We start from the raw sequence: 137453 nt of genomic DNA, 5'->3' as shown, positions 1-137453 counted from the left end.
CTTAAGTGGTGTTATCTTGGGGTTTTCTGCTGTTATCATTTGATGGTTATTGTTGGGCTTCCCATCGTTATCTCCTATTAGTTGTTGCGCCTTCGGGGGTGCCTGCCTCACCTCTGAGGTCGTCAATGCTGCTAACATGTTTAGCATCTGATACAATGGATGTTTTCTGATTGTCTCCTGGTCTTTCCAAGTCTCTCACTTTTTCTTGACCATCAGGACATTTGTGATGGCTTTCACACCTTATCTTTTCCTGATGCATGCATTCCTCATTCACACAAACAGTCTCTCACAGAAACCTTCAATGGTATACAGACAGCAGTATTTTATATTCAGCAGAATACATTGTAAATCAAGCCTTGCTAAATCTTATAACTAAAACAATTCACATTGGGGCTTCAGGCCCTCAACATTTCTCTAATCTATTTATCATAGACACAATACAAAATCCTGTCTCTTACTAACTAAACTTTATAACAGGTCCTAATTGTAATGCATATTGGAAACAGGATCCCAGTCTCAGATGGTCATTCCTTTCTGTTATTCAAAAAGGGTGGCTGGCAGAATGAAATAAAAATTTACACCAATTCTTATAGTACAATTAGTACAATTATAAAATACTGCTCCTACAAGGACTGTCTATTTGGCTATAGGTGTGTGGTGCTCATTTGTCTCTATCTACTTTGTAAGGGATACGGCGGGATAGGATAGAAAATAATGATTAAAATTTATAATATTATTAGTACTTACATTCTCAGATCAGTTGGTTTGGATGGGGTCCCAAATGACAAACACGCAGAGATCTGTATGACGCTATCTATTCAACTTCTCGATGGGAACTGCCGGTGGGGTGGGGTCTTTATATGCGAAGGAGTGGGGTAAGCGCGCACTCGCATGTCTCATGCAAAACATGCTGTAGCGCTAAGGCATAATTATCATTATACTATGTGCTTCTGAAAACATAATATTATTTAATATTGTCGCCTTTTATCGACTGATCATTATTCTTGGTGGAATTCCAGTGCGATTTTTAAATTATACTATTATTTCTCTCTTTCTTTTCTGGAAACTCGCCGCGGACCGGCAGCCAATGGCTCGCGGACCGTCACCAGTCCACGGACCACCACTTTGAGTAGCACTGGTCTAGAGTGTTGTTTTGGCCACTAACTGCCCCTCGCTGATAAAGGCTCAGAATTGTTCTCGATGTGATTCTGGTAGATGGTTAAATCTGGCATAGTTCATACCATCATACTTCGCTGCTGGGGGTGTTAGTTTGCAATGCTGAATTGCAAAGTAGCAGAAGAGTAGGCCTTCCTCCCAAATAAGTCAAGGCGCGTCCAATCCCCTATAATAAAGGGTGCATTTGGAATGATGATGTTGGCCACGGGAGTTCACCTCATCAATCATGATGGAATTAGACAGAGGGTGGGAGAAAATAAATTCCATATCCTTGGGGGCTAGGGGGGCTTGAAACATAAGCCCTTGTATCAGAGGCCTGGTATGAGGCCTGAGCTAAAGTAATGGTCAAAACTTGCTACTATAAAGCAAAGTAAAGTTGTGAGCAAGAAGCAGGCCCTGCTCACAGAATGTGGACAGAACAGGGCTGATATTGCAGAAACACACATTCCTAAGTAGGGCTGGGCATAAGAATATATAAGCAAACACATTCCAGAAAGGTGGTGATAGAGAAGCACCTACAGTAGCACCCATAGGCACACTACTAGAAGAAGAAGCTATCTTTTTGTAGTTAATAAACATGCTTTAATATTTAATCTAAACATGTGAGCTTTGACTGAAGTGTTTGGGGACTCTATTCAGGTTACAAAAGCTGGTGCATGTGTAACCCTTCTGCTAGTTGGAGTAGGTAGCAAGAAGGGCCAGGTTCAATATCTAGTGGGGTCCTTTTAAACTATATAACACAGAATCAGCTTGAGCCCCCACCCAGTAACCTGCGAAAATTTCAGGCTACCCTCTGGGCGCCTCTAAGGGGCAATTCTTCCCCTTCACAAGCACAGAGTGAGGTAAAAAGCGTTTTTTAAATAAAAGTAACCTAGCATTAATCTGAGAAAACCACACAAGCAGTTTTCATAAACATAAAAGCACGAGCAAGACACCCACCCCAGAGTACACTGGACAGTGTCTTTTGCTTCAGGTTTTTTAATCCAACACCAACAAGTTTCTGTAGTGTGCCCCCCCCCCCTTAGAACCCCACTCACAGTTGTTGTCCCTGGTCAGTGCAGACCCAGAATTCAGAGGTGCATCTGTGTGAATTCTCCTCTTGCCATGGCAAGGGGTAGTGGTGTAAAAGCCACCTTGCTCGCACCACCGTCCAGGCTCCCACTGGCCGCTCCCGCCAGCTGCCTGCTTGCCACTCCCACCGGCCGCCTGCTTCTGGTGGCCACCTGTCAGTCACCTTCTGCTACCACCTGCCTCTCTGTTGTGACCTGATTTAGTTGGGAATTGGTCCTGCTTTGATCCCACCACAAGTGATATCAGCTCTCAGTGATTTTTAGGTCTTAGCAGGCTAGGCAGAAACACTGTCCCAGCACAAGTGATTTCACCTCTGATTGGGCATTTAAAATAACAAAAAGGCTTCTAACAAAGCCTATTTAGTGCTATCTTTGAACAGTTGGGAGGAATAAGTTAAACCAGACTAGGGACCCTTAGGAAGACTCCACACCTCCTGGTTGGGACACCTGTCCCCACCCATCTTATTTTCACAAGGATCTGGCATTCAAACCCCTGACTTAATGAGGTCCTTTCAGCTGAGGGTGACCCCCTTATTTGGGACAGGTTAAGAACAGTTCTGCTCCCCTTTATTCATACAATAAAGGCAACAACATTGGTAACAGCATTTCACTACCTCTGCATTTGGTGCTAAAGTGATTTGTAACCCAACACCAGCCAAAGTTGATCACTTTGCGCAATACTGCTCTATCTGCTGGATATCTAAGTGTGTTCATTTAATACAGTTTGCTCCTGAAGCCTCTCCCCCTCCCAGTTAGCTGTCAGGGGAGAGTTAATTCAGCTCCTGCTTACACATAGAATCACAGAATCATAGGATTGGAAGGAACGTTGAGAGGTCATCTTGCACTCATGGCAGGACTAAGTATAATCTAGACCAGTGATTTTCAAACTGCAGGTGGTGCTCTAGTATTGGTCACAGAATGCAAGGCACTGGGTTGCAGTGGCTCTGGTCAGCACCGCCGACTGGGCTGTTAAAATCCCATCGGCGGTGCCGCCTGGGTAAGGCAGACTGGTCCCTATTTGTTCTGACACGGCGCTGTGCCCTGAAAGCGGCCAGCAGCAGGTCCGGCTCCTAGAAGGGGTGGCGGGTGGGGGTATGGGGCACCACGTGCTGCCCCTGCCCTGAGCCCTGGCACCATACTCCCATTGGCCAGGAACCATCCAGTGGGAGCTGGACGGGGGGGTTGGTGCTTGCACGCTTCTGCCTAGGAGCCGGACCTGCTGCTGGCCGCTTCTGGAACGCAGTGTGGTCTGTGGTGCCAGGAAAGGCAGGAAGCCTGCCTTAGCACCCCCGCTGACCAGGAGCCGCCCGAGGTAAGCCTGTGTCCCAATCCTGTGCCCCACTTCCCTACTCCATCCTTGAGCCCCCCCCGAAACCCAAACCCCTCATCCTTGGCCCCACCCTTTGAAGGGGTCAACAAACATGTGGACAAGGGGGATCCAATGGACATAGTGTACTTAGATTTCCAGAAAGCCTTTGACAAGATCCCTCACCAAAGGCTCTTACGTAAATTAAGCTGTCATGGGATAAAAGGGAAGGTCCTTTCATGGATTGAGAACTGGTTAAAAGACAGGGAACAAAGGGTAGGAATTAATGGTAAATTCTCAGAATGGACAGGGGTAACTAGTGGTGATCCACAAGGGTCAGTCTTCGGACCAATCCTATTTAACTTATTTATAAATGATCTGGAGAAAGGAGTAGCAAAGTTTGCAGATGATACTAAACTGCTCAAGATAGTTAAGACCAAAGCAGACTGTGATGAACTTCAGAAAGATCTCACAAAACTAAGTGATTGGGCAACAAAATGGCAAATGAAATTTAATGTGGATAAATGTAAAGTAATGCACGTTGGAAAAAATAACCCCAACTATAAATACAATATGATGGGGGCTAATTTAGCTACAAGTCAAGAAAAAGATCTTGGAGTCATCGTGGATAGTTCTCTGAAGATGTCCACGCAGTGTGCAGAGGCGGACAAAAAGCAAACAGGATGTTAGGGATCATTAAAAAGGGGATAGAGAATAAGACTGAGAATATATTATTGCCCTTATATAAATCGATGGTACGCCCACATCTCGAATACTGCGTACAGATGTGGTCTCCTCATCTCAAAAAAGATATACTGGCACTAGAAAAGGGCAACTAAAATGATTAGGGGTTTGGAATGGGTCCCATATGAGGAGAGATTAAAGAGGCTAGGACTCTTCAGCTTGGAAAAGAGGAGACTAAGGGGGGATATGATAGAGGTATATAAAATCATGAGTGATGTGGAGAAAGTGGATAAGGAAAAGTTATTTACTTATTCCCATAATACAAGAACTAGGGGTCACCAAATGAAATTAATAGGCAGCAGGTTTAAAACAAATACAAGGAAGTTCTTCTTCATGCAGCGCACAGTCAACTTGTGGAACTCCTTACCTGAGGAGGTTGTGAAGGCTAGGACTATAACAGCGTTTAAAAGAGAACTGCATAAATTCACGGTGGTTAAGTCCACTAATGGCTATTAGCCAGGATGGGTAAGGAATGGTGTCCCTAGCCTCAGTTTGTCAGAGGATGGAGATGGATGGCAGGAGAGAGATCACTTGATCATTGCCTGTTAGGTCCACTCCCTCTGGGGCACCTGGCATTGGCCACTGTCGGTAGACAGGATACTGGGCTAGATGGACCTTTGGTCTGACCCGGTACGGCCGTTCTTATGTTCTTATGTTCACCCCAGAGCATGCACCACCCCAACCCAGAGCCCTGACCCCTTCCAAGACCCCAACCTCCTGCCTCAGCCCAGAGCCTCCTCCCATACCCTGAACCCCTCATTCCCAGCCCCACCCCACAGCCCTCACCCCAACCCTCTGCCCCAGTCCTGAGCCCTTCCCACAACCCAAAACCCTCTGCCCCAGCTCTGTTGGGTCACAGGCATCAACAATTTTCTTCAACTGGGTCACCAGAAAAAAAAGTTTAATACCACTGATCTAAATCATTGATGAAGCTGTTGAACAGAACTGGACCCAGAACTGAGCTCTATGAGACCCCACTTGTTAGGCCCTTCCAGCATGACTGTGAACCACTGATAACTACTCTCTGGGAACAGTTTTCCAACTAGTTGTGCACCCACCTTATAGTAACTCCATCTAGGTTGTATTTCCCTAGTTTGTTTATGAGAAAGTCATGCGAGATAGTACCAAAAGCCTTACTAAAGTCACAATATACCACATCTGCTGCTTCCCCCTATCCACAAGGCTTGTCAAAGCAAGTATCAGGTTGGTTTGACATGATCTGTTCTTGACAAATCCATGCTGACTATTACTTATCACCTTATTCTCTTCTAGATGTTTAAAAATTGATTGCTTAATTATTTGTTCCATTATCTTTCCGGGGACAAAAGTTAAGTTGACTGGTCTGTAATTCCCAAGGTTGTCCTTATTTCCCTTATTTCCACTATTTTTGCCCTTTTCCAGTCCTCTGGAAACTCTCCAGTCTTCCATGACTTTTCAAAGATAATTGCTAATGACTCATATCTCCTCAGTCAGCTCCTTGAGTATTCTAGGATGCATTTCATCAGGCCCTGGTGACTTGAAGACATCTACCTTGTCTAAGTAATTTTTAAATTTAAATTAATGGAGATATCCCATCTCCTAGAACTGGAAGGGACCTTGAAAGGTCATTGAGTCCAGCCCCCTGCCTTCACTAGCAGGACCAAGTACTGATTTTGCCCCAGATCCCTAAGTGGCCCCCTCAAGGATTGAACTCACAACCCTAGGTTTAGCAGGCCCATGCTCAAACCACTGAGCTATCCCTGCACCCCAACTTGTTCTTTCCCTATTTTATCCTCTGATCCTACCTCATTTTCATTGGCATTTACTGTGTTTAACAACCAAGCACCACCAATCTTCTTGGTGAAAACTGAAACAAAGTAGTCATTAAGCAGCTCTGCCATTTCCACATTTTCTGTTATTGTTTTCCCCCCTTATTGAGTAACGGGCCTACCCTGTCCTTGGTTTTCCTCTTGCTTCTAGTGTATTTGTAGAATGTTTTCCTGTTACTCTTTATGTCTCTAGCTAGTTTGATCTCATTTTGTGCCTACATAATTGTTATGTTTATATTCATCCTTTGTAATTCAAGCTAGTTTCCATTGTTTGTAGGACTCTTTTTATTTTTAGATCACTGAAGACCTCCTGGTTAAGCCAGGGAGGTCTCTTGCCATACTTCCTATCTTTCCTACACAGTGGGACAGTTTGCTTGTGCCCTTAATAATGTTGCTTTGAAAAACTGCCAACTGTTTTTAATTTTTTTCCCCCTTAGACTTGCTTCCCATGGGATCTTACCTACCAACTCCCTGACTTTGGTAAAGTCTGCCTTCTTGAAATCCATTGTCCTTATTTTGCTGTTCTCCCTCCTACCATTCCTTAGAATCACAAACTTTACCATTTCAGAATCACTTTCACCCAAGCTGCCTTCCACTTTCAAATTCTCAACCAGTTCCTCCCTAGTTGTCAAAATCAAAATCGAATCTAGAACATATCCACTACCCTTTGATGGTATGCAAATGAATTACAGTAGCACCTCAGAGTTATGAACACCTCGGGACTGGGGGTTGTTCGTAACACTGAAATGCTCATACCTCTGAACAAAACAGTGTTTGTTCTTTCATAAATTTACAACTGAACATTGACTTAATACAGCGTTGAAACTTGACTATGCAGAAGAAAAATGCTGCTTTTAACCATCTTAATTTAAATGAAACAATCACTGAAATAGTTTCCTTATTGTGTCAAATCTTTGTTTTAAACTTTCCTTTTTTTTTTTTTTTTAGTTTTTTTTTAACATAGTACTTTAATGACTTTTAATTTTTTTTTTTTTTTTTGGTGTCTGCTGCTGCCTGATTGCGTACTTCTGGTTCCAAATGATGTTTATGGTTGACCGGTTGTAGTAGGAAGAGAGTCTGAGACATAAGCCCTTGTATCAGAAGCCTGGTATGAGGCAGGACCTGCTCACAGAATCTGGCAAGAACAGGACTGATGTTGCAAACACACACATTCCTAAGAAGTGCTAGTCAAGAGTACTCACGCAAACACATCCCGATATCAAGTGGTACCAGAACATTCCGATATCAAGGATGGTACAAAAACATTGCCCAAGGATAATTGAACCCTCCTAAAAGATAAGGTACGTAATAGAGATATTTTAATTGAACCAACATGTACAAGGTGATAACTAGCCATGTCTGGGGTCAGTAACTAACTATGTCAGAGGCAGTACATAACTTGTTGGTATCAGGGTATAAAGATGTATCTCCGAGGGAGGATTTGTCCAGCCAAGGGGGGAAGTGGGAAGTCCCACCAGTCACTGAGCTGTGTCCATTGTCGTAGAGTCCGACAGGTGCTATTACTGTGCTTTGTTGACAATAAACCTGGCCTAGTGCCTTCGTACCGTAAACGATCTTGAGGTCATTGGGTAGTTTGCTTGAGGTCTGCTGTGCCAGCTGTCTGCGCAGAGCTGGGGCAGCACACAGGGAAAACACACACACGCAGCTGAACATCTAACCACACTGGTCAGTTCGTAACTGAGGTTCTACCGTAATGAGCTTACATGGTTTAAGAGAGTCTTGAGCAGTGTGAGACACATTTCTGCGGTGCAAGGCTGGGGCTGGGGAAATTTGCAGGTGTTCCCCTGTATGAAGTTCATGAGTGGCTGTGACATTCAAGTAACATTCATGTAATTTCCTATGCTAATGGCAATGTGACAGCAAAGCCTGGCAGGGCTGCTTTCCACTAGCAGAGCAGCTTGAGAGGTATCCTGAGTTAGAGTTAAGGGGGTACAGCAATTCCACAGTCCAGATTGCACCCTGGGGGTGACATCTCCTGCTAATGGACGCGGTATAAGAACCTGACTAAAACAGAATGTGAGAATCTCAGTGGTTTTATCAGGCCAAGGAACAGAAAATGGCCCTGCACATAAACGCGATGAGCTTGGTAGACTCTGAGCAGCAGACTAACAAACGCTGTCAATATAAACTGCAACAATAAATTTCTTCCTATTGCCAAATAATAATATTCAAGCAAATGGCCAGTGTCTTCTACTGTTACCTAGCTGAGGCCTTGTCTACTCACAAAAGTTGTACTGCTTTAACTATACTGGTATCAGTATCAGTAAAAGCGAGGTTGCAAATATATTGTTACAATTATATCATTACAACTGGTATAGCTATCCTGGTACAGGAAGTGGAATAAAGCTAAACCAGTATACCTGCATCCACACTAGGGCTTGTACTGATATAACGATTTCTGTGCTACATATAATCTCCCCAGGGTTTATTGCTGTTACTGGAGATTTGTTCTTCTGGCATTTGTTCTGCTTGACAGGTTATCAGGACAGAAAAGACAGTTACCTTTTCCGTAATTGGTGTTCTTCGAGATGTGTTGCTCATGTGGGAGTGCCCCACACTTGGAAAAGTCTGTCACCACCTCTGGGTGGAGAGACCACTCGTGCTGAGAGGAGAAGTCCCTGCTCAAGCGATCCACCCGCACATTCTGGGTGCCCGGCAGATGAAAGGCCTGTAGGCAGATGTCATGGGCTATACAAAAGTCCCACAGCCTGAGAGCTTCGCAGCAGAGGATTGGGCTCCGCCTTGCCTGGTGATGTAGAACATCGAGGCTGTGTTGTCCATGAGAACTCTGACCACCCAGCCCTCCAGATGGGAGCGGAAGGCCATGCACGCCAGCCGTACCGCCCTGAGCTCCTTGACGTTTATGTGGAGGGTCAGATCCTGAGCCGACCACAGACCTTGGGTCTGAACATTCCCCAAATAGGCCCCCCATCCCAGGTCCGATGCATCAGACACCAGTTTCAGCGACGGGGCCCTGCCCCTGAACAGGACCCCTTGGAGCATGTTTCTCGTGGAGGACCACCACTGTAGGGAGGTGATCACTGGCTCAGGCACCGTGAGGACTTTGTCCATCCTGTCTCTGGTCTGGGAGAACTCCGAGGCCAACCAGAGCTGGAGGGGGCCTCATCCTGAGTCTGGCGTGAGGGACCACATATGTGCACGCCAACATGTGACCCAACAGCTGGAGGCATGCTCTGGCTGTTGTCACCAGAAACCTTGTGACCGTGTCGATGAGCCCCTTCAGGGTCTCGAACCTGTCCAGTGGGAGGGAGGCCCAATAAACTCTATGCGTTGTACCAGGACTAACATAGACTTGGTGTTGTTTACAACAGGCCCAAAGTGGAGCACGTGGACAGAAGGCGGGCCATGTGATCCCGCACCTGTGACCGGGAGCTGCCCTTGACCAACCAGTCGTCCAGATAGGGGAAGATCTGGACCCCCCGGCACCTGAGGTAGACCGCCACCACCGACATACATTTTGTGAATACCCTGGGGGCAGTGGACAGGCCAAACGGGAGGACCGTAAATTGGTAGTGTTCCTGCCCCACCGTGAAACGGAGGAAGCGTCTGAGCCCCTCGAATATATGAATGTGGAAGTACGTATCCTGCAGATCGAGGGCGGCGTACCAGTCCACCGGTGGAGGCCAGGGAGACGATTCAGAACTTGAGCTTCACCATGTACTGGTTCAGGCCTCGCAGGTCCAAGATGGGCCTGAGCCCTCCCCCCTTGGCCTTCGGGCTAAGGAAATAGTACCCCTTGCCTTTAGACTCCCCTGATACCGCTTCCACCACTCCTAGGCCCAGGAGGGATGGGGGCGGAGGGTAGTTGGGCGGGGTGGAAGTAAACTGGAGGGTGTAGCCCCGGGAGCTGGTGTTGAGGACCCATTGGTCCAAGGTCAGCTGCGACCACTCCAGGAGGAAAGCACACAACCGATTGGAGAAGGGAAGCTTTATTGAGGGTGGATCCCTGATGAGAACTGGCAGGGTGCCCCTGGGTGTCCTGTCAAAATCGCCTTTTCCCGCCTGCTTGCCCCTGGAGGACCCAGGCTGTGGGGCAGGCGGAGACTGCCTCTGTGGGCGCCTCTTATAGTCCCGAGACTTTTTATGAGCGGGCTCATATTTTGAATGGGTGGCCTGAGCGGGAGTCTGCTGCAGCTTGAACGTAGGTTTAGCCGGAGCCAGAACATAGAGACCCAGACTCTGGAACACCGTGCGGGAGTCTTTCAGACCATGCAGCTTTGTATCCATTTGTTCAGCAAACAGAGCTTTGCCGTCCTGCAGGGAGGTCTGTGCCTTGCTGGACAGCCCAGAGAGCAGGAGCCACGACGCTCTTCTCATGGACAACGCGGAGGCCATGGACCATGCGGCCATGTCCGCTGCATCTGAAGCTGCCTGCACCAGCGCTTTGAACTCCTTCCTGTTGCGCTCCTAGAGGGAGTCCTCGAACTTGGGCAGGGAGCCCCACAAATTGAACTCATACTGGTCCAGGAGAGCCTGGTGGTTCACCACCCGTAACTGGAAGCTCAAAGACGAATAAATTTTTCTTCCAAATAAGTCCAGCCTCCTTGAATCTTTATTTTTTGGGGTAGAGGCTGGTTGGCCCTGCCATTCCCTGTGGTTGACTGACTCGACCATCAGGGAGTTAGGAGCAGAGTGGGTGTATAAGTATTCATGCCCCTTGGTGGGTACAAAATACTTGCATTCTGCTCTCTTAGAGATGGGTGCCAATGAGGCTGGGGTTTGCCACAGGGCATTTGAAATTTTCGCCACCCCTTCATGGAGAGGCAAGGCCACCCTGCCCGGTGCCGAGGAGGACAGTACATTAAACAGGGAGTCCGAGGGCTCCTCCATCTCCTCTCCCTGCTGATGCCACCCTTTTTAAGAGTTCTTGGTGGGCCCTAAATTTCTCCTGCAGGACAGAGGGAGGAGGGGCCATAATCGCCTCATCCGTGGAGGTCAAGGAGGCTGGCGCAGTACTTTGTGTGTCCACCGGCACCAGAGGGTCCACCACCTGGTCGGTCTCCGGGCACAGTGCCGAGGATGTACATCCCACCGACTCCTTCCTCGGAGGTCTGGAGAGGGAGGCTGATGGTCCTTCTGAGGCTCCGGCCACCGAGTGAGCCCCAACTGGGGGCTGCGTCAGGGGCCACGGTGCCCACTGGTACCACTGGGCCGGCGCCACTGCACCTGCTGTGGCACCGGTGGAGCCAACTGTTCGGCCTAGCTGGCCTGAAGGGAGGCCGGGTTGACATGTGACCTGCCGCTGTTTCTGGACCGGGAGGAGCAGCGGCACCGGGAGCGATGCTGACCATGGGACTGCGATCCCAACATGGAGGACCGGTAGCAACAGCTGCTCTGCAATTGGTTCCGGTGGGCGGACCCGCGACGGTGAGACGCCAGTGATCAATGCCCGGGCTGCGGAGGCAGTGGTGCGGGGGGGTCCTGGAGCAGGATGACGAATGGGAACAATGTCAACGTTTGTGCCGTGACCAGCTGCGATAGCCCCTCTGAGACGAAGACCTTTGGCTTCTGGTAAATGTGGTTAGCTGTTCGGCTGCATGTGTGTGTTCACCCTGTGTGCTGCCTCAATCTCTATGCAGACAGCTGGCACAGCAAACTTTGAGCGAACTGCCCAATTACCACAAGCTCTGTTAAGGTACGAAGGCACTGGGCCAGGTTTATTGTCAACAAAGCACAGTAATAGCACTGTCAGACTCTACGAGGATACTAAGACATGTCTGCCTGTGATAATGGACGCAGCTCAGTGAATGGCGGGACTTTCCATTCCCCCCTCAGCTGGACAAAGATACTCCCTCTGAGATACATCTTTATACCCTGGTACCAACAAGTTAGTACTGTCCCTCTGACATAGTTACTGCCCCCCAACGTCGCTACTCATCATCTTGTATATGTTGGTTCAATCAAAACATCCGTTAGGTACTGCCATCCTGACCTTATCTTTTAGGAGGGTTCAGTGTTCCTATTATCCTTCGGCAATGTTTTTGTACCATCCTTGATATCAGGATGTTCTGGTACCACTTGATATCAGGGTGTGTTTGCTGAGTACTCTGTGACTAGCACTTCTTAGGCATGTGTATTTCTGCAATATCAGCCCTGTTCTTGCCAGATTCTGTGAGCAGGTCCTGCCTCAGATCAGGCCTCTGGTCAATTGGGAGGTTTGGGGGGAACCCGGGCCCGCCCTCTACTCCGGGTTCCAGCCCAGGGCCCTGTGGACTGCAGCTGTCTCTAGTGCCTCCTGTAACAGCTGCATGACAGCTACAACTCCCTGGGCTACTTCCCCAGGGCCTCCTCCAAACACCTTCCTTATTCTCACCACAGGACCTTCCTCCTGGTGTCTGATAACGCTTGTGCTCCTCAGTCCTCCAGCAGCACACCCTCTCACTCTCAGCTCCTTGCGCCTCTTGCTCCCAGCTCCTCACACTCGCACCACAAACTGAAGTGAGCTCCTTTTTAAAACCCAGGTGCCCTGATTAGCCTGCCTGCCTTAACTGGTTCTAGCAGCTTCTTCTTAATTGGCTCCAGGTGTCCTAATTAGCCTGCCTGCCTTAACTGGTTCTAGCAGGTTCCTGATTTCTCTAGTGCAGCCCCTGCTCTGGTTACTCAGGGAACAGAAAACTACTCATCCAGTGACCAGTATATTTGCCCTCTATCAGACTCCTGTACCCCACTGGTCTGGGTCTGTCACAATACACAGAAATGGCATGAAGATCCTAGGAGTCTGTGTTTTGAGACAGAAGACTAATTTCTTTACAAACAATCCCCATAGCACATAAAACACAGTCCATCTCAACACAGGCTAAAAATAACATACCAGAAATGGTAATCACAGATGCTCATATGCTCTCACAAAACAAACCTGAACTTTTCACTCTAGCAGCTATCAGCAAAGGCTAGCACTGATGTGTTCTTGAAAGACTGTCTAGCCAAGTGAATAGCCTATACAAATACTTACCAACAAAATAGCAGCTTTGGAGTCAGTTATTTAGAGGATGTAGTCAATATCAGTCATAACCACAGCATACCAGGCTCAGTCAAATAGGTTTTATGAAGCAGTGACTCAAATTCTGTTGGACCTGGTCTGAGGCTAGGTCTACACTGGGGGGGGGGGGAAATCGATTTAAGATACGTAAATTCAGCTACCCAAATAGCACAGCTGAATTTGACGTATCCTATTCGACTTACCCCGCTGTAAGGACAGCGGCAAATCGACCGCCGCGGCTCCCCCATCGACAGCGCTTACTCCTCCTGACGAGGTGGAAGTACGCGCGTCGATTCGGGGATCGATTTATCCGTCTAGATGAGACGCGATAAATCGATCCCCGAGAGATTGATTTCTACCCGCCGATCCAGGCAGGTAGTGTAGACTAGCCCTGAATGTCTACTACAGTGCAGTAGAATATGCATATTTTAACCTTCCATGGATGGAAAATTTTAGCTAAGTCCCATTTTCTGTTTTTGGCAAATTGTCACAGAGTGAATGAACTTGCGGCTGAGTGTATGGCTTGCTCCATGCTTTTCCCAGTAGTTTGGGAGGTGGGATCCATGAAGGTATATAAGCACCTGTGTCCCCTTTTTAGGAACTGTTGCAATCCACAACGTACCCACTCAACTGGTGCCAAACCCTGTAGGTCCCTAAACTCACTTAGCATCTGTTTTTTCCTCTGAGCACGGGCAGTGCTACCTCCTTCTAGGTAGGTAAGAGCTAGGTGTCCAAATAAGCCCCAGAGTGATTCACAAACTGGGAAAGACAGGCATCCAGCTGCCCAAGAGGACTGATCTGGAAGGCAGCCTCTGAGCACACCTACAGGATCAGGTCCTCAGGTGAGTTCACACTAAACAGCCAAGGGCAGAGAAGCTCCCTTACATCTTTAGCCTAGTGGCCAGGGTACTCACCCCAGGATGTGGGAGACCCTCCATTCAAGTCCTCCCCCGGATTGGGAGAAGGGATTTGAACAGGGATCTGCCACCTCCCAAATGAGTGCCCTAACCACCAGGGTAGTGTCTCATCCTAATGCTTTCTCTAGCCCAATATTCTATTGTTTAATTAAAGTGGCACAACTTCAATAGGAAAGATTGCAGGAGCCCCACATCAAAATATTCTATAGCATTGTGGTAAGAGATTCACATGAGAATCACAGTCCCAGCTCAAATCCCTGGCACGAGCATGTTGCATTCACTTCTCAGCACTATAGACTGAAATGGCCTTAGTTTGACTCTGGCTGTTTTTAAGGCTAGCATGCCTAGCCCTCTTCTCTGAGCAGCAGCAAACTTTGGCACACCTATCTGTGACAGGCTACATTCTTCACCCTTTCTCTTTATTCAGCTATGTTGGTGTATATGGATCTTATATTACCTGCAGGGCTGTTAGTGTGGGGAAGTTATTGCGAGGAAGTTATTCCTCAGAGCAGCAAGATTTTTGTCTGCAGCCCCACAGATGGAATAACATTCCTGTTCCATTAAAACCTACACTAACATGATCTGAGTTTTAGAGAATGTTTTCATTTTTTACACTGATGCAGTGATGGAAGGTAAAGGCCAACTGCTTTCTGCTATTTTACAAGGTATCCCATATTATGTTCTAATTGTGTGTCATTAACATCACTTTGCCATCTCCTTGGGACATGGCTCAAAAGGTTAAGTCAAGTCAGCAGTAGGTAAAATTTGAAATGAAATATATGGGACACACACTGTTTTGGGTCTTTCCTTTCCTGGCAAGGATCATTACAAATTATCAGTGTGTAAACAGAGGTGGTCTCCATTATCAGCAGACTTCTACTAGATTCGTTTAGTGATGGCACAGCTCAGTGTCTGCAACATATATGAACGAGAGCAAGGATATAAAAACTTCGCCAGTAGTCAAGTTGTACCATCCCACGGAGAAAGCCAAGGGAGACTGAGGCCCAGCAACTGGTTGGGAGGAGGCAGTGGGATCGACTGTACTTTCCTTTTGTCCCCCTTTCCTGCAGAAGCAGTATTGACAGTGGGTAGGCTACCTCCCCACATCTTTTCCCCCATCAGAGGGTAATGCAGGCACAGAATCTGAGTAACTACTTCAAGCAGTAACACAGATGTGAATATCTGCCTGAAGAGTTCCTTCACCTCTCTCAAAACCTCCAGTTCCCTTTCAAGCAATGCACACACCTCTAAATGCTGTTCTTAGCATTAAGCTTCTTTAGTTTCTCCCTCCCACTGAGTTTCTGCCTTTTGGCCTTTGTCCCCAGATGCAGTAGTTTCTACTCCCCTGCCCCTCCTTTATAATTTACTAACCATGATTTAATTGTTCTATGCACCTGTAGATTGTTTTGGTTTTCACAGATAGTTTCAACTTCTCCCAGTTTAGTATCATCTGAATTTCATTAACCTGCTGTTTACAGCCTCTTTCTAACAATTAAAGGGACACTGACAACGTAAGTCAATTTTGTCTATTTTTTAAACCCACTATTGTTGCTTGTGGTTACCTTTGGTTACTTGTAAAGGAATGGAGGAAAATATCACTTTTTTCAGTTTATTTTGTATTATTCTCAGGTTTTATACCACCCTGAACACCATCATACACTCAAGCGCCTTCCTATGAATCTGTCATGTGAGGTTCATTCATTTTCTCATCCTCATTCCAGGAGAGGATTGTGTGTGCAGTGTTTTGATAAGAATTTTAGTTTTTCAAATGTACATGCTGTGTATGTTCAGAGTTTATGTTAGAGAAGGCGGATGGAAGAAAATGCACCATGCATTTGGAGTGGAAGGTGATGAGTGAAATGAACTCCCGCAGGAACTAAGGACCATCGCAAACCTCAACACGGACTATACAGGGGAAACTGACTATACCAATTTCCTCAATTCACACTGGTCTTCACAGAGAAGGAGGAGGAGAAGAGTGTTTTAAAGAGTGAGTGTAAAATTATGGAGTTTGGTAGGGGACTTGGGAAGGGGGTGTATGGGGGAAAGATATCCAAAACTCATTAACAAGGACCAGATTTCAAGCTGATGGTATCCCTTTAACAAAATGGTTAAATAAAATGGGCCTTCACATTGATCCCTATGGTAACCCCACTCTCCTAGATGTCACCTAAAGAACCTGAGAAAGCTTTAGAGAGGAAGCAGCACGCAAGACAGGGCTGGAATTTAGTTTCATTTTATTTTAGCAAACTGCATGTTCATCACTTATCAACATCTCTACATTAGGAGTTATAGAACTCTCCGTTTGTTGTTTTTTTAAAAAGCGCAAACAAGAAGTGAAAACTCAGGTTCTTTATCTTTTAAAAAACATTTCAAAGTTGAATTCAAGACTACTTGTATATATTTTGGTATTAGGTAACAGATGGAGGATGTGTGGAATCGCTTACTCAAATCACGACAACCCGACTAACTGAAAATCAGGAGATTGCCCATTCTGGGACCCCTTTGACATCAGACGGGTCAGAACGTTTTGCATTCACTCTGAGATCCGACTCATTTTCAAGGGGAACTTACTGGTCTGAAGCGGCCAAACAAAACATCTTTTAGCTAATCACTACAACGGTGGCAGAGAGAAGCACCTTCAGAATTCAGTGCGAGCATTGTATATATTTTGCTTCTCCATAGAAGCATTAGGAACCCTTTGTGTTAGTTACCATGCAGCAAATCTAAGGAGAAAACTACTGCAGTTTTGCCTTTTCACTTCAGAGTTACATTTCCCCAATGATCCTGTTCCTGCTCTGTAAAGATATAAAAATCTTCTTTGAACAAGTTTTAAAAGCAAAAACCCCAAACAAACACCATAAAATGTACAGATTACACTCTCTAGAAAAGCCCTAAAATTATTGCAAAAACTAAAGATGACTTGTTCCGGGGGGAGGGCAGGCACAGGGCATCTAGATCTAACTCAGGTTGGTTTGACTTAGTTTTCAGCTTTTCCCCATCATTCAAGAAAAAAAAAATTAAGAAGTGTTTAAGCATTAGAACTAAAATACAAATGCATGTTGACGTTATAAAACAAGATTGTGGATTTGACCATGGGATTCCCTGACACATTGGAAAAGTTTACTTTTTTGCCCGGAGAGACTTCCTCATGGTGGATTTGCCCTTGGCAGGGGATTTTGCTTCCTTCCTCCCGCTCGCTGCTGGTTTCTTGGAAGAGCTGCTACCAGAGGGCCTCTTGATGGATGGGGCTGCTGGTCTGGCTTTCTTGGCAGGGGTTTTGACCTTGGATGGGGGCTTTGCTTTCCCCCGGCGGGCTGCAGGGGCCTTTCTTGGCTTGGGTTTGGACTCTCTTCGTTTCACAGGGGGGGCCCTGCTCCGGGATTTTGGGGGGGATCGCATCTGCATCCTGTCAGGAAGGACAAGAGAATTTAGTACCAAGGCACCAAAACTTGCCTAGAGCCCAAGGGTTAATTGATATAAAATGGAGCAGATTTCAGCCTCCTTCATCTTTACCGTGGAGGACCCAGCATGCAATGATACACCTCAATTTGAGTAGCCAGACCCCAAGAGTAAGAAAATCTTTTAAGCAAGATCACAGTGTAAAGCTCTTAACAGTCCCCAGGGTGATCTAAGTTTGTATCTCCTTTGTTAGCATATAACCCTATGAATACTGCCTGTCATTCAGGAGTATAAGTCACGCAACCCAAGCATCCAAGAGCTTTCCTTTGTGTTGGGTTTGTTACTAATATAGCCACTCAGCGTAAATGTATATTTGGAGCAAAAACAGTTTCATTTGGCTTTAGAACAGTAAATACACCAGCCAGAAGAGAGCAAAGTAAACTTATCCTGTGTTTATCAGATATCATTAAAAAGTCTCCAGCTTTTAAAGTGAGACCACAACCTTTCCTAAAGCATAAAAGAAACATGGAAAAGCTAAATGGAAAAAGGAAATGGACACTAAATATGATACAAAGAATAACAGGCCCCTCTCAGCTTTTATGAAATTGAGTAAAAAACACTATCACTGGAGTCAGTCCAGGTGATCACGTGTGTACAGCACCTACCATGATAGAGTCCTGATTCCAACAGTGTCCAAAGCCTCCAATCACAAAAAAAACATACATCACCTTGCAAATGCCTGCATCATTCCCTGCTATTCCAGTCCTGGGCCTCTCTGCAGCAGTAATGGCTATCTGTGGATAATTATCCACTGCCAAAGATTGACTAATCAATTCTCAGCAGCTAGCCCTAGTCCTAAAGAACTTTACCACAGCCATGACAAAGGCCAATTAATTGCCCCAAACTCTGGTTAATCATGACCTCAGTTCCTTCATGGACGATCCAATGTTTGAGTCGCCCCTGCACTATGATGTTTTGCTGGAGCCTGCTGCTGAAGAGGCAGGATTCCCATGAAGCCTGTAACTGCAGGTCAGTCATACTTTTTAGTATGTCATACTGGAGGAGTCCTGTAGCAAGGAGGTTTGGCTTCCCTCAGAGATTGACAGGGAGGGACCACAACATGCCCCCTGGTGTGCAGAACCAGGAAAGCCATGCCTGCTCCACCAGAAGCTGAGGGGCAGGACAGGAAGCGGAAGTACAAAAGGTAGGCCCTTCAGCTCAGTTGGGCTGGAGCCGCCAAGGGAGACAGATGCATCCCCTGCTGCTGGTACCTGCAGAGGAACCCCACCGTGCTGGGGACTGGCCAGATCTCCCAGGGCTGCTAGCTGACCAAGATGCTGAGTAGCTGTGGGGGCTGCCGCCTGAGGACTGGCCAGAGTTTCCAGGGCCGCCGGCCAACCGAGACACCAAGGAGCTGCTGGGGCTGCTACCTGAGGACTGGCCAGAGCTCCCCAAGGAGACAAAGGATCCCCACGTTACAGAGGTACCAAACCCCAGGGATGTAGGAAGTAGCCCAGGGGAACTAGATGACCATCTGGTTAAGTGTTGGCCTGATCCTAGTTCAGAGTGTTGCAGGCGGACCACTGTTAGGGCCCTATGCTGGGATGTGGAGGAGTTGGTTGGGCCAACATCCCCTGCCACCCTACCCCTGGGGAGGAAGTCTCCCCACCGTAAGCCAGAAGGCCTGTGTTGGTCTACCGTCCACTGAGCCCTAGATTGCTTTGCTGCCCTGCCCTGACTGAGGGTCCGGGGCTCAGACTGCCTTACCGCTCTGCCTGGCCTGAGGGCCTGAATACTAGATACAAGGTAATTCCCCCTTTTTGAGATCACCTTTACAGGTGCGTGACAGCGAGGAGGCATGGCCTCCCTCAGAGACGGACCAGTAGGGATGGCCATGCAGGCTTACAAGCCCATTTGTTTTCAGCTCTATACCTTTTCTTTGGAGGTGGTTCTTCTTCCTCTGACTCTTCTTCCTCCTCAGATTCCTCTTCTGCCTCCTCTTCCTCCTCCTCAGATTCCTCAGAATCCTCCTCCTGCTGCTTCTCTGGGAACAGCACACCTGGGCTGCAAGAGTAATCTTGTTAACTCGTGTCAAAGGATACCAAGTTCAGTGTCAGATGGCTGAAAGGGAGCCACTGATTGACCCCGCATTGCCAGGGCTAGTTGCCCATTTTGTTACAGTAAAACCTAGCTAATTTGAGCTTCCACACGATGCTGATTTCCATGCATGCTGCTAAATATTGTAGAAATCAATGAGGTGCTGCTAGGGAAGGGCCAAGGTGGATGAAGTCAAGCTGGCTGCAAATTAATGGACCTGCCACAGCCCCACCTCTCCCCTAAGCAGTCCTGCCTCAAGCTCTCTTACACATTGCTCCCTCCCATTGCAGACATAGCAGGGGGATGGCAGTTTAAGTCCAGGTTCTCACTGATCATGGAGCAGGTCCTTAAGGAATCCATTCTGAAGGAGGAGAGAAAGGTAATCAGGAACAGTCAATAAGGATTCACCAAGGGCAAGTCATGCCTGACCAACCTGATGCCTTCTATGATGAGATAACTGGCTTTGTGGATATGGGGAAAGCGGTGGATGTGATTTACCTTAACTTTAGCAAAGCTTTTGATATGATCTCCCACAGTATTCTTGCCAGCAAAAGTAGTATGGATTGGATGAATGGACTATAAGGTGGATAGAAAGCTGGCTAGATTGTTGGGCTCAACAGGTAGTGATCAATGGCTCCATGTCTAGTTGGCAGCCAGTATCAAGTGGAGTGCCCCAGGAGTCGGTCCTGGGGCCGGTTTTGTTCAACATCTTCATTAATGATTTGGATGATGAGATGAATTGCACCCTCAGCAAGTTTGTGGATGACACTAAGCTGGGGGGAGAGGTAGATACGCTGGAGGGTAGAGATAGGGTCCAGAGGGGCCTAGACAAATTGGAGGATTGGGTCAAAAGAAATCTGATGAGGTTCTGATGAGTCCCGCACTTAGGACGGAAGAATCCCATGCACTGCTACAGGCTGGGGACTGACTGGCTAAGTGGCAGTTCTGCAGAAAAGGACCTGGGGATTACAGTGGACGAGAAGCTGGATATGAGTCAGCAGTGTGCCCTTGTTGCCAAGAAGGCTAAAGGCATATTAGGCTGCATTAGTAGGAGCATTGCCAGCAGATCGAGGGAAGTGATTATTCCCCTCTATTTGGCACTGGTGAGGCCACATCTGGAGTATTGCCACTATTCTGTAGTGGGGGGCCAGTTTTGGGCCCTCCACTATAGAAAGGATGTGGACAAATTGAAGAGAGTCCAGTGGAGGGAAACAAAAATGATTAGGGGGCTGGGGCACATGTCTTATGAGGAGAGGCTGAGGGAACTGGGCTTATTTAGTCTGCAGAAGTGTGAGCGGAGATTTGATAGTAGCCTTCAACTACCTGAAGGGGAGTTCCAAAGAGGATGGAGCTAGGCTGTTTTCAGTGGTGGCAGACGTCAGAACAAGGAGCAATGATTTCAAGTTGCAGTGGGGGAGGTTTAGGCTGGATATTAGAAAACACTATTTCACTAAGAGGGTGGTGAATCACTGGAATAGATTACCTAGGGAGGTAGTGAAATCTCCTTCCTTAGAGGTTTTTAAGGCCCGGCCTGACAAAGCCCTGGCTAGGATGATTTAGTTGGGGGTGGTCCTGCTTTGAGCAGGGGGTTGGATTAGATGACCTCCTGAGATCTCGTCCAACTCTAATCTTCTATGATTCTATGATCCCAGGCAGCTGTGCTGAAGCCAGGATGGACTTGAAGATTAATGGGATGATTCATGCTTGAGAGTAGAGCCTTTGAGAGGTCACCCTGCCACACTGCTCCGCAGAAGAGGCTCTCAAGATAGTCACCATGTGGCTCCATGGGGCTCAGCTAAAGGTAGGAATGTGAAGAAATTAAAATGGTGGAGTTGAGACTTGTTCTCTCCCCTCCATAAAGAGAAGAGGCTAGCTTTAATCTTCCCCCATATATGGTATTACAGATAGTGGGATAGTTAGACCCAGGATATTTTTCTTTATGATCATTCTTGTGTTAAGAAGCAAGGAAACTCTGAGGGCCATGCAGATTTGCTTTATCTTGGAAGCACTTAAATAATACAATGATGGGTACTACAGAAGATAAAAGGACAGAATATCTGAGACTACTAGACCTAGTATTTTATATGTTCCTTAAGAGTTTCCTGGTTGGTAAAGCCATCGTAATGTTTAATCAGATTTGTTATCATCAGAACCTAGAACAGGGGTCTCAAACTCAAATGACCACAAGGGCCTCATGAGGACTAGTGCATTGGCCCGAGGGCCGCATCACTGACACCCCCCTTCGCTGGCCCCGGCTCCACCCCCCACTCCACCCCTTCCATGTGGTCCCGCCCCTGCCCCGTCTCTTCTCCCCCTCCCCTGAGCATGCTCCTCCCCCCTCCCTCCTGGAAAGTGCTAAGCATTATACAGAGCATACAGATCACTGCTACTCCTACAACAAGTCATTTCCAAGCGGTTTTAATAAAATATATACACTCAGTAATGCACCTCACTCAAAGGACAAAACATGCACTTAGTTAGATTTACTTCTGTTAAAGCCCCCCCACTGCACTGGGCTGCACCACCACTCCACCACTGCTCTGCCTCTTCCAGGGGTGGCAGGTTTGTAGAAATTTTGGTGGTGCCCAGAACCTGCCCCCCCAAACTCTGCCCTCCCAGAGCCTTAGGCAGGTGGGGGAGTTTGGGTGGGGGTGGGGATCTGGGGTGCAGGCTCTGGGATGGAGTTTGGGTGCTGGGTGAAGGCTCCGGGCTGGGGCAGGGGGTGGGGGTGCAGGCTCTGGAATGGAGTTTGGGGTTAGGAGGGGGTGCAGAGGTGAGGCCGGGGGACACTCGGGGGAGGTGCGTGGGGGCAGCAGGCGGGGCCGGGGGAGAGACCCAGCCCCAAACATTGGGGAGCAGCGAGCAGGGAGCTTAGCTGCCACATAAAATAACTCGGGAGGGGGGTGAGGGGAGTTTGGCTGTGACTGGAAGTAACTGGGGGGGGCAGGCCGCAGGGAAGAGCTCCGCGGGCCGCATGCGGCCCCCGGGCCGCATGTTTGAGACCCCTGACCTAGAATGATACAGGTTATACAATGTTGGGCATAATCAAGGTTGTTAAACCCTATTAAAAAAAAAAAAAAAAATCTTCCAAGGTAAAAAAATTGGTCCTGTGAACATCAACATCAACATGTTAAACAACACGGCTGGGCTAATGGTTTGTGAAATGCTCTGCATGACCACCTGTCAACGGAGGGCTCTTTACCTGGGGTAATAAGGGAAGCAGAGCTGGAAGGTGCCACTGAAACCCTTCCCAGAGATCTGCTCCATCCAGCCATTCTTCTCACATTTCTGCAGGGTTCTCTTCAGTAGATGCACTGTGGGAAGTTAAGTAAGGGTGCGTCAGTATCTTTATCCAGCCACAAGCCCTGACCTCACTGTTCTATACAGTCAGCTTCTGTGAAGGACCCAGCTAAAGAGCTGCTTTAGAAGAGGTTTACTACATATGTACTGTATGTAGAACTTACAGGGAAATCCTCCCCACAGATAATATTTAGGTAGATTTCAAGTATTGGGCCTGAATAGTTAACAAATGTTAGTTTAATCTCCTTTTGGAAATATTTTAACTGTCAAGGCTTCTTGGTGGAAATATTAAGACCGGAGACAGTTCTTTTATTAATGTTTCTAATACAACATAATTAATTTTAGTTACACTGACCTTTTGTCTGTTCTGTTCCAATTGTTCTTTGAAGTATTTTTGCCTTAGTTTGAACACTTCATTCCCCATCCTTCCCTATCTTTTGTTTTCAGATCCTTAGTTGTGATCTGGCACCTTCTTAGCTCCACCTTGTTACAGTGAATTGCTAGGGCAAGATTTGAGGGATCACGTACCAGGGGAAAAAAATTAAGACATGTTTTTGCTCCAGTCTTTTCCTTGGCACTTGTGTGCACTGATGGAGCCTATTGCACATATAAAGGGAACTTGCCTTTCTGGCAGATAGGAGACGAGCACAGCTGGTTCAACAGTTTGTCATGAGACAGTTTTCAGTTTCAATTAGGATGGAACATTTCCATATGTTAACTTCCCTCCAAACCACCGAGAGACAGGAAAGAGCTTTTTCCATCTAGCAGATTCAGAAGAGACTCAGGTGGGGAACGGAAAGAAAAATAGCATCTGAATATACTGCTTAAATGACTTGATTTATTAAGCATAATAAATGGAAAGGTATTCACGCCATCCAGCTTCCACAATATTACTGAAGTGGGGCTTTTAGAGAGAGAACATTTCACTGTAACAAAATCATTTGGGACTAAGCCATCCTTTTATCAGCCAACAGACCATTCCCACTGAATAAAGTTTTAATTAAAAATAGCACTTAAAGAGCTCGCTTTATTAACTGAATGGCTCATTTCCATTAAACTATTAGCTTTGCCCATGTTAGATGTGCACGAGTCCAAAAAAATTATTTAAAGAAAAACCACCAAGTTATAATATGCCTCATAAGGCTATTTTTAACCCTGGGCAGCGAAAGCAAGAACAGTTACCTGTTCCGTAACTGGCGTTCTTCGAGTTGTGATGCTCAGGTGTATTCCACAGTAGGTGTGCGTGCTCGCCACGTGCACCGGTGCCGGAAATTTTTCCCTTAGCAGTACCGGTAGTGGGGGAGCCCCGCTGCAACCCCTGGAATGGCGCCTCTATATCGCACCATAAAAGGGGGCTGCGCGCTCCCCTCACCCTCAGTTCCTTCTTGCCAGACAACTCCGACAGAGGGGAAAGGAGGGCGGGATGTGGAATACACCTGAGCAACACATCTCGAAGAACGCCAGTTACGGAACAGGTAACTGTCCTTTCTTCTTCGAGCGATTGCTCACGTGTATTCCACAGTAGGTGACTCCAAGCTATACCTGATGGAGGTGGATAGGAGTTTAAGGGTTGCCCGGGCGGAGTACCGCCCTACCAAACCTGGCGTCATCCCGCGTTTGGGAGACGATCGCATAGTGCGATGAAAAGGTGTGGACAGAGGACCATGTAGCAGCCCTGTAGATGTCCTGAATAGGGACATGAGCCACGTAGGCAGCCGACGAGGCCTGAGTTCTCGTTGAATGAGCCTTTACTATAGGAGGCAGGGGAACCCCTGCCAGGTCGTAACATGTGCGTATGCACGAGGTGATCCAGTGGGAAATCCGCTGGGTGGAAACTGGTCGCCCCCTCATGCGCTTGGCCGATGCAATAACCAGCTGAGGGGATTTCCAAAATGGCCTGGTTCTGTACAGGTAAAAAGCCAGCGCTCTACGCACATCTAACATGTGCAGGCGCCGTTCCTCATTGGAGGAATGGGGCTTTGGACAGAGGACCGGGAGGAAAATGTCCTGATCTATGTGAAAAGCCGAGACTACCTTCGGCAGAAAAGCTGGGTGCGAGCAGAGCTGGACCGTATCCCTATGGAAGGCTGCCAAGGATAGAAGCTACTGCAATGCTGGAGCACAAGTTCCAACTACCTTCACTGGCGGCAAGAAGGAACTGAGGGTGGGGGGAGTGTGCAGCCCCCTTTATAGCGCGATATAGAGGCGCCACTCCAGGGGTCGCAAGCGGGGCTCCCTCACTACGGGTACTGCTAAGGGAAAAACTTCTGGCACCGGTGCACGTGGTGAGCACGCACACCTACTGTGGAATACACATGAGCAATCACTCGAAGAAGAAGTGCAAGGGACAAAATGACAACCATGGCAGAGCACAGAACTCCTGTCTGCTTCTACATGTCCTCAGGTCTCCCGCTCTGGATAGTCCAGAAAGAGAGAGATCATTACAGATATTTCCATCTAGTGGTAGGGGATGTAAGTTAACAGATGGCATGCTGAAATGTTTCCACATCCGACCAGCGGTAAACAGATGTCATATCTGCAAGCAATGATCAATGTTCTCAGGCACTGGGGATAGGTTGATTATGTACGCCTTATCAACCAGAGTTAAAATTTCCTACAGCAATGCTCTAAACCAAATAATGCCAGTGCTAAATACATATTAGACTAGTCTGGATATTCTTCCCACACCAGAGATTCAAGCTGAGTCATGAGTCAAAAGACAAAGTTACTCACTGTGTGCAGTAACAATGGTTCTTCAAGATGTGTGTCCCTATGGGTACTCCACTGTAGGTGTGCTTGCGTCCATGCGCTGCAGATTGGAGAACTTGGGCAGCAGTGTCCATTAGGCCCGCACATATGCTGGTCTCCTCTCATGCCCTACCACGAGGCTAGTCAGCGTGTGTGGGTTAACCCCCTCAGTTCCTTCGCTACCACAGAGTCACTGACAAGAACTCCAAGTAGAGGGGAGTAGGGTGGGTTGTGGAGCACCCATAGGGGGACACATCTCAAATGAACCATTGTTACGGCACAAAGTGAGTAACTACTATTTCAGGGATCGGCAACCCTTTGGCACGCGGCTCGCCAGAGTAAGCACCCTGGTGGGCCGGGCCAGTTTGTTTACCTGCCGCGTCCGCAGGTTCGGCCGATCGCGGCTCCCACTGGCCGTGGTTCGCCGTTCCAGGCCAATGGGGGCAGCGGGAAGCAGCGGCTAGCACATCCCTGGGCCCAAGCCGCTTCCTACCGCCCCCATTGGCTTGGAGCAGCAAACCGCGGCCAGTGGGAGCCGCGATCGGCCGAACCTGCAGACGCGGCAGGTAAACAGACCAGCCCAGCCCGCCAGGCTGCTTACCCTGGTGAGCTGCGTGCCAAAGGTTGCCGATCCCTGTACTATTTCTTCTAGTAGTGTCCCTATGGGTACTCCACTGTAGGTGACTCCCAAGCAGTATCCCCACTGGAGGGATAAGACTTCGGAGTAAGGTCAGTTACAGATGACAGTACTGTGGAGTTGAAGATGGCACTGGGGGTGGAGTTCCCAGAAATTGCATAATGTTATCTGAAAGTGTGGACTGATGCCCATGTTGCTGCCCTACAGATCTCTGAGATAGGGACATTCTTGAAGAAAATGAGAGATGAAGATTGACCTTGTGGAGTGTGTACAAGTAGTATCTGAAAGGGTTAAATAGTGAACTTGATAACATTGTCTGATGCAGTTCGAAATCCACTTGGAGAGTCTTTGGGCTGATATTGCTGAGTCCTTGGATCTTTCTGCAATGGAGAGGAAAAAAAAAAAAAAATCTAGGGGGACTTCCTGAAAACTTTCGTCCTGTCCAGGTAGAAGACTAGGGCTCTCCTGGCATCTAGAGTGTGTCGTATAGTCTCCCTGTTGTTTCGGTGAGGCTTGGAGTAAAAGGTTGGAAGGTGAATCAACTGATTCATGGGAAATGGGGAGGCTACCATGGCAGTGAATTTCAGGTGTGGTCTGAACGTAACCTTGTCCCAAAACAATACAGTGTAGGGTGGATGTGCTATCAGAGCTGCTATTTCTCCTAGCCAAGGTAATCGCTATCAGGAAGACCGTTTTCACTGAGAGATATGCAAACAAACAGGTGGCCATTGGTATGAAGGGAGGCCTAGTCAGTCCTTTCAATACCAGATTTAGGTCCCACATGGGAGTAAGAAATTGAGGAAGTAATTGGATGCAACAGCAGTGAGTATCCCTCTACTGGTTGGTGGAAGGCTGCTACAGCCACAGGGTGGACTCAGAGAGCCCTGATCTTTTTAGGATCAATGCATAATCTAAGATATGTGGAAGAGTTGCTGATATCAGGGAAATTTGTTGGGAAGTACACCAAATCCAAAACCTGGACCACTTTTGCAGGTAAGTACGTCACGTTGAGGACTTTTTACTGTGTAATACCTCTTACACCTCCTTTGAACAGGAGCTTTCTTGGTGTTGGAACCAAGTAGGAGCCATGCCTTGAGCCAGAGAATCCAAAGATTGGGATGTAGGGTACATCCACCGTTCTGTGAGAGGAGGAATGGGAGAGGGATCGGCAGGCACATCGCAAGCTGTGACAGGTAAGGGTGCCAGGTCTGTCTCGGCCAAGTGGGAGCACACGTCAGATTGATCATGCCATCTCTTTTTATTTCAGCAGGATTTTTGATAGTAGGGGAAAGGAAGGAAAGGCACAGAGAAGGTCCCCATCCCAGAGGAGGAGAAGAGCATCGCCCAGAAAGTGTTGTCCTATCCCTGCTCTGGAGCAGTAGCGTGGACATTTCTTGTTCAGGTAAGTGACAAATAGGTCTGTGGTCGGCGTCCGCCATCACCTGAATAGATCATGAAGTACTACTGGATCTAGCTCCCACTCATGGTTGTAGGTGAACTTGCAACTGGAGATGTGTGTGTCTGGAAGGCAGGCTGCTGACAGTGTGACGTTGTGGGAGATGCACCAGTTCCATAGTCTCATCGCCTCTGCACAAACGGAGGGCGACCTGGCTCCTCATCAATTTATGTAGTACATACAGGCTAACTCCACCAGAGAGGTCCTTTGGGGCCATCTGCCTGTCCCAAGTCAGGATAAAGGAGGAGGGTTGGGCGTGGGGCTAGCAACTCCACCCCGTAAAAAATCAACTTGCTACAGAAACGCCAACAATAGAGATAACAGAGACTTTTAGCCTGGAAAAAGAAGGGTCTTCAACTCGAAGACACATGACGCTGGGTGGTGAAAGTCGTGAGGAAGCCACTAAGCCGATTACCCTTCTTGCAACCAGGAGGATTACCATCAGTACATGGAACGTGAGGACCATGTAGGAGTCAAGAAAGACGTTGCAGGTCGCAGCAGAGATGAGGAGCAACAACCTGACCCTACTAGGCATTAGCGAGGCAAGCTGGACAGAGACGACTGTTGACAGGAGAGCTGTTGCTGTATTCCGGACATGAAGAGAGCGACGCACCCCACACACAGGGAGTAGGCTTCATGTTGTCCAAGCAGGCACAGAGAGCACTGATTGGTTGGGAGGCACATGGTTCCAGGATCATCACAGCATCCTTCAGAACTAAAATGAAGAGGATTAAGATGAATGTTGTACAGTGCTATGCTCCAACCAATGACAGTGAAGAGGGGGACAAAGACTATTTTTACAACAGACTTCAGAAAATATTAGAGATTCTCCCAGACAAAGACATTACCATCCTTATGGGAGATTTTAATGCCAAAATTGGACCTGACAGCACAGGATATGAACAAGTCATGGGGACCCACGCTCTGGGAGAGATGAGTGAGAATGGAGAGAGATTTGAGGATCTGTGTGCACTTAACAACCTGGTCATAGGAGGTAGCATCTTTCCTCACAAGCGGATCCACAAGAGTACCTGGGTATCGCCAGCAGGCACAACAGAAAACCAGATCGATCATGTCTGTATTAGCAAGAAGTTCAGAAGATCTTTGCAGGACGTTAGAGTTAGAAGAGGAGCAGACGTAGCGTCCGACCATCACTTAGTAGTGGCCAGATTGAAGCTGAAGCTGAAGAAGAACTGGATAGACGCGTTAGATAGAAGAGCGAAGTACAACATCAGTCTTTTGAAGGATCATAAGATCAAGGAAGATTTTGGACTGATGCTGAAGAATAAGTTTTCAGTACTACAGGATCGGTCTGAGGAAGAGGAAGACAGTGTATCCAACAGATGGCAGAAAGTGAGAGAGACACTTAGGTCAGTATGTCAGGAAGTGCTTGGAATTAAGAAATACCAGCAGAAAGAGTGGATCACAGCAGAGACCTTGACTAAGATAGAAGATAGAAAGAAGAAGAAGGCAGTAGTTAATAACAGCAGGACTAGAGCAGCAAAGGCTAAAGCGCAAAAAGAGTATGCTGAAGCCCATAGAGTAGTGAAGAGGAATATTAGGAAGGATAAGAGAGATTATGTGGATGGACTGGCAGCAGAAGCGGAGCAGGCAGCATACAATGGTAATATGAAACAGCTGTATGACATCACCAAGCGACTGTCTGGAAAGTTCAGCAAGCCAGAGCGTCCCGTCAAAGACAAGCAGGGAAAGTCTATAACAGAAATAGAACAACAGATGAATAGATGGGCGGAGCACTTTGAGGAACTCCTGAATAGAACAGCACCATTAAATCCACCAGACATTGACCCAGCCAACGAAGACCTTCCAATCAATTGTGACAGACCAAGCAGAGATGAGATCAGAAAAGCCATCACTATGATGAAGAATAGGAAGGCGGCTGGACCTGATGATATTCCAGCAGAGGCCCTGAAAGTAGATCTGGATGTTTCAGTGGAAATGCTGTACCCCCTCTTTGAGAAGATATGGGAAGAAGAAGTGATTCCGGCGGACTGGAAAGAGGGATATCTTATTAAAATCCCCAAGAAAGGAGACCTCAGCAATTGTGCCAACTACAGAGGAATCACACTTCTGTCAGTGCCAGGGAAGGTCTTCAACCGAGTCCTCTTAGAGAGAATGAAGGATGCCGTCGATCCACAGCTACGAGATGAGCAAGCAGGTTTCCGGCAAAATAGATCATGCACGGACCAGATAGCAACGCTCCGCATCATAGTCGAGCAGTCTATGGAGTGGAACTCCTCATTGTACATCAATTTTGTTGACTATGAGAAAGCATTTGATAGCGTGGATCGAGAGACTCTCTGGAAGCTCCTTCGGCACTATGGCATCCCAGCAAAGGTGGTCAACCTGATTAAGAACTTATATGACGGCACACACTGTAGAGTGATCCATGGAGGGCAGCTTACAAACAGCTTCTAGGTGCGAACCGGAGTCAGACAAGGATGCTTGTTGTCACCATTTCTCTTTCTCCTTGTCATTGATTGGATTATGAAGACATCCACTTATGAGCGTAGGAATGGAATCCAGTGGACGTTGTGGACCCAGCTTGATGACCTGGACTTTGCCGATGACCTTGCACTCCTTTCGCATAGCAAACAGCAGATGCAAGAGAAGACCAACGTAGTGGCAGCCACGTCATCACAGGTTGGCCTCAACATCCACAAGGACAAGACCAAGATCCTCAAGATTAACTCCATCAGTAATGACCCAGTCACACTGAATGGAAGCCCTCTGGAAGAAGTGCAGTCCTTCACCTACCTAGGCAGCATCATCGACCAACAAGGTGGCACGGACGCAGACATCAAAGCAAGGATCGGTAAGGCAAGAGCAGCTTTCTTACAGCTCAAGAACATCTGGAGCTCTAGAGAGCTGTCTTTGGCAACAAAGATTAGACTGTTCAACTCCAACGTGAAATCAGTCTTATTGTATGGAGCTGAAACCTGGAGGATAACTAAAACAACCACCAGGAAGATCCAGACCTTCATAAATAGTTGCCTTAGAAGGATTCTCCAGATCCGCTGGCCAGACACCATCAGCAACATCTACCTCTTGGAGAGGACCCGTCAACTTCCAGCAGAGGAAGAAATTAGAAGGAGAAGGTGGGGTTGGATAGGACACACACTACGCAAGCAGCCAACCAACATCACTAGACAGGCATTGCGGTGGAACCCCCAAGGCAAGCGGAAAAGAGGCCGTCCAAGAAACACCTGGCGACGCGACCTTCAGGCTGATAGCATAAAAATGGGCTATACCTGGAACCAGCTAGAGCAAATGGCCCAGGATAAAGGACTCTGGAGATCTGTGGTTGGCGGCCCATACCCCGATTGGGGTGACGGGCATGAGTGAGTGAGTGAGTGAGTGACATACAGGCTACATTCTGTTAGGATTCTTGTGTGCGATCTTTTGATCAGCGTGAGGAAGTGCGGACAGGCATTCCTGACCATCCTTAGCTTGAGGAGGTTGATGTTAAGAGATCTCTGTGGGTGATCATTTGCCTTGTTGGTGAGGTTGTTTAGATGAGCACCCCACCCTATGAGTGATGCATCGATAGTGAAAAGCAACAACGGGGGGTGGGAGTTGTGATAAGGGGATCCCTTTGCAAATGTAGACTAGATCTTTCCAGGCTAAGGAGTTCTTGATCCTGGTGGGTAGTGACAGGGGTTTGTCTAGTCTGTCTCGGTTTAGTCTGTAAACCGAGCTGAACCATATCTGGTGGCATCGCATGTGAAGTCTGGCGGGTGGTATTACCACTGTGACTGTTGCCATATACCCTAGTAATTTAAGGCAGTGTCTGGCTGATAATTGTGGGCTGTTTTGAACAATCTCTGAGTGTGGCCAGAAAGAAATCTTTGTGGAGGTAGGAGTGCTCTGGCCTGTAAGGAGTCGAGGTCGGCCCCTATGAATTCCAGGTGTTGCACTGGAACAAGGGTTGATTTTGGGGCGTTGATCTGTAAACCCAGGTCCATAAACAAGTGCATTGCAGCTTTGGTGACTTGGTGAGCCTCTTGGAGATACTGGGGTCTGAGGAGACAATCGTCCAGATAAGGGTAAATCATGATCCCATGGGAGTGGAAGTGTGCGGCCACTACTGAGAGAACCTTGGAAAATACTCTTGGGCCCGATGATAGCTCGAAGGGGAGTATCCTGTACTGGTAATGGTCTTATCCTAGAATGAATCTAAGAAATCATCAGAGTCAGAAGGATTGAGATATGAAAGTAGGTGTCCAGAAGGTTGAGGGCCGAAAACCAGTCTCCCTATGCGAATGATGGAATGATTGTTGCTACAGTGACCATTTTGAATTTTTGAGCTTTGACAAACTTGTTTAGAGCTCTGAGGTTTAGTATGGGTCTCCAACCTTCCTTCCTCTTGGGAATTAGGAAATAGAGAGAGTAGAACCCTTTGCTCCGTAGATGTTGAGGTACTGGTTCTCAGGCTCCTAACGGGAGAAGATGATTTCTCTCTTGTCATAGTAAACTCGTGAGAAAGGAAGGGGAAGGGCATTGTGGAGGGAGGTAAAATGGATAGAGTATCCATTGTGAACGATCTCTAGGACCCATCAGACCAACGTTATGGGTTCCCAGGTGCTGCGGAACGTTGCCAACTGGTGGCCAAATGGGTGGCTAGTGATGGTTGGTAGTAGCAGTTGCGAGGAGTGGTCTGTCGACACCATGACCAACACATCAAAATTGGTGTTTGGATATAGACAGCTGGGATGAGGAAGATTGTGAGCCAGATGGTTTACACCTTGAAATTTTTTTCTTTTAGTCTGTGGCTCATAGTAGCGTTAAGCCAGATATTGGGAGGTGCATGGTTTGCGCTGGGGCTGTGGACGAAACTTCCTCTTTTGTCCTAGAGCGTAGATGCTCAGCGAACAGAGTGGCTCGAGAATCCTTCAGGGCATGAATGGAGGCATCAGTCTTTTCCATGAAAGGAACAACAGTTACGGAAAGGTTAATAAGTCTTTTCTTCTTAGAGTGCTTGCTTATGTCCGTTCCAATATAGGTGATTCCCAAGCAGTCAGTCAGGTGGTGGAACCGGAACATGAACCATGAATGCAGCTGATGAAGCCTGCAATCTCGTGGACTGTGCCATTAGGCGTGGGGGAGCCAACTTTGGCAGGTCATAGCACATGTGGATGCAGGACATTATCCAGGAAGAGATCCTCTGTGCCAAGACTGAGTTGCCCTTCATCCTTTCTGCAATGGCAACGAATAGCTAGGTGGACTTTCGAAAGGGTTTGGTCCTCTCTACATAAAAGGCCAGAGCACGTCTAATGTTCAGAGAGTGCAGCCTCTGTTCCTCTTTATTTACATGGGGCTTAGGAAAGGAGACTGGAAGAAAGATGTCTCGACGACTGTGGAAATGGGAGACCATTTTCGGAAGGAAGGACGAGTGTGAACAAAGCCAAAAACTTTGTCCTGGAAGAAGAGCATGTAGGTTGGTTCGGAGTGAGGGCCCAGATCTCTGAAACCCTCCTGACCAAGGTGATGGCCACCAGAAGGGCGGTTTTCCAGAATAAATAAATCAAGGTGTTAGACCCGCAACAAGAGACTCCCTACGAGGCAGGGGAGCAGGCAGATACCAGGACACAACATTGGTATATAATCCACAAATACTCTATTACTTACAAAATAAACCACTCACTCCACATTCATAACCCAAGCATACTATACCAGAGTCTGAAGATCAGAACTCAAGTCCCAATGGCCAGTCGACGTTCAGTCTGATCACAAGATGCGGAGAGCCAGCATTACCACATCTTAATCTAAACAGGGCTCTGGATCCACGAACAACTCCAAATTGCGAATGTATCGAACATCCTTTATAATCCACTCCGTCTCATCATCAGTTGTCTGGGCAATTTCAAAGAGACAGTTCTGGGCAAATTAACAAAACCCAAGATGTTTAGAAACAGTCCCAGGCCTAAGATGTTCCTCTTTCACAAATTCCAAACTGCTGCTCCGTGGGGCTTAACCTTCTAGACTCATAGGCAATCGGTATTGACTTCCCCTTGTCCATTTCTTGCATCAACACTGCTGCAAGTCCCTGTTGGGTCGCCAACAACAACAACTTGTTTATCTCGGGGAATTTCAATCCTGGGGCTTGTACCAGAGCTTGTTTTAAATCACAGAAAGCTTTTTCTTGTTCGGGCCCCCACTCCCATTCTACTTTCTCTTTTTAATAAATGCCACAAGGGTCCAGTTATAATGGCAAAATTCCAAATGTGTTTCCTTAAATAGTTAAGCCTCAATGCATGAGAGTCCTCTGGCCTGGATAAATTCATCAATGACTTCACCTTTTATTGATTTATCTGAATTCCTTGCTCCCCTAGAGTCACCTCCAAATAATTCACCCTCCTTTGCACTAATTGGGCTTTTTCTTATTAGCCTTAAAACCGGTTTCCTGGACGAGTCTCAACACCTTTTTAGTCACCTCCGCCTCAGTGTTTCCCCCCAAACTAATATGTTATCTACATATAAGGTGACATTTTCCCGATCCTCTTTGGATAACTGATCCAGCATTTGCACGACGTGTTGGTGTGCAATAGCCAGGGCACAATGTAAACCCTGGGGGATTCTTCTGAATAATTACTGTTGTCCCTTAAAGGTAAATGCAAAGCAGGCCCAAGGATCGGGGTGCAGAGGGATGGCAAAAAAAAACAATTTGCCAAATCTATAACAGAGAACCATTTAGGGGCCCCCTGTATTCATGCCATCATTTGAGGTAGATCTGCTACTATTGGTGCCATGGGGGGGATGTTGCGGGGGGAGCTTTATTAATTTGTCTAAAATCCACTGTCAATCTCCAATCTCCTGAAGCTTTTAGTATGGGCCAAATTGGGCTACTGTATGCAGAATTCCCCTTTTCAAAGCACTCCTTGTTCTAATGATTCAACTATTTTTTCAATTCCTGCCTCTGCTTGCACAGAATATTTATACTGTCTCTGTGGTGGCATGTCATCTCCCACAATTTTAACACATGCTTTAATTTTACCACATTCTACTTTATTCTTAGTCCATCCATCAGGAAACTCCTTTACCCATATATCCTGTTGATTCAGTGTAATCTCCTCCACTGCTTCTGCAGCACATATTCTTGGAATGTACCCTGCTATCAGGTTGCCTTCCATCAAGCCGGGCACACGCCACAGAACTCCATTAGTTAAATCCAAACCCAACCAATTCCTCTTCAAAAAAAGGCGTCCCTTCTATGCATCCGAAGAAGTGGGCTGTAGCCCACAAAAGCTTATGCTCTAATAAATTTGTTAGTCTCTAAGGTGCCACAAGTACTCCTGGTCTTTTTGCGGATACAGACTAACACGGCTGCTACTCTGAAACCTATTATTAGTGGCTCAGCTGCCTGATTTATCTGAAGCATTTGTTCTTTACAACAAAAATCCCCCACTCTCTCTCTGGGTATAGCTATTTCTATTGAATGATATATCTTTCCTGTCACTCCTTCCCCAATAAAGGAGGCTGCTGTAATGGTTTCAGACACATATGAAGTCAAATCACAACTTCTATTTACAATATTTGCACCAGCCCCACTATCCAATAGGTCATCTTTGGGTCCATTATCTCCCACAATGACAGTTATCCTAGGCCTCCCGTTCGAGTCTCATCTTAAATCTAGTTATCTCCCACTCCTGGGGACCCATTTCCCATGGGAGCAACTTGTCATCGGGGCTTCCCTATAGGGTAGGTTTCTCTGAATCCTCAACTTGCACAGCTGCAACTCTTTTCTGCTCCTTAGACATTTCTTCTTCCATCCTTTGCATTTCTTTGATTAATTCATCAGTATGTCTCCCATTCCACTTATCCATATTTACTCCCCTCAATTTCAAATACCTCCAAGCAATATTTCAAATCACACCTACTCCCTTCTGGGGCTCATTCTGATTATTCCATCCTCTACCACAGCCTCTTTCTCTCTCACGGAATTCTAATCTATAAGCACTCTCATTTGAATACGTTATTGCTTCAACAAAGGGTACTCTGGGTTTCAATACTTCTACCTTTCATCATTCGTTGGCACATTATCCAGTGCTCCAGTGCATCCATAATAGTTAACCCCTTGTCCTGGGCTGCTTGGTTCACCAAACTAGTAGACATTGCTAATATATTCCTATCCAATCCCTCAAACACATCATTCCAAAATTCCCTCTGATTCAAATAAACTGACATTAAAAAATCAGCTGTGATGTGTCTGGCAACCTCTGTCCTGGGGTTAGTCACAATTGTATCTCTCGAGCCAATAACTCCAACATTATTCTACTTAACAGGTAATCCCTGAACGAATCCCCAGGCTTCATGTAATCTGCACTGGATAGCACCTTCATAGGTCTTTGACCTATCTCTTTCCCTAACAACATAATAAACTGCAATATCAGCCGGTGTGCTTCTGGCTGCCTGTCCAAAGCATTTTTCACTCGATCTACTGCCTGTCTAATCTCTCCAGTGGTAGCTGCCCTGATCAACCTATAAAATTAACTCATATTTAAATTCTCCATTCCTCTTAACTCTGCCCACTGTACTAGCCGTATAGCTAGATTTTTCATATTCACTGGGTCTAATGACTTTGCCATCAACTGTAAGTCTGATGAACTCGCAGGAATTATTTGTGTCTGTTCTGACTGTATATCCCCCGCTGCATCCCTAACTGTAGCAGTGATAGAAAGGAGATCACCGACTTTTCTGGCTTAGGCTCTCCAGGCCAGTTTCTTATCTCTTCCCTCAGCTTAGTATAAAGCCCCTCTTGAGGCTTTTCCTTTTGACTCCCCCCCACCCTTCCGGATCTTCTCCATACCAAACGTCTCCATTGCACTTTTCACTGAAATCCCAATCTCTTGTCTCCTTGGCACACAGCCACCACTTGTAGTCCCTTCATTTTCAATTCTCTCTTTAATGCTGCAATGGTTTTCTGACACAAACTGTGAGAAGCACTTACAATCTCCTCTTCCTTTTTCTTAGTCAGTTCTCGAATTAACGCCTTCATTCCTACCACTTGTTTTTTCTAATTTAGCCTTATTTGCCTTAATCTTTTCCAGTTCACTATTTTGTTTCCCCATTTGGTCTAACTGGATTTGCGTTATCTGTGCGTGTCTTGCTTCCCGCTACAAATTTTCCTGGCAGTTTTAGAGTTCTCTTGTAGTGTCTGTAACTTTGCACAGATTTCCCCCTTACATACAATTGCCTTTTTTACAGCCTGCTACAACAGCCACACTACAGCCATTTGCTTTTTCCTGGCATATGTACATCTGTACATATTTCTCAAACATGTTTTCTAAGTTCTCAATTGTTTCACCGGGCTCCACTGCACCATCCATCCAAGGGCACGTCCCAAATGCAACAATCTCCTTTTCTAACAGAGAAGGGGCTTTAACTTTAATCCACTGGGGTGCCGCCCCCACCCCATTACTTTTCTTCTTAGGCAGTGTTTTAAACATTGTTACAATAACACTGCGCACACACACTGACTGTAGTTCTCCATGTGATATCCCCCCCCCCCATGCGTATTTTTTTTCCCCCTTACAAATTCCACAAATAAAGGACTCCCCCAACGCTAAGACTCAGTCTCGAAATCCGGCACTCTTTAATGTCTCTCTCCCTCCCCGGCAATTCTCTACAAAGTGTTTATCTCAGGAATATATATCTAATAATTTATATATATATATATATATATATATATATATATATCTCCATCCATGTAATATGTTATAGGCCTAGTGTGGATGAAGTGTGCTTGACGTGAGTTGCGTGTTGACAACCGAAGCAAGAATTTGAGGTTTTAAGCAGTCAAGAGCTGTTTGTGAAAAATAACTATGAGAAAGATGAAGAAATACCAGATAAGGAAATAACAATGGGGGCATTGCCATGATAATGTACCTGCTGCAGTTGTAAACAAGAATTGGGGATAGAGGAACAACTTCGGCCTGGGACTGTTTCTAAACATCTTGGGTTTTGGCAATTTGCCCAGAACTGTCTCTTTGAAATTGCCCAGACAACTGATGATGTGACGGAGTGGCTTATAAAGGATGTTCGATACACTCGCAATTTGGAGTCGTTCATGGCTCCATAGCCCTGTTTAGATTAAGATGTGGTAATGCTGGCTCCCCACATCCTGTGATCGGACTGAACGTTGACTGGCCACCGGGACTTCAATTCTGAACTTCAGACTCTGGTGTAGTATGCTTGGGTTATGAATGTGGAGTGAATGGTTTATTTTGTAAGCAACAAAGAGTATTTGTGGATTATATACCAACACTGTGTCCAGTATCTGCCTGCTCCCCTATCTCGTAGGGAGACTCCTGCTGCAGATCTAACACAGGAACATGTTGCTAATGGCTCGAACAGCAGCCCAGTCAATGGAGATCGTACCAGGTTGAGAACCTAGTAAGGCAGAGACTGGTGCACCTGCGGATACAGGTGCTCCAAGCCCTTTAAGAACCAAGAGCTAATGGGGTTGGAGAACACAGATATGCCTGTCAGGGTTCCCTCCCCACTCTGAACTCTGGGGTACAGATGTGGTGACCCGCCTGAAAGACCCCCTATGCTTATATTCCACCAGCTTAGGTTAAAAACTTCCCGAAGGCACAAATTCCTTTCCTTGTTCTTGGACGGTATTGCTGCCACCACCAAAGTGATTTAAACAAACATTCAGGGAGGGGCCACTTGGAGCCCTATCCCCCCCAAAATGTCCCCCCAAGCACCTTCATCCCCTTTCCTGGAGAGGCTTGAGAATAATATACCAACCAAATAGGTTATTAAGGTGAGCACAGACCAGACCCTTGGGTTTTAGGACACTTAAAAACCAATCAGGTTCTTAAAAGAAGAACTTTATTATAAAAAAAAGCAAAAGAAGCACCTCTGTAAAAATCAGGATGGAAGGTAATTTTACAGGGTAATAAAAAGACTTAAAGCACAGAGGATTCCCCTCTAGGCTTAACTTTAAAGTTACAAAACAGGAATAAACCTTCCTCTTAGCTAGGGAAAATTCACAAGCTAAAAACAAAAGATAACCTAACGCATTTCCTTGCTATTACTTACAATTTCTGGAATTTTAGATGCATCATTTCAGTAGGAGCTGGATTACCTGCTTGGTCTCTCTCTTTGTCTCAAGTGGGAAAACAAAAAAAGACCCACCAAACCCCCCCCCCCCCCCCCCCGATTTGAAAGCATCTTCTTTCCCCATTGGTCCTTCTGGTCAGGTGCCAACTAAGTTATTTGAGCTTCTTAACCCCTTACAGGTAAAGGAGGGATTTTATGCGACCCTTAGCTGTATGTTTATGACACTGCCGTTCACTGGTGGGGGGGGGGGGGGGGGAAGGGGGGAATGCTGACTCTGATGGAAGATACTGTAAGACCTTCCCCCTTCAGGTGGAGCAGGTAGTCCAGGATAAAGGGGAGTGTGGCCTCTAAGGGAGGGACCCCCTTTCTGAAGTGTCCAGAGTGAGAACCTTTTACACTTTGCTAGATTGATTGCTTTCTATCAGAATGGCCTACTACCCACAAGGACTGCTTGAACCAGTGCCCAAGCATCCCAGTTCTGTTTCGTTCAGTCACAAAGATGCCAAGCCGTCAGATACAGGGATTCCACATTTGGGTGGAGCAGGCGGCCGTGGTCCTGGGAGATAAGATCTGGCCACAATGGAAGACCGACTAGGGTATCTATCAAGAGGTCCAGCAAGGTTGTGAACCAACACCGGTGCGGCCATGCCGTCCCTATGAGAATCATGTGTGCTTTGTCTCTTTTGACCCTGAGGACCATCTTGTGGATAAGAGGTGTGGGAGGAAAGGTGTAAAGAAGCCTGCTCCTCCCCCCCCCAATGGCAGACGGAAGGAATCCGAGAGAACGCCCAGGCTGTGCCCCAGCTATGAGCAGAACTGGGCGCATTTCCTGTTGCTTCTGATTGCAAACAGGTCCACCTGGGGAAATCCCCACTTCCAGAAAATAGCCTCCAGGATGGAGGTTAGAGAGACCACTTGTGATGACTGGTGAAGGACCTGTTCAGGTAGTCTGCTAGCCCGTTCTGCGAGCCCGGAAGATAAGCAGCCTCCGGGTGAATGGAGTGGGCTAATCAGTAGTCCGAGAGTTTCAACGCCTCACGGTACAGGTGAGAGGATCAGGATCCCCATTGTTGTTTATATAGAACATTGCTGAGGTGTTGTCCATGAGGACCGACACACATCTGCCTCGGAGCTTGAGGCAGAACATTTGACAGGTAAGGTGCACTGCCCCCAGTTCCCTGACGTTGATCTGCTCGTGTAACTCCTCTGGTGTCCAGAGACCCTGTGTCCTGGGAGGCCCCAGCTGGGGTCCCCACCCCATAACTGAGGCATCTGTGACCAGTTCTACTGAAGGTGTGGGTCTTGCAAAGGGAACATCAGCACACACTATGCCTTTATCCTGCCACCACTGAAGGGCTTTGAGTCTCATCAGAGGAAGAGTAACCACTCTGTCTAGCAGGTGTCGACCTGGTATGTATACTGATGCCAGTCACAGTTGGAGAGGGTGGAGTCTGAGACATGCATGCTGCACCACATATGTGCAAAAGGCCATATTCCCCAGGAGCTTTAGACAGTTCTTTGTTGTGGTGGTGGGGCACACTTTCAGGCTTTGTATAAGAGCTGAGATGGCCCTGACTGCAGTAGTGAGGCCTTGCCCAATTCACCTCGAGGACTGCTCCTATGAATTCTATCTTTTGGACGGGCATGAAGGTGGACTTCTGTTCGCTGATCAAGTCCCAGGCTCTTGAAAGTAGACAGTATGAAGTCCACATGTTGTTCCACTAGTACCTTGGACCAACTGCTTACCCACCAGTCGTCCAGATAATGATAGACCTGCACCCCTCTCCTCCTGAGGAAGGCTGCCACCACCACCATGCATTTTTGGGAAAACTCTTGGAGCCGAAGGGTAGAACTTGAACTGATTGATAGTGGTTATGGTTTACCACAAACCAAAGGTATCTTCTGTTCCCTCGGAAGATAGCTATATGGAAGTATACGTCTTTTAGGTTGAGGGCGGCATACCAGTCCCCCGGATCTTGGGAAGGAATAATCGAGGCCAGGGAGACCATGTGGAACTTGAATTTCTTTAAGAACTTGTTGAGGTTTCTGAGGTCTAGGATAGGCCTGAGATCCCTGTTGGGACTTTGGGATCAGGAAGTAGCAGGAATAAACCCCTTACCTCTTAGCTCCATGGGAACCTCCTTCACTGTCCCCACCCTTAGGAGTGACTGCACCTCCTGGGCCAGGAGATTTTCATGAGAAGGGTCCCTGAAGAGGGATGGGGTAGAGGGGTTGGAAGGAGGGGAGAAAAAAAAACAACTGCATGGTGTATCACACTACTACTATGCAAAGCACTGTGTGATGTTGCCCCACGCCTGATAAAAGTAGGACAAACGGTCCACAAACATAGGGGTAAGATCCAGGTTCTGGGCTGGTGCACCATCTTCGGGCGCACCCTCAAAAGTTTTGCTTATTGCCTGATGGCTGTTTCGCGGGTGCAGATGTTGAGGCTGCAGAGGAGTGAGGGGCCTGTCTTTTCCTGAAACCCTATTCCTCCTCTGCTAGAAGTCTTGCTTCTGGTGGGACTGGTAAAAAACAGCCCATGGGCTGCAACTTATAGTATTTCCGGGATGGGGTCAGACTGTGGAGGCCCAATGATTTCTTTTAGGCTATGCAGCCAGGCATCTGTTTGTTCAGAAAATAAGGAAGGATCACCCTTTGAACAGGAGGTCCTGGACTGTCTGCTAGACTTCATAGGGGAGGCCCGACAACAGAAACCAGGAACTTTTCCTCATTACAACTCCGGTGGCCATCATCTAGGCTGCCGCATCTGCGGCGTCTAGGACCACTTGGAAGGCTATGGCCCTGCCCTCTTCTGCCATGGCTGTAAACTCTGCCCTATTCAGATGGCAGGAGCTCTTTGAATTTCTGGATCACAGACCAGGAATTAAAATTGTAGTGACTAAATAGAGCCTGGTGACTCGCGATTCTTAGCTGGAGGCCCCCGTGGAGTAAACTTTCCTCCCAAGGAGGTCCAGCTTTTTGGCCTCTTTAGCCTTCGTGATGGACCCTTCTTGTTGGCCACAGCGACAACCAAGGAGCCCAGTGGAGGATGAGTGTACAGATGTTCATAATCCTTATGGGAGATGAAATACTACTTCTCCACCTGTTTGGCCATAGGCTGGAGAGAGGCCGGGGTCTGCCACAATGCCCTTATAGGCTGCAGGATGGCCTTGTTCAGGGGCAAGGCAACTCTTGCTGGCCCTGAAGAAGTCAAAATGTCTACCAAAGCCAGGGCTGACTCAGCAATCTCCTCCACCTGGAAGTTAAGGTTCTGAGCCATCTGACGCAGGAGCTCCTGGTGTCATCCTGCATCGGGGCTATGGCCATACCCATCAATACTTTGTCAGGAGAAGATGAGAAAGTGGCTTGGACTGCCACCGGTGCCTGTACCTCCTCTGGCCCTGGCGGGTCTCCTGCCAGTGTGGCAGGAGGGTCCCTGATTTCTGCACCAGGAACAGATCCTCTTTCCGATGGAGACGCCCTCGTCTCAGAGAGTGCAGAGAATGAATGTCCCCCATGGGAGCCCTGAACCATGTGCAGCCAAGGGGTCCACATCATCCACTGAGGCCATATCAATGCGGAGTCTCTGATTTGCCTGGGGTCCAGTCCCTCACAAGGCATATGATTCCACCTGCAATTCGGAGACTGAGGACCCGCTTCTAGGCAACCAGGGCAATGCCTCATGGCGCCAAATAATCCTGCCGCGATGGAGATGTGGCACCGGTGCGGTGAGCGTGGCCTTGGTGCTGAGTCTCTGGACTATGAGCGGGATGGGGGCCGGTGCCTTGCCATTATCGTGGGCTTGCCCCAGGACTGGCGCTTGCCCTCTTTGGGCCGGCCCCTGCGGAGCCTGACTTTTCCCCTGAACCTAGGCCTGCAAGGAAGGTGGTGCTGGGAGAGTTAGGAGGTTCTGCACTGCCTTGTACACCTCTGCGTCAATATTGCTGCCAGGGGTGTGTCCCCTCCTTGGTTCACCCTACGTGGAAGTCCCTCTGTATTGGATTCGATGTGTCCCTTCCCGGGGCCGGAGTCAACGGAGCCACTTGAAATGCACCCAATTGAGAGTGGACCACCACAGATCGCACTCTCTCCATAATGTTTCTCCAGGGGGAATGCCCTCGTTCAGACTTTGTTTCCCAAAAGGTACTGTGTAATTGTCGCTGACTTCTTGGGTGCCGAAGAAGCATACCAGTGTCGGGAGGAGGCCGGCGCCGGGGAGCCCATGCTATGCTGGGTGTTCTGAATGGCCGTCGACGTGCTCCTGGTAGAGGAAGCACTCAGTGCTGGATTAGGTTGCCACTCTGAAGTGGGATGGAGTGCTGCCTCCATAAGTAGGAATTTTAATTGATCGTCTCTCTCTTTTTTGGTTTGAAGTTCCTACAGATCTGCACTCATCTTGGATATGACCCATTCTGAGGCACTTTAAACAGCTCTTGTGAGGGTCACTAACTGGCATGTACTTGCGGCACGCCACACAATTTGAAGCCCTGGGACCGAAGCATGTCCTGGGGCTCAGGTGGGAAAGCCTCACAGGGCAGGTGTTTACCAGAAAACTAACTACTACTATACTTATGCTAACTAACTATTTACACTTATCTACAATCTATTTACAGGAAGACTACCACTACCAGGATCACTTGCTGAGCAAGAGATATGAGTGTTCCAGCGACCGCCACAGATGGAAAGAAGGAACTGAAAAGGCAGTGGATTGTTCACGGATCAGCAGCACAGGACGCAAGCATACCTACAGTGGAACACCCATAGGACACTACTTGAAAAAGAACCTGACATCATGATCTCTGAATGACAAGAACAGTAGCCTTAGCCCATCTTGTACTCCCCATCTGCATCAGCATAATCAAATCTTTGATTCAGGGCTCTCTGATCCATAAAGGGCCTAGTAATGAGGGCAAAAGGGGATTGGCTATCTCTGGCCCTGTCTCCTGTAAGCATTACAGGAAGACACCAAGCATCACAAACATTTTGAAACAAAGAACCAAAAATGCTAATGTGTCTGGAGATTTGCTTCTGGGTCTGGCAGTGAGTTGACATCTGCTTCATATGACTGCCAGCACAGGTCAAACAATCACACTGTCCAGAAGTGCTCAGATCAACACCACATATTGTAGTTCCTCTGCAAGTGAACGGTTAGAAAAGAAATCTACCTTTGAGTCCCTAAGGCATCACCACTACTCTTAATACAGAATGGTTTACAAGTCACAATCAAATTATAATATCCCATGGAAAGATATTTATACTGTTTTTGGCAATCAAGATGTGCTATGCTTCTTTCAAGTACAATTAACACACAGTCTCTGCCTCAAGCAGTTATCTATCTGACTTAAGATTATAAAATATGGAGAAGTGGGGGTAGCACAAACAAGCAAACTGCTCAAGGTGAAGCATGGGTGCTTCAAGGGCTAGGATTGTGCAACACCCCCGGGTAGGAAGTAAATTTGGAACTGAATTTATTTTGTTGAGCTATATAGTCTCTGAGAATTTTTCCAGAAGTAACAAAAAAGATCACGTATCAGGGGGTAGCCGTGTTTGTCGCTTTTTACAGATCTAGACGAAGAATCCTGTGGCACCTTATAGACTAACAGACGTATTGGAGCATAAACTTTCGTGGGTGAATACCCACTTTGTCAGATGAACGTAGTGGAAATTTCCAGAGGCAGGTATAATCTAGACTGATTCTTGCCTGCATATTTATACCTGCCTCTGGAAATTTCCACTACATTCATCTGACGAAGTGGGTATTCACCCAAGAAAGCTTATGCTCCAATACGTCTGTTAGTCTATAAGGTGCCACAGGACTCTTTGTCAAAAAAGATCAATTCAACTGGCTTAAGACAAATAAGAATGGACTATCTAGACTAATAGACTGCTTTAATAAACTATTCTCCTCCCCTAGAAATGGGCTTTAGAGCAAGATGACAAGAATCCATTATGGTTCAGATGGACCAGGCTGCTATAAGCCTTGGAACTCAATGGAAATAATGGGACTTTAAAATCCTGGGAATCTCTGTAGTGTGCTTCTTTCACACAGGATAGTGCTAAGCAGCTGCCTGGCCCTGGTAAGTAAAACAGTTACATTTTTAACAGGGAATATAGAGAATTCTGTGGCTTTTGGGACTCCTCGCTTAGTCTCTGTGAAACTAACAGCTATGAAGATTTGGAGTCATACCCTGGAAGTTGGAGTTGGTCCCTGGGTGGTTCTCCAGGACATACTTCTTCAGAGCTGTGGTGGAGCAAGTCTTCGGTTCATTCATGGCAGCAATAGCAGACAGGATGGCATCTTCCATCAGACTCCCACCAAGTAGGGGCTTCTCCCCTGATTTCTTCAGCTATTTTCCAAGAAGGAAGAGAAAAGCAATCAAGACAAAATTCTCCCAAACCAGCTCGGGACAAGATTCCTCTGCACCAGGTGAGCCGGGGCTCCTGCATTAGCACAGGAGCTACATTAAAACGTTGGACAGGGAATTAAAACGTTACATTAAAACATTGCACAGGGAATACTTCCTTCCCACCCACAAGGAGAAGACAGATTTTTTAGTCAATTGGCCAGAAATGCTGTTTATTGGAGCCACTGTCCCATCTCCAAGATACACAGGAGATATATTTTTAATATACTTAGTACTGTACGGTGTGCAGGGGACTGGACTAGATGACCTCTCGAGGTCCCTTCCAGTCCTAGGATTTATATTGAGCTGAAGAAACTAACACCACAGGCAAATTAACATGCCATGACCTTCCTCCATCCCACAGACCAGACAGCCATTGGCTTTAGACTTCCTTATGCCTCTGCCATGAGTGGGACACATGCACACACCTAGCAAAAGTATTTATGTTAAAAAAAACCCAAACCAAACACTTACCCCACCATCCTGCCTCATCACTCTAGTGAGTCAGAGCTGAAGCAGCATGTGGAGCACTACTGACAACAAACAGACTATAAATCTCAGCAAGAATAGCTAGGTGTCCTGCTCCAAAAATGTAGACCAACCTAAGAATCCTAATATTCCACAATCTGAGAACTGTTGCATGTGAATCCTACTTGATAGGCTGCCAGAGAAGGTTGCAGCCCAATAAAATCAGATGGGGGAGAAAATAGAAGGATTATGTATGGTATAAACAACAACAGAAGGTGAAGTAAGACTAACTCTGGCCTCTGACCTGGAATGTTCCAGAAGCTCCTTTGCCTGTGATCTGCTCTAACTGGCCCTTCTCTACTGCTCTCTGCAGGGCATTCTTCAACAGCTGGGGTCTGAAAAAGATGGGCAATATAGCTTTAAAGGGGAGGTGGAGAGATGACACTTTACCCAGGGCATGAGAGTAACTATCAGCAAGTGACATGAGCAAGGAGTAATGGACATTATTTAAAGGTGAATTGACATTGTCTTCTGGTTCTACAGTTTATCCAGAAAAGATCAAGTTTCATGAGTCAAACTTTTAAATTGAAACAACTGTAAAGCAAATTTGTAGACAGGACAAGGTGGGTGACTTACTCACCAATCAGTCAATAGACAGAAGGCTCTTTACGTTCACCAATTAAAAGACTGTACATAACATCACATTTTTTGAAACCATCCACATGGGTGAACTAGCTGGCAGGCTGTGTGCCCTTTAAAGCATAAAAAAGGAAGTGGAATAAGATGCCAAGAGGAAACCTGTAAATATTCATATCCCAAAAACTAAAGGGATTACATTTATGTTATTGGTGGATGTGCAATATGAACAATGCAACCTTAGGGATCAGGAGTTTCATATGGGTCACAGAGAAAAAAAAAAAGCAACAGGAAAAAGCATTTTATTCTCAGCTTCTAGAAGGATATTACAATGCTGAGCTAAAAATGCCAGTCTCCTTAAAGGAGCAGAAGAGGGAATACCAACGGAAATTAGTGTTTCAAAACAGTGATAGAGACACCCATTACCAATATGTACCACCTGCACCTACCTTACATCCACCTTGAGTTTGGGGTAATACTGAGACACATATTTTTTGATCAGGCTGTATGAAGCTTCCTTAGGTTCACAAAGGCGGGTGAATGCCAACGGAAGGATGTCTTCTAGCTTGACTTGCTGCTCTGGAGTGGATGTGGAGGTACTTCTCTGAAATATATTTTTCAAAATATATCTAAAATCAGAACAGGGACTAGGGCTGTAGGATGGCCTCGTTGTTGAAAGAAAGGTTACTTATAGTAACTGGAGTTCTGCAAGATGTGTTGTCTCTATGGCAGCGGTCTCCAACCTTTACACGCCCAAGATCACTTTTTGAATTTAAGGGCAACCCAGGATCTACCCCGCCCCTTCCGCGCTCACTCCACTCCACCCCCCCTGCTCGCTCTCCCCCACCCTCACTCACTTTCAGCGCGCTAGGGCAGCGGGGTGGGGTTCGGGAGGGGGTGTGGGCTCTGGGCTGGGGTCAAGGGGTTCGCAGTGTGGGAGGGGTCTCTGGGCTGAGCCTGGGGCAGAGGATTGGGGTGCAGGAGGGCATGAGGGGTGCAAGCTCTGGGAGGGAGTTTGGGTGCGGGGGGGGGGTCCGGGCTGGGGAAGAGTGTTGGGGTGCAGGAGGGAGTATGGGGTGCTGGCTCTGGGAGGGGGCTCAGGGCTGGGGCAGGAGCTTGGGGTGCATGAGGGGACACGGGCTGCTGGCTCTGGGAGGCTGCAGGTTGGGTGGTGGAAGACAAATGCTAGTCCTGCTGTACTTATGCTACTCCTGGTCTTAATGGTGCAGAGCCATTCAGAACCTGCCCTTGAAGGGGGCGGCACTTACCTCGGGTGGTCCCGGCCCCACCCCGCTCCTGGAATGGGCCAACGCGCCCTTGCGGCCCCTCGGGAGGGGGCACGTAGTCTGCACGCTGCCCCTCTCTGCAGGGACCGCCCCCACAGCTCCCATTGGCCACAAGTATCAGAGGGGTAGCCGTGTTAGTCTGGATCTGTAAAAAGCAACAGAGAGTCCTGTGGCACCTTTAAGACTAACAGATGTATTGGAGCATAAGCTTTCGTGGGTGAATGCCCACTTCGTCAGATGCATTCACCCATGAAAGCTTATGCTCCAATACATCTGTTTAGTCTTAAAGGTGCCACAGGACTCTCTGTTGCTATTGGCCACAGTTTCCCAATGGGAGCTGCGGGGCGGTGCTTGCAGGCAGGAGCAGTGCGCGGAGACTCCTACCCCCCCACTTACCCCAAGGCCACGGAGCCGTTTTGGGCCGCTGGCCGCTTCTGGGAGTGGCGTGGGGCTGGGGCAGGAAGGGAGCCTGCCTTAGTGGCAGACCCGATGCACCACCGGAGATCGCAATCGACTGGGAGAGTCTCCAGGATTGACTAGTCGATCGCGATCAACCGGTTGCTGACCACTGCTCTATGGGTATTTACTGTGGGCGTGCATGTGCAATGTGCACCCGGGACTGGAAATTCTTCAATAGGTCCATGCCTGCACCTGTGCCTCCAACTGAGGGCATAACAGATGGCAAATACAGATGCAGGTGGTGATCCAGGCTGAAATCCTCTGAGAAGACACTGGAAGGGCTTGGTGCGCTCCAGGTAGAAAGCCAGGGCACACCTGACATCTAGGGTGTGCAGATGCCTCTCCTCGTTGGATGCGTGAGGCTTTGAACAGAACATGGGGAGGAAGATACCCTGGTTGACATGGAATTGCGACACCATGCACAGGAATGCTGGATGGGGATGCAGTTGGACCTTGTCCTTGTAGAATACCGCATACGGGAGCTCTGACACCAGGTCTTTAACCTTGGAGACTCACCTCACTGAGGTAATAGCTACAAGGAACACAACCTTCCATGACAAGTGTGAAACAGAGCAGGAAGCCAGAGGTTCGAAGGGAAAGCCAGTGAGTCTGGAGATGACTGGGTTGAGATCCCACTGGGGAATTAGGTCTTCCATTCCAATGCCCAGCTGAAGCGGCGCTTCCACTTTGCCAGGTATGTCGCCCTGGTAGAGGGTTTTCTGCTTTCCAAGAGGACCTGCTACTCCTGACTAGAGCAGACTTGCTTCTTGCGATTCAGCCACTCAGCAACCCCCCTGTGAGGTGGAGAGAGATGAAGTTTGGGTGCAGTAATTGTCAGTGATTCTGAGAGAGCAGGTCTGGGCAGCTGGGAAGTGCCCACGGGGCTGCCACCGCTAAGTCCATGAGCATGCTGAACCAATGCTGGCGTGGCCAAGCTAGGGCGATCATAATGATTCGTGCCTTGTCCCTCTTGATCTTCAAGAGGGCCATGCCAATCAGTGGGACTGGTGGGAAGGCATACATCAGGTCACCTGACCAAGACAGGAGGAAGGCATTGGATAGTGAGCCACTGTCGAGACCTTGCAGAGAGCAGAACTGGTGACATTTTCTGTTTTGTCTGGTGGCGAACAGGTCCACTTGGGGAGCTCCCCACTTCTGGAAGAGCATCCTGACGACCTCCGAGTGGAGGGACCACTCGAGGTGAGAGAAGAAGGACCTGCTGAGGCGATCCGCCAGCGTGTTCCGGACACCCGGGAGGTGTGAGGCTTCCAAGTGGGTAGCATGCTGGATACAGACGTCTCACAGAGGAAGAGCTTCCTGACAAAAGGCTGATGATTGAGCTCCTCCCTGTCTGTTGACAGAACATGGAGGCCATGTTGTCTGTCAGCACCTGCACTACACAACTGCACAGATGGGGAAGGAACAATTCGCAAGCCAGGTGGATGGCCCTGAGCTCTCTGATGTTTATGTGCAGCGACAGCTCCTTTCGAGACTATAGCTCCTGAGTTCTGAGTGTACCGAGGTGCGCTCCCCAACCGAAGTTGGATGCATCTGAAATCAGGGACAATGTGGGCCATGGATTCGGGTTGCACCACCACTGCTGAGAGGTGAGTATCCGCGGCAGGACCGTGAGAAGTTTGTCCAGTTGAGGTCTGGCCGGGGAGCAGACAGATACCAGCCACATCTGGAGAGGTTGGAGCCAGAGTCTCGTGTGCTGGACAACGTAAGTGCATGTCACCATGTGCCCTAATAGCCTGAGACAGACTCAGGCTGTGGTGAGCAGTGACCTGGGCGATCAGATCTTACATTGCCCTGAACCTGGCTTCTGGCAGGAACGCTCTGGCTTAGGTAGAGTTGAGGACCACTTCGATAAACTCTATCCTCTGCACCGGTACCAATGTTCAATTTTGTTCGTTTATCAACAAGCCCAGTGCTTGACAGGTGGCTCGCAGTGTCATGAAACTGCATTGGACATGGTGCCTAGAGCGGCCCTTGATGAGCCAGGCATCAAGGTACGGGTAGATCTGGATACGCTGACATCTGAGGTAGGCTGAGACTACTGCCATGCACTTTGTAAATATCCTTGGCGCCATCGCTAGGCCAAATGGGAGCACTGCAAACTGGTGTTCCCGATGACAAATGTAGGAACCTTCTGTGGCCGTGAAATATTGAAATATGAAAGTAAGCGTCTTTCAGATCGAAGGCAGTGTACCAGTCTCCCAGATTGATGGGGAACGATGGAGGCCAGGGAGACCGTGCTGAACTTCAACTTCTTGAGATACTTGTTGAGGCTTTGCAGGTTGAGGATGGGGTGTAAAATAAAAAATTTGAATGAGTAAAACCCTTTCTCTCTCAAATGCTGTGGAACTTCCTTCACAGCTCCCACCTGCAGGAGGCCTTGCACCTCCTGAGCGAGCAGATGCTCATGAGTAGGGTCCCTGAAGAGGGACGGGGAGCGGGGGTGGGAGGGAGGGATAGAAAGGAATTGGAGGGTATACCTCCCCGCCACAGTGCTGAGCACCCACTGGTCTAATCTTATAGAAGTCCAAGCAGGGAGGTAGGGCAATAAACAGTTGGATCCAACGCCCCTTTTGTTTTCCAAGATACCTGTTAGAAGGTCACCCTCGACCACACCCTCAAAATACTTGTTTGTTATGCAGCTGGTGGAGCTCGAGTGAGCCGAGGAGGCTGGCAGTTGGACTTGTCGGCGCTTAAAGACCTTGGCCTTTTCACAGAAGGGCTCTGATTGGGACTGGCTCCTGAATCTGTGGGTCTGCTGCAGTTTGAATTACTTTCTTGCGGGCGCTGTTGTGTAAAGGTCCAGGGAGTGCAAAGTAGCCCTAGAATCTTTCGGGCCATATAATCCATTGTCCGCTCCAAAAACAGTGCCAGGCCATTGAAGGGGAGGTCCTGGATTGACTCCTTTACTTCCACCAACACCCCAGACGATTGCAGCCAAGACACGCGCCTCATGGAAATGGCTGAAGCCATAGTCCTGGCTGCAGAGTCCGCCACGTCTGAGGCTGCTTGGAAGGCAGTCCTTGCCACTGTCTTGCCCTCGTCTTTTTAAAATTCATATGGGCCTCTCCTGCTGGTAATCCAGCAGGTCCAAATTTCATCCAACTTTGTGGGGATTTGCAGGGAGGGGATAAGGGAGTTTCCTAGCTTTGTTTTTTTATGTTATGTTAGATCGCAATTCCTACAGAGGACAGCTTGCTTATTTACCAAATCAGCGGTCATGGTTCACCAGTGTGGTCAGATGTTCGGCTGCGTATGTGTTTTTTCTCTGTGTTCTCCCTGTGTGCTGCCCCAGCTCTGCGCAGACAGCTGGCACAGCAGCCCTCGAGCAAACCGCCCAATGATCACAAGATCCGTCAAGGTATGAAAGCACCAGGCCAGGTTTATTGTCGATGAAGCACGGTACTAGTATCCCGTACACTCTACCGGACCACTAATACATGTATGCCCATAACAATGAATTAGCTCATTGAACGGCAGAACTTTCTGTTCCTCACTAGGCGAGACAAACACACTCCCTCTAAGATGCATTTTTATACCCTGATACAAACAAGTTACGTACAGCCCCTCTGACATAATTACTTCCCCCTGACATGGCTAGTTATTGCCCATTACCTTGTACATGTTGGTTCGATCAAAACATTTTATAACGTTTTATAAACATAATGTTATAGTCATAGTGGCCAAGTAGGGCCTGGTGATTGGCCCCTCTCAATTGGAAGCTGGTAGCTGAATACATTTTTCTGCCAAAGAGATCAAGCTTCTTCATCTCTTTGTTCTTAGGGATCAAACCCAGTTGCCCTTGTCTGTGGCGCTCATTGGCCGTGGATACGACCAGCGAGCTCGGGAAGGAGTGGGTATAAAGGTATTCAAAGCCCTTGGCCGGGGACATAATATTTCCGCTCCACCCGCTTGGAGATGGAGAACAGGGAGGAGGGAGTTTGCCACAAGGCCTTGATCAGTTTTACCACTCCCTCGTGGATGGGTAAGGCCATCTTAAGAGGGGGCGGCTGCACTCAAAATGTTGAATAGTGTGGAGGGTTCCAACAACTCCTTGGCCCCTAGCTCCAGGTTTACTGCCACCCTTTTAAGTAGCTCTTGATGAAGGCCTTGCTACTACCTCATCAGGTGAAGAGGATGAGGAGTTAGGTATAGGCGGGTCAGTCAACTCCGTTTTCCCTGCCAGGGGAGCCTTGGCTGAGGCTGGCTGCTCTTGGGGACTCTGCTCTGATTCCTCCTCTGAGTCAGGGGGCGGGCGGGAGACTGTCACCAACCACTTCTCAGATATCGCTGAGACTGACCGGTGCACATGCTCCAAAATCTGAGGAAGCCCCCAGGGGTTCCAGAACTGCCACGGAGCTCATGCGCTCACAGGCGGTACCAGGGGGAATCCTGATGCCTCTGGTGGGTGATTTGGCCCGCAGGCAATGCACCTTCCTTGCTTTCCAAGCTTGAGGAGGAAGAAACTTGTCTCCGGGACCAAGGAGGTACTGCTTCCACCTGTCTGTCCTTTCCATGCTGGCCGTCCCCACATTCTTCTCTTGGGGACCAGTGCTGGGATGTCGACACCCGGTGTCGTGTCTCCGGTGATGGCAGATTAGTGAGCATAATGCGGCGATCAACGCCTCGCACTCTGAGAGTGGTGCCTCTCTATTGACCTGGAGCAGGAGCAGGGAGACCTTCGTCTCTATTCCAGAGCTCATCGATGGGCCTCTGGAGGCCTGTATCGACAATCTGGAGATTGGGGACGAGACTCCGGAGACTGACGCTGTGAGTCCCGAGAGTGATGCAGATGCTCAGGGGACCGGTGCTGGGCCTCTGGAGACTGGCAACTCACCTCTGTCGGTCTCTGCCAGACAGCTGGTGATCAACATCGGGATCCAGACAGCAGTGCCTAGAGTCCAGGGAGTGGAGCCGGGAACTCTGGCAGGTAATCTGACTGATATTGGAGGGCTGGCGGCGTTGCTCTGGAGACCGCTGGCAGGATGCCACCTGTGGCGTTGCCGGGGATCGGTGCTGCGGAGTCGGAGATTGCTAAAAGGGCCCCCACGGTGGGTTTGCCCCTAGAACGGGCAACCTCACTGGCAGGCGTCAGCGGCAACAGAAGGCGTAAGTGGCCTGGAAGGTGTAAGGGCCGCTTCCTGGGGTGGCGGGCGGGTCTCGGAGGAAGCTTGACAGCTCTGTGGACACTAGAGCCTGGCTACAGAGGGGGTGAGTTGCCTCACCCAAGTCTTTGCTCGCCTCCGGCTCTCTCCTTCCTCTTACGGGATATATGATACTGCCCTCTCCCAGGCTTTTTCTGATTCTTAGCCGGCGCTGGGAATGGGGAGGTCCCAGAGGTTGGTGGCACACACTGCACTGACATGGCAGTGCTCAGGGTTGAGTCCAATCTGGCTAGCTCGGAGGCCGACTCCATAAGGAGTGCTTGAAGCCGAATGTCCCACTCCTTTTTGGTGCGCAGCATGAAACTTTTACAGATGCAACACTTGTCATTTACGTGGATTTCCCTCAAGCACTTCAGACAGCTTTGGTAGGGATCACTGACAGGCATAGGTTTTTTGTAGCAGTCAGAAGGCTCGAAGTCCGGGGACCGGGGCATGTCCCATCCCTGGGCTAAGTCCTGTAGGGGACTATTTCTACACTAAACATTAAGGGAACTATTAAAAACTAAACAGAAGAACGCTAAACAACTATATACAGTATAATCACAAATAGGAACACTAACTGTATAACAAGGTAAAGCTTGCTGCAGCAAGGGAATGTTCCAGCACCATCACTGGTGGTTAAAAAAAGAACTGAAGGGGGCGGGGGAAGCCAGTGGTGCCCCTTATACCAGAGCATACATGCACCACTCTAGAGGGCACCAGAGCCGGTTCCCTATGGATACTACTGAGGGAAAAAACTTCTGGCACTGGTGCATGTGGCAAGCACACATGCCTACAACAGAATGAACATGAGCAAGCACTCGAAGAAGAACCTTGTCTTTATGAAAAACTGTATAAGGTAGGTGTGACATAAGGGCCCTAACCTTCTCTCCCCTTCTAGCCAAGGTAATCGCTGTCAAGGAGGCAACTTTTCAAAGGAAGATGGAGGAGACAGCAGAAGACCAAAGGTTCAAATGGTGGTCTCATAAGAGCTGAAAGTACAATCTTCAGCACCCTGACAGGGACAGGTTTTGAAACTGGAGGGGGAAATGGGGGGGGGGGGAAATAGGATGGGACTGTCCTTATATTGCCCTTCAGGAATTTCACAGTAGTAGGATGGGTAAAGACCGAGCACCCCTCCACTAGGGCGTTAGAAAGCACAGAGAGCTACCGTGTGGAACACGTAGGGAGTACATAGACAAGCCTGACTTCTTCAGTGAGAGAAGATAGTCCAGTACGAGGGGTATTCCCGATGCCTCAGGATGTAAGTGGTACTCCAGAACCAAAGGGAGAATCGTATCCACTTCAGTGTAAATGCTATTCCACTGAGAGGGTCTTCTGCTGTTGTTGTTTAGGATGGATTGAACATTCTGAGAGCATGCCCTCTCTATGCTTGTTGTCCATCCAAAAACCACGCTGCCAGATGCAGGGAAGCTGGGTCGGGGTGGTTTGTCCTGCCCATGTTCTGGGACAGCAGGCCCAGGAATGGTTGTAGGTGGACACATGGATGGGAAGCTAGCTTTAGGATGGTGGTGAACCAGAACTGCCTCTGTCACTAGGGGCCTGTCAGGATCACTGTCACCCCAACAAGCTTGATTTTATCCAAGTACACGAGGTACCAGGGGATTGGAGTGAAGGCATACATCAACGGGTCTGACCATTGTACCAGGAAGTCATCCCCTTGGAGTTGAGGTCCTGGGCAGCCTGGGAGCAGTATGACAGGCACTTCTTGTTCCGCTGGGTCAAAAAGAGATCCTAAGATAGGACCTTCTTGCTGAAAAATGTGCTACACTATCAACAGGTAGGAGTTCCTACTCGTGATCCACATAGAAATGTCTGCAGAGGGAGTTATTATTGCTGGAATGTGTACTGCTGAGAGGGTGATCTGGTGGCCTGAGGCACCAATTCCAAAACTGGATTGCCTCTCTGCAGAATGGGGTGGATCTTGCTTCTCCTTGTTTATGTTAGACTGTGTTCATATTGTCTGACTTCACTTGGATGTGTGGAGACTGGATAATGGGTAGAAACATCTTGCAGGCTTTGTGAATTGGCTGAAGCTCAAGTAGGTTGATATGCAGCCTAGATTCTTTTGGGGACAAGGAGTTGTGGGCTGTCTGATCATAGAGATGTGCTCTTTGTAAGTGGCACGGGAACAAAGGGACTCCCACGTAAACCATGTCTCTGCTGTCCCACCAGCACATTCCATAGAAGAGAAACTTTGTCCAATGAGTACCTGACTGGGACACAGACTATCCTTAACCATGTTTGGAGGCACTGCAGGTGCAGCCGTGCAAACAGGGTGACATAAACCACATGGCAGTGTGCACCTAACAGGACCAAGCAGGATCATACTGTAGTCTGAGGACTGAGACAAAGCTGGGCAATGAGATCCCTCATGGCAAGGGATCAGTCTTGAGGTAAGTAGGCCATTGCTATGAATGAGTTCAGATCCATCCCGACTAATTATATGATTTGCGTGGGCATTAAAGTTGACTTGTCTAAATTCAGCTGGAATCTCAGGAATGAAGGAGCTGACGTGCAGCAGGGGCTGCTGCTTACATTTCCTGACATGACCAACCCATGAGCAGCCAATCATCCAGGTAGGAAAATGTTGGTCTGCCTTGGCTACCACTACAAGCGCTTTTGTAAAGACCCTCAGGGCCATCAGGAGGAACCTTTTTTTTTTGGGGGGGGGGGGGGGGAGAGAGAGAAAGAGAAGGGGAATGTCCAAATGAAAGTATGCCTCTTTCAAATCAAGGGCCGTAAACCAGTCACCTCAGTTGAGGGAGGGTATCAGAGGCCAGGGTGATCATCCTGAACTTTGAGCGCTGAAGACATTCAACTGCCTGAGGTACAGCATGGGCCTCCAGCCCCCCTTCTTTTAGGCGTGAGAAGTACCTTGAGTAAAAGCCCTTCCCTAGATGAGGGGGTAGTATGGGCTCTATTTTGAGAATCCTCTAACGAGACGGGTCCCTGAAAAGGGACTGGGATGGGGAGAGAGCAACTTTAGTGTGTAGCTGTTTGATAGCATCCAGGACCCATTTGTCCACTGTGATAATGCAAGAGAACTGGGAGACAATGGGCCAGACAGCCACCAAAAGTGGGGATAGTGAGCAGCGCAGAGACTGGTAGATGCCCTCATGTATCGCATCAAAATACTTTCTGGAGGCAGCTAAGACAGTAGAGTAGAGTGCAACAGTGTGGGATGCCAGCCATGCTGCACAATTCCTTGGGGGGTGGGAAATGTCACAGGCTCACAGGGTGGTTGGGGGGAGCTTAATGAGACAAGTCCCGTGGGGACCTTGGGAAAGGATACAGATGGATTATGTAGGACCCCTACCATTAAATTATGGGGAAAAAAAAAATCCATTTATACTGGTGGTGGTAGATGCTTTTAGCAGGTGGGTGGAGGCATTCCCAACAGGATACCAAACTGCCAAGGTGACAGCTAAAAATCTGGTCAATAAGGTATTTACTTGTTGGGGGGTTCCAAAAATAAATTGACTCTGACCAAGGAGCTGCTTTCCAATCAGATCTGATGGGGGAGCTCACAGCACTCACCGGAATCACACAGCTGTTCCATATTGCTTATCACCCGCAGGCTGTGGGACAGGTGGAACGCATGAACCGCACTATTAAAAGTGAATTGAGAAGGGGGGTAGAAAAAGGAGGGAAAAATTGGTCACAATTGTTACCCTTTGTTCTAATGAGAATACGGGCCCGAGAATCAAAAGGTACAGGATTCTCCCCCCCCATGAAGCTCTTATGGGAAGGCCAATGGAACAGTGGGAAATTGTGCTTATTCCAGTACCTGGAGAGATTATTACACATGGATTAACACAAGAATGGGTTTTAAGCCTAATTAACCGCAGCAGGCAGTGGCCTGGCAAAATGAGCAAGGAGCAGCAAAAGTCAAAACATGGTATAATCTACCAGGAGAACACAATATACTGCAGTGGGTGATTGAGTGATATACCAGATTCCCAGCTTGATAAAACCCTGGCTGGGATGATTTAGATGGAGTTGCCCCTGCTTTGAGCAGGGGGTTGGACTAGTTGACCTCCTGAAATCTCTTCTAACCCTAATCTTCTATGATTCTACGATTCCAGGACACCACCATTCATGAATGAAAGGGCCTTTACCTGGTCCTTAACCAATTAGGGCCTAGTTTACTATTACTGGCAAAAGGAGTGGGTTCATTGTACACAAATAGAGGTACAAGCACACAAAAGATGAGAAACAGGAAACAATTATGTTATTTGTTTTACAGAAACAAAATTCAAAGGATGGTGGAATGGAGAGAAATCAACAACGCTAAAATATGGAAAGGTAAATGGTACCTGTGGATGTGAATGTTTAATAATCCAGAACAGAGGTGTAACCACTCACCGAATACCCACCTGTGATTTAAGGAAGGGGGAAGAGGAATGGGAACCAATTCCAGCCATACGGGTTAAGGGAGAGTGTAGAGAGGGAATGGAATTTGCTTCCGCCCCACTGGTAAACTTAATTATACTTGTAGTGCCCCTCCCAATATACGGTCATGTTCTGTTCTGGGGGGTCTTGTGTCTGGGGGCGATGAGCCCACCTCTTATGTACCTGATGGAAGGGGTAAGGAGCGAGGTTACTTTTGGCCATGATCACTTTCTTGCAGACTTTGTGTCTCCTCCTTACACTTTCCCTGCTCCTCCAGCTGCTTGGTTACCATAGCAACTGATTAGCCCCCTTATCTTCTCTTGTTACTGAAAGGTAAGGCTACCCTCTGGGGGGCAAGGGGAGGGCGAAGGAGGGGAGTGCAGCCTTGTGCTTTCACTTACATTCTTTTGCTTGCTTATTCACCCTATTTAAACTAAAAGCAAGGCCAGAAGCAAGATTATTTATTATTGTTTAGTCTTTACCCTATTTACTTCACATTCTCCTAACACGGACCATCAATGACTATTAGCCATGATGGTCAGGGACAACCCCATCTTCTGGATGTCCCTAAACCTCTGACTGGTAGAAGCTGGGACTGGATGACAGGAGATGGATCACTTGATAAATGCCCTGTTTTATTAATTTCCTCTGAATCATCTGGCACTGGCCACTATTGGGAGACAGGATACTGGGCTAGACAGACCATTGGTCTGACCCAGTATGGCCATTCTTATGTCATGCTCCAACACTGGAGCCAAAGGTACCGCGGAATCCTATCCTGACCTATCCGGAATAGGAGTAGATGGGGAGCACATGACTGCACTGGAGCTTTCAATTCACAGCTGGGGCAAGCTATTGGTGGATGTTGGCCTGACTGAGTCAGGACATCCTATAGCAGGATTGGATCTAAGAATGACTGAGGATTCCAGACCTGTATAGATAGCTAGGTCCTAGAAGAGGGCATATCGAGGTCCAGCCTGCCAGGTGTCTTGGGCTTGGCCTGAACTGTCCATCTCACCTTAGAAGTGGAGGACTTATGCAGGGTCAGTACCACCAGAGCAGAGAGAGAATGATCCCTCCTGTTTCTATGCAGTACACGAGTTGTTACTGTCCTTTCACTGCAAGTTTTCAGCACCCTGGAAGCTCCCAATACCATCAATGTAATCTTCTTCCTGTAGTCCAGGTGCACCTGTTCTGGGGCACAGAGTCTAGCAGGAGGAAGAGGCAAAGGAGACCCGTTTTTAGAGAATTTATGGGGAGATTTGTCCCTCTTCTTGTGGGGTTGTTGGCCCTTGCCTTCCTCATGCTTCTGCTTGATAGTCCATTTCTCGAGGCCTCCCATCTGTTGGGACAAGACACAGGAAGGGTGTTGCCCGGAGGCTCTGAATAGGTAGTTGGGGAGTAGGAGGGCCCAGGTTCTGAACAGGGCCTCATGGAGAGCTCCATAGCTTCTGAGCCTGAATTAGTGAGATTGCCTGGTACACAGGGAGAAGCGTGGCAGATGCCACACTTTGAAGGGATGTGTGCTTCCCCGAGGTAATACAGGCAGCTCTCATGTGGGTCGCTCAGTAGGAAGACCTGGGGGCTAGCCAGGCAAGGCTTGAAGCCTGGAACTTTGGGCATAATAGGTACCCAAAACTCAAGCTATTTAAAACTTTGAACAACTATTTACAATATTTACAGGTTTGACGAAGCAGAGCACTGAAGAGCAGAATTGGACATAGGAGGGTTCCATCACAGACCACAAGTTGTAGAAAAGGAACTGGAGGGACTGCTGATCCGCACCACCCCTTATGTTCTTGGTTGGGGGCACAAAGAGGCGCAGAGTGCAAGCATGGACCAACGGACACTGGTATTGAAGAATTTCCAGTACCAGGCACACAGACAGCGTGCACACCCACAATGAATAGGGATCAGCACTTGAAGAAGAACCTGGCTACATGCTTAATAAAACAAAGTTACAATAAGGCAGCTTTTCAAACTTAATGTTGCATCAACAAGTTAAAGGGGCATTGTCTACATGAAATCTAGTCAATTTGTCTGGGATTTTCAAAGGAGCCTAATGGAGCTGGGCACTTACGATCCCAGCCTTAAATAACAGAGTTAATACACCTGACCTGAATGCTCTTGACCACATGTGGGTTTAGTCACATCTTCCTTTTTATCGTTTTAATGTCTCTTCTCCCATTCCTAATTGCTGTGTGAAAGTTTTTATCTGTTTATGTGACTCTGACTTTACATTATCATCAAATGCACAAAAGCAAAACTGAAAAGGTAAGGTTCCCCCATGCATTCTGCATCAGTTCTATTAATCTGTAGAAACAAAAAAGACCGGAGTGTGATTTTTAAGTTGGTGTTCCTTTTAATCAAGCCTTCACACGTTGGTTTCCCTATCAGTTCCACAGTAGCAGGAGATGGATGATTAGAAAGGGGAGCTCTGCTCTTTAGACAAAAATATCCTGGTGAAGAATCAAAGGCAAGAAAATGCAGAAGATTTGTGAATAGTTATTCACGTGTGGGAACTGCACATCCAGACAGTTTTCACAACAGGTCAGGTTGCTAGCTACTTGTTTTTAATTAGATTATTAATTGCTGCTGCAGCAGGCTAAGTTATCCGACATGAAGAAAGCAAACAGCTATGAGAAATACTGATTTGCTTTAATGCTTTGCAAGGACATGAAGTGACATATTAGCATGGATCAGCTGCAGTAGTCTTTAATGCAGCAACACAGCTTTATTTTAAAAAAGGAACAACTCTGCAGTAGGTTCCTTCTCACACCTTAAGTACCCATAAATGTCACCATCATTATCCTTTCTAGGCCTCTTGGTTTCTTTGGTAGACAGGAAGTAAGCTCCAATATCTTCAAATACTCAGTGCAATACCACCTTTAAAACATCAGGACTCAAGTCTGGGACATCAATGGATATTCCATTTTTGTGGATTGGAGATCACTTAGTTGGCACCCAAAGCATAAATGCTGCACAGCCATTACCACAGCAAGGAGGGAGAGGGAAAGCTAAGATGGAAGGGCATCTGAGCAAGGGCATCTGAGCTCAAGAACTATACCTGATTTTTAGGCATGATACAATATACATCACATTGCATCTCTGGCCTCCTTTCAGGAGAACTAAGACATTTGTATTCCCTTTCTTCCTCATTGCTGATGTAAGGGGTCCAATCTGTCAGCCCTGGAGACTGAAAGTCCTTCATTTATCCCACAGGAGCAAGGTTCCCTCACACAGCCCTGGGAGGGATCCACCTCTAAGAGTAAGAAGAGAAGCCCAATTCTCATGGCCATTCACTCTTCAGCCTCTCTATGGTGATTTTAGGTAGACGTCTGTCCACTAACAACTGTGATGACTACGAGAAGACCAGCCAACAACTCTCTAAACCACCTACTATAGAGAATTCAAAGACCACCCTGCATTACAATTCACACAGGAATTAAAGGAGATCATCAAATCCTTCCACAAACAGCTCCAAGAGAAACTCTACAACCTCATACCCCACAAACATAACCCAGGGACCTTATACACACATCCCAAGATACATAAACAAGGGAACCCAGAAAGACCCATCATATCTGCCACAGCACTCTTACTGAAGGAATATGAAAACCCATCCTCAAGCTACTCACCACATAAAGGGCCAGTTTCCTAAAGGACATAACTGACTTACTCCAGAAACTCTAACATTAACAACCTCTCTCAGAATACCATCCTTGCCACCAGATGTCATATCAACATCCCTCATCATACCGCTGCCTCCCTCAAATATCTATAAGACAATAGACAATACTTACATAGCCACACCAAAAACTTTAACAAACTCATTCATTTCATCCTTATCCATAACAACTTTACATTTAACACTCTGTCCAAATCATGGGAACAGCCATGGGTACTATGACAGCTCTTCAATATGCTAATCTCTTCCTGGGCCACAGAAGAATTTCTCGACAAATGCACCACAAAACCTATGATATACCTGAGATTCTTCGATTATATTTTCATCCTCTGGACAGACAACCTAAACTCCCTCAATAGATTTCCACCACAACTTCAACGCCAACACCCACACATCAAACTCTCTTTAGAACACTCCCACACCAGCATGAACTTTCTGGACACCACGATCAGCTTCAATAATGGAAACTTACAGCCAACCATACACAAGAAAGCCACAGATCACCACACACTTACCTCCACAGATCCAGTAACCACCTCAGACACACCAAGAAATCTGCTATCTACAGCCAGGCACTCAGATACCATAGAATATACTCTGAGGAGAAAGTCCAGGAAACACACTCTAAACCACTTAAAACCACCTTCACCAGACACTGCACCAGAGAAGTCGAAAGGAACAGGGCACCCAAATACTGAGGAAACTTGCTTCAACACGGAACAAAAATACCCAACCCCCCTTTTGTGACCGTTAAATAGCCTCCCAGACTCACCAAGCTCATCATCAGACCAGGTCACATCAAGTCAAAGCAGCACCAGACTCTGCCATCACAACAAATGCATAACCTACAGACATCAACACCCCCCAGGACACACCTTTTAAAATCCATGTGTCCTACATGTACCTACCACAATGTTTGATGTATCTCAGCCAGTGCATCAAATGCCCCTACAAGAACTATGTGGGTGAAGTGAGACAACCACTACGTTCTCGAATGAGCTCTCACAGGAAGAAAAAAAAAAAAAAAAAAAAAAAAACCACTATACAATTGTGGGTGAACACTTTTTGCAAATATCCATATCTGACTTTTCAGTCCTCATCCTCAAAGGAAACTTCAAAAGAAGGCCCTGGGACCATAAATTCATAACTCTGTTAGACACTAAAAGTCATGGACTCAAAGACACTGGTTTTACGGCTAATTACAATTTGTAACCTACTAACCTTCTTTTCCTATGACTGTAGAGGTACTATTACTAAAATCATTTTAAATGGTTTCCTGCAACGTGTTAACCACTTATGCTTAACAATCTGTCCCACCTGGTATTTAGCTGTGACACGGATTACTTTTTCCGGAGCCGAAAAAGAGCTCTATGAAGCCTGAAAGCTTGTACCTTCCATTAACAGAAGTTGATCCAGTAAGAGATATTATGTAACCCACCTTGTCTCATTAAGAACTAGACAGACCAACTAAATGATTTCTATGACAGGAAAAAATTACCTGTGAGAACATGTTTTACTGATTATATTTGGGAAAGAAGGGGAAGGAGCAGCTGTTGGGTGTCTGGTTTTTGGCCATACTGCATTTTGTACAATATGTTTTTTGTTGTATTTTGCTGGGCACCTCAAAGGCCTTTGAGACCATATTTATTATTAAAACTGATACATCTTACCTTTCTGTCTCTGGATTTCGGAACAGTTTTCCCTGCATTAGAGACCACCACAAAACTCCCAGAGGCTCCCTTTCCTTTCACCTATTTTAAAAGAATAATTTCCATTTCATTCCCCAGTAAGCAATAAATTAACTTTCAATAATGGCCAGTTGAGAAAGGCTGTAGTATATCGTGCCAAAGAATTACCTCTACACTGCGCACCTTACAGTGACACAGGAGAGCTCTTCTGCCAACAAAATAAAACCACCCCCAATGAGGGGCGGTAGCTTTGTTGGTAGGAGAGCGTCTCCCGCCGACAAAATGCTGTCCACACCGGCGCTGTTAATCGGTAAAACTTTTGTCGGTCAGGGATTTTTTTCTCCCCCCCCACATCCCCAACTGACAAAAGTGCAGTGTAGACATAGTCTTAGATTGGAAGGCATCCTGGCAGTAAACTGCCACAAATCCAGAGACTTGGATTTGAGCCCTCTATCTTAATCATAGAGAGCAGCACACTGAACCTCAGAGGCAATGGTGATTTTAAACAATAGGAACTGACCTTTCTGTAAGACTAAGGCTTGGTCTACACTTACCCCCCAATTTGAACTAAGGTACGCAACTTCAGCTACGTGAATAACGTAGCTGAAGTTCGAAGTACCTTAGTTCGAACTTACCTCGGTCCACACGCGGCAGGCAGGCTCCCCCGTCGACGCCGCGGTACTCCTCTCGTATAGCTGGAGTACCGCAGTCGACGGCGATCACTTCCTGGTTTGACTTATCGCGTCCAGACAAGACGCGATAAGTCGAACCCAGAACTTCGATTCCCAGCCACCGAACTAGCGGCTGGGTGTAGACATACCCTAAGGAGCTAGTTGGTAACAAAAGGCAATTATAACAGCATAATCTGTTTGCCTTGAGCAGATGATCCTGTGATGCTGGAAATCTGATGTTGCCAGGACAAAAAACATACTTTTAAATGAGACATGCTGATACAAAGGTGAGACAGCTAAAATTTACGGTGAAAACACAAGCTGTTGCAATGCCATAAACCACAGTTCACCATCAAGATATAAACAACTGTATCTTGTACAGAAACTTACGAAGTATATAGTTCCTAGAACAATGCTGACACCCTGTCAATGATCAAAGAAGCCGAGACAAAGGTATAGTAACCTTCATGAGGGAGAACAAGATCACCCAAATGACATGACATTGAGTGTCTCACTATTTGGTTAATATGGGTGTTTTCACCCACCTCTGCAGTGCTGCTCAAAGTGGCTCTTACCTGTCTGATGACTCCCCTCTCCAGCTCCCTTTTCAGTGCTTGCTTTAGAAGATAGCCTCTCCTCTCAAGCTCCAGTGAAGGGTACTTGTGGATAATGTATTTACGTATGGCAACCACTGATGCACCACTCTTTTGAAAGCATGCCTGAAATAGAACCAACAAGTTAGCAAACCACATGCAACAGAACTACCTCTCCATGGGACCAGAGGGGTAGAGATTAACTGTTGCATATATGACAGCACAGTGGCCCAACATGCCAGGGCTGCCTTGGTCCCACATTGGTTTCAGAAGCAAAGAATAGCACTAACAATATCACATCTTTCTACCCTTCACAGACCGACTGAACAGCAGACAACATGAAAGTAGTGTGGTAAACAGGTGGACAGCTCACTTGTCCTGTGTCATGGAGTAGCAATTTTTGTTGTAACAGAGCTAGTCACTCCTTACAGCAAAACAACAACTGCACAACTGTTAATATGTTCCACCCATGTCAGACCGAGTTAATCACTGGTTACGGAAGTAATTGCCAAATTTCCACTCCCAATTTTTTGCCATGAATTTTGAGAGTGAAACTAGCAGGCTAAAAACAGAAACTAAGCTACAAATTCATATTTTAAAGTTGCTTCTTTCAGAGATTCAGGTTTAGGATACCAAGTGTTACTTTAAAATCTCTTTGTTAAGTATAAGATCTCTTGAGATTATAACAATACTATAATTCTGCTTGTTTTGTAGCCCAGTTGTTATCCTAAATCAATTAATTGGTAATTCCAAGGGTTTAACTTGATGAAACTCTAGGTATAAAGTCAATTTGCAGGTCTAGGTAGATTTAGGACAACTACCCACATGTACGGTCATGTAACATGGGATGAATTTAACCCACACAGAGCACAGTTATAAGCCTTAGCATCTACACCGTTACCTGCCTCTTCTAAATAACAGCCAGCAATCTAGGATTTAGAGCAACCTAGAGTTTAGAGCATTTCTTCTCTCTTCCTCCAATGGATTTTGACGAAACTTCGGTAGACTGCAGGGGCAGGAGAGGTAGAGTCTTTTGCAACCAAGGCTGGTGGAGCCCAGACTCCCTGCGAAGGGAGTGTGCATTGAGTGAGTTCTAAGGGGAAGGTGGCAGTGTTACTGCTACAAAAAGGATCTTGGGCCACAGCCAGAAGTGGGGATGCAGTAGACTTAAGACCACTGACATTTTTGGACTTAATTTGCAGTATTTCATCCATTTTGAGCTTTGAAAAAGCTTTGAAAGACACACATAGCAAATTGCTGTGCCAATCAATGTAAGTCCGGTAGAACGCAGCTAGAAGCAGAAGCACAGCAGATTGGTTGACTGCTGGCATCAGTGAACCAAAGTCAATGCAACAGTTTCTAATGAGTCAAGCAGGAAGAGGTACAAAGTCTAGACAGAGAAAAGTTAGTCAAGAGCCCCCCTCAGTTACATCACTGACTGAGAAACAAAACTCAAGTGCCAGGAGTCAAGAGTGTAGTAGGAAGAGGACTTGAAACATAAGCCCTTGTATCAGAGGCCTGAGCTAAAATAATGGTCAAAGCTGTGCTGATATAAAGCAGAGTCAGGCTGTGAGCTACGTAGGGCCTGCTCACAGAATCTGGCAAGAACAGGGCTGATATTGCAGAAACACAAATTCCTAAGAAGTGCTAGGCACAGGCCATGCATGCAAACCCATTCCAGAGCGGTGGTATCAGAAGACCTCGATACCAACACATTCCCCAAAAGGTAACAGGAACATGCTAACCCATCTTGAAGATAAGGTCAGGATAACAGCATGATGGATAGAGATGTTTTGATCGAACCAACAGGTACATGGTAATGGGTGGTGGTTAGCTACGTCACAGGGTGGTATCTAGGTATGTCTGAGGGCAGTAACTAGCCACGTCAAGGGGGCAACACGTAACTTGTTTGTATCTGTGTATAAAGATGTATCTCAGAGGTAGTGTCTTTGTCTGGCCAAGGGGAGAATGGAAAGTCCAGCCATTCACTGAGCCAGTCCATTGTCACGAGCATACATGGTGTTAGTGTACCACTGAGCCATGGCATTAGCACCATTAGTCGGCAATAAACCTGACCAAGTTCCTTTGCTGAAAACCGAGTCTGTGGATTTAGTGGGCAGCTCAATCAAAGTCTGCTATCTCCGCAGAGCTGGGACAGCAGAGAGAGAAAACACACACACACGCACACAGCCAACATCTGACCACAAGGAATTTCTGTCACCAAAGTCCAACAGTATACAATGCATTATAGCTAATGGTATAACTACACTACAAAAGGAAGTTTCCCTTTAAAAGTACAGTATTATTCGTGTCTATACAGAAAGCTGACCTGAACTCAAGGGCACAACATCACAGTGGGATTTCTGGACCTCCTATTATGATTATTTTCCCCTGCCCCACCATCGCAGCAGCACAGTTATGTTAATACAGATACAGGATCTCTTGCCTTATCTACGCACTTATAACATACTCCTTGTAGTATATGAATACCTACTTGTCCATGCCTTAACACATGCTAAAGGTGATTTTGCTTACCCACAGTCAGAATTAAGTATATATTAGTCCCAAGATAAGAAACTGCAAGGATGCAACTGTGAATCCTAAGAATCCTCAGATTCATAATATATTTGATATCTGACATACAAAGGGAATGAAGTCTTCCACTTGCCTTGATGGCCTCAGTTAAGATAGCATCCATCTTTGGGCGTGAGGAGGCAGCCATCTGTGTTTGCTTCTGTGCTCTAGCTAGTTGGCTAGCAGAAAGTGTTGCCCATGAGGGAATGGTCTTTTTCACTTTCTTCTCCTTTTCTTTAGACTGATCCTTCTCACTTAGGGGGAAAAAAATAGTGACAGTAAGACAACAGATACTGCACCGAGACAGCACATGGAGCAAAGAAGCAAAACTGAAAGAAAAAAAAAAATCTCAAAAGGTTGTCTTGAAAAGGAAGGGCTTTTTAAAAAATATAGGAGGAGGCTAAGTGGATAAAGTACTGAGGACTTTATATTAAATTGATATATTCTGAAGCATAGACTGTGGTAGTTCAGTACCAGAGGATAAATCCAAAACCCCTCAAAAGACCAATTAATTTATTGCATAACTAACAGACGTGTTCAAGACCAACAAGGACACAAGGAACTAGAGATCTGCCCTTGTCGCTTCAGCCAGAAGGATTCACACAGTATATCACACAACTCTGTAACTTTCCTTTGGATAACACAGGGTTCCAAGACAGGATGGAGGCCCATATGCAGGCCAGGTCTACCCTACAAACTTTTGTGGACATACCTGTGTCAGTCAGGTGTGACCAGCACAGCTGTACCAGTCCCTAATGTAGATCGTTATATTGGCTTCTGCCAATGATGCTTGGTTAGCTTTTGGAGGGTGAGGGTGTGAGAGAATAGACATGATACCTAGAAGGAACTATGTGAGCAAAAGTACAGTTTTATTAGAATAAGCTGTGTCCACATTGGGAGCACTTTGCCAGTACAGTATAGTACTACACCTACATTGTCATAGGGCTCCTAGGCCTGGTCTACACTGTGTGTGTGTGTGGGGGGGGGGGGATATCGATCTAAGTTACGCAACTTCAGCTATGTGAATCTACTTAGATCTAGTCGACTGCTGCTGCTCCCCCGTCGACTCTGCCAGTGGAGCCCATTACACAGAATCTCTGACTAGGACAGGAAAGACAGTTTGCCTGAATATTACTCCTACTTATTTACATTTGTGGGATTTGCCTACAGCCCAGCTGCACTTTGGAATCTTCTAGAAAAGCAATGCCTGTTGGGACCACAAGTAAGTATTCTGTGCCCCGAGAGTACACACAGTTCCCATCCTCTTCATTTCCATTTCTTTTCACAACTAGCTGTAGATTCTCTGGGTCAAAACAGGAGTTTGTGTGTATGTACATCCCACAAACAGTAATATGCAGAACCACCTCAAAGAAGAATTGCTCATTTCAGGTCAGCAGTCAAGTGACGCAAGTATATCCCTCTCCCTGCACTAATGGAAACCCAAAAGATGGAGAATATGTTCAATATATTCAAACTAGCAAACCGGTTTGCAGAAAACATATGTATTTTCCAGGCAAATCTGGTTTGCAAGGGAAAAAAATTCCACACAAATCATTTCCTGGGAAAAGTTATCTGCTACTGGATGAACCCAAGGAATTTGTCCCACCCCAAAACAAAATACTCAATTTTGTATTAATTTACTTCAAAAACAGCAGCTGCATTTTGGCTTCCATCCTTAGTCGTCTTTTTTCATTAAGATCCTTTACAAAAAATTTCCCAACTTCCCCTACAATCCCCCCCCCCCAATTCCAGGCACTCAGAAAGGAGTATGTCTTACTCTTTTTTGGTTTCTTCAGAAGACTTTGCTTCTCCCTTCTCACTCTCTGGTTCTTTTGGCTGCTCTGTCTCACTGGATGTAGCAGGTGGAGTTTCATTCTCTTGCTCCTCTCCAGTAGAAGCAGATTCCTCTGAGCTGATTTCCGGGTCTAATGAAAGAATTGGAAATAGAAAGTCTGTATCCAAAACAAAACTCTACTCTTTAAAAAAAGGCACAGGGAGAGTTTATAAACACACCCAAAAGCAGCCATTTCCCCAGACAATCTCTGTGAAAAACTCAAATTATCCATTTAAACTAACTTTAAATAGTTCTATTAACTTATTAATCTCTTCAGTATGTCGTGATTAGCAGTCAAAATGCCAGAGCAAGCTTCAAAACAGACATTACATACAAATTCTCAAACCGAATTAACTCACTTTTCTCATTTCACCCACTCCCCCCCACATTTTCTTTACCTACACCAGGGGTCGGCAACCTTTCAGCAGTGGTGTGCCGAGTCTTCATTTATACACTCTAATTTAAGGCTTCGCATGCCGGTAATACATTTTAACGTTTTTTAGAAGGTCTCTCTCTAAGTCTATAATATATAACCAAACTACTGTTATATGTAAAGTAAACAAGGGTTTCAAAATGTTTCAGAAGCTTTATTTAAAATTAAATTAAAATGCGGATCTTATCAGTTTAGTGTGATCCTTGCCCTTGCTTTTCCTTGCTGAGTTTTCCAATGTCTGGCACCTATTTGGATACTTTAAGCGGCACACAGGCTTCTGAGTGATCAGTTATTAACTGGCGGGAACCCCAGATGGGCAGCTGAGGTGAGTGGAGCTGGCGGCTGGTAGGGCTAAGCAGGGCCGGAGGCCTGGAACCTGTCTGGCAGGGGGCATGCGCTGGAACTCCAACCAGAAGCAAGGTGAGTGGGGCTGCGGCCGGGGGGACCCCGGCTGGCAAGGGCTAGCAGCCGGAACCCCAGAGCAGCGACTGAGCGGCTCAGGCCACGGCTGCCTTGGGGTTTCGGCCACTGGCTCCTGCCAGCCGGGGTCTCAGCCCGCTGCCAGCCTGGGATTCCTTCACCCAAGCCAGCAGCGGGTGCTGAGTGGGACCGACGGCAGGACCCTGTCTGGCAAGGGGCCAGCAGCGGGAACCCCAGAGCGGCGGCGAGGTGAGCGGCTCAGCCCGCGCCGCGTGCCATCAAAAATTGGCTCACGTGCCACCTTTGGCACACGTGCCGTAGGTTGCCGACCCGTCCTAGACTATGGAAGTTTACTATCATTGTGGTCACTCAAGTGAGATGCCACAGAAGAAGCCACTATCATCTCTGTTTAGTGCTAACTCTAGATGAAGTGGAAAGGTTTTTGCCTAGACTGAGATGATCTCTGGCATCCTTACACACCTTTTAATACTGAAGAGACACTGCCAGTTAAAAATTTGACAACATTTAGATACAAAAAACAAGTTTTCCAAAAACTTGAGATCAATATAAACATACCCAGGCTGGTATTCTTTTGTTTTCAAGAATAGGTTTGATCATGACCAACTAATGTTTTTAAAACATCACAGTCTTTGTTTATACTAAACAGTAGTGTTTAAAAATGTTAACATGTTACCTAAATGTTCACTAGTCATGCATGGTCCTAGACAGGGCCTTAGAGTTTTCATTTCTGGGTTCGGTTCTGCTCAATATCTTCATCAATGATTTGGATAATGGCAGAGAGTACACTTATAAAGTTTGCGGACGATACCAAGCTGTGAGGGGTTGCAAGTGTTTTGGAGGATAGGATTAAAATTCAAAATCATCTGAACAAACTGGAGAAATAGTCTGAAGTAAATAGGATGAAATTCAATAAGAACATATGCAAAGTACTCCATTTAGGAAGAAACAATCAGTTGCACACATACAAAATGGGAAATGACTGCCTAGGAAAGAGTACTGCAGAAAGGGATCTGGGGGTCATAGTGGACCATAAGCTAAATATGACTCAGTGTAACATGGTTGCAAAAAAAGCAAACATCATTCTGGGATGTATTAGCAGGAGTGCTGTAAGAAAGACACGAGAAGTAATTATTCTGCTCTACTCTGCGCTGATTAGGTCTCAACTAGAGTATTGTGTCCAGTTCTGGGCACCACATTTCAGGAAATATGTGGACAAATTGGAGAAAGTCCAGAGAAGAGCTACAAAAATGATTAAAGGTCTAGAAAACATGACCTATGAGGGAAAGACTGAAAAAATTGGGTTTGTTTAGTCTGGAAAAGAGAAGACAGAGGGGACATGATAACAGTTTTCAAGTACATAAAAGGTTGTTACAAGGAAGAGGGAGAAAAACTGTTCTTCTTAACCTCTGAGGACAGGACAAGAAGCAATGGGCTTAAAATTGCAGCAAGGGAAGTTTAGGTTGGAAAAACTTCCTGTCAGGGTGGTGGAATCTCCATCATTGGAGATTTTTAAGAGCAGGTTAGACAAACACCTGTCAGGAATGGTCTAGATAATACTTAGTCCTGCCATGAGTGCAGGGGACTGGACTAGATGACCTCTTGAGGTCCCTTCTAGTCCTATGATTAAACTTCTGGTAAATTCATTATTTCAACTGTCCATTCGTTACCTGTTTGGATGGAGAGCCCCTAACCTACTCTATGCACTATGGAAAGCCATCTTCCCTCTCCCTTTAAGAAGTTCTGCTGCGCACATTTCTCTTTGAAATTTTGTGAATTTAAAATATTAATTCAAATGCTGGATTAACAACTATTTTTGCTTTAATTTCCTTTTTTCCATAAGAAAGAGGGTAAAAGGAATCAGTGGGATTAACTCAATATGATATCCAAGAATCACTTTTGCCAAGAAATACAGCAGAGGTGATATGATCAGAGATGCAACGTACATCAATCTTACAAAGAGGTAGTGTGACGGGGTAGCTGCCCCTCACTGGCTGGCAAAGGGTTAACAGCAGACCTTGGAGTGGCTGTGCAGAACCCAGCCAACCAGAGGAAGGCTTAGAAGCAGCCAATCAGGGCCGGGCTGGGCCCTATAAGAAGGGCTGCAGAGCAGAGAGGAGCTCAGTCTCTCCCTGAAGCTTGAGGGAGAAGGACTGGCTGCCTGTAGAGAGAAGTGCCTGGGACAGAGCAGTGCTGGGCAAGGTCAGGGGTGTAAGCGGTGCTCCAGCCTGGCTGGCTCCCAGACGGAAGCCTTGATACAGGGGCCAAGTAGGTGCTGGGGCTACGGGGAAGTGGCCCAGGGAAAGCAGGTAGCAGCAGAGGGGAAGGAGAGGCCGTGAGTGGCTGCCAGCTATAGGGTCCCTGCATTGGGGCCCAGAGAAGTGGGCGGGCCTGGGGAAGTGGTCAGCCAAAGGACTGCAGTTTGCCCCTGAATGAGGGGCTGGACTAGGGGCTGTAGTTCGCCACTGCGGTGAGAGGCCAGGCGAAGGACTGCCGGTTTCCCCGGACGGGGGGAGACAACGGAGTTAGGGCACAGCTGGAGGGCCGTGCCCTGAAGAGACGCTGTGGTCCGGGAGTGAGGTGGGTCCCCAGAGCACAACGCGTTACACCTTGCTAAACTGCATAGTCCATCAACACAACAGAAAAAAGCAGAAAAACATGCAGTTAAGTCATTCAGCACCCTGTCTACACTCCATTCGTCAGCTCCCCTTCTCAATCTCAAACTGCCTTCCTTCCACCAATGAAAGCCACATATCTCTACTTTCACCCTGAACAACCAACAGGCAATCATAACAGACCATGCTTATTGGTTATATGTTCATGCAATGCAGTAAAGCCACAACTATATTAATCATAAAACAAATTTAGTTTATATGTGGTTTTGTACTGGTGCATGTAAGTGAGTGAGGTACGGTTTCAGATTGCAAATGATGGCTGCAAGACAAAAAACTTTTAAACTACAAAAAAAAAAAAGGCGTATGAATGGGAGTTCTTTGTTAGTGACTGCTCTAAACTTGGCGGTAATATCTATGTAGGAATTACAGAACTGAAGTCTGTGTTGGTGTACACATTGGTAACTCAGTATACAATTATCATTTCATTTTACCTGGCTTGGCCTCCTCACCTTCAGCAGGTTTGCTTTTGGGAGGAGTTTCCCGAGCTGAAGAATTCACAGCACGACGGATTGGCATGGTGTCGTCTTCAACCTTCTTTAAGAAACAGAGTAAGAAAATCAAGCAAATATGAGAGAGAGCCTGAGAAAGTTCCTGAAATGGGCCTAAAGCAGAGTATTAGAAGCTACTGGAAGAAGTGTGTGGAGAAATTTTCCAGGCAAGATCTAATGCAATCAGCTTTCTAAACTTACAGGTAAAACCCAAACCAGCTTCTCTGAAGCACATTCGGAGACAAAATAGTTTCACATTTTTTATTCCCGTTTACAATTTATGAGAGAGAATCTTTTCATTTCAATTCATTAAATGAGGAGAACATTTGAGGATTCTGGCAAACCAGACACATCTCAGGGAAATCAGGGGAGAGGAGGAAGCATGCCTACAGGGTTTTAATCAGACTCCCAAACAAGTTTCCTACAAGCAGGGGAGGAAGAGTATAAAATAACCCTCAGCAGGGCTGGAAGTCAAGGACTGATCCAAGGGCGAGCTTGGAGAATGGGTCAGACCCTACCTCACTTAACTTGTCCGTGTGGATCAGCTGAGCTCCCGCTAACAATGGAAGCGCCTTATGATGTAAGGGTTCAGCTTCAGACAGATCAGTCGCCATTTAAATTAATTTCTAGCCCCAAGTGCAGGTAACACTGTGGAGCCCCAGGTTTTAACCACAAAGATTTTTTCCTAATGGTTTTCACAGTGCAGTGAGGAGTCAACCTAAAGTACAGAAAAGATCTGGTATGATTAACAAAAAACAAAACACAACCACTTCTATTAAACTAAAGATTTAAAAAAAATAAAAAGGATGAATTACTGTTTATATCAACATGACTGACAGCATATATTTCATGTTCAATAAAGATGCCACAACATCACACACAAACTATTATACATAGCTAGGACAAAGGCAGAAGCTATAGCAGCAGTCTGTTCTGTTAATGCACCTTCTAAGGGAAAAAGGAGACCACAAAGGAAGAAACATTCAAAAACAGAACCACCACAATACACTATGCCTAAAGCACAGGGTGGATAAAAATCAATGATTTTTTAATTTAAATCAGATTTTTTTGATAAAATGCTTTTTGAGGAAAAAACCTACCTAAAGATAGTTTTAATTAAGATACATTATAGCTCAAAGATATCTAATCATGGAATAGGGATTATAAATTCTAATTCTATAGTATGAGACAATATATTCATGTAATGTTTAAGAAAATTTTTGTACATGAGTTCCAATAGTTCATGGATTAGGGACCCAATCTTATGGGGTTCCAGGGGCTTCTGTATAGATTATTTAGGTTAATCTTTTTATCTACCCAATGGGACTCGGTGCTCAGTCTAGAAGATACCATCAGAGATGCTTAATTTTGCAGTTCTCAAACTGTGGAGTTGTGTCTCCAGAGATAACATGCTTGTTAACAGCAAAATTGTTTTTAAATAAACTGATTTGAGATCTACCATACCATTCTCTCACTAGAAGGGAAAACCTATAATGGCAGCAGGCCGTAAAAGAGACCCAGTTTGGGAATAAGAACCATTCAAGAAATATATGTTTGCTGATGATATTTTAAAGAAAGTCACACCAATGAACTGGTGGAAGTCACTTAAGCACTTGGATTCAGAGACTGTTGAAGTGATAATCTCACTTTTAACAGCAGTAGCTTCTTTTGCCGGTGTAGAAAGAATATTTTTTTCCTTTGGACTAATTCATTCCAAATTGAGAAATCGTTTGGGACCTGAAAAAGCAGGAAAACTTGTTTTTCTTTTCCAGATTAGGAACAAACAGGAAAAATGAAGGTGAAGACAACTGAGTTAGCAGCTAACCTTTTTAATATTAGAAGCCAATATTTTAAGTTTCTCGTGTTGACCTGGCTGACAGTCGATTTAATTTTTTTTTTAATATTTCATTTAACTATTTTAGTTGAAAACAATTTTAACAAAAACAAACCTGATTTTAAAAAACTTGATGGTTTAATGAAATTCAAAAATTCATATGCTTGTTTTGTTAAAATATTATGTTTGCTGTTGAATACATAACGTTGTTGTTTTAGTTAAACAAAGCAATTTAAATGTCTATCTGGCGATGTTCTCCTCCTAATACATCATGGCAAGAAAATCCTCGAAATATTAATGATTAACCTGTTGAATTGGAGATATTTATAAAGTAATTGGGAGGTGAACTATCTGCTTCAATTACCTTTGGTAAATGAAATAACCAATCATTCATTTTCTGATATAGCTGTAAAACTAATCTGAAAAGTTTTCAAAATTATACATTTTTCAAGTGATTTGTGTGTACCTTCTAAAAATGAAACCTACATCTATCTCTGAGTTGTGAAGAATATGTATTAAGGTTATAACCAATAAGAATGCACTTTTATGTAGAAATCCATGGTTAAATCGAGTCTTCCTGACTAGTGATTTAAATCAAATCCACCCTGCTAAAGCACCAGTTGGCTAAAGATAAAGCTTCAAGGTAACAGGGCTAGAGCAGGACTTGAAAAAAATTACCCAGTACCTACTAACCCAAGAATGAAGTCTATTAGACAGGCAGAAATATACCAGTGACCCAAGCCACCCGCCTTAACATTTAGGAGGAATAAAACAGGGTTTCAAACAACTCAACTTACTGGGAAGAAAATATACATTGATTTATTGGTGGCTATCACCCACTATAAATTAATGCTTGGCAGGTGTAATGAACATCTGTTCAAGTTTAAGAGCCAATGACCATAGTCTCTCCCACACTCTCCATCTTTTCCACATTTGTATTTACTCATTATCTCCTTCATTTCATACACCTCACATTCATTATCAGTTCCCCTCCATCACAGGATCCCATTCTCCCTCTGTGGTATGGATAGCTTCACTCCCCTCCCACCACTAAAAGAGGCAATTGTTTTAACTTCTCCATTCCCTTCCCTCCCCCACCATCTCCTTTAAGAATACTCAACCAACAAACAACAAAACCAAGGCTGAACTTCTCTTCCACTTTCCTCATATACTGTTAAAGGAGCAGTAACACTTAGGCCTCTGTCCTCCCTTCATGTCCAGAGAAATAGCCAGTGGCATCCAGGGCTGGATTAACTTTTTGTGGGCCCGGCCCCAAATATATTTGTGGGCCCCCATGAGGCAAGGTGCAGGGGGCGGGATGGTCAGTCTCCAGAGCGAAGGGCAGGCTGGGGGCAATGAGGCACAGCGCAGCGGGAGCAGTCCCGCTCTGCGCAGCCCAGCAGGAGAGCACTGTTTACAAACCTGCAGCTGCCAGACGCACACTGGCCTGCCCAGCCCTGTGCTGCCAGCATCCCCCTTCCCCTTGAGGGCGGGCCAGCACCACACCGTGCCCTGCACAGCACCCCATATTCCTGAGGGGATTCTGCACCAAAAAATTATGTGCTCAATATTTTAAAACTCTGCTCCCTGCCTGCCCTGGCCCCTCACCACTCCTGGAAGTGGCCAGCATGTCCGGCAATGGCTCCTGGGGGTGGAGTGGGACAGGTGGCTCTGCCGTGCACTGCCCTCGCCTGTGGATGCCTGCAGGCAAAGGCAGCGCAAGACCTTTGCTCCCCCCCCCCCGGACATGGTGCCGGCCGCTTCTGGGAGTGGCACGGGGCCAGGGAGCCTGCCTTAGCCCCGCTGCACTACAGGGCTGGCAATCTCACAGTATTCTTGCCAGCAAGTTAAAGAAGTATGGGCTGGATGAATGGACTATAAGGTGGATAGAAAGCTGGCTAGATCATGAGGCTCAACGGGTAGTGATCAATGGCTCCATGTCTAGTTGGCAGCTGGTATCAAGCGGAGTGCCCCAAGGGTCGGTCCTGGGGCCGGTTTTGTTCAATATCTTCATTAATGATCTGGAGCAGGAGTGGGCAAACTACGGCTCAGATCCAGCCCCTCAGGGCTTTGGATCCGGCCCGCAGCGCCGCAGGCCTGGCGTCACTCTCAGAAGCAACCCCTGGGCAGGGGGGCAGAGGGCTCCGCATGCATTGCCCTTGCCTCCAGGCACTGCCCCCTGCAGCTCCCATTGGTTGGGAATGGGGAACTGCGGCGGAGGTACCTGCAGGCGCGGCAAGGGCAGCACACACAGAGCCCTCCGCCCCCCTCCTCACCCAGGGGCTGCAGCGCTTCCTGGAGCGGAGCAGCGTGGGGCCGGGGCCAGGGCAGGCAGGGAGCCGGACCTGGCCTCGGTGCGCGCCGCTGCCACCCCGGTGCTACTTTAGGTAAGCGGCGCCGGGCCAGAGCTCGAACCCCTCCTGCATCCCACCCCCCAATTCCCTGCCCTAAGCCCCCTGCTTGCACCTCACACCCCTCCTGAACCCCAACTCCCTGCCCTGAGCCCCCTCGTATACTCCTCACCCCTCCTGCACCCCAACCCCCTGCCCTGAGCTCCCTGCTGCACCCCAACCCCCTATCCCCGCTGCACCCCTCCTGTACCTCAACCCCTGCCCTGAGCCTCCTCCCGCAGTCTGCACCCCTCCTTCACCCCAACCCCCTTGCCCTGAGCCCCTTCCTGCACACCACACCCGCTCCCACACCCCAACCCCCTGCCCTGCATACAATTTCCCCACCAAGATGTGGCCCTTGGCCCAAAAAGTTTGTCCACCCCTGATTTGGATGATGGCGTGGACTGCACCCTCAGCAAGTTTCCAGAGACACTAAACTGGGAGGAGTGGTAGATATGCTGGAGGGTAGGGATAGGATACAGAGGGACCTAGACAAATTAGAGGACTGGTCCAAAATAAATCTGATGAGGTTCAACAAGGACAAGTGCAGAGTCCTGCACTTAGGACGGAAGAACCCCATGCACCGCTACAGACTACGGACCGAGTGGCTAGGCAGCAGTTCTGCAGAAAAGGACCTAGGGATAACAGTGGATGAGAAGCTGGATTTGAGTCAACAGTGTGTCCTTGTTGCAAGAAGGCTAACGGCATTTTGGGCTGTATAAGTAGAAGCATTGCCAGCAGATCGAGGGACGTGATCATTCCCCTCAATTCGGCATTGGTGAGGCCTCATCTGGAGTACTGTGTCTACAGTAGGATGAGGAGGCTGGAGCACATGACTTATGAGGAGAGGCTGGGGGAACTGGGATTATTTAGTCTGCAGAAGAGAAGAATATGGGGGGATTTGATAGCTGCTTTCAACTACCTGAAAGGGGGGTTCCAAAGAGGATGGAACTAAACTGTTTTCAGTGGTAGCAGATGACAGAACAAGGAGTAATGGTCTCAAGTTGCAGTGGGGGAGGTTTAGGTTGGATATTAGGAAAAACTTTTTCACTAGAAGGGTGGTGAAGCTCTGGAATGGGTTACCAGTTTTGGTCCTGTTTTGAGCAGGGTGTTGGACTAGATTATCTCCTGGGTCCCTTCCAACCCTGATATTCTATGATTTTATCCCGTGGGCCGGATTGAAAGCCCCGACGGGCAGCATCCGGCCCGCAGGCCATAGTTTGCCCTCCCATCCTAGACAATTACAAGGATTCTCTCTGTCACTAGAACAGATTTCTGTTTCCATCATATTCCGAAGCAACTCAACCTGGGTCTTCCACACAGGTTACTTCTGGGGGCATTCTATGCCAAAAAATTAAAAATTCTGCAAGTTTTATTTGTCAATAAATGCAGAGGCTCCAGCGTGGCAGTGGGAAACACAGGCCACTGGCTGGACGAAGATGGGAGATCACCCTGCAGCCCTCCCACCCCCAGGACACGGACTCCTTGGTGAGGCTGCACCCGACTCTGACATAGCAGAAGGCCTGGGCCTGCCCCAGAAACACCCTGGGCCCCTGCCCCTCTGTGCCAGATATGGGACAGGCAGGATCTGTGGAGGCGCTCAGTCTGGGGGGATCCAGGTGAGAGGATTCTGTGTGGGACAATGTGGGTGCAGGCAGCTCAGTGGGGGTCTAGGTGTGGGTGGGATCTGGATGGGGGGGGGTTGGGGGGGGGGGGGGGGGGAGGAAATGTGTGTGTTCCAGGTGAAGGCGGGTGCAGTTAGTTGAGGGTCAGTGGCATGGGGGTCCGGATGTGGGGGCTCAGGGTGGGGCATCAGGGTGGGGTTTGAGTGCACCTGGGTGGGGGTTTGAGAGCTCAGTGGAGGTGCAGGGATGGGGGTTCGGAGGCAGGGGGTATGATGCAGGGCAGCTCCAGATGCAGGGGTTGCGGTTCAGTGGGGTGGGGTTTGGGGAGGGCTAGGGGGGTTCTGGATGTACTGGGTGAGGCTTGGCAGAAATGTCTGGGTATGGGAGGTCTGGATGCATGGGGGTTGAGTGGATGGGGGAGCAGCTCCCCGTACAGTGACCCTTCTATCACGGCTTCCTTATGAGGACAGATTAATAAGACTGGGACTTTTCAGCTTGGAAAAGAGATAGCTAAGGGGAGATATGATTGAGGTCTATAAAATCATGACTGGTGTAGAGAAAGTAGATAAGGAAGTGTTGTTTACTACTTCTCATAACACAAGAACTAGGGGTCACCCAATGAAATTAATAGGCAGCAGGTTTAAAACAAATAAAAGGAAGTATTTCTTCACACAACGCAGTCAACCTTTGGAATTCCTTGCCAGAGGATATTGTGAAGGCCAAGACCATAACAGGGTTCAAAAAAGAACTAGATAAATTCATGAAGGATAGCTCCATCAATGGCTATTAGACAGGATGGGCAGGAATGGTGTTCCTAGTGTCTGTTTGCCAGAAGCTGGGAATGAGAGACAGGGGATAGATCACTTGATGATTACCTGTTCTGTTCATTCCCTCTGGGGCACCTGGTATTGGTCACTGTTGGAAGACAGGATACTGGGCTAGATGGACTTTTGGTCTGACCCAGTAGGGCCATTCTTATGTTCTTATGCTAGGGAGCAGTGCGTGACTGCTCTTGCAGCTTCCCTGTCAGAAAGTCATTTTTCTGCAGGGAAGCAAAGAAATCTGTGGGGGACATGAATTCTGCGCACGCAGGAGTAACAGATACACAGAGCAATATGAGCAACATTCATACAAACAAAACTGGTGGCAGTTGGGGGGGGGGGAGAGAGAAAGAGGGAGGACTTGAGAAGAACATGTAGTATTAGGAAATGATGATTCCTGAAAACTGAATATGGACAACTAGGTTCAAGCTTAACAAAAAATGACCTTCCCTTCAGAATTTAGTGGACCAAATTCAGCCCTAGTACAAGGGGGTGTAATGGTGATTTAGGGCTGAGTAAGGCTAAGAGTATCTCCCATTCAACCGTAGGCCAACCAAAGGGAGGCAGTAAGATAACTGGAACTATTCCCAGATGAACCAAGCAGGCAGCATTTCAACAGGAGACATACCCTGAGACATTTCTTTAGCAGACAGCCTGCAAAAGGCAGGCTTTTCTGATGGTTAAATACAATTTATCCACTTCCTCTACAATGTAAGCCTCATTTGATGCTCTTTAGGGCAATTTTTATTAAAAGAGTGTAAGTGTCATTTAAAAGTGTTGTGGTCTCTACACTAATGGAAGTGAATGAAGTAGACTAGGTTTGTTCCCCGCCCCCCCTTAGTGGTAAAAAGCTAAGTTCATAAAGTGCTGCATTCTAAACACCAAACAAACATGAGGGGAGAAATGAACTTTCCTGTGTCATTCCACTCTTCTCCTGGAATTTCAATACATCACTAAGCCATCTGCCCTATGTCCAGCACTTTAATTTCATTTCTGTCTGGGATGGGAGGCCCCATCAAATGTGTGTGGGTGGGGGTAAGAGAGAAAGAGAGAAAACACCTAATGAAATTTTGGAATCTATTTCAGAGTCTTTCAGTTATTAATCCAATTACTATAAACTATCAGCAGCTTTGGCTATCAAAGAATTCCTACATTCTTTTGGTTACCATTCATTACTCAGACAGTTCAAAGAAACTAGATGCTTTAGTTAAGGTGGTAGATTGAAACTGACATTAGTCCTGTCAATTTCACTCTGCTCCTCTCATATAGATGCTCCTACAAAAATGCAGGGAGAATGGAAAGAATAGAGGTCTTTCAATCCTCTGCTGAATTTAAAGCTCTGATAAGGGGAGACAAGATCACAAGTGCGTCTGGTCCTCTGAAGTCAAAGTTCAAGGTCTGCCAGCTGGAATCATCTGGGCATATCTTACCTAATCAATTCCATGCTACTGCAAGAGCCTTAGGCATTAGTGGCACCTTAGTCTATTCTGCTCTCTCCCTCTAACACACAATTTAGTCTCCCGAGGACTGAAATGCTTTGGTCTAAATAAAGTTTTTGGACTTAATATAAAAGGTATGTGGGTGGGTGTTATTTAATGGACTAGTGATATACTGGAGATCAGACTAGATGTGATGGTCCCTTCCACTCAAATATGAAAAAACAACCCACTCTTAACAAATATATCTGCCTGCCTGAAGAATCAGGCTAAAGATTGATTTCTACACCAGGAGAGAAAGGACAAACCAAAACATCACTTTCTGGATTGAGCATGAGAGATAGCAGCTGATGAAAGGGTCTAAATCAGTTTATCAAAAACACTGAAGCAAGTAACAACAAGTCTCAGTAAAAGCAACATTTCCATCAAAATTCATGCAAGGCCAGACCAGGTGAAAAGAAAGCAGACACTCCCCCAACTTTTTATTAATTTACACTTAAAAAGAACCTTTAATCCAAAAGCATTTTACAGACCACAGACAGAAACCTTCACACAGTACTGAATTGCAACTCTTCTGCACGGAAATTGAGGACTGGAAGTGAACAAGAACACTGTTTTCAATTAAATTGCAGGTGGATTTAGAGGCAAAAGTCAAGTTACCCAAACTGAATTTGACCAAGCTACCCAAACTCCTTGCACTGAGTACCAAGGGATCTTTAATGGTCAGGAGTGTTTAAAAAAGCTGCAGTGACACATAGAAGATATTCCTACAATTGCTTTTAATTGCGAGAGTAATTTGGAAAGCAGTAATTGTTTTATATTTAAGAGAATATTAACAAACCAGTAATGTAGGTTAAGACAAGAAACAGGTCACCATTCAAAATGGTTACAAAGTAATTTTTGTTAATCTGATCAACTACCATCAAAACCTCAGATCCCTCCTAGACATACCAGAATGATTCAACAAAACAGATACTAAAAGTGAGATTTCTAAAAATTGCTTTGGAAATACATATAATTTTACACACACACAGCTACTATTCACTTAGGTTATCCATAAGAAATGATACATGGCTTAGCCCTGTGGCCCATGTAGTCCAGTATCCTCTCTCTCTCGCGCTCTCTCTCTGAGTGATCAGTACCAGATTGTTCAGTGAAAGGTACAAGAAGACACAGTGAAGTTGTGGAAAACTTTACATATAGAGAAGTTCCTGCCTAACTTCTGTCAGTTAGTTGTCTGCTTATGTCCTGAATGCAACATGAGGGTTTGTATCCTATGTGCGTGTGTGTTTTATATACATATAAAAATAAAAATGTATCTTAGTTGTGGATGTTCTCATCCACAAACCGAAAACTGTTTTTGAATCCGAAGTTCATAGGTTAATTATGCATTGTATAAAAGCATTTCTTTGTACATCTTAAACATCTTGCCTTTCAATGTCATTGACATCCCCTTGTTTTGTAAGTGTAAATAATAGTACCCAATTTACTTGTCTATTCCATTTATTTTATGTATTTATCATGCCCTCTTATTCCATTCCTCTCTAACCTAAGATGTTTGCAAGTCTTTTCACTGTCCTTAAGTGAAGTCTCTCCATATCTCTAGTCTCCCCTTACTAAAACATTTCCATCTCTGCTAGAAAAGAAAGGAGGGGGTAAAGGTATGTGGAGGACGCTCTTCTTACACAAACCCTAGTGAGCTCACAAAAACCAGGCTTAACAGTAATTTTCACTGGTGAAAAAGTAGCAGGCATTATTAGAGGACTTTAAGGACTGATCAGTCAGGTAAGAGACTTTCAGTTCCAAGCAGTGACCCCAAACTGATAGCCAATAAAGGCTGGCAAGATGACAGATAGAAGGGGCAAGGAAGGGAGGAAGTTCAGTTATTGTACATAGTTTTTTGGGCAAGACAATTCTGAAGGGGAAATCACTACCACTTTGCCATTAGTCTTATTTCTGGTCAGGCAATCTGTCTAGAGCCACCTTGTTTCCCCTCTACACCCAAAACCAGGCCTGCACAACATGCGGCCCAGGGGCCGCATGTGGCCAGCGTGGGCTCACTGTGCGGCCCACGGAGGACGAGTAGGTGGGCTCACTGTGTGGCCCGCGGGCAAGCAGCGAGTGAGGGAAGGGGGCTGAGGAGGTGAGCGGGCAGGCAGTGGCAGGGGGTGAGTAGGCGGGCGGGCAGTGGCGGGGCGGCAGGGGGGCGGGGCAGGTGAGCCGGCGGCTGAGGAGGGGAGCTGAGGAGGCAAGTGGTGAGTCGGTGGCTGACCTGTTCTACTAATCTGGTCTAGCTCCCATCCCCCCTCCAAGGCTTGCAGCTGTCTGGAGGTGCTTGCCTTCCATGTCTTCCTCATTCACACCTCATTCATTCAACAGGGCAATTGATTACAAAGTGGGGGGGGAGGGGGGAAGAGATCTTATTCTACTTCTAGCAAAAAGACAGTTTTCTTTTACCTTAATTATAGTACCTTAGGGGCCCGCTATAACATATTACCAAGGTTCAATACCGCTGTTTCGGTGTCGGTGGGGCGAGGGAGGGTTGGCCCTCAGCTGTTTTCTTTGGAGTAATATGGCCCTCGAGTTGTGCAGGCCTGCCCAAAACTGTTCAAACCCACAGCCAGGGCCATCCCTAACATCCATAAACAAAGTTCCATTGAGGATAGCTGCTGTGAATGAGGACCTTGTGGATTTTGCAGGGAGGCAGAGGAAGAGAAAAGAAAGGCATGAAAAAATAATAAAATAAGGTAAGGAGGGTAAAAGGATAATCAGTCTCAAACAGGGGTAACAGAATCCCTGCTATCAGTAAAAACACTGTTAGTGGATATGTGCAATTGCAACTGCCCTGGGTAGCAATTTGGACTCTTGTCTGAGGCAAACAACAACTGAATAGGGCAACATGGGTGAGTAAAGTATTCACCTTCCCTCAGCAGATTCTACAGCAGAAGTTAGCACACCCCTGAGAAGAGTTATCAATAATGCTGGCTTAGAGATATCTTGACACCATAAGGAAATACTTTAAAAAGCAGTTTTAAGCACACAGGGTAAGTTATACTGCAACCAAATGTGAAACAGGAAAAAAAAAATCTGTGGGGTGGGGCAGGGGGCATGGCATTCAGTCTTGTTCTGCCAAGGAAGGCGCATCTACTTCCTACGATCATGCAACATACAATACCAGTGACTAAAAGATATACTGGTTAGTGAAGACTTCTACATTCTATCTTCATAGTGGTTCTGGGACTCAAACCAATAAAGCTAGACACCAGTGTTTTATAACATCTGAAGGATTATCTCCTCAATGTTTCACTCTATATGCATCCGAAGAAGTGGGTTGTAGCCCACGAAAGCTTATGCTCTAATAAATTTGTTAGTCTCTAAGGTGCCACAAGTACGCCTGTTCTTTTATCTGAAGGATTAGAAGTCCTGCTTTAGAGGATATAAAAAATACCAATCTCTAAAAAGCAGTTCAAGAGGTATCCACTGTTTAAAAATATCAGAACCATAGGCGCTGACAACATGGGTCCAGGGCTGGAGCACCGTGGAAAACAATTAGTGGGTGCTTAGCACCCACCAGCAGCCAAGCTCTCCCCCTCACCCCCAGCACCTCTCACCCGCCGGTAGCCACGCTGATCAACTCATCCCCCTCCCTCCCACCACGATCAGCTGTTCTGTAGCATGCAGGAGGTGCTGGGAGGGAGAAAAAAGGTGGGGAAGAGGCGGGGTGAGGGTCGAGCACCACCCGAGTACAGAGGAAGTCGGCATCTATGATCAGAACTAAAGTATTAAAAAGCAAGATAATCAGAATGAATTGATTTCAAGCCATGGATACCACCTAATTTTACTAAAATCATTTTCCAATATTTGGTTATTGAATGTTAGCTATTGCTCAAGAGTTCCAAACAAGATGAGCTGCAAAGCAAAAGTGAAAATTTGAGTTAAGCCCAGAAATGTGCTACATGCTATCCACTAAGTAATTTGAAACCAGCACAGAAATAAGTTTTAAACTAGTCTTCTACAGACTATGGCCCCTCTGAAATCCTCTAGGTATTTCCTGGTTCACTGAAGATGTCACAAAATGCAACTCACAAATACAAGACATCTGACTGCAACCCAGGATATCTGCCACATCACAGAATGCTGCATCCTGTAATACCTTCAGTACCAAAAAAAAGTTTCATAAAGGGAACAGTTAAAATTCACTTCTTTGCTGAATAGGCCTTTCTAAATAGGTTCTGAGAGGCATAGTACTCATTACTGATCTTCACTCTGCTTCCATTTTTATTTTGCAACTCACCTTTAATTGGAGAACCTGGTGCACAGCCTGTGGCCTGATAAGGAAGCTGGTCCAGTAGAATAAAGCCATTCAAGTCAGCCTAAAAAAATTATGAGACTAAAATACCTTACTAAATAAAGAGGAGGAACACACGCTTATTGTCTGTGTTTTATCTTTGTGTGTTCTTTCAGGTCTTTATTTGGTAGTTTCTATATTAAAAAGAACAGGAGTACTTGTGGCACCTTAGAGACTAACAAATTTATTTGAGCATAAGCTCATGGGCCACGAAAGCTTATGCTCAAATAAATGTGTTAGTCTCTAAGGTGCCACAAGTACTCCTGTTCTTTTTGCGGATACAGACTAACACGGCTGCTACTCTGAAACCTGTCTATATTAAAACTAACTCAGAATTTCATTTCTATTTAATAGCTGGTTAAGCACCACTTCATCATGGGTTCACCACGGTCACCTCCATAAAGCAACTTTTATGCTAATTTTGTCCCGATTAAGCAGCAGACTTTGCCATTCACTATCCTTATACTGCACAGCTTTCCTGGGAGGTGTCCGAGTTAAGCAGACTTTCTAGTTAAATAGCTCCTGATTAAGAGGCAAAGACCATATCTGTAACTCCCTTGAGGTCCCCCTTCCCAGAAATCTCTTACGGACTATTCAAGCCCATGCACACATCATAAACAGTTCCTGTTTCAATTAAAAAAAGAATAATGGTCCAATATGAAGATCTAATAACTCACAACCTGCCAGACTAGAAAGAAATTCTTTGGCCTCATCAGTATAAATTCTTCCAGTCCCAGTACATTTTCCTAAGTACTAATCTCTAACCAGTAGTTAGGAGAGGGGGGAAAAAAAAAAAAAAGTTACACAACATCACAAGCTTTTTTCGGAGTAGAAGATGGATGTGCTGTATACATTATGGGGGGGGAAAAACAGTTACCTGCCTTTCGTAACTGTTGTTCTTTGAGATGCGTTGCCCATGTCCATTCCATTCTAGGTGTGCGCGCGCCCATGTGCATGGCCATAGGAGATTTTTGCCTTAGCAGTACCCGGAGGGCCGGCTGTGGCACTCTCTGAAGTGTTTGGCTGCCCCAGGCTGGGCTGGCAAGCGGGAAGACGAAGGGCAACGATGACCAAAACTAGAGTCCCTTCTCCTCATAGGTCCCTGACGAGGCTGCCAGGGTCTTAGCGATGGCAGAGGTCTGAAGGGCTTCCTGACTGACTGAAGAGTGTGCATACACAACGAACAAAGGGTAGCTCTGGTGTCCTTCAACCCATGCAGCCTGGCGTCCGTTTGATCCTAGAACAGACCAACTCCGTCAAAGGGGAAGTCCTAGATCGAGGCCTGCATCTCCTGGGAAAGGCCTGCAGTCTGGAGCCAGGAACTATGTTGCATGACCACTGTGGATGCGACCGCCATTGCCACCAAATATGCTGCGTCCCATGCCATTTACAGGGAGCATCTGCCCACTGCCATGCCCTCCTCCACCAGCGTGCCAAACTCTTGGGCCAACCCCTGAGGGAGGGATTCCTGGAACTTTTTGAGACCATCCCCGAGATTAAAATTGTACCAGCAGCCCAGCAAGGCTGGCGGTAGAATAAATCTTTCTCCCAAATAAATCAAGTTTTTTAGCGTCCTTATTTTTGGGAGTCGAGGAGGTAGGGACCTGCTTGTCCTTTTTGTTGGCTGCAGATACAACCAGTGAGCTGGGGGCTGGTGCATATAAAGGCCAGCACAAAGTATTTTTTCTCGGCCCATTTCAAGGTGGATTGGATGGAGGAGGGGGTCTGCCACAAAGCCTTGGCTATTGCGAGGACCCCCTCATGCACAGGCAGGGCGACCCAGCCGGGCGTAGAGGCCAAGAGGACGTTGAAGAGGGTGTCCTCCTACTCCGCCACCTCTTGCACCTCGAGCACCCGTTCTTGGCCACACCGGAGAAGGGCTTGATGCTACCGAAAATCATCTGGCGGGCTAGCTCTAGGTCCCGCAACCACCTCGTCTGGGGACAACGAGGAAGACTGGACCACTGGTGGGGGTGCTGGGGTCTTGACAGCCAAAGAAAGAGGCTTTGGGGTGGGCACAGGTTCCTCTGCCCCAACCTCAGAACAGAATTCCAGTACTGGGTCTGGTGCCGGTGGGGCCGCTGCCCCGTCACAGCCACCAAGAAGTGCTATGAAGGAGGCATCGTCACAACCGGTACACCCCACGCTCTCCAATATGATCACTGCGCTTGCCACTGGTCATGCTGCCATTGTGGTGTTGCCAACGAGGGAGCGGGCTCCGGTGCCCAGCCAGGTCAATGAGACTGTGGCGACGGGCTGAACTGGACCTCCGTACTGGAGAAGCCACCTTCCGGCGACCAGGGAGGAGCCGTCAACGCCTGAGTTTGTTTGCTGGTTGTGGCTACCGGTGACCGTTGCCCAGGCGTAACTGAACTGTAACTGCAGCGTGGTGAGTGGGACCGGTACTGGGATGGGGAATGTTCCCATCATGCTGGTGATCGGGACTGACGCCTAGAGGATGACCGTTGATTTGGCACGCAGTGCCGGGAATAGTAAGGGGAGGGTCAGCCCCATGGGAATCTGGAAGCTCACCTGGGCGACTGACGACGCGATTGGGATCTGCCCCACGATTCCTGATGTAGCAGAGAAGATAGACGCCTTCTGTCTGGTGACTGATGTTGGTCCCCTCTTGCCCTCTTAGGGAGTCTTAGCCGGGTCCTGCAGCACCAGGGTCATTGTTGGAGCAGGTGGAGACTTGTGCTCTCTCTGTACCGCGGGAGCCTGGGCTGACAAAGATGCAGGCAGGCGTGCAGGTCCCATGCCACCCCCAAGAGTCGGTGGCAAACCTTTCAGGGGGCTGGGTGCCCCAGACAGGGAAGCACAATCACGCGGCTCCGGAGCAGTCTGGTGGGCAGGCCTGGGTCCCTTGATAGATGACCCCGGGCCTTCTTGCTCGGTGCCAGGGAGCGCTTCCTGGACTACTTCTTCGACACCAGCGATGGCGAACGGGGCCAGGAGGAGTCGGGTGCTGGTGGTGCACTTTGCACGGAGGCCAAAGCACTTGGTGCGACCTGCCCAGACGGCTCGGAAGCCGGGCATAGGGTGGACTCCATCAGGAGAGCCCTTAGGTGGATGTCCCGTTCCTTCTGGGCACAGGGACAAAAGTTTTTGCAGATCCGGCACCGCTCCTGAACGGGTGATTCCCCCAAGCACTTGGGGCAGCTGCTGTGGGGGTCACTCACAGGCATAGGCCTGCTGCAGTCTGAGCAGGGCTTGAACCCGGGAGACCAGGGCATGCCCCTCCTGCAGCAAAGTCCCACTGGGACACTAACTACTTACCAACTACTTAAGACCAACAAAGTGAACTATATTCACAATGGCCTTAAGGCCCAAAGTTCAAAATGGTAGACAACCGCTAGCTCTTGCCAAGCAAGAGAGGTGCTCCGACGGACCACCATGGGCAGTAAGAAGGAACTGAGGGGGCGTAGGGCCAGTGGCACCTGATATACCATGGCGTGAGCTCAGCACTCCAGAGGGCACCACAGCTGGCCCTACGGGTACCGCTAAGGCAAAAATCTCCAAAGGCCACACACGTGAGTGCGCGCACACCTAAAATGGAATCGACATGAGCAAGCACTCGAAGAAAGATACAAAATACTACAGAGGGAGCTTCATTATAAATCTGAGTGATACAGCACTGAAATGAAAATGTAACCAAATGTAACCAAAATTTGGACATCTGACTCCCAATAGCATTAACAGCAGTAACTAAAAACAGGACATACAGGTTAAATGCTACATTTGTGATTACACATAGGCTATATCCTCACTGCAAAAAACCTGTTTGTGTACACTGAGATCGCTAACTCAAGGAAGCTCTCTCGATGTAAATTCACAGTGGAGACAAGGCACTGATAATCTCAACTAGCTTTATGCCTTGTCTCTAATAGGCTTTTACATCTTAAGAACATAGGACTAGAAAGGACCTCCCTGGATCACCGAGTACGAGAGAGTTCTCTCACTGTTAACTCCCCCACTCCCTAACCCCCCCGCCAAAAAAATGCCATAAACTCCAGTTTCTCTCTTTCTGTCCACCCTCTAATCTTCTGAATTCTATAGAAGCAGCTCAGCAACAGATCACTAGAGCGCTGCATGGATACAAAATTTGTATCCGCATCCAATCCGCAAACATGGTCCACGGATATCTGCATCCGCGGGTGCAGATATCCGTGAATATAAAGCGGATATCCACAGATTTGCAGGACTCTACAGATCACTTCTATAGGACGAGAAGATAACTCATTAGAACCTAATTGGTGTTATCCATTATTTCTAATTTGATGACCAGAGCCAGGTACCGCCGCATTAAGCCTTTTTGGCCCTCTCCATGCTAGGGAATGCCAGAGATTAAAATAATTTCTAAACAGGGTTATAGTACATTATGTACAATTCCGTTACATAGAATCATAGAATATTATGGTTGGAAGAAACCTCAGGAGGTCATCTAGTCCAACCCCCTGCTCAAAGCAGGACCAACACCAACTAAATCATCCCAGCCAGGGCTTTGTCAAGCTGGGCCTTAAAAACCTAAGGATAGAGATTCCACCACGTCCCTAGGGAACCCATTCCAGTGCTTCACCACCCTCCTAGTGAAATAGTGTTTCCCAATATCCAACCTAGACCTCCCTCACTGCAACTTGAGACCATGGCTTCTTGTTCTGTCACTGAGAACAGCCTAGCTCCAACCTCTTTGGAATCCCCCCTTCAGGTAGTTGAAGGCTGCTATCAAATCCCCCCTCATTTGTCTCTTCTGCAGACTAAATAATCCCAGTTCCCTCAGCCTCTCCTCGTAAGTCATGTGCCCCAGCCCCCTAATAATTTTCGTTGCCCTCCGCTGGACTCTTTCCAATTTGTCCACGTCCCTTCTGTAGTGGGGGGACCAAAACCGGACGCAATACTCCAGATGTGGCCTCACCAGTTCCGAATAGAGGGGAATAATCACTTCCTTCGATTTGCTGGCAATGCTCCTACTAATACAGCCCAATATGCCATTGGCCTTCTTGGCAACAAGGGCACACTGCTGACTCATATACAGCTTCTTGTCCACTGTGATCCCCAGGTCCTTTTCTGCAGAACTGCTGCTTAGCCAGTCGGTCCCAGCCTGTAGCGGGGCATGGGATTCTTTCTTCCTAAGTGCAGGACTCTGCACTTGTCCTTGTTTAACCTCATCAGATTTCTTTTGGCCCAATCCTCCAATTTGTCTAGGTCACTCTGGACCCTATCCCTTCCCTCCAGCGTCTCTACCTCTCCCCCCAGCTTAGTGTCATCTGCGAACTTGCTGAAGGTGCAATTCATCCCATCATCCAGATCATTAATAAAGATGTTGAACAAAACCAGCCCCAGGACCGACCCTTGGGGCACTCCGCTTGATACCGGCTGGCAACTAGACATGGAGCCATTGATCACTACCTGTTGAGCTCGATGATCTAGCCAGCTTTCTATCCACTTTATAGTCCATTCATCCAGCCCATACTTCTTTAACTTGCTGGCAAGAATACTGTGGGAGACTGTATCAAAAGCTTTGCTAAAGTCAAGATATATCACATCCACTGCTTTCCCCAAATCCACAGAGCCAGTTATATCATAGAAGGCAATTAGGTTGGTCAGGTATGACCTGTCCTTGGTGAATCCACATGGACTGTTCCTGATCACCTTCCTCTCCTCCAAGTGCTTCAAAATGGATTCCTTGAGTACCTGCTCCATGATTTTGCCAGGGACTGAATGGTAGTTCCCCGGGTTCTCTTTCTTCCCTTTTTTAAAGATGGGCACTACATAAGCATTTTTCCAGTCATCCAGGACCAGCCCCCATCGCCATGAGTTTTCAAAGATAATGGCCAATGGCTCTGCAATCACATCTGCCAACTCCTTTAGCACCCTCGGATGCAGCGCATCCGGCCCCATGGACTTGTGCTCGTCCAGTTTTTCTAAATAATCCTGAACCACTTCTTTCTCCACAGAGGGCTGGTCACCTCCTCCCCATACTGTGCTGTCCAGTGCAGTAGTCTGGGAGCTGACCTTGTTCATGAAGGCAGCGGCAAAAAAGCATTGAGTACATTAGCTTTTTCCACATCCTCTGTCACTAGGTTGCCTCCCCCATTCAGTAAGGGGCCCACACTTTCCCTGACCACCTTCTTGTTGCTAACATATCTGTAGAAACCCTTCTTGTTACCCTTCACATCTCTTGCTAGCTGCAACTCCAATTGTGGCTGGCCTTCCTGATTACACCCTTGCATGCTCTAGCAATATTTATACTTCTCCCTAGTCATCTGTCCAAATTTCCACTTCTTGTAAGCTTCCTTTTTGAGTTTAAGATTTCACTGTTAAATCAAGCTGGTTGCCTGCCATATTTACTATTCTTTCTGCACTTTGGGATGGCTTGTTCCTGCCCTCAATAAGGCTTCTTTAAAATACAGCCAGCTCTCTGGAACTCCTTTCCCCCTCATATTAGCCTCCCAGGGGATCCTGCCCATCAGTTCCCTAAGGGAGTCTAAGTCCAGGGTCTGTATTTTGCTACTCTCCTTTCTTCCTTTGGTCAGGATCCTGAACTCAACCAGCTCCTGGTCTCTGCTGCCTAGGTTGCCACCCACTTTTACTTCCCCTACCATTCTTCCCTGTTTGTAAGCAGCAGGTCAAGAGGAGCACGGCCCCTAGTCGGTTCCTCCAGCACTTGTACCAGGAAGTTACAGGTAATATTATAACCACGTTGAGGAACTGTTCTAGAACTCTAAAGGATTAGCATAGAGCAGAAGTTTCTGCTTGCATGGCTGTTTAAAAACAACAGCATTGTTATTTTTTGTTCTCTGCATTGGAGCACAAAACCATGATACCTATGACCCATATGAGGAAACTGTTTTCAAACAGTTTTAGCTATGGTTCCCGGCCTAGAATCCTAATCTCTGCTATGGCAGAAGACTTTTGGAGGGCACAATATCCTGAGTTCAAAAGTCAGTGTATCAACTTGAAGTTTATTGTATGTTTGGGTCGGAAGCTTAAAGCTACTATAACAGAAAATTCGTTATGGAAACACTTGGAGAAGTTATGGGCAAAATATGGATACTGGAATTCAGATGTAACTCAAAATTTGATATACCGCTAACCTTACACTTGAAGGGAGATTTATATCACTAATACTATGTATCAGGGAGAGAGGTTTACAAGTGAGAAATATGACTGTTTAAATTCATGCTAACTGCATAACATTTTTAGAGGTTTTTTAAAGATTAAAAAATTGTGTGTGTTCTGGACATAATCCACTAACAGCTCATATTTGTTTTTTTATGTAAAGAAACTCTTTTTTACTTATATTCTCTCTCTCTCTCTCAAAAGGTTATAAGAGGACATCTTAGGTCACTTGTAAACAGACAATAAAAGACATCAGCAACAGACATCATAGTTTTAATCAAAAAGGAAAATGTGAAAAAAATGATACCCTAAAGACTGAAGCAGCTCCCACCTTTGTCTAAATTATGAAAAAAAAACCTAACTGTGCATTTTCCTGAGTTGCACTCAGTGGTTATATACTTAGGAGTAACTGTTAAGAATAATTACGAGAAATTGTAAAAGCCAGAGAATACATTTACAGCGTACTCTCACTGGGTTCTCTCCATGGAAAGACAGAATGTGGGGTGGGAAAAGAGTTTTATGTCCTATGCATCCTTGATTTACTGAGACCTTCCACTTTATTCACCAATACCCTTGGATCATATCTTGTAACCGCCATCCATCTGGTGGAAGAGAACTGGATGGATCTCCCTTTACAGTTCATTAGTGAGTGGAGATAAGTTAAACAGATCAAAATAGGTGTTGTAATGGCAATACCCAACCCCAATGGCCCCTGCATGCACAACATTCAGGACAACTTCAGGAGCAAGAGATTGTTAAACCCTAGATCAGTGGTCTCCAAACTTTTTTGATCATGCATCCCATCAGTAAAAAAATTTTGAGCACGCACCCTCTGCGCGCCGCAGGGCCGGCTCTACCATTTTTGCCGCCCCAAGCAAAAACAACAAAAACAAAAAAAGCCACTCGGACTCCCACCCGAACTGCCGAAGCAAAACAAACAAACAAACAAAAACGCCCGAACTGCCAAAGCAGCACTGCTCCATCAGCGCTCCTCTGGTGGCGCATGCCGAAGGATCCTCTTGCGCGCACCCCACTTTGGAGACCACTGCCCTAGATGTTCGTGAATAACAGCGTCATTATGGTACTATCCAATTGTTAATGAATAGGGCCTTATCAAATTCACGGTCCATTTTGGTCAATTTCATGGTTATAGGATTTTAAAAATCGTAAATTTCATGATTTCAGCTTTTTAAATCTGAAATTTCATGTGTTGTAATTGTAGTGATCCTGACTCAAAAAGGAGTTTGGGGGGGGGTCACAAGGTTATTGTAGGGGGGATTGCCGTACTGCTACCCTTAGTTCTTAGTTGCTGCTGGCGGCACTGCCTTCAGAGCTGGGCAGCTGGGGAAGTAAGGATGGCATGGTACAGTAACTCCTCACTTAAAGTCGGCCTGGTTAATGTTGTTATGTTGCTGATCAATTAGGGAACATGCTCATTTAAAGTTGCACAATACTCCCTTATACCGTTGTTTGGCAGCCGCCTGCTTTGTCCACTGCTTGCAGGAAGAGCAACCCGTTGCAGCTAGCTGGTGGGGGCTTGGAACCAGGGTGGACCGGCAGCCCCCCCCAGCAGCTCCCTTCTCCCCTAAATTCCCTGTGCAGCAGCTGCCCAGCAGGCTACCAATTGCCGGCGGTTCAGCTGTCCCCTGCCCTCTGCCTTGGAACTGCTCCCCGGAGCCTCCTGCTTGCTGTGCGGGGAGGGAGAGTGAGAAACTAATGTCAGGGTGTCCCCCTCCCCCCTACTCCTGCCCGCTTACCCCTTCTCCATATAAAGCAGGGAGAAGACACAGCTGCAGCTGCTGTCTCCACTTCCTGATATTTTTAAAGGCAATGTACTTAGAATGTGGTGTCAGCGTACTTAAAGGGGCAATGCACATCTCTCTCTCTCTCTCTCCCCCATACACAGGGTGTGTGTCTCTGTCTGCCATGCTGTCTCCCTCCCTCCATTCGTGCTGCCTTGTAGAGTATGAGGCTACATTAACAACGTGTTAACCCTTGAGGGCTCAGCCAAATGCTAGTTCATCATTTAGCAGTAAGGCATTCCCTGGGAAACATCCCACCCTCTAACTTCACCACCTCACCCAAGCTTCACAATCATCATTGCTATGTACAGTATTAAATTGTTTGTTTAAAACTTATAGTGTGTGTCTGTGTATTTTATATATATATTATATATATAAAAATAAAAAATAAAATATAGTTTTTTGTCTGGTGAAAAAAATTTCCCTGGAACCTAAACCCCCCATCCCCCCTATTTATATTAATTATTATGGGGAAATTGGATTCGCTTAAAGTCGCATTTTTCAGGAACTTAACTACAATGTTAAGCAAGGAGTTACTGTATGGTATTGCCACCCTTACTTCTGCGCTGCTGCCTGTAGAGCTGAGCCGGCAGTCAGCAGTCACCACTTCCCGGCCACCCAGCTCTAAAGGCAGCAGCGCAGAAGAAAGGGTGGCAGGGTATCGTATTGCCACCCTTACTTCTGTACTGCTGGTGGTGGGTCGTTGCCTTCAGAGCTGGGCATCTGGCCAACAGCCGCCATTCTCCGGCTGCCCAGCTCTGAAGGCAGTGCAGAATTAAGGGTGGCAGTACTGTGACCCCCACCCCCTCCCGCAACTCCCTTTTGGGTCAGGACCCGCAATTTGAGAAACACTGGTCTCCTTCATGAAATCTGCATAGTATATGATAAAAGCACACAAGACCAGATTTCATGGTCCATGATGCGTTTTTCATGGCTGTGAATTTGGTAGGGCCCTATTTATAAGACATCAATATTTAAGTATCTTTTTCCATACAGATTGTGAATGGCTAGCCAACTACAAAAGCAGTTTCTCCTTCCTAGGTGTTCACACCTCAACTGCTAGATCCTCCCTGATCTCTAAACTGATTCTTGCCTGCATATTTATACCTGCCTCTGGAAATTTCCACCACATGCGTCTGACGAAGTGGGTATTCGCCCACAAAAGCTTATGCTCCAATACTTCTGTTAGTCTATAAGGTGCCACAGGACTCCTTGTTGCTTTTTCCATACAGTAAAGATATGCTTGCCAAAGGATTTTTTTTATTAGAAGAGAGGGAAAACAATGATGAAAACATTGTGTATTTTTAACAAAAATAACTGAAACACTACATGCCTAGAGAGTCACAAATTGGGTGTGTTTAAGAAGCCTGCTATGAGCGACAACTCACATGCTAGAATGAAGTTTAGCAGCTATGTCAGATGCCTGAATACACAAACTTGCATGTGAAATGCTGATATAGGTGAGCTGAGAGTCACAGAGCAGAGATAAAAGTGATGCTTGTGGTTGGGTGTTATCAAAACATCTCCTCCCTGATGATAAGCAGGTCTCTATTGACAACAAATCTATAAATCATGAGCAGTTATCACATAGAAAATTTGTTCTGAGCAGGGTCAACTGTGACAGAGTTTGTGTTCCCAAGCTGCAGATGTGGAGAAGGACAAGAACAGTCAATAGATTCCCAGCTGATGTAAACTGTCATTGCTCTGTTGATTTAAATGGAGCTATGCCAATTTGCACCAGCTAAGAATGTGTTCACAGTTCTGTTCTCTTTTCTACAAGAACATACACAAGGTTTCAACCAGAAACACAGTCCAGAAGGGTGGACAGGCTAATAAATCCAGAATGCTTCCACTTTGGAGCAGTCCAATTTTTTCTGGCTATAGAATTTACAGCCTCCTCTCCCACCTAAAATGTAGTGAAGATAAAGGCTTAGATTTTGAAACCTCACCAAAGAAAAGTTTTTTTCCCAATGAGATGGAGAATGGTGCCTTGTATTCTAGGATTTGAACCATAGCTCCTAACAGTCTCTAAACACATTCCGACATGGATGAAGGCTTTTCTTTTGGAAACACAATGCACTAGATGCTATGCCCCCTGTGCAGATTTGCGCCACTGCTCAAGAAACCACCTCAACAGTGGTAATTAAGACAGCTACCATCGGATTTAAAATCTCCTTGTATTGGCAAAGATTGTGGTGAAAATGGTGTCAAGACAGCTGGTGTTAAGAAACCTCCTAAGTCCTCATCAATTCTATTTAAGACTTATGACAGAGAGGCTATTGATATTTTTGGTGGTTGTGCTACTCCAAGCGATTACACTTTCACAGAGCCCATGCTGATTTTGTTAGATCTGTCAGCAACATCGGATAGCATCAACCCTAGGGAAACTCGGTGGATGAAATAAAATTATTGGACCAACCTCTACCATTGAGAGAGGCAAGCTTTCATAGAACTCTTCTTCATGTCTGAGAAAGGTACTCAGAGAGTTGATATATGTTTCAAGAGGCTGCTCAAGGTGAAGTGGGCAGTTAACACCTCTGTAATTGCAGGACAAAGGAGGGTTGGTAGGTTACAGTTTGTTGTAGTGAGCCATAAATCCAGTGTCTTTACTGAGTCCTTGATTTTTAGTGTCTAGCATCAACAACACTGCAATCAAGCAGGTGGTGTCATGTATCACTTCCTCTCAAAGGGCTCTCAAATATTGGATACCATAAGGTTCAGTCTTTTATCCCTCCCAATACGTAAATGCTACAGATGAGATAGTGAGGGGTTACAAACCGCAATGTCAGTGGCATTCAAGTGAAACTTCATTCTACATCTCGTTTCACTCAACTCTGCTGCTTTTGTGCTTGTGAGGCTTGTCTCTAGGTGTGACTGAACCAGGACAAGACCAGAAACAATGCTGCTCAGTCAGGGAGTTTATCCAGAGAAGCGGAATGGGGCTCTTTCATTTTTAGAGTGCGGGGCTGTCCCTTCTCAGTCCAGCCCAGCCTTGGAGCCGCATCAGATCCCTCAGCACAGCTAGATATGCAGGTAGTAACGGCCCTCCATGCCAAGCCAGGCCAAAAGACTACCACATCTTCTCGCCGCTGCTACAGCTCTACCTGTCACTGCAGGCTACTCTACTGCAAAGCGTATTACTTGGTGCGGTTTCTGATGACCCCGCGGAGCTCGGGCGGGAGCAGGGCGCTCCAGTCGCTATCCACAGCCTCCTCCAATGCCCTGCGCCCCCGGGGTGCGGAGGCCCGGTCGCCCCGGTGACAGCTGAACGCTGCTGCCCGCGCCAGGACGCCCCACGCCGTCTGAGGCCGGAGCCTGCTCAGCTCCAGGTCCATCCCCTCCTGTCCTCGCTCTCCTTCTCGCTCCCGCCTGGCCTGGCCGCCCGCCCGCTCCGGACACTAGGCCAGTGGCGCGGGGAACCAGGGGGCCGCTGCCTGCCCCTCCCCCCACGCGGTCGATGAGGGGTCGTCCGGCCCTTCCACCAACGGCGGCCTAACTCGGCTCCACCCCGGGGGACCCGACCCCTCCGCAGGGAGGGGGGGTTACTCACCGGCAGACTCGGTAGACACAAAGCGACCCCTCTAATGGCGGCGATGGAGAAGACGGGGAGGGGGGTGGGCACAGCCGCACCGCAGCCAATCGAAGCCCCCGAGCACCTTTCGAAAGCCAGCACGGCCCTTCCGTCAGAAGAGCCCTGAGTTGACGGCCAATCAGCGCCGCCGCACAAAGCGCAGGCGCACAACTAGGCGGGAATCAGAGCGCAGCGCAGGGCAGCCCCCAAAAAACAAATCGGGAGCGCGCGGGGCAGGGCGAAGTTGCGGGGCGTCCCCAATGGCGGCCGGGAGCCGGCCGGCCCCGGCCCCGGCCCCGCCCCCTGCCTCGGTTACTTCAGTGCTGCCCGCGGGGCCTGACACTTCAGCAGCGCTCGCCAACTGCCCAGTCCTGCGCAGCCGTCGCGCGCGCGCTCCCTAGAGGAGACACACCCCCTGCAGCACGCGCTCCCTGCCTCTGTTTTTAAAGAGACAGTAACTGAGACAGCCCTTGGCTCCTGCTCAGGCTGGGGCAGCCGCGCCTCAGGAGCGAGGCGGGGAAGCTGGGCCACCGCGCGGGAAGAGGCAGCAGGCCAGGCTCAGCTCAGCCAGCGCCTGGGGGTAACTTTGGAGTCTAACTTAGGGTATGTCTACACTTACCCTTTAAATCGCAAAAAGTCCCTTTTCGCAGTAAAACTGCGGGAGTGTCTACACTTGTTAATGACTTTTTGTGAAGAAAACCACCTTCACCAGAGGCATACAGCTCTTACCGCTGTTCTTTTTGTGCTGCTGTGAAAGTGAAGACACGTTGTACCAGTGTAAACACCTTTTGGCCTCTGGAGGATATCCCACAGTTCAAAAAGCGACCACTCTGGCCAGCATCTCTGCTGCTGACGTTCGCCCCTCCCCTAGTAAGCCCCGGGAAGTTTGAAGCTCCCTTTGTGGATGTGGCAGGGAAAGCAGCCAGACTGCAGGACGTTTACAAAAAATGCCCAGGAAGAAACAAGGAAGTAATGGGGCTCCTGAGACATGAAGCAGGGCAGCACTGGGCACTGAGGAGGGACCCAGAATGCCTTCCGCTTAACCCCCCCACACACACACACAAGATCTGTTGAGAGAGTTGCACTGTGGGATAGCTAGGGTTACCATATTTCAACAATCAAAAAAGAGGACGGGAGGAGCCCCGCCCCTGTCCTGCCCTAGCCCCGCCCCTGCCCCTTCCACTCCCTCCCACTTCCCGCCCTCCTCAGAACCCCCAACCCTCCCCCCCACTCCTTCTCCCCTGACTGCCCCCTCCTGGGACCCCTGCCCCTAACTGCCCCCCAGGACTCCACCCCCTACCTAAGCCTCCCTGCTCCTTGTCCCCTGACTGCCCCCTCCTGAGACCCCCCCATCCTAACTGCCCCCCTAGGACCCTACCCCCTACCTGTCCCCTGACTGCCCCAACCCTTATCCACACCCCCACCCCCAGACAGACACCAGGGACTCCCATGCCCCATCCAACCACTCCCCACCCCCTGACAGCCCCCCCCCCAGAACTCCCAACCCATCTAAACCCCTCTGCTCCCTGTCCCCTGACTGCCCCCTCCTGGGACCCCTGCTCCTAACTGCCCTCCAGAACCCCACCCCCTACCTAAGCCTCCCTGTTCCTTGTCCCCTAACTGCCCCCTCCTGAGATCCCCCCACCCTAACTGCCCCCCAGGACCCTACCCCCTATCTGTACTCTGACTGCCCAAAACCTTACACCCCAAACCCCCAGACAGCCCCCCCCGAACTCCCGACCCCCCCCCCCGCTCCCTGTCTCTTGACTGCCCCCTCCAGAACCTCCCTGCCCCTTCTCCGACCCCCTGGCCCCCTTACCGGGCCGCTCAGAACAGAGTGCTGCAGAGCAGCGCGCTCGGCAGCAGGGGACAGGGGAGCAGGGGGTGGAGCTCCAGACTGCCGGAGGCCCGAGGCGAACGGCCGGCCGGCAATCTGCAAATGCAGGGAGCGGGAGGGAGGGAGAGAGAGGAGGGGAGTGGTCTCAAGTTGCAGGGGAGAGGAGGGGGAAGTGGAGAAGGGGATCTGGCTGTCAAAGCCCCGTGCGAGTGGCACGATCCGGCCGGCTGCCCTGTCAGCCGCGCGCTCTCTGCCTTGGGGGGAAATTCGGACATTTACAAATTCCCCCCGGACGCTATTTTTAACTCAAAAAAGCCGGACATGTCTGGCAGAATCCGGACAAATGGTAACCCTAGGGATAGCTGCCCTACAGCCTACAGTTTTCAGAGTGGTAGCCGTGTTAGTCTGTATCAGCAAAAAGAACGAGGAGTACTTGTGGCATCTTAGAGACTAACACATTTATTTGAGCATAAGCTTTCGTGGGCTAAAACCCACTTCATTGGATGCATGCAGTGGAAAATACAGTAGGAAGATATATATACACAGAGAATATGAAAAAATGGGTGTTGCCATACCAACTGTAACAAGAGTAATTAATTAAGATGAGCTATTAGATGAGCTATTATCAGCAGGAGAAAAAAAACTTTTGCAGTGATAATCAGGATAGCCCATTTCCAACAGTTGACAAGAAGGTGTGAGTAACAGTAGGGGGAAAAATAGCATGGGGAAACAGTTTTTACTTTGTATAATGACCCATCCACTCCCAGTCTTTATTCAAGCCTAATTTAATGGTGTTTAGTTTGCAAATTAATTCCAATTCTGCAGTTTCTCGTTGGAGTCTATTGTTGAAGTTTTTTTGTTGGAGTATTGAACAAAAAAACTTCAAAAAAAAACAACCTTCCTGATTATCACTACAAGTTTTTTCTCCTGCTGATAATAGCTCACCTAATAGCTCACCTTAATTAATTACTCTTGTTACAGTTGGTATGGCAACACCCATTTTTTCATGTTCTCTGTGTAAACACTCTCTGATGCCTGAGGAATTGAGTGAGTACACAAACCAGTGCTTTACTGTCACCGGGTCCCTATCACTGGTGAAACTTACAGCGCAAAAACTCTAAGTGTAGACATACCCTAATGGTAGCCGGGCCCATGCGTCCCTGCTGGACCGCATCACAGTAGCCCTGTCCCTGGTGTCCTGGAAACGGCCCTGCCCTACTTGCAGAGAGCGTTTAATGGACAGAACCAGTCGGTGGGAGGGAGTAGCTGCCCTGAGACCAGGCAGAAGAGCGAGCAGGCTCCAGGCCAGCACACTGGTCATAAACTGCTGTAAGGCACATGGCAGGACCTTGTCCTCACTTTAGTGTCAATCTACAGTGGAGTGGAGCAATTCCAGATTCATGCTGAATGTCTCCCCCAGCCCAAAACTGGGGCAAAGGGCTAAATAGTGTAACATGCACTGATTGGGCATTTACTAGGCCTGAAACACCTCTAATTTATCTCTTTGGAAAGTGGGGTAACATTCCCCCCCACCCCCGATATCACTGGTGACATAAACTGAAAGCCATGGGGAGGAGGGATTAAGCCCAGTTGATAGGGGAAATACAGCTCACTTCTTTGCCTGGGCATAGAAGTTACAATAGCCACTAATAGTGTGTACATTAGCACCTCAGAGTTACAAACACCAGAGTTACGAACTGACCAGTCAACCATGCACCTAAGCTGGAACTAGAAGTAAGCAATTAAGCAGCAGCAGAGACCAAAAAAAAATAGGCAAGTATAGTACTGTGGTAAATGTAAACTACTAAAAAAATAGGGTCACAGTATGGCTATAGTACTGCTGTCCCCACAGCTGTATCTGCAGTAGAAGTCTGGATCAATGCATAATGTCTTGTGGTGTATATGGAGCTCCAGATCACCATCCTACATATGCCTAGAAAAGGTACATCTCGCAGAGATGCTGCAGAGGTTACTGGAGATCTGGTGGAATGGGATCTCACCCCATTGGGGGTGGAGGGAATACGAGCTAGTTGGTAACAAAGGATGATGCAACTTGAGATCCACTTAGAGCAGGGGTTCTCAAACTGGGGGTCGGGACCCCTCAGCGTGTTGGGAGGTTATTACATGGGGGGTCGTGAGCTGTCAGCCTCCACCCCAAACCCCGCTTTGCCTCCAGAATTTAGAATGGTGTTAAATATATAAAAATGTGTTTTTAATTTATAATGGGGGTCACACTCAGAGGCTTGCTATGTGAAAGGCGTCACCAGTACAAAAGTTTGAGAACCACTGACTTAGAGAGTCTCTACACAAATAGAGCTTGACCCCTTGATCACTTTGCTATGGTAATAAAAAGTTTGTGTTTTTCTAATTGCTTTTGTTCTCTATAGATAAAATGCCAGTGCCTGTTAGATGTCTAGAGAATGGAGCCCTCTCTCCTCGTCAAAGACATACTGTTTTGGAAAAAATACCGGTAAGTGGATGGTTTAACTCATTTGAATCTCCAAAGTTATTTTAGGGATGAATTTCCAAGTGGGAGAGAGGGGCAAAGAGACACCTTCTCTTTATGAAAGATGGCATATGGCGGCTCTGCCATGAGTACTCCCAGCTCGCCCACCCTCCTGGCTCATGTTATGGCTACTAGGAAGGCAGCTTTCATCAAGAGATGGGATGTAGAACCAGGTGGCTAATGATTTGAAGATATGTTTGGTGAAAACCAAAAGAATAAGGTTGAGGTCCCATTGTGGTGTTGTTTTTGCCATTGGTGGAAGAGTTTGAATAAGTGTCTTCAGGAATCTAGCCATTGTGGGATGAGTGAAGATAGTATGGTCCGCAAATGGAGGATGAAAGGTGCTGATTGCTGGAAGATGTTCCTGCAGGGAACTGACTGAGAGCCCTAATGTCTTAAGGGTAAGTAAGTATTTTAAAATAATAATGATCCCATGGGACTCTGGAGGTAGCTGATGCTGTTCTTACCAAGAGGAGAAGCGCTTGCATTTGGCCGAATAGCATCTCCTGGCAGAACTCTTCCTGCTTTGTTGGAGAATGGTTTGAACAGCCACTTAACATGAACACTCTGTGTCTGATGCCCATCCAAATACCAGGCCCTGAGTTGTAGAGGTTCTGAGCTTGGGTGCCTGATTGTACCATTACATTGCATTAGCACATCTGGAAATGGTTGGATATTGATGGGCAGATGGGTTGAAACCCTCAGGAGTTCCGAGAACCACACTTGTCTCGGCCCATTGAGCATGACAAAGATGACCTGAGCCCTGTCATGGTAGGTCTCTTGCAGGACTTGTGGCGTTAGTGGGATGAGAGGGAAGGCATATCTGAGGTGGTCTGTCCAGGGGAGCAACAGGGTATCACCCTTCAAGCTATGGGCCACAGCTGCTCTGGAGCAGTATAGGGGTAGTTTCTTGTTCCCTTGTGAGGCAAAGAGACCTCAGGATGGTGTTTCCCCACTGGGTGAGGATCTTGTTCAAAACAGAATTGTGACACTCCCATTTGTGGTCTATGGAAAAATGTCTACTGAGACTGTCTGCTAGGGAATTCTGCACACTTGTTGGTATACTGCTGAGAGGGTTATGTGGTTTCTGACACATCAATTCCAGAGGTTGATTGTCTTTGCACACAGGAGGAGAGAGCTTGTTCCCCCCTGTTGTTTATGTAGAAGACAGTCATCCTATTGTCCAACATTACCTGAATATGTTGGGATTGGATGAGTGGAAGGAAAGCATTGCAGGCCTGACAGACTGCTCTTAATTCCACTAAGCTGATATACGTCCTGGCCTCCTGAGAGGTCCAGGTGCCTTGAGCAGTGTGATTGTCCATATGGGCTCCTCACCCTAAGAAAGAAGCAACTGTGATTTTTGTCTTCTCAGGTGTAGGTGTGAGGAAAAGAACTCCCACCCAAACTTTCTCCAGATTTGTCCACCAGGTGAGAGAAACTATACCCTGTGCTGGAATTGTTACTTTGGTATTGATGGTGTCTTTTTCTTTGGTGAGTAGATGGACTGAAGCCAGGTTTGTAGGCAGCGGAGATGAAGCCTGGTGAATGGTGAGACATAAGTGCATGAGGCCATGCAAACAAGGAGGAAAAGACAGGTCCTGACTGTAGTCTCATGTCTGAGGTTGATCTGTTTTATCAGCTCGTCCACGGTGTGAAGATGGGAAGATAGATTCTTGCTGTGGTTGAGTCCAAAGTCACTCCTATGAAATCTATGGATCTCATGGGAATCAAAGTAGACTTTTTGTGGTTGAGACAGATTCCCAGGGAAGACAGACTAGGAATTGAGTTGCCAGTTGGACTTCCCTGCTGGATCTGCTAGTTATCAAGATATAGAAACACAATAAAGCTGTTTCTTCTCATTAAGCTACTACCACTGAAAGGACTTTTGTGAAGACCCAAGGTGCCATAGCTAGTATGAATGGAAGGGCTCTGAATTGGAAATGGTCTTGCCCAAGGAGGAAATTTCTGTGGGATGGGTGAATGTAGATGAAAGTGTCTTTCATGTTGAGAGCTGAGAACCATGTGCCCTTTTCCAGAAAGGGAATTTTTAATGCCAATGTGACCATGTGGAATTTTAATTTTTGGGTGAATAGATTTAGTTGGCATAGGTTGAGACTTGGTCTCCGTACACAGGATTTTGGGGGGACTAAGAAATATGGGGAGTAGAACCCTTTTCTTTAGTGCTGAGGGGGCACCAGTTCTCTGGCCCCTTTCTGGAGTAGAGAACTTACCTCTAGATGAAGAATCTTTGTGTGAGATTGGTCCCTGAAAAGGGCCTGGGAAGGGGGTTTGGGGTGGGGAGGTGAGAAACTCAATGGTGTAGCCTTGGTGCATGATGTCTAGTACCCACTTGTCTGTTGTTATTGCCCTCCAGTTGTGGCAAAGTGGGTAAGACAATCACCAAATTTTTGGGGGGGGCAATAAGGTATGCCATCAATATTGATATGCAGTCCTCAAGCGTACCATCAAAAGAATGCCGTGGACAGTGGGTGAGGCCAGACATTGATTGTAGTGGTAGAAGAAGCCCCATATCTGGGTTTTTGAACCCTTAGGCTTTTGCAGAGTGGGTTGGGGTTCATAAGGGTGCTGATGATAGAATGCCTGAGTGGGAGGTCTGGGTCTATAGATTTGCTTATGTCGTCTCCTCTTCAGGGCAGGGGTGTAAATGTCCAGGGGGAAGAGGGTTGTCCTAGAGTCTTTAAGGGAGTGTAGAGACTCATCGGTCTTTTCTTGAAAAACATTAGATTCATCAAATAGAAGGTCCTTGATGGTATTCAGGGTTTTCCAGGGAGGTCCAGAAGATTGCAACCACAATTCACGCTCATGATTACCACTGTAGTGAAGGCTCCAGTGGCAGCTGTGTCTACTGCTTCTTGGAGTGATCTCTTGGCCACCACCCTGCCTTCATCAATGAGGACTTGGAACTGGGCCCTGTCTTCCTGAGTAAGTTTGTCTTTAAAGTGTAAAAATTTAGAAAAATTCAGGAAATCTTATTTTGCTAACAGTGTCTGGTAGTTAGCAACTCTGAATTGGAGACTAGCCAATGAAAATATTTTCATCCCCGAAAGGTTGAGGTGTCCAGCACCCATGTCCGTGGGAGTAGTCTTAAGATGCTTTGTCCTTGACCTTTCTGAAATTGCTTGCACCACTCAAGAATTGGGCAATGGATGAGTGAATAAAAACTTTGTCCCTTTAGCGGGCACAAAATATAGTTTTTCAGTCCTCTTTGAGGGAGGGGCACCAAAGGCAAGGAGTATGCCACACAGATCTGGCAGGTTCCAAAATGACTTGATTGACTAGAAGGCTGGAGGATGTCCAGTAAACCATATTGTGTGTTCTGTAACTGACACTCGGTTGCTGGCTTCTGTAATAGCTCCTTGTACTGCTTGTGGTCATCGTCTGGGGAGGGGGATGATGGAGCAACCACCTCATCTGGTGTAGAGGATGACACAGCTGTCAGAACCAATGGAACAGTGTCAAGGTCAACTTCTTCCTCCTCAACTCCAATGAATCTGGTTGGTATTGACTGGGAGAGGTGCTTCTTGTATGGATTTGGGATGTCTGCTGTACAATCTGACGGAGCCTAGTAAGAAGGACTGGCTGGTGGGGGAGGGCTCCAAGACATACGGTACCAATGGTCCACTGGATAGCCATATTCTGAAGGAGGTGGACAGTTCCACTACCTCCTGTGGTTCTGTCTGGGCTTGTTTTCCTCAAGGGGTAAGTACATCTGGATCATCTGATGCTCTCCATGAAATAATTGGTTCCTGCTCTAGTGGCAGCGCTGTCAGTACCAGTGTGAGGATGTTCTGAGTGTGGATGCAGTAGGACAGCATTCTCTTCCTCTCAAGGAGGTTTCTTTGGGCGAAAGGATGTCTCCAAGGAGAGCCAGGCCTGGTAAAAGAGGAGACTGTAGATAGGACAGAGTGAAAATATCCTCTGGCAGGGTAAAGCATTTGGTCCTTCCTGGCATTTTGGGGAGCTATTGAGGAGACTGGCGGGCATCTGATGGTATAGTATGCAGAGGATTCCACAAGGAGTGTGTCAGAACCATCAAATGGGAGTCCAGAATGGAGCTCCCAGACAGGAACTGCAAGTACCAGTCTTTTGGCTTGTGGGATGGAGCCTGAATTGGTACCATCAGATCCTTCTTCCTTTGTGCTTTGACTTCTTGAATGGAAGGTTTGTGTGGACCTAACTCTTTTGGACCCATGTGCAAGGATTCACCCAACTTGGACCGAGGTGGGGAAAGATCCCTTTTCTTAGAGGCATATCTGGACAGGGACCTGTCCTTATGCCTATGATCATATCCTTTACTCTTGTGAGAGGGTTTTGTAGGCTTAAGTGTCTTACCCTCTATTCTAGAACTCATACTATGGAGAGGCGCTGCTTGCAGTCTGAGACTGCTGTACAAGGGGGTCTCCTGGGCCTGAATCTGAATGGGGCCTCATACCCTGCTCCATGAGGTGCTTCTACAGGCAGAGTTCTTGTCCCTCATGAGTTCGGGGAGGGAAGAAGTGGCAGATACTGCACTTGGTGGTGATGTGAGCCTCCCCAAGGCAGTAAAGGCAGCGCTGGTATTTGTCACTGACGGAGAAGGAACTGGGGCAGGAGACAGTTATTGAACCCAGGGACTCTTGGACTAGTGCCTCTCCACAGAGGGAAGCTCTCTGGGGTGAGGCAAACTAATTAACTATATCAGTATTAAAAAATCTACAAACAGTCTAAATTATTGAAAGTAGTAAAACATTTTACAAATTATATTTACATGTATTAAAGCAGAGGGAGATCGAAGTGGACACAGGATTCTGACTCAGGCTGCATGGGAGAGAGAAGGAACTGGAGAGGCGTTGGTCCACACTGCCCTTTATACCTTTGGTTGGGAGCATGAGGAGATCAACTACGCCTGTGCGGACCAATGGACACTGCTTACTGTGACACTATGTACCTCAAAGTAGCATCCTTGAACCCCCATATTCACCATTGTCATATGATTATCATTTTAAAAGTCTTGATGTGTTGAACAGTAACATCCTGTTGGATTGTATGTACTATCATTATATATGAAGTATTGCTATATGTGTTACAAAAATATGTTGTGAGCTTGGGATCACCCATAGTTACAACAAAGGAGTAGCCATCACTGGCCAGACGGTCGATAATGGCTCATCAACACACAATCCATTATCTCAGAGACTTCTCAAAGAAGGCAATGGAGACTGACCAGTGGGGACTGACTGACCCCCACATCACAGCAAGGATCTTTCAAGCAGCTGGAAGAAGGTATAAAAAGAGAGGAAGTGACATCATAGAATCATAGAATCATCACTTGGCCTCTCTTCCCCCTCATCTCCAGAAGCAAGTCTGGAAGAAAAAGACTTTGAACTGATGGAGTTTGGTCCCAGGCTGGCAAAGGGTCCAGTCTGTGTATTGAGGAAAAAACGGTTACTCACCTTTGTAACTGTTGTTCTTCGAGATGTGTTGCTCATATCCATTCCAATTAGGTGTGTGCGCGCCGCGTGCACGATCGTCAGAGAATTTTCTACCCTAGCAACACCTGGTGGGTCGGCTGTGGAGCCCCCTGGAGTGGCGCCTTCATGGCACTGGATATATACCCCAGCCGACCCAGCGCCCCCTCAGTTCCTTCTTGCCGGCTACTCCGACAGTGGGGAAGGGGGGCGGGTTTGGAATGGATATGAACAACACATCTCGAAGAACAACAGTTACAAAGGTGAGTAACCGTTTTTTCTTCTTTGAGTGCTTGCTCATATCGATTCCAATTAGGTGACTACCAAGCCTTACCTAGGCGGTGGGGTCGGAGTGAGACATCGCTGAGTGCAGAACCGCTGATCCAAATGCAGCATCGTCTCTAGACTGCTGTACAAGCGCATAGTGAGCGGCAAAGGTGTGAACCGATGACCAAACTGCCGCTCTACAAATGTCATGGATTGGGACGTGATCCAGGAAGGCAGTCGAGGAGGCTTGGGCCCTCGTGGAATGGGCGGTGAGGCGCGGCGTCGGGGCACTGGCCAAGTCATAGCAAGCACGAATACAGGACGTGATCCAAGAGGAGATACATTGCGAGGAGACCGGTAGGCCTTTCATCCGGTCAGCCACTGCAACAAAGAGTTGAGTCGTCTTCCTAAACGGCTTTGTACGCTCGATATAGAAAGTAAGGGCCCTGCGTACATCCAAGGAGTGCATACGCTGGTCTTGACGCATAGCGTGCGGCTTGGGATGGAAGACCGGGAGAAATATATCCTGGTTCACATGAAAAGCTGATACCACTTTGGGAAGAAAGGCAGGGTGGGGGCGAAGCTGCACCTTGTCTTTATGGAAGACTGTATACGGAGGTTCGGACGTGAGGGCTCTGATTTCAGAAACACGCCTTGCTGAAGTGATGGCTACAAGGAAGGCTGTCTTCCAAGATAGGTAAAGGAGTGACCAGGTAGCCAACGGCTCGAACGGGGGCCCCGTGAACTTGGAGAGAACCAGGTTAAGCTCCCACGCCGGAACCGGCTGACGCAGCTGTGGGTATAGGCGGTCTAAGCCCTTGAGGAATCTGACGACCATCGGGTTAGAGAAGACCGAGGAAGCGTGTTCTCCTGGGTGGAACGCCGATATAGCAGCCAGGTGCACCCTAACCGAAGATATCGCCAGGCCCTGCTGTTTTAGGGATAGAAGATATTCAAGTATAAGTGGGATCGACGCCTGCAAGGGGGGCGTGGCCCGCTGCTCGCACCAACAGGAGAAGCGCTTCCATTTGGCCAAGTAAGTGGCCCATGTAGAGGGTTTCCTGCTGCCCAACAGAACCTGCTGCACAGGATGTGAGCATCGTAGTGCCACCCGAGTTAGCCATGCAGCATCCACGCTGTAAGGTGGAGCGATTGCAGGTCGGGGTGACAGAGTTGGCCGTGGTCCTGAGAGATCAAGTCCGGGCACAGTGGAAGTGTGATCGGAGTCTGTACCGACAGCTCCAGGAGCGTGGTGTACCAGTGCTGTCTTGGCCAAGCTGGAGCGACTAGAATCATACGTGTCTTGTCTCTGCGTAGCTTGAGCAGGACCTTGTGGACCAGCGGAAATGGAGGGAAAGTGTAGAACAGCTGGTCCTTCCATGGTAGCAGGAAAGCGTCTGACAGGGAGCCCGGAGATCGCCCCTGGAGGGAGCAGAACACGTGGCACTTCTTGTTGGCGCATGAGGCGAATAGGTCGATCTGGGGAAATCCCCACCTCCGGAAGATGGAGTGGATGATATCTGGGTGAATCGACCACTCGTGCGTTTGGAAGGACCTGCTGAGACGGTCCGCTAGAGTGTTCTGGACTCCAGGGAGGAACGATGCCATAAGATGTATCGAGTGGGCAATGCAAAATTCCCACAGGCGAATGGCCTCCTGGCATAGGAGGGACGATCGGGCTCCCCCTTGCTTGTTGATGTAGAACATGGCCGTGGTGTTGTCTGTGAGGACTGCCATGCTACGGCCATGTAGGAGACCGTGAACGCCTGACAGGCTAGGCGCACTGCCATCAGCTCTCGAACATTGATGTGCAGAGCTAGTTCGGATGTGGTCCACAGGCCCTGCGTTTGGTGCTCTCCAAGGTGAGCGCCCCAGCCGAGAGATGATATGTCCGTGACCAGGTACAGGGAGGGTTGTGGGGTGTGAAATGGCACTCCTTCGCACACCGACTTGTGGTTCAGCCACCAGTTGAGAGAGATCAAGACCGGATTCGGAACCGTGACCACCATGTTCAGGCTGTCCCGACAAGGACGGTACACCGATGACTCCCTGGCCTGAAGCGGGCGGAGCCGAAGTCTGGCATGCCTGGTTACGTAAGTGCAAGAAGCCATGTGTCCCAACAGGCTGAGGCACTTCCTTATCGTGGAAATCGGGAAGCCCTGGAGGCTGCGGATGATGTTTGCGATGGTCTGAAACCGAGTGTCTGGCAGAAGAGTGCGGGCGAGTCTGGAGTCTAAGACTGCCCCGATAAACTCTATTCTCTGGGTTGGCTCCAGAGTAGACTTTTCTTTGTTGAGTAAGATGCCCAACTTGCGGAATGTTTGTAGTGTGATTTGGACGTGGGATTGAACCTGCTCCCTGGTGTGGACGCGCACCAGCCACTCGTCTAGATACGGGAACACCTGTATCCTTTGTCGACGAAGGTAGGCTGCCACGACGGCCATACATTTGGTGAACACTCTCGGAGCCGTGGACAAGCCAAAGGGAAGGACGGCAAATTGGTAGTGTATGTTGTTTACTACAAATCTAAGGAAGCGCCTGTGCGGAGGGTAGATTGCTATATGAAAATATGCGTCCTTCATGTCAAGGGCGGCATTCCAGGATCCAGGGAAGGGATAATGGTCCCCAACGAGACCATGCGGAACTTCAACTTTACCATAAATTTGTTGAGTCAGCGTAAATCTAAAATGGGTCGAAGACCCCCTTTTGTCTTGGGGATCAGGAAGTAGCAGGAGTAAAACCCCCTTAACTCTGATGGAACCTCCTCTATCACCCCCATAGAAAGGAGCGTAAAAACCTCCTGTGTAAGGAGTTGCTTGTGAGAAGGGTCCCTGAAGAGGGACGGGGAGGACGAAGAAAACTGGAGAGCGTATCCCCCTTCCACCGTGCAAAGAACCCAACGGTCCGAGGTTATAAGGGACCAAGCACGGTGGAAATGGGAGAGGCGATCCCGAAATAAAGGGAATGGATCCTGGGTGGTGGCTAGTACGCCGTCCTCGAGCGCACCTTCAAAAATTTTGTCTAGGCCCTGAAGGTGGTCTAGGAGGGCCTTGGTTCTGACCGGGTTGGGGGCCGGTTGACCTCCTTCTACCACCTCGTCCACGCCTTCTGGGGAAGTCCTGTCTTGGACGAGGAGGAGGAGGGTAGAACCTCTGGGGCTGGGGCCTAAATGGCCTGCGCTGGGGTCCTGGGACATGCATCCCCAGGGAGCGCATGATGGTTCTAGAGTCTTTTAGGCTCTGCAACCGAGAGTCCGTCTTGTCCGAGAACAGTCCCTGACCATCAAATGGCAGATCCTGTAGGGTGGCAAACCAGACACCTGGAGCCAGGAAATGCGTCTCATGACTATACCTGATGCCAGTGTTCTAGCGGCAGAGTCCGCTATGTCTAGCGAGGCCTGTAAGGAGGTCCTAGCCACCTTTTTACCTTCCTCTACTAGGGCCCCAAACTCCTCTCTCGAGTCCTGGGGGACCAACTCCTTAAATTTACCCATGGAGTTCCATGAGTTGTAATCGTAGCGGCTCAAGAGTGCCTGTTAGTTTGCGGCTCTTTTGCATTAGCTTGGATCGTACGGATGATGGGCAACACCACCCGGGATGGAGCATCAGCTGAGAGGATGCTCACCACCGGGTCCTCCACTTCCACTATCTCCTCTGCCTGTAGATCCATGTTCTGCGCCACCCTACGTAACAGGTCTTGGTGGGCACGGAGGTCTATCGGGGGTGGGCCCGAGGTTGTCGTGCCCGCCACTGCCTCATCTGGGGAAGACGAGGAGGATGCCTCAGGGGGTAAAGGATCCAGAGGTGGGTCTGGGTCTGAGGGTCCCCGATGGCCAGGATCCCCTGTACCGGGGTCTGGGGCCTGCATGGGCGTTGGCACAGGAGCCTCCATACCCCCTGGGGGAGGACGGGTAATGGTGGCCTCCAGTACCCTGGGTCTGAGTGTGCCGAGCGAGAGGCCACTGGTGGAGCCCCTTGTGCCTGGTGATATGCCCATGGGGTCCAGAAAGACCAATGTGCAGGGTCCTGTCTAGGGTCCTCTGCCCCATCCTGCCAATGGCCCAGGTCGTCCACTGCCTGTCCCTGCGCAGGATAGGCTGAGCGGGAGGCACCTTCAGAAGAGCGAGACGCAGATCTTGAAGGCCAGGGCGGTGCCGAGCGTGATTGCGCTGGCTCCTCCTGGAATGGTGCCGAGCGGTGCCGGTCCACGGGAGAGCGGTCTCTGCGCGGTGCCGGGGAGCGGAACCGGGAGCGAGAACAGTGCCGATGGCCATGCCGGTACCTGGATCCAGATCTGGATCGCGAAGAAGACCGTCTGTAGAATCGGTGCCAGGAGCGGCCTCTCGAACGGGATCGGCGCTCATACCGGTGCCGGGAACTGCATCGGGACTCTGAGCGGTACCGATGCTCGGGTCGGTGCCAAGAGGTGGACCGGTGCCGGGAGGAAGAGCTGGGCCGCGAGTACGACCGGCGCCGTGATGAAGACTGGTGCCGGGACTGCGAGCGGCGTCGGGACCTGCTCCGAGACCGGGAGCGGTGCCGAGAGTCCACGCTCGGAGATGGAGGGCGTAGCAGGGCAGGCTTGCCCCTGGATTGCACCGTGCGGAGCGGATGCGGTGCCGCAGTCTGAGACGGTGCCGGTTCCATGAGGGCAATGAGGTCTCTCGCCGTCGCAAATGTCTCCGGTGTAGACGGGAGACACGGCTCAACCACGGAACGGGGCGGGGAGCCAGTCCGCACCGGACTCAACGCCCTTACTACCGGTGCCAGAGTCAACGGTGTCGATGATGGCGCCTGCAACCTCGGACGTTCCGATGTCGGACGCGACTCCGCAGCCAGTGCGGGGGGCGCCGGTGCCTGCTGTTGCGTGGCAGTCTCCTGTATTTTACGGGGTCTCTTGTGACCCAGAGACGGAACGGCGCCGAGGGGCTTGCGGTGGACGCGGTGCCGATGGAGGACGGTGCCGTGGGGTCTTATCCGCGTCTCCTCGCGGTGCAGTACCCAGGCCGACGCCGGGGCGTTGCGCACCGAGGCGTTCGGTGCCGGAGCTTGGCGTGCCGAAGGAGGGTCTGGGCTAAGTGCCGCCTCCATAAGGAGCTGTTTGAGACTAAAGTCCCGCTCCTTTTTGGTTCTGGGCCGAAAAGCCTTGCAGATCCTGCACTTATCAGTCTGGTGAGACTCCCCTAGATACTTTAGACAAGAGTCGTGGGGGTCTCCCGTTGGCATAGGCTTAGCGCAGGTCGCGCATGGTTTAAAGCCAGGAGCCTTGGGCATGAGCCCAGCTGCACGCCGGGGGGAAAGGGGGAGATGAAAACCCCCTTACCCCCGCTAACTACTTATAACTACTCTGTAACAGCTATTAAACTACTAAACTATACTAAATCTATAACTATACAACTAACAACTATCTACAACAATAACTAACAAGGAAAGCTAGGGAGAGTGGAGGACAGCTATGCCGCGCTCCACAGTTCCAACGACCGTCATGGGCAGCAAGAAGGAACTGAGGGGGCGCTGGGTCGGCTGGGGTATATATCCAGCGCCATGAAGGCGCCACTCCAGGGGGCTCCCCAGCCCACCCACCGGGTGTTGCTAGGGTAAAAAATTCTCCGACGATCGTGCACGTGGCGCGCACACACCTAATTGGATTCGATATGAGCAAGCACTCGAAGAAGAACTGTAACTTGCTTGAACCATCTGTCAGGGTGAGAAAGGCTGTTTGATTCAACTCTTGCTTAGACTAATAGTTTAGGATTTAGAATGTGTGTTTACTTTTTATTTCCTTATTTTCTTATTATCTCTGACCTTTAGGCTTACCACTTATAATCATTTAAAATCAATCTTTCTGTTGTTAATAAACTTATTTTAATGTTATATCCTTACCAGTGAGTTTGTCTAAAGTGCTTGGGAAATCTCAGCTCAGGTTACAAAGGCTGGTGCATGTCCACTTTCCTATGAAGAAGTGGTGAACTAGGTAACGAGCTTACACTGGCCAGGCTTCTGACCAGTGCAAGATGGTACAGTTCTGGGGTGCAAGACGGGGGTTCTGGGGGTATTGGCTGGAGCCTCTCTAATGTTGGTTCATGAGTGGCTCAGAGCTCATTCAGTAAGGGTGTGTCCCACACCCTCACACAGTTGGGTGTGTCCCTGTCTGTGGATGGCTGTGTAAGTGCTGTGCCTGCCAGAGGCTTGTAGCTTGTGTGACAGACCCAGACTAGTGAGGTACAGGAGTCTGGTAGAGGGCAAATATACTGGTCACTGGATGAGTAGTTTTCTGTTCCCTGAGTGACCAGAGCAGGGGCTGCACTAGAGTAATCAGGAACCTGCTAGAACCAATTAAGACAGGCAAGATAATTAAGACACCCGGAGCCAATTAAGAAACTGCTAGAATCAATTAGGACAGGCTAGCTAATCAGGGCACCTGAGTTTAAAAAGGACCTCACTTCAGTTTGTGGCGTGCATGCGAGGAGCTGGGAGCAAGAGGCACGAGGAGCTGAGAGTGAGAAGACATATTGCTGGAAGACTGAGTACAAGCATTATCAAACACCAGGAGAAAGGTCCTGTAGTGAGGATAAAGAAGGTGTTGGGAGGAGACCATGGGGAAGTAGCCCAGGGAGTTGTAGCTGTCGTGCAGCTGTACCAGGAGGCACTCTAGACAGCTGCAGTCCACATGGCCCTGGGCTGGAACCCGGAGTAGAGGGCGGGCCCAGGTTCCCCCCAAACCTCCCAACTCCTGATCAAACACAGGAGGATTTGACCTGGACTGTGGTTTCTACCAGAGGGGAAGGTCTCTGGGCTGTTTCCCGACCCACATGGTGAATCTGTGAGGCAAGCAAATCCGCCAATAAGCGCAGGACCCACCTAGGTAGAGGAGGAACTTTGTCACACTTGACATTAGCGTCATAGCGTGAGAGGCAGCCAAGGTTGGTGGGTTTGGCGGGCTCAGCAGTCCCTCAGTACAGGTTGCACCCCGGCGACCCTGTCACCCTAACTAAAAAATTCTGGCCTCAGGTGCATGGTGTACATCCACAGGTAGAATACAGATAGAGACCATCACTGGAAGAAGGACACGGAGGAGCTCCGGAGCACTGACATTCAAGTTTGGTGACGAAGAGGGTGGGAGGGCAACCCCCACCTAGATTGACAGATTACTCAAGCGTGGCCCCAACCTACCAGTGTGGCAACTGTGGTCATGCTAATAGTATCGAGACGCTCAGGCCTACATCATTGTGGAGGGGGAAGTGCTGCCACAATGGAGATAAGAAGGAGATCCTCCGTGGAGGGCGGAGTGCTATCTCTCAAGCAGAAGGTGGTGTAAGATGTGCAAGTGAAAACCAGCCCATGAGTCCAGGTCCAGACAGGCTGCAAAGCAACCCAGCAGCTTCAGAATGTGTCTGACCAAGGTATGGAAGAGGATGTGATCTTGGAAGATGCTAGTTTCTGTCCTCTAAGAGGAAGGACCAGGCTGACAAGCTTCCATCCTAATGCCTAAATGTATGATAATCTGGGAGGAAAGGAAATGACTTCTCTCAGTTGATGAGGAACCAACAGTCCAATAGGCTACTGTCCCTAGACTGGATCTAGGATGGGCTGAAGAGGCTTGAATAAACGAGAGGTTAATGTGAATACCCTGCTGATGTAAATTAGCTATGAGGACAATAAGGGTAGGCCTAAGCAGAGGCAGAAGAAGTGTAAGTTGCCCCGAGCAAAGTTCAGCTGCTGCCAGTGGGCTGGGAGGATGGGGACATGATCATACACATTCTTCAGGTCCACAGAGGCAAGATGATTTCCCACGAGGTAGCCTAAAGGATGGATTTGGGTGGTGCGGCTTCCATCTAGAACTTTCTGCAGCAGATCTGCATGTTGAGGATGCAATGGTCTAGGTCAGGGGTCAGCAACCTTTCAGAAGTGGTGTGCCAAGTCTTCATTTATTCACTCTAATTTAAGGTTTTGCATGCCAGTAATACATTTTAACGTTTTTAGAAGGTATCTTTTTGTAAATCTATAATATATAACTAAACTATTGTTGTATGTAAAGTAAATAAGGTTTTTAAAATGTTTAAGAAGCTTCATTTAAAATTAAATTAAAATGTAGAGCCCCCTCGACCAGTGGCCAGGACCTGGGCAGTGTGAGTGCCACTGAAAATCAGCTCGCGTGCCGCCTTCGGCACGCGTGCTATAGGTTGCTTACCTCTGGTCTAGGTTCAGGTGAAAGCCCCATGTTTGTTTGTGGACCAGGAAGTACCAGAATTAAATCCCCAGCTCTGCTGTCTGAGTGGTGGTGTGTGAAAACAAAACGGATGACCTTTGTGGTCAGCTAACGTGGGATTTTTACCTCCGGGACTTGGTCTGTTCCTGATAGCCAGGCTGTCAGTTGGAAGCCTAAGGGCCAAGGTGCAGGAAGGAATTTGATGTGGAATACCTAGAACGCCCCAGCCTTTATGGTTGATTTCAGTGACCTTCCCACTGGAACAGTTGGCAGTGGGGTTGACTGAGATTCAGTAGGATTTCTTAAAGGTAGGGTCAGTCTGGGAGCAGAAGAAGGACATCTGTCTGCATGGAAATCTTCCCACAAGAAAGGTGCCTGTAAGGATCCTGGAAAAAGGATATGATCTGGCAGAAGCCCTTCCTTTGGGAGCTTCGGCAGAAAGCAGATCCTCCTTTGTAGAGTGTTTTGAGATCTACAGAGGAAAAGTGTAGTAGGAAGAGTTTATTATTTGTGGATTAGGAGGCATACCAGGGAAGGGATCAGCCCAGATAGCACAAGAGTTCAGCAGATGCATGGTTTGAAGGGAGATTTCAGCAGCTCCCAATGACATAAACCACTGCATGAGTGATTTGCTCTGAGCTTGCCCTCATAACTGTTTGTGATATCACAATTTGATGTGGACATGACTGGTGTCAATCACAGATGATGAAGGACAAGAGGACAGGAGGAATTGAAAACTCTGTGCCTTGTGCTCAATTGCGGCTGATTTGTATGAGTAGGAAGCAGTGCTGAGAAGCATGAACACAGAGGACCAAGCCAAGGGGAGCATTTCACATAGCGACAGGATGGCAGTTGGGATGCTGTCACTGGGTATCTTCAAATGTTTAACACAGGGAAAGCAGGGCTGTCACGCTTTTTCCTTCCTCTTCCCTGAATAATCATGCCTGGGAGGTTTTGCTACACATCTAGTCCAGAGGTGGCTGCCCTAGGGCTACCTCTATTGGAATTAGCTTGGACTGTCTCACTGGGAGTCTGGGCAGCATGACAGCCTGTAGAGTGCATTATTGCCAGGCATGTGATGGTGCCAACAAATGTAAACAAGGAAGGCATCTCTAAAAGGTGAAACTTTGCCAAGTAAGATAACACAACTGTAATTCAGCAGTTTGTCCTTCAACCTCCCACTCCATAAGTACTCTCTGTTGAAAATACACACACTACCAGCATCTAAGCCAATGGTGTGGCTGGCTTAGACTCAGTCCAGTGGAACCTCATGAATTCACTGCAATGGCAGCGAGACTGTAGTGAGGCGGAGTGGCCTCCCTCTGAGCCAGAGAGGGACCGCTCTCTGTCCCTTGGGGGGCAGAGCCAGGCCAAGCCCACCCCTCATGCTGTAAGCTGAAAGGCAAGACAGGAAGTCTAAGAGGCAAGGCCTTTAGCTCAGGTGGGGCAGAGCCAGAGGAGTCAGTCACCTGTGCCTTGCCACTGGCCTCTGTCACAGACTGAGCAGTGTCAACCCCTTCTCCTGGAGGAGGACCCTGAGGAGCTGCTGGGACCGCCGTCAGACAAGTATCCTGAGGAGCTGTTAGGATTGCTGGCTTCTGAGTATCCCTGCGAGATAGAGGAATTTTGACCACCGAGCCCGACCAGACTGGTAGGAAGTAGCTCAGGGGAAAAAAACACTTACCTACCTTTTGTAACTATTGTTCTTCGAGATGTGTTGCTCATGTCCATTCCATTCTAGCTGTGTGCGTGCCCATGTGCACCGTTATTGGATTTTTTTAGCCTTAGCGGTATCCATAGAGCTGGCTCTGGCACCCTCTAGAGCCCCATGCTCATATGCCGATATATGAAGTGCAACCGGCCCTATGTCCTCTCGGCTACTTCTTACTGGTAAATCCCACAGAGTAGGAGAGTGGGTAATGGAATGGACATGAGCAACACATTTTTTATTCTTCAAGTGCTCGCTCATGTTGATTCCATTCTAGGTGACTCACAAGCAGTATCCCTGGAGGTGGGCTCAGAGTTCACAGTTGTGCGGTTTGCAATATTGCTTTACCGAAGCCAGCATCATCCTGGGCCTGCTTGGTGATCACACAATGGGACACGAACATATGGATGGATGACCAGGTAGCAGCCCTGCAGATATCTTGAATTGGCACCTGGGCCAGGAAGGCCGCCGACAAGGCTTGCGGTCTGGTTGAATGGGCAATTACAATCACCGGCGGTGGCACCTTTGCCTGTTCATAGCAAAACCTGATTCAGGTGGTGATCCACGGATTCTTTGAGCAGACACAGGAAGGCCATTCATTCTGTCTGCCACCATGATGAAGAGCTGCATCTACTTACGGAACGGCTTAGTCCTTTCAATATAAAAAGGCTAGCACTCTCCTGACGACCAGAGAGTGTAGTCTATGCTCCTAGTCTGATTTACGGGGTTTTGGAAAGAAGACTAGTAAGAATATGTCCTGGTTAGTATGAAACTGCGAAACTACCTTGGGCAGAAAAGCCAGATGCGGCCACAGTTGAATCTTGTCCTTATAGAACACTGTGTAGGGCGGCTCCGAGGTTAGTGCTCTAATTTCAGAGACCCTACGGGCTGATGTTATCGCCACCAGAAAGAAGACCTTCCACGAGAGCAGCAGAAGGGAGCAAGAAGCTAACGGCTCGAAGAGGGGACCTGTGAGCCTGGACAGCACGAGGTTCAGGTCGCAAGGTGGGACAGAGTCAAGGACTTGAGGATAGAGCCGCTCCAGACCTTTTAGAAACCAGACTGTCCTGTCATGAGCATAGACTGATCGGCCCTGAACTGGAGGGTGGAAGGCTGAAATAGCTGCCAAGTGGACTTCGACAAAAGAGACAGGCCCTGGAGCTTGAGGTGCAGAAGGTAATGCAGTAATCGACTGGAGTGAGTCCTGTTTGGGCCGAAGATTTTGGTCCGAGGCCCAACATGCGAACCACTTCCACCTGGCCAGGTAGGTCACCCTGGTGGAGGGCTTTCTGCTACCCATCAGGACCTGTTGAATGCAGGCCGAGCATGCCAGCTCTTCCACATTCAACCATGCAGCAACCAAGCCATCAGGTGCAGACCTGGTAGATTCAAGTTCAATAGCTGGCTGTGGTTCTGGGAAGGCAAGTCTGGCCAGAGCGGTAGCTGTAGTGGAGCCGCTACCAAGAGCTCCAGCAGCATGCCAAACCAGTGCTGGCAAGGCCTGCTTGATCTTCATGAGGACACTATGAATTAATGGTACTAGCAGAAAGGCGTACAGCAGAGCTCTTGACCATAGGAACAGGAAGGCATCGAACAGGAAGCCTCTGTTGATCCCGCGAATCAAGCAGAAGATGTGGCACTTCCTGTTTTGCCTGGATGCGACAAAGGCTATGTCTTCACTACCCGCCGATCCGGCGGGTAGCAATCGGTCTATCGGGGATCGACTTACCGCGTCTCATGAGGACGCGGTAAAATCGATCCCTGATCGCTCTGCCGTCGACTCCGGAAATCCACCTCGGCAAGAGGCGGCAGCGGAGTCGGCGGCAGCGCGGCAGCGGTCGACTTTCCCCCGTCCTCACCGCCAGGTAAGCCGACCTAAAATACGCAACTTCAGCTACGGTATTCACGTAGCTGAAGTTGCGTATCTTAGGTCGGAACCCCGCTGTAGTGTAGACCTAGCCTAAGTCCACCTGGGGAGTCCCACACCTTTGGAAGATCATGCTGACCAATTCTGGATGGAGCGACCACTTGTGGCGAGATGCGAAGGTCCTGCTGAGGCAATCCTGGCCCTCGGAAGGTGCAAGGCTATGAGATGAATGGCATGTTGCACACAAAAGTCCCACAACCAAAGAGCTTATTAGCAAAGGGCTGACGAGCAGGCTCCACCTTGCTTGTTGATATAAAATATTGCGTCAGTATGGTCCATCAGGATTTGGACCACCTTGCCCCTCAGGTGAGGCAGGAATGCCTGGCATGCCAAGCACACTGCTCTGAAGTCTCTGACGTTTATATGGAGAGAGCGATCGTCTTGCAACCAGAGACCCTGCGGGCTGAGATCGCCGAGGTGAGCTCCTGAACCCTGGTCCAAAGTATCAGAGACCAGATGGTGATGGGGCTGCAAAGGGCACTCCCATCACTCTGACCACCACTCCAGAGATGACTGGATATCATCCGGTACCGTGACTACCTGGTCCATATCATGTCTGTTGAGGACGTAGACCGATGCCAAGCATGCTTGCAGGGGTCTGAGATGAAGCTGTATGTGCTGTACCACGTAAGTACAAGCTGCTATGTTGCCTAACAACTTGAGGCACATGCAGTTGGTAGTAAGAGGGTGGGCCCTCATGTGAAAAATCAGGTAGGACATAGACTGGAAACAGGCCTTCAGGAGAAAGACTCTGGCCTGCATAGAGCAGAGTATTACTCCTATAAACTCTATATGCTGCACAGGGTTAAGAGTTGATTTATTTTCATTTATTAATAGACCCAGATCGTGAGAGGTGGAGCGCACCAGATCGAGGCAGCTTTGCACCTGGGCTTGAGACCTTCCTCAGATGAGCCAGTCATCGAGATATGGATAAACCTGTATACACCTCAACGCCTCAAGTAAGCGGCCATGGGTGCCATGCAGTTTGTGAATACTCTCGGGGCAGATGAGAGGCCGAAGGGTAACGCCATGAATTGGAAATGGTATTGGCCCACCACAAAGCGGAGAAAACACCTGTGCCCTGGAAAATGGAAATATGAAAGTTGAGGGCAACGTACCAATGTCCTGGATCTAAGTAGAGAATGCTGGCGACTAGAGAGACCATGCAAAACTTCAATTTCTTAAGATATTTGTTGCAGTGACACAGGTCCAAAATGGGTCTTAGGCCCCCTTTTGTCTTTGGGATTGGGAAATATCGGGAATAGAACCCTTTCCGCCTCACGTCTTGAGGGACCTCCTCTACCGCCCCCCAGGCATAGGAGGGTTCCCACCTCCTGCACGAGGAGTTGCTTGTGAGAAGGGTCCCTGAAGAGGACAGGGAAGGGGTGGGTGGGAGGAGGAGATGCTGGAGAACTGCAGGGTATTGCCCAGTGATACAGTGTTCAGCACCCAGTGGTCTGATGTTACTTGGGCCCATGCAACCAGGAAAGGACACAAATGGTTTGAGAACAAACGGGGGGATGGATCCAGTAGTTTGACTGGGGTGCTGTCCTGGAGTGCACACTCAAAATGGCTGCCAAGGGCCCCCTTGATGTCATGCAGGACCTGACTGAAACGGAGAGGGGGAGGAGGCAGGGCGATGGCATTTTAAACCTCTGCCCCGATTCTTATTTCTATAGGCACTCTGCCAGGATCTGGACAGCGGGGACAGCCAAAACTGCTTCCTAGCAGCTTGCAGGGTGTAAAGGCCTAGTGAGTGTAGCATGGTCCAACAGTCCTTTAGTCCATGCAACCTTGCATTGGTCTGCTCTGAGAAGAGAGCATTTTCCTCAAACAGGAGGTCCTGGATGGACAGTTGCATGCCTGACTAACCTAATTGCCTTCTATGACGAGATAACTGGCTCTGTGGATGAGGGGAAAGCAATGGACGTGTTATTCCTTGACTTTAGCAAAGCTTTTGATATGGTCTCCCACAGTATTCTTGACAGCAAGTTAAAGAAGTATGGGCTGGATGAATGGACTATAAGGTGGATAGAAAGATGGCTAGATCATCGGGCTCAATGGGTAGTGATCAATGGCTCCATGTCTAGTTGCCAGCCGGTATCACGCGCAGTTCCCCAAGGGTCAGTCCTGGGGCCGGTTTTGTTCAATATCTTCATTAATGATCCGGAGGATGGTGTGGATTGCACCCTCAGCAAGTTTGCAGATGACACTAAACTGGGAGGAGTGGTAGATATGCTGGAGGGTAGGGTTAGGATACAGAGGGATCCAGACAAATTAGAGGATTGGGCCAAAAGAAATCTGATGAGGTTCAAGAGGGAGAAGTGCAGAGTCGTGCACTTAGGACGGAAGAACCCCATGCACCGCTACAGACTACGGACCGAGTGGCTAGGCAGCAGTTCTGCAGAAAAGGACCTAGGGATCACAGTGGATGAGAAGCTAGATATGAGTCAACAGTGTGCCCTTGTTGCCAAGAAGGCTAATGGCATTTTGGGCTGTATAAGTAGGAGAATTGCCAGCAGATCGAGGGACGTGATCATTCCCCTTTATTCGGCATTGGTGAGGCCTCATCTGGAGTACTGTGTCCAGTTTTGGGCCCCACACTACAAGAAGGATGTGGAAAAATTGGAAAGAGTCCAGAGGAGGGCAATAAAAATGATTAGGGGGCTGGAGCACATGACTTATGAGGAGATGCTGAGGAAACTGGGATGATTTAGTCTGCAGAAGCGAAGAATGAGGGGGGATTTGATAGCTGCATTCAACTACCTAAAAGGGGGTTCCAAAGAGGATGGATCTAGACTGTTCTCAGTGGTAGCAGATGACAGAACAAGGAGTAATGGTCTCAAGTTGCAGTGGGGGAGGTTTAGGTTGGATATTAGGAAAAACTTTTTCACTAGAAGGGTGGTGAAGCACTGGAATGCTACGGAGGTGGTGGAATCTCCTTCCTTAGAAGTTTTTAAGGTGAGGCTTGACAAAGCCCTAGCTGGGATGATTTAGTTGGGGATTGATCCTGCTTTGAGCAGGGGGTTGGACTAGATGACCTCCTGAGGTCCCTTCCAACCCTGATATTTATGATTCTATGCTCTCTTGAGAGAGCTCCGAGGACTGCAGCCACGAACTGTGCCTCATGACCACCGCAGAGGCTATGACCCTGTCTGATGAGTCCATTGCATCCCAAGCCATCTGGAGGGAGCCCCTTGCCACCACCTTGCCCTCCTCCAAGCTAGCCACAAACTCAGAACCGAGGTCCTGAGGGAAAGAGACCTTAAATTTATTAAGGGAGTCCCACAAATTAAAATTATATCTGCCCAAGAGGGCCTGGTGGTTTGACACCCGCAGTTGGAGACTGGCTGTCAAATAAACTTTTCTTCCAAACAGATCCTATTTCTTTTAATCCTTATTTTTAGGCGTGGCACTCACCTGACTCTGCCTGTTCATTTAGTTAGCTGTGGACACTACTAACGACCCAGGGGGATGGGTAGGTGTATTGATACTCACAACCCTTGGCAGGGACAAGCCCTTTTGGATGTCAGCAGTATGGAAGACAGGGTCTGCCAAAGGACCTTGGCTATTTTCAAGATCCTCTCATGCACTGAAAGTGCCACTTTACCCAGGGCTGCTGCGGCCAAAACATTAAAAAATGTGTCCATGGGCTCTGCGAGCTCCTCCGCCTGCAGGCCCAAGTTAGCAGCCACCCTCTTTAATAGATCCTGATATGCTCTAAAGCCATCAGGAGGGGCAGAATGAGATGGCTTCATCCACAGCTTCATTCAGAGATTAGGATGATGAAGGCACCACAGGTGGAGGGACTGTGTCAGACTCGCCTACTGGGGAGGTTCCCTGTGGTGTTGGTGCTTGTTCCGATGGAGCCTGCACTGATGTCTGAACCCGCTGCTGGCACGGTTCATCGCTTCTCCAAAGCAGCCGCAGATGAACGGTGCGAGTACAGCATTAGCATCATTGGGAGCCCAAGCACTTGTGGAGGGCTCTGCAGTAGCATCCAGCACCCACGGCGACTGCTGTTTGCATGGGGAGGGGCTAAATTCACATCCGAAATTCCCAGAGGAATCAGCTCCCGGGGACCACGGTGGGGCCATGGGACCTTCCCCTTTGATGGCTGCCTGCGGGGACAGGTGACTGGTGCCATGTGGGCGGTGCTTGGCGCCTCGCTGGAGATCAGTGCCTGGTGGGTGGTGACCATCGCGAATCGGGAGATTGACCCTGGGTAGATGGAGACCAGTACCCCAGTAAACATCTGGGGGGCGGTGATTTGCATTGAGGGGATCTGTATTGGGAGGGGGGAGACCGACATCTTGATGTTGGTGAACATCGTGACAGTGGAAAGCATGAACGTGGTCCCAGAGACTGCGGCTGCAATGGATGGATCTAAGTCTTTCCCCTGGGGACCGGCGACGCTCCACTGCCACTTGAGGCGGATCTCTGGCCGACTTGCCCTTGGGTGGGGGAGCCTTCATGGTCTCTCCCGTTGGCCATGGTGTACGCAGAAGTGGTAGGGACATAAGGTGCCTAGCAGACTGGCTGACCTGGGGTGCTGAAGGCACTGTTAGGTGCCGGGGTCCCCTACCACTCCACAGAGTCAGAGGTGGATCCCTAGGAGGGCTCAACGGTCTTGAGGGAAGGCCCCCCCCCCGATGTTCCGGGGTGGGCAGATGGCTTGAACACGATCCTTTGCGAGCCACCCCTTTTCCCTCTTTACTCAACGTCGGGGGACTACTGACACTTTGCCGTCACTAATGAGGGGAAACGGTATAGAGAAGAGCTCGGTGCCGGAGGGGCACTCTGTAACAATGCAGACGCACTTGGGACTGAGTCGGAGCAGGATGGCTCCGACGCCGGGTGAAGTGTGAAGGGCCCTGCATGAGAAGGGCTCTTAAGCAAATGTCCCTTTCCTTCTGGAGCCTTGGCCCGAAATTGTTGCAGCATCTTCACTTTTCTTTCACGTGCAACTCCCCCAAACACTAGGCAACTGCTGTGAGGGTCGCCAACCATCATAGGCTTACTACAAGCTGAGCAGGGTTTGAAGCCTGAGGAACAGGGCATGCCCCGCCCCAGGGCAAAGTCCCTATTGGGACTCTAACCTAACATCTAACACTTACTTACTATCTATCAACTATATACAAAGAGAAACAGCCAGTAGGCAAATAGAACCACTATCACACTTGCAAAGCAAGAGGAAGGTGCTCAGACCAACCGTCATGGGTAAGAAGGAACTGAGAGGGTGTAGGGCTGGCAGCGCCTCATATACTGGCGTGTGAGCATGGGGCTCCAAAGGGCACCAGAGCTAGTCCTACGGATACTGCTAAGGCAAAACATTCTGACAATGGTGCAAATGGGCATGCACACATCTAGAATGGAATCAACATGAGCAAGCACTCGAAGAAGAACCAGACTTTAGTCAGGTTTTGCTGTCAGAGCATGAGCCAGTGTATTTTGGTGGGATCCCTGCTGACCCAGTGGTGGAGCCCTCCGCTACTGTCAGGGCCCTGGACAGGGACCAGTGGAACAGAGTGGGCCTGGGTCCCCCTACCTACTGCTGCTAGCCCCACCCCAGGGGGTGGCAACCTCCCTACCTTAGGCTGGACAGCCTGTGTTTGCTTATTGCTCTGCTAGGGTTACCATCCGTCCGAGTTTCCCCGGACATGTCCGGCTTTTGGGTCTTTAAATAGCCGTCCGGGGGGAATTTGTCAAACGCTAAAAATGTCCGGGATTTCCCCCGGACGGCTATTTAAAGACCAAAAAGCGGCTGACAGGGCAGCCGCGCCGGATTGAGCAGCTCACTTGGGGCCGCTCCGGCAGCAAAAGCCCCTCCCCCGCTTCCCCTGCAGCTTCAGCACGCCGGTAGCAAAACGGGAGCAGGAGCTGTTTGTGCCGCTACCACCCCCCTGCCCATGGCAGCCGGCCCTGATTGGCCAGCCCCGCTCCCTCCCCCGCGCTGGGGGCGAGTCAAGAAACAGGGAGCAGGAGGGTTGGATGGGATGGGGGTTCTGGGGGGACCTGTCAGGGGGCAGGGGTGTGAAGAGGGATTGGGGCAGTCAGGGGACAGGGAGCAGGGGGAGGGTTGGATGGGTGAGGGGTTCTGGGGGGACCTGTCAGGGGGCAGGGGTGTGGAGAGGGATTGGGGCAGTCAGGGGACAGGGAGCAGGGGGAGGGTTGGATGGGGTGGGGGTTCTGGGGGTGGCCTGTCAGGGGGCGGAGAGGGATTGGGGCAGTCAGGGGACAGGGAGCAGGGGGAGGGTTGGATGGGTCAGGGGTTCTGGGGGTGGCCTGTCAGGGGGCAGGGGTGTGGAGAGGGATTGGGGCAGTCAGGGGACAGGGAGGGTTAGATGGGTTGGAGGTTCGGGGGGGGGGCAGTCAGGGAACAGGCAGCGGTTGGATAGGCGTGGGAGTCCCGGGGATCTGGCGGGGGCAGGGGTGTGGATAGGAGTCAGAACAGTCAGGGGACAGGTAGGGTGGGGGGGTCTCAGGAGGGGGCAGTTGGGGACAAAGATAAGGGAGGCTTAGATAAGGGGTGGGGTCCCGGGGGGTGATTAGGGGCAGGGGTCCCGGGAAGGGGCGATCAGGGGACAAGGAGCAGGGAGGGTTGGATGGGTTGGGGGTTCTGTGGGGGGCAGTCAGGGGGGTAGGAATTGGGAGGGAGTGGCTAGGGGGCGGGGCTACACCCCCCCCCCCCCGGGGGGTCCTCTTTTTTGAAAGTTCAAATATGGTAACCCTAGCTCTGCCCTACCTGAGGGCCAGAGCCTTAAAATGGCTTAAGGCCAGAGCCATTAGACTGCTAATGGCTCTGCCCTGCCCGGCGGGCCAGAGCCTTTAAACTGATTATTACTGTGCCCTGCCCCAAGGGCCAGGGCCAGAGACTGTTGATTTGCTAATTCCCTTGCTGCTTATTTGATTGCTGTGATGTAGTGAAGCAGAGTGGCCTCCCGCCGAGCCAGACTGGGAGGGATAACTGCCAACACCCTACAGAGACCCATTGCAAATCACTAAAATCTGTAAGGTAAGGAGTAAGCAAACCGAGTAAATGATAATGTATCATTCAAGGCTTGTCTACAGAAGAAATTGACTGTAATAGCTATTGCAGAAGAAACTATTCCACCATTACTATTCCAGAAGAGCTCTCAGTAGGGATACTCTATTCTGGAATACAAATCACTTTATTCCACAATAATTATTGCTACCTTTATTCTGGAATAGTGTCCACACAGGAATAGTAGTCAATTTCCCTCTGTAGAAAGCCCTAAACATACTCACCTCCTTTGACAAGGTTAGTGTAATACTTTTTAACATTCAGTTATATACTAGTTAATGTTCTGTAGTGCATAAATCTTAGTAACCTGAGATTTCATTACAGACTCTACCATTAAACCTTTGCTGAACAGTGGAGTGAGATAGCCAAGTTGTGTGCAAACCACAGTGTTTGTGGGTTAGTGAAGTACGAGTGAGGTTCTTCTGAACTATGTAATTGCACAAATGCATTTAGTAATGCAGAGATGGTCACATTTTCATAGTGTGGACCGCATTTCATGGACCCGCCTCCTCTCCTGCTTGCAATTATGTAACACCCCGCAGCAGCAGCTACAGCAATTGCTTACATGGAGAAGTTCCGTTAGGAAAGTACTGATTTTATTGAATGTAGTGTTAGCTTTTTTAAAATGCAATTTAGCAGCTGGAAATAAGAAAGAGTAGCCAACATGGTATCACCAGCAGATTTCCATGGATCATAGACTGGGCACCTCTGCAGCAGAGAATAACCATGAGGAAGTTATTTCAACAAACCGCTATAATGTTATTGTTAGCATAGATGGTAACTGGAGCCCCGGGGAGATGGGGGAGAAAATGTAGAAAATGGCAGGGAATTTTCCCAGATATTTGCAGGGATTTGATAAAACTTCTGTAAGTAAACTGTCCTAGTCACATTCACACTAACTAGTTATAAACTATGCCTAAACCAAGTCACTGTGGTCTCTTGCAAATGATATGTGGTAGATGTACTTGCAAAAAAACAGCTCAGCAAAGCAGGATTAGGAGTCTGAGCATAGTTACATCTGGCAGCAAAGCAGGAGAGAAGCTAAGCTCTGACATCAAGTCTTCTACTCCCCAGCTCTGAAATGTCTCATCCACACTGGTCAGGCAAACTGTTTTAGCATGGAACAATTTCAAACCAGTTCTATCAGTATAGAGGGGGCCTTAGATTACTCCTACTCAGTGTCAGCATTTGCTCTCCCAACTAGGCTGCTAGGTTAACACTTTATAGGAATAATCTAGGTGGGGAAGAATTCATGCATTTGCAGATCCTGTTTGGCTAGAGACACTGTTCAGTCAGGCTGGGCTCAGAGGGCAGCAGGGTGGTGGGTGTATCAGTGCTCTGCAAATGAGCAAAACTTGCTCTAACTCCCTTATCATGAAATCTACAATTTTCTTGCTCCCTCACTTCCCCACAGTCTCAAAAAAAAATCCCTGTAAGTGCAAAGGTCAAATGATCACCACACACTGACCTTTTGAAATGGTACTTCAGAACACTTGTGTCAGCTCCAGAATCACTGGTGCCACTGTAAACTGTCCTGAGCCTGAGACTCAGAAATCCTGAGTTGTATTGCAGACTCTGGAGGTGAGTATATGCTCTGGTGGTCACAGACCCTTATGCCCTTATTCTCTCCAATCTGATCCCCTTCTGTTCCCCCATCCTGGTTCCTTCTCTCAATCCTAGTCTCCTCACCTAGACAGTCCCAGTCTCTCCTCACAGATCCTCGTCTGATGTCCCAATTTACTCCCTCTGTACCCCACAACAAACCCCGTGGTCTGGCTGCTGTCACTTCTGTCTGAGTCAAGCACTTTTTCCTCCATGCTGCCTGGGCACCAGCAGGGGAGCACTGAGCAAACAGGGACAGTGTGTCCTTGCTCTGAGTTCCCATGCCCAGAGCTATAGCGGCCTGCAGCAGCTGGGAGCAACAATTGCAGGAAAAGTCCTGGTCAGCCCCTGCAGTCCTGAGTTGGAGCATGCACACCACAAATGGTGTCATTGAAGAATTTAACATCCAAACTCTAATAATGAGCATATGTGAACTCAGATATTTTTCAGAGGCTGGTAATTTGGCAGTTTTTCAACAGCAACAGGCATAGCCCTGCCAAATTTCAAGCCCTTGCTCCAAAGCATGGAGGTACTATAGCTTCTTAATTGTACAATTTTTTTTAATTTAGGCAAAACAACATTGTTTCCTAATCTCATTTTCATAAATGGTTGAACCATTTCTGAAGAAAATTTCTAATACAATTCATCCTAAGGCAGACACCTGACATGGAAAATTTCAGTCTGAATAGTTAAAGTTTGGTGAAGTTATAAGCCAACTGAAAAATGGTCCAATAATGGGAAATGTGGGGCAACTGTACACATAGGGGACCTGCTCACAGAATCTAGCGAGAACAGGGCTGATATTGCAGAAATACACATTCCTAAGAAGTGCTAGTCACAGAGTACTCACGCAAACACATCCCGATATCAAGTGGTACCAGAACATCCCGATATCAAGAATGGTACAAAAACATTCCCCAAGAATAACAAAAACACACTGACCCCTCCTAAAAGATAAGGTCAGGATGACAGTATGTAATAGAGATGTTTTGAATTGAACCAACATGTACAAGATGATGGGTGATAACTAGCCACGTCAGGGGCAGTAACTATGTCAGAGGCAGTACATAACTTGTTGGTATCAGGGTATAAAGATGTATCTCAGAGGGAGTATCTTTGTCTAGCTAAGGGGGGAATGGAAAATCCCGCCATTCACTGAGCTGCGTCCATTGTCCCGGGCAGACATGTTTTAGTATCCTCGTAGAGTCTGCCAGGTGCTATTACCATGCTTCATCGACAATAAACCTGGCCTGGTGCCTTTGTACCTTAACGGATCTTGTGGTCATTGGATGGTTTGCTCGAGGTCTGCTGTGCCAGCTGTCTGCGCAGAGCTGGGACAGCACACAGGAAGAACACACACATGCAGTCAAACATCTGACAACAAGGGACCCTGCCAGCTCCACCAATAACAGTGACTTTGATTCGGCCACTTCTTAGACGGCACACAACCTGTGCACAAGGTTGTAGCATTCCAGCACCAGTAGATGTTAACTAAAGTAATGTCTAGTATAGTCTTTCACACTGATCAATAACTTACTCCCATATTCACAGGAGTGTGGAGTAAAGAAGAAAAGGTTACTCACCTTGTATAGTAACTGAGCTTCTTCAAGATAGTTGTCCCTGTGGGTGTTCCACTTTAGATGTCTTGGCACCATGCACTTGCAATTGGAGATTTGTAGCAGCAGTGACCGGCACATGCCACAGCCATCTTGCACCACTCCAAGCGGTTACATAGCGGTGTACAGCCAACCATTCCCCAGTTCCTTCTCTACCCCAGAGAATTGGCGTGAAACTCTGAAGTAGAGAGGAGGAGGGAGGGTAGTGGAACACCCACAGGGACAACCATCTCGAAGAACCTCAGTTACTGCACAAGGTGAGTAACCTTCTCTTCTTCTTCATGTCCCTGTGGGTGCTCCACTTTAGGCGACTATTGAGCAGTGCCCCTCAGTGGAGGGGAGGGGCTTTGGAGTTGGTTTATTGATGGCAGATAACACCATAAGTCCAAACTAGAACAACAATCAGCAGCAGATGCTTGAAGCATACTGTTTAGTGAAAGTATGGGCTGATGCCCAGGTAGCTGCTTTGCAAATGTCGCTAGGTACATTATTGAGAAAGGCCACAGATGCTGCTAATGCTCTGGTGGAGTGTGAGTGGATTCCCGGTGGGGGTTGCAGATTGTTGTTTTGGTAGCACAAATGGATACATCCAGATATCCATTTGGATAGTCTCTGTTTTGAGATGGTTTGGCCTCCTCGAGTGTTCTGTTATGGAAACAGATAGTCTAGCTGATTTTTCTGAATGTTTTTGTTCTATGTAGAAAGCTAATGCTCTTCGAATGTCTAGCGTGTGGAGGGAGGCCTCCCTCCCGTCAGCATGTGGCTTCAGGAAAAATACAGGTAAGTAAACGGGCTGATTTAAATTAAAAGGGGAGGCGACCTTGGCTCTGTGGATGAGGGGAAAGCAGTGGAGGTGTTATTCCTTGACTTTAGCAAAGTTTTTGATACTGTATCCCACAGTATTCTTGCCGGCAAGTTAAAGAAGTAGGGGCTGGATGAATGGACTATAAGGTGGATAGAAAGCTGGCTAGATCATTGGGCTCAACGGGTAGTGATCAGTGAATGACTCCATGTCTAGTTGGCAGCTGGTATCAAGCAGAGTGCCCCAAGGGTTGGTCCTGGGGCCGGTTTTGTTCAATGTCTTCATTAATGATCTGGAGGATGGCGTGGACTGCACCCTCAGCAAGTTTGCAGATGACACTAAACTGGGAGGAGTGGTAGATATGCTGGAGGGTAGGGATAGGATACAGAGAGACCTAGACAAATTAGAGGATTGGGCCAAAAGAAATCTGATGAGGTTCAACAAGGACAAATGCAGAGTCCTGCACTTAGGATGGAAGAATCCCATGCACTGCTACAGACTAGGGACCAAATGGCTAGGCAGCAGTTCTGCAGAAAAGGACCTAGCGGTTACAGTGGACAAGAAACTGGATGAGAGTCGACAGTGTGCCCTTGTTGCCAAGAAGGCTAACAGCATTTTGGGCTGTATAAGTAGGAGCATTGCCAGCAGATCAAGGGACGTGATCATTCCCCTTTATTCGGCATTGGTGAGGCCTCATCTGGAGTACTGTGCCCAGTTTTGGACCCCACACTACAAGAAGGATGTGGAAAAATTGGAAAGAGTCCAGCGGAGGGCAACAATAATGATTAGGGGGCTGGAGCACATGACTTATGAGGAGAGGCTGAGGGAACTGGGATTGTTTAGTCTGCAGAAGAGAAGAATGAGGGGGGATTTGATAGCTGCTTTCAACTACCTGAAAGGAGTTCCAAAGAGGATGGATCTAGACTGTTCTCAGTGGTAGCAGATGACAGAACAAGGAGTAATGGTCTCAAGTTGCAGGGGGGGAGGTTTAGGTTGGATATTAGGAAAAACTTTTTCACTAGGAGGGTGGTGAAGCACTGGAATGAATTACCTAGGGAGGTGGTGGAATCTCCTTCCTTAGAGGTTTTTAAGGTCAGGCTTGACAAAGCCCTGGCTGGGATGATTATTTGGGGATTGGTCCTGCTTTGAGCAGGGGGTTGGACTAGATGACCTCCTGAGGTCCCTTCCAACCCTGATATTCTATGATTGGGTATGAATTTAGGTTGTAGGATTACTTTAGCCTTAAAAAATGTTGTATAAGGTAGGTGTGCCATCAGGGCACCTAATTCTCCCACCCGTCTTGCAGACGTGATAGCAATGAGGAAAGCCACCTTCACTGATAAGTGCAACAAGAAGTGAGTTGCAATGGGTTCAAACGGTTTTTGTTCTGTTCTGTTTTTGTTTACGCCATTGGTCGTACTGTCTTTGTGGCTGGGAGTATGGTCTAGACCGGAATCTCTGGTTGTAAAATCTGCTCTGTTTCTTTTTATTTGAAGGTACATATATGCCCAGGGTTTTTAAGGTCGCCCTTGAGTCCTTTAAGGTGTGTAGAGAGACTTCGGTTTTGTCTGTGAATAATTTTTGCCCTTCAAAGGGTAAGTCCTCAACAGTTGCTTGGACTTCCCTTGGGAACCCAGAAAGGTGGAGCCAGGATACACGGTGCATGACCACAGATGTATCGATGGACCATGCTGCCGTGTCTGCAGAGTCAAGAAAGGCCTGTACGGCCGTCCTGGTGATGAGAGACTCTTCAGAAATGTCATCAGGTATATTTTTTGTCATCAAGTTAACTTTCAATAAATTCTGACATTTTTGCAAACAGATTGTGTGTGTATTTTGCCTGTGGGGCTGCGTAATTGGCCATGCGGAACTGGAGTGTGGTGGAAGAGTAGGTTTTCTGTCCGAATTGGTCTAGCCTTTTCCAGTCCTTATCATATGGGGTCATTCTGGACTTGTGTTGTTTTCCCTTTTGACTGACAGCATCCACCATGAGAGAGTTTGGTGCAGGGTGCGTGAATAAAAAATCAGCTCCTTTTGCTGGCATGTAATACTTTTTGTCAGACCTCTTAGACGAGGGAGGGGCTGTAGCGGGTTTCTGCGAGATTATTTTTGCAGGCTCCATGATAGCATCATTAATTGGCAGGGCTATCTTTGCCGCTGGGGATGCCTGAAATATTTGTGAGAGCTTGTGTTGGGTCTCTGGTAGTTGTGCTAGTGAAATGTCCAGGGATTCAGCTACCCTTTTGAAGAGGTCTTGAAAAGATTTGAAATCATCCCCTATAGTGGGGTGGTGGTGGTGGCATTATCGTTTTGTCCGGTGACGAAAATGAGATGTGAGTGGGCGGCAGTGTCACCTTCAGCTGTGTCCTCAGGCTCCTCGGTCTCTTCCTCTTATGTCTCTGAGGGTGCGGTCTAGGCGAGTTAGGGGGCCTGAAGTTTTGGGCCCTATACATTGCCCACGGATCCCAGTATGGCCAGTTGGGTGGGAATGGTATGGGGGCGGTGCCCATGGTTGACGATACCAGCCCCGCATATCTGTAGATATTTGGTGATGAGAAGGTCCTGGTTTAGGTGAGGAGTGGCAAGGAGTGTATATTACTGCCTCATCCTCTTCTTCCTTATCACTGGAGAAGGAAAGGGCTGATCCACAGGGAGTGGTTACCAGGCTCGGTCCTGGTCTAGATGGGGTACCATCGGTCCCGAGTAGAGGAAATTCAGGCGATGAGGCCACTGTCAGGTCCGCATGCCTCATGAATTGCTGTGGGACCGTGAAGCTCGGTGTTGGGAACAGCATCGTGCACTGACCAGGAATTAGAGTTGAAGCTGTCGGTGCCAATGACTTAGAGCTGTGCTGCATAGATACAGCAGGTGGCACCATTGTACTGGTCGGTGCCAAGGTTTTCTTCGGCTCCGTAGGTGCCGAGCTGGGAGGTTTGACTTTGCTGCATGCACCTCTATTAGAGCTTGCCTGCATAGGGTCTTCAGCTCCTTGGGAAGTCTCGGTACCGGATGTTCCCGGTGCCTCACGATCCGGCACTCTCGGTGCCATGGCAGATTTTTCATTTGGAGATTGCTTTCTTTTAGGTGATTCTTGGTGTGGGGATGAGTGTGGCCGCTTTTTGGTAGCATTTCTAGGAGAAGGCACCTTAGCAGCCGTTGTTGAAACAGATCCCATCAGACGCTGCCACTGGCGCTGTTGGCCAGGAGGTGTCCTGGACTCAGGGTCAGAGGCTGGTCTGAGGGATTTCTGCATCACAAGGAGCTTCAGTTGGAGATCCCTGGCCTTCCTTATCCTGCCTGTCAGTTTTCTACAGTGCGGACACTTTTGGGTAATGTGCAGGACCGGCTCTAGGCACCAGCAAATCAAGCACGTGCTTGGGGCGGCACAATTCCTGGGGCAGCACTTTTTTTTTTTTCCTTCGGCAGTTGCGCTCTTGGAGGTTTTTTTTGTTTGTTTTTTGTTTTGCTTGGGGCGGCAAAAAACCTAGAGCCGGCCCTGGTAATGTGTGTCTCACCAAGGCAGTGGATACACTGTGCATGGCTGTCAGGGACTCATATGGAGAGTCTGCAAGTCAGGCAACATTTAAAGCCATGTGAGTCGGGCATGCCTGAGAGAGAAAGTCTTTTGGAGAAAGAACAGGGATAAATCCTGTTTTTCTTTCTTTCTTCTACCTTTTTTTTTTTTTTTTTTTAAGGCAAGAGTACCTGCTGGGGAGGCAGGGGTAAAAGAGGGAAGGAAAAAAAATATATTTTTGAGAAGAAAAAGAAAGTAAAATTTAAAAGACAAAGGGACAGGGTAGCTAACTACAACTAAGCTAACACCATCAGGAACAACTATGAACTATTAAGCTTATCTGAAGGGAAAAAAAGGGCGCTGCTGTCGCTCTGACTCAAGCCAAAGGCGGATGGTTGGCTGCGCATTGCTATGTAACTGCTTGGAGTGGCACGAGATGGCTGCGGTGTGTGCGAGGCCCGACCAGGCACTGCTACCACAAATCTCCGATTACAAGCGCCGGGCACTAAGACTCCTGAAGTGGAGCACCCACAGGAATGCTGCTTAAAGAAGGGATGTGCTGTTGGTTTGGCTTATAGGTAGGGCCCTACCAAATTCACGGTCCATTTTGGTCAATTTCATGGTCATAGGAATTTAAAAATCATTAATTTCACGATTTCAGCTATTTAAATCTGAAATTTCAGTGTTGTAATTGTAGGGGTCCTGACCCAAAAAGAAGTTGTGTGTATGGAGGGGTGTCGCAAAGTTATTATAGGAAGGGGTTGCGGTACTGCTACCCTTCTGCGCTGCTGCCAGCAGCAGCACTGAAGTAAGGATGGCATGGTATGGTATTGCCACCATTACTTCTGTGCTGCTGCCTGAAGAGTGGGGTCCTCAGTAAGCAGCCGCCACTTTCCGGCCGCCCAGCTCTGAAGGCAGTAGCGTAGAAGTAAGGGTGGCATGGTGTGGTATTGCCACCTTTACTTCTGCCCTGCTGCTGGCGGGGTGCTGCCTTCAGGGCTGGGCGTGTGTCCAACAGCCGCCACTCTCTGGCCACTCAGCTCTGAAAGCAACGCAGAAGTAAGGGTGGCAATACCACAATCCCCCTAAAATAACGTTGTGACTCCCCTGCAACTCCCTTTTGGGTCAGGATGCACAATTTGAGAAATGCTGGTCTCCCCTGTGAAATCATTTTTCATGGCTGTGAATTTGGTAGGGCCCTACTTATAGGACAGCAACTTAAAAATGATCCTCAGCATTCATGCAAGGAACTTGCTACCCTTTCCCCTTAGGCCTCATTCCTGTACTAGGCAGGAGTAATCTTGGCTGTCAAACAGCAGCCAGCTCTCTCATTAATGCAGAATTAGGTTCCCCCATCTCTCTATCCTGCTCACCAGCTTATACCTTGTGCTTGGAAGTGCAGTACTCCACACTTGCGCTGTGCAGGATTTAACCGCACGCAGGGCCGGCGCTTCCACTAGGCGACCCTAGGCAGTCGCCTAGGGCGGCAGGATTTGTGGGGCGGCATTTTGCCGTCCTCGGCGGCAATTCGGCGGCGGGGGTCCTTCCGCTCCACGTCTTCGGGGCGCTTCGGCGGCGGGTCTTTCACTCGCTCCGGGACCTGCCGCCGAAGCGCCCCGAAGACGCGGAGCAGAAGGACCCCCGCCGCCGAATGCTCTGAGGAGGAGCGCTGCAGCCTAGGGCGGCAAAAACCCTGGTGCCACTCCTGACCACACGATAGTGGGACTATGCCTCTCTTGTGCCTATATGCAACATCTAGTTATGCTGCAGCACAACAGTTGTGTGGGCACTGTGCTGTCCCTTTGCAAGGTCTTTCAGGACCCCCAATGACCAGTCTGGTCAGTGGTCCCCATAAGGAAGGTCACACTTTGCAAAATTTAAAGCCATGTTTGTTTGTTGCAGCAGGTCTATGATGCATCCACTCACACACCCCTTTGTCTTACTATGAGACTACTCATGAACAAACAACACTACTAGTCTGTGACAGGCAAAAGGAAACAAGAGTAATTTGTTTGTTGGTGGTTCCACAGAAATTCACATAAACCTATTTTTGTGCGTCCTTAGTAACATTCCAGATTAGGAATAAATACATTGTAAAAATACCTTCTGATCAGAACTTTCAGATGGAACCTACTGTTAGTTACCCCTTTTCTATTTTAATCAGTCATCATTTAACAATGAAGTTATATTTGATCACCTCTCCTCCTGAAGGTCTCAAAGCACATTACAAACTATATGCCCTATCCTGAGAGCTTCAGCTCCTTCTGAATCTGACTTTGTAGAGAATGTAACCAAACAGCACACAGAATGCATCACACTAGTAATGGGAGGAGACAATTTTGTCAATGACACCAGAGCAAACTGTTCTTATGAAAAGAGACATGAGGTCTTTAATGTCCAGGCAGGGCAGATACAACTACAGTCCTACGGTCTCATCCAAAATACCCCTAACACAGTGCATGGAACTTAATTCATTTACCTTAAAAGATGACTTAATTAAGCTTGCCAGCATATGAACCTGTGCTTCCAGGACTCTAGATACACCTAAAAGGATGCTTAGACCTCTACAACATCCCCTCTAGGCACTTACAGAGTGCCAACAGGGCAAGTTGCCTATTCCCCAGAAAATTTAACTTGAAAGAGTTAGACAATGCCAAGGGATATTGGGAGTTATTTCTCCTTTCCCAGTTGATTTTGCTCATCTAACACTCATTGCATTGATCAATATTTTGCCATCTCCTTCATTCAAATGATTCAAACGTTTCAAGCAAAATAACCTTCCAGTGACAGATTCTATTGTTCAGAGGTGCTAGAATTTCTTCCCCTTTGGGCAAGGCAACACTTAAATACATCACATAACTTTAAAGGCACCTTGCAGAGTGGGTTGGGTTTCAAAAGCTCATTCTAATCCACTTAAGCAGGCTGCTAGGATGGTCATCCTCCTTGCAGCAATTCGCAAGGCACAGTAGAAAGCCTCCTCAGAATTCTGCCTGAATGGAAGACATGCAGATGCATAATCTATCTCAGGCCTAGGTTGTGTCTACACTACAGAGACTATCCTGGCATAGCTATGCTAGCGTAACCCTGTAGTGTAGGTGCAGCCTACACTGATGGAAGGAGTTTTTCCATAGGTGTAGGAACACCATCTCCTCAGATAACAACACATTCTTCTGTCAACACAGCTGCATCTACAATGGGAGATAGATCAGCACACCCAACTGACGTCGCTATGTCTACCTAACTTTTAAGTGAAGTCCAAGCACTGTACTACACACAAACTTGCACTGGTTTAATTAAAGCAGTGAAAACCCCTGT

General features: G+C 48.0%; 1 protein-coding gene across 7 annotated transcripts; it reads right to left on the bottom strand.

Annotated features, from left to right (window-relative positions):
- Positions 1-16262: 16262 nt before the first annotated feature.
- HP1BP3 (heterochromatin protein 1 binding protein 3) lies at positions 16263-97702 on the bottom strand. Of its 7 annotated transcripts, none has more exons than XM_024213380.2 (13): positions 97615-97696; positions 73205-73404; positions 72630-72732; positions 68596-68743; positions 66913-67072; positions 64227-64370; positions 62963-63043; positions 46731-46885; positions 45950-46040; positions 44961-45120; positions 22744-22855; positions 19377-19508; positions 16263-17451 (listed from the first exon to the last, which is right to left on the bottom strand). In XM_024213380.2, exons 2-13 carry the CDS (start codon positions 73298-73300, stop codon positions 17166-17168), a joined length of 1668 nt encoding a protein of 555 aa, XP_024069148.1. In that variant the 5' UTR covers positions 73301-73404; positions 97615-97696; the 3' UTR covers positions 16263-17165. The 7 variants fall into 7 exon arrangements, with proteins under 7 accessions (XP_024069148.1, XP_024069151.1, XP_024069150.1 ...); XM_024213383.2 differs by having other exon boundaries at positions 72648-72732; XM_024213382.2 differs by having other exon boundaries at positions 72630-72729.
- Between the last annotated feature and the right edge of the window lie 39751 nt (positions 97703-137453).

The sequence above is a fragment of the Terrapene carolina genome, unplaced genomic scaffold (assembly GCF_002925995.2).
Source record: "Terrapene carolina triunguis isolate 2854851 unplaced genomic scaffold, T_m_triunguis-2.0 Scaffold714, whole genome shotgun sequence".
Taxonomy (NCBI): Eukaryota; Metazoa; Chordata; order Testudines; family Emydidae; genus Terrapene; species Terrapene triunguis.
The sequence above is the reverse complement of the archived record's forward strand: the minus strand, read 5'-3'. Positions and strand labels throughout refer to the sequence as shown.

Excerpts from the sequence above, each read along its gene's own strand:
- HP1BP3 (XM_024213380.2), bottom strand. The coding sequence starts at position 73,300 with ATGGCGACTGATCTGTCTGAAGCTGAACCCTTACATCATAAGGCGCTT. Across the intron at positions 46,886-62,962 it reads CGAAATCCAGAGACAGAAAG|AGAAGTACCTCCACATCCAC; the intron begins GTAAGATGTATC and ends AATATATTTCAG. Across the intron at positions 45,121-45,949 it reads GAGCTTCTGGAACATTCCAG|CTGAAGAAATCAGGGGAGAA; the intron begins GTCAGAGGCCAG and ends CTTGGAAAATAG.